Genomic DNA, 109,250 nt, shown 5'->3' with positions numbered 1-109,250 from the left:
ATATTAGTAGAACTATATGAGGAAAAAGATTAGCATTTACTTGTTTTTATTTACACCCAGAAGCATGAATATCAAAAAGATCACAAGATAAGCTCTGAGGGAGGGTGGAAAACCAAAAAGTACAAGTATTAGACATGAGTGGAACTAACAAAACTGAATATTTCCATTTTGTTTTTCTCACTCCACTTCATTTCTTTAGGAACCATTTTATGCAGTTTCACAGGGACACTAAAAGTTATATTTAGTGTCAATTATTTTGCAGATTGATAAATTCTTTGCAGGGGTGTAGCTCAAAATTCTGCACCCTTAAGCTGTAATACAATAATTTGACACCTGTAAGGAAAATGCTCAACTTCAGCAAACACTGAAATGAAGAGACTCAAAGAACCACAGAGAAAAGTTACAGCCAACGGGGTTACTTTAATCGCAGAACTCAGCATACAACAGTATACTAGTCTACACAGCAAAACAGTAAAACAGTGAAACAGCCCTGAACAAACACCTTTCTAATGCTTTTATAATGGGCGTCTTCTTGTACATGTACATGTATGTGTATGTGTGCGTGAACATGCTTGGGTCATATTCCCTGGGAATCTAAAGTTCTCCTGATTTCCTTTGTTTGTTCCTAAAGCTGGACTTACCTATTTCTTACCCAAAATGTTTTCAGTAACAAAGTTTAACTTTTTTACTATAATTTGAGATCACTTGTTACCAGCTGGCCGTCATATTATTTCCTGTGGAAAAACAGACAAGCTTGCATTACGTCACGGTCACCCACCAGTGGAAGCATTTATTGGTCTGGTGCAATGCAGTGCATTGCGGTAGATGTAGGTTTTCTAACTCTTGAGCAAATGCAAATGCCTCAGCCCTTTTTCTGTTTTTCAACTGGTCATATTGCACCAGCTTCAAAAGTACTTGCATCTCTCTCCTGCATAGACAGCTCAGATTTATGAAAAGACCTTCTTTCCAGCAGTGAGCACACACTTTTGTTTGGCCATTTTTTTTTCATGATTCTTATAGCCCTATCATCATCTTTTGATAATGAACATTTAAGATCTGTAGCGCTCTGTAACATGTTAGCTTGTTTTGTAGCCAACAGTTCATTAAATTCAGGAAACAGTTTTCATTGAACGGAAGGGAGGTGCGACATCAGTCAGATAGTAAAGACTGAAAAAAGAAATCCTTTACATTCAATGTGTTTATTCTGTAAACAAGTGGTGATACTTGGAATTAGTGGGAGGGGATGGGGGTCAGTTTTGACAGAGCGAGACTGCTGCTCTCCAGGTTTCTGCATCAGGTTGGATTTACTTGTTTTGGTGGAGCAGAGGCTCTGCTGTCTAGACTGGTGCTGGGTTCATACTCAGACCACCACAGACTCAGACACTTGATGTTATTAACAGTACAGTGTGAGCCTTAATCCTCTGGACAGTTTCTCATCACAAAGCTGTCAATCCAGAGCTTAAAAGACGTTTCCTCATACAAAATCCCACCTGTTCACGCTTGGTCATTTTTCAGCAGACATTAACTGGGTTTTTAAGGAAACTGGCATCCACCCAGTGCACATAAAATGTTTGTAAAATGCAGTGAGCATAGATGAATGCTTATTATTAATTACCTGAGTAAAAGCAACTTTTTATCAATGCTTGAGAACTTACATGGTGACAACATGTGTTTAGGCAACATCTGTAAACTTCTGGCTGACAAATTTTGTTACATTTGAAAAGAGCAAAACCAGGCTAGCTGTTTCCCCCTGTTTCCAGTCTTTGTGCTAAGCTAAGTGCTGCTGCTCCAGCGTTATATTGAACTGACAGATTTGAGAGCAGTATTGATCTTATTATCTACCTCTTCACAAGAAAGCGGACAAGCATATTTCCCAAAATGGTGAGCTATTAGTTTAATAGAAAGTTAGATTGAGAAAATATTCATGACGTGCAAAGCACAAATAAAACAAAAACATTTCAGAGCCCAAGGAAATTGATGTCTTTCTTTGTGGCATCAAATATTCAACTAATTGTCAACACTCAAAAATCGAACTGATCAGCTAACTGAGGATGGTTTCATAAGAGCTGATTGACAACTGGTGTTGGCAACATAAACATGCAACCCCATAACTGTCATTTAGTTTTGAGTCAAATGCTGCCAAACTGATTGGTTCATGGACCTATGTGACATCACTTTTTTTCCATTGAGCCCTGCCCACATCAAACCAGTGAGAAACGCAAAGTGAAAAAACTAAAATAAAAATGGAAATCTCTCAAGAGAAATAACCTTGCTCTGCCAATGTCTGACCAAACTGGTCAGACATTGGCAGAGCATCTTGTCGTCATATACCTATTTTATTGCTTATTATAAAAAACTGAGTGACCCCCCCCGACCAAGTCCTCTTTGCTGATTTTTTGGGGCCCTTTGTGCTCCAGATTCACAGGTAAGACGAACAGGCAGGCAGGGAGAGTAACACCCAAAGGTCCTTTTGATCTTTCAGACAAAGGTTTTGGGTGGATGATAAGTGAAGCTCTCCAACCACCCCCAACCCCCTTCACCTCTTCCCCTCCCCTCACTCTGCGCTGCAGTGTTATTGCAGCTAATGGATGGATTGTATGGAGAGATACTTTCTCTAACTGCCTCTTTTGTGATACATTTCCACGAGCTAATGCTGTTTGTCTTGGGAGTGATTAAAGGAAAGGGGAGCTGATCGTGTGTGTGTTTGTGTGTGTAAGTGTGTGTGTGTGTGTGTGTGTGTGTGTGTGTGTGTGTGTGTGTGTGTTATGGTCTGGCAACAGGTGGACAAATGCGACAATGAAAGTAGGGTTAGCGTTGACAGCCCGTGGAATGTGTCAGATCTCTGTTTACATGTGCATATGAACACACACACACACACACACACACACTACAGAGTGCATTTGTTGCTGCTTGGGTGGGATGGAACAGCAGGGAGATCTGAGGAGAGGCGAGCAGTTGTGTTTTGGTTCTGATGTCCCATTTGGGTGGGGCAGCTCACACTGATGACAACACTCAGAGCAGACACCTATGTTGGCTGCTGTAATGCATTTCACTCAGACTGGAGATGCAGAGTGATGGTGCTGCTAGTGAGATTCTATATTTTATATTATCAACAACTCAACTCTTGTCCAAAATACAACTTAAAACACATCAGTGAGCCACATTGTTGCACTGGATGACATATTCCTTCACTGCCATAAACCTGGGCACTGTGGTTTATTTAAAGTCAAACCAAAATACACTGTTCTGCTGCTGTAAATACTCACTGGAACACCAAATGTGCGTAGCTGAAAATAGTTCTCCACAAATGCACTATTTTTTCCGTTTGAGTAACATTTGATAAAACCTACAGTGCCCAGGTGTTTTAGGAAATAATTTAGCCCATTTTAAAAATAAAACTATGCATCTGAGACAAGTTATCACAGGTTTACATCTTCAGGAGCTGCTGGTTTTAGTCTTACTGCTGACAGTAACAGAATTACAGAGTATCACTAGTCTTGTCTTTTAGGAAAGGGATCATAATCTAATTTGGTCTTTAGATATGACAAAAAGTCCATCAAATAGAGACAGTAAAACAAACACATATCTTAAAAAAAAATCCAATGAGACTGTTGTTATTCTAGAAGAATTAAGTTGTGAATGTGCCTCATTTATGTCACGAAATTAGCTGCACAGTGTGTATATTGTGCAGTATTTTTGGAGTAGAGATGGCAGCTGTTGGGCATAACAACCAAAACTGGAACATTAATGTGTTTGTGGTCATGCTCCTCTCTCCTAATGAGGAAAAAAATAATCATTTTAAGGGACCAGTGGGTTAACATGGTTGAACTCCCTCTAAGAATATATTGGGAGCACTGTAAAGCCCACACACCCAAACATCCACACATGCAAACAGGTCACACGGGCCACACACGAACTCAGTCAACATTTATGTGCGTTCAGTGGTCTACGCAACTGTTGTTTTTGTGTCAGCAGTGTCCCCCCGTGCACCCCTGGTGCTTTGCTCAGCTGGTATTCTGGGTGAGTTATCCCAAAGTGGACTTGCTGGCTAACAGCATCAGACAAGCTGTCAGCCCAGCTCATCTCAATAACAACAAGTCTGGCCAGTCCGGCATGCATGATTGATTCCACCCTGAGTCCACTGTCTTATTGTCAAACTCATATGTTTAAAGATGAAGCAGATGATGGATGAATGCTTTTTTTGTAGTCCTTGTAATGATGCTGTAAAAGCCTGTTATGGGCTCTCCCATAAATCCTTCCAAATGACATCTAACTGAACTATATGAGGAATATCTGCGTGTTTAAGCAGTCCTGTTTCTGTCAGCGTGTTTTGAACACGCCGAGGCCCTCACATCCATCACAGAGACCATCTTGTGATCTGCTTCATGCTCCACTGCTGTCAAATCGGCTGCATTTTGCCAGGTTGGACAATAACTAACACATGATCTCTCACACACAAAGATGACATGAATCAGCTTCACGTTCTCGCCATTTCACGTGTTTTTACTTTAAAGTGTGACCCGAGACAAACTGGTATGGATTCTTCTCAGACTTTCTCACCTCATTCTCTATTTTTCCTTTTTCCTAAGTAAAATCCTTCACTCAGAGTGTTTGAGCATCTGCAGTCAGACGCCCTCCTCCCATCAACCCCCCCGCCAGCCCCGCCCCGCACCCCAACAACCGCTCTAACTGCAATCACTTGTCAGTGGGGACAAATATTGACTTGTTCGGTGGCCCGACTTCTGCCAGGATTAGAGCCCCACTTCCCCCCTCCGCCGCCATCTCTAAATGGTGATTATGTCCAACAGAGCTCATTACTGTCAAATCAAAGAATCCCTCAGAAGAGTCACTCATTGGTAATGACCCTATTATACAGTGAACATGTGGGCTTCAGTTGGCTTTACCTCCTGCTGATAGATAGTCTTATGTGACATTGTTTTACATGAATCAAAGGTACGTTAAAATTTACTTGCCTGTTGATTAAAAACACAGTACTCAAAATACTTCTTCTGCTGGTTTTAAATAAATACAGCCTTTCAGATTTAAAAACCTTTGATTGTAACCCACAGGACTGCGTCACCAAACAGTTGAAGTACCCCAGCTGATGGAAGTCACAACTGAGTATCGAATACACACTCAGGATGATGGCCACTTTGCATAATCCAGTTACAGTCTGGATACTGGCTGTGAATCAATAGAGATTAGAGATCTGTTAGTCTGAAGGTGTAAACCAAATTCAAAACATTCATAACAAAGCTTTAACCCTCTGGAGATACTTAGCACTGAAACAACAGGATGGTGGAATGAAACTGATGTAAAACTGTAGTTTAAGTTTCAAAAGACCCCCTTTAGTACAAATATTTACATTTTGTGTCAGCAAATTTTCCCTCTCCACCTTCAAAATGACATTTTTAAAGCTTTTAACACGCACACACATACATTCAATGAATCTAAGAGATCTGGTTCATAGAACAACATCTTTAATACAGTAGTTAGTTACAGTGATGTCGAAAAATAAAACATATACATCAAACTGGAACATTTATTTACAGAGTTCCTTTGTCCCCCTTTTAGTGCTGTGGCTACACTGTGAAACGTCTCCACCCCACACCACCCCACCCCGTTCCTGTTCCCCAACAACATTTGTCAACTGCCATCTGCCTGTCTGCCCCCCGTCTCCTCTCCACAAACTATATAATTAAGCCGCAACACCTTTTCTCCTCTTACGCCCCCCTCTCCCTCCTGTAGACTCCTACCTTCACAAACAACAAGCTCTTAAGAGGACATGCTGCTTTGTTTGATTTCCCTGCTCGCACACCTTTTCAACAAGTGCTTCTAAAACAAAACAGCAATAGATCTGAACGAGAGAAGAAAAAAATGCTATGGTATGAAAATACTGTACAGCTTTATGTTTCATCCAGTGTAAACAGATTTCTGTGTATATTGATTTACAATTCCCAACATCAGTGTGTGTTTCTAAAATCATAATTCTGCCCTCTTTCGCAATAGAAATGAAAACTTTTGCAGAGACAAAACAAAAAAATAGACTTTTTTTTCTCTGAGAATTTGAGGAACAAAGCAGCTATGGAGCTCAGCCAGCTGGCTCCAGCTTCAAGTCCACACAACGTACAGAGCATCCACATCCTTCACTGTAGAGTAGGAGGAACAAATTATGGATTTCATGACTGTGAGTGGTGAAAGTTCATCATCTCAGCTTACCAGCTTTGTACAAACGACACATTAAGTCTTTTTTTTACAAGTGTTCCAGTGGTTGGAGCTGGGACCAGCCCGCAGCCCCGCTCCACCTTTCCTGTTACCCATTACACCTTGGTGGCCAGAGACTGAATCTCTGACTTCTGAGTCTGGGCACTGAGCGTGGACGACATGGAGCTCATCTGGCCATGCATAGCCTTCTTCAGGTTGAGCAGGCACAGACACTGGGAACGAAAGCGCAGGTCAAAGAAGGCATACAAGAACGGGTTGAGGCAGCTGTTGACGTAGGCCAGGCAGGTAGCGTAAGGGTGAGCCAGCAGCAGGAAGCGCAGGAACCCACAGGAGCTTGGGGCCAGGTTCAGGTAGGAGAGGGCGTCCATGCTCTTTAGGACGTGGAAGGGTGTCCAGCAGATGGCAAACACCACCACCAGTGTGGTGATGATCTTCAGCAGCCTCTTCTTCTTCTGGTCCTCCTTGCGCAAGTTGTTGAAGTGGCGTGTGACGGTGCAGCCGATGAAGCAGTAGAAGATGGTCATGGCCAAGAAAGGTAGGAGAAAACCCAAAGCAGAGGAGGACAGGCTGAGCCCTGCGATCCAGAGGGACTCATGCCTCTGGTTCATGGTCACCAGGCTAAAGTCCATGGCGCATGTGGTCCGGTTGCTGTTCAGGTCATTCACTGTGGTGCGGAAGAGCAGTGTGGGCACAGCCAGCAGGCCAGAAAGGAGCCAAATAGCACCCAGGGATGCCAGCATGGTGCCCCGAGAGCGCAGCCTGCTGCTGGACAGAGAATGCACGATGGCCAGGTAGCGATCAAAGCTCAGGCAGGTGAGGCAGAACACGCTGGCGTACATGTTGACCAGAACAACATAGCTGCTGATCTTGCACAGAAGCACACCAAAGGGCCAGTGGTAGCCCAGCGCTGTGTAGACGGCCCAGAGAGGCAGGGTTATAACAAAGGTGAGGTCAGCGAGGGCCAGGTTTCCAATGTAGACATCTGCAGCCCGACGTTTAGATTTGGATCTCCAGACAGTGAAGATGACCACACCATTACCTGACAGGCCCAAGATGAAAATGAGCATGTAGAGGACCGGGATGAGGGAGTAAGAGGGCTCCCACTCTGAGAAGTCACAGGCAGTCTCATTGTCATCATAATAGTCATAGGTATCAGCATATTCCCCAGTGGTGGTCTCCATACTGCAGTGGAAACAATCCTTTGTCTTCAGAAATTAAAAGATCCTGAGTCCTGTACAGTTCCAACGCTTCGGATGAATCAAAGCAAAAATCAGAGAATCAGAGGAGCTGTAGGTTCTGCTGAGCTGACGGCTGGTGGGAGCTGGAGGAGAGGGCAGATTGTGTGTGAGAGTGAGTGACTGTTGGCGCTGTCTGCCTTTTTAAACTCGGCCCTCCACACCCATGGTTCCCTCCCAGGACGACCCCCTCCTCCTCCTCCTCCTACTTCTCCTTCTCCCCCAGTAAAACATCTCTCAGCCCTCCCCCCTCCTCTCTCTCACCTCTGCTGGTGGGGCCCGTCTCTCTGCCTGGAGGACGGGGGCTCCTCTTGCTGACAGTTCAAACCCTCATTACAGATGTTTTCTGTGCACAATTAATAATCACCATTAAGTATTTTCAGGAAAAGCCAAAATTAAATTACACACCTTCCAAATATTAAAGGGGAACTATGCCCATTTTCAAAATGCTTATCCTTGCAGTCTAAGACAGTCCAAAGATATAAGTAAACATGAAAAAACTTGAGAGCGAAACTTCGATTTGTGATGCCATAAAGTACTGTATAAACTCTGAGAGCAGCTCCACGTACCAAGTGGTAAGGATGTTTCAGATGACACTAAGAGCACTGAGGGGAATGTTCTGAGTATATGGGTACATTTTCTGTTTCATAACTGAGAACACTACAATAAAATAAAGCTTATTTGAGTATAAAAAAGAAAACAAACATTCTGTGGGTCCACAAAATCTCCTATTCATATGGACTTTATACCTATGACATCACAAGTTTGAGACTTACTTATGTAGTTTCTGACACTGAGAAAGAGTAGCTCATGTTCACAAATATTAACTGAACTTTCTTAGGCTATACATACTTGAATTCTTAAATTAGGTGGTGTTCCCCTTTAAAAACATCGGAACCACCATTAAGGCTGTTGCATTTGGTAAATAACACCAATCAATCAGTGCATTATTTTAAAATTTTATTTCTTGCAACTTACTGTTAATATTATTTTTGCAATGAAGACCAAAATCAATAAGAACATTTCATTTGGCCATCATGAGCACACATAACAATAATAGGTTTGCTGATTCAAAAGTTGATTTAATCAGTGTTTGTCCGTTACTGAAGGGAATAAATGTCATCATATAAACACAGCGGAACTGTTGGTCAGGTTTAACCACCCTGCCTCTTTACATTTATCTCTGGCATGACTTTACCAGCGATTTCCTCACAGGAGGTGAACCTTGCTGGTGTGCGGAACAGGTCCGGACATTTGAACGCACCTCGTTTTACACCACAATCACTATTAAACGGCTCCTAAAAATGCAGACTGCACACTTCGTCTCCAGTTGTTGCCCGTGGATATTAAAAGAAAGTGCACTGTAATATGTAAATGAGCTGTGTCCTTTCCACAGAGAAATATCAGCAGTTAGATGAGCTGCCTTGAGATGACAGTGTAATTAGATCGGCAGTGAATTGCAAACTGTTTGAAGATCAGATTAAACGTCAGCGGGCAGGCAGAGGGATGTGTCAATTCAATTCTCATGTCTAGGGATTTATTTCCATGATAAAGGGACACGCAAACGCACCGGTCTGAAACAAAAACAAAAGGACAACTCACACTGACACCATCATTGTGCTAACTATCTATTTCTGAATCCTTTCCGTCAATATTAATTCAACTGCTGATCGTGTCATGTAAGGAGTTAATGCAGAGCAAGAAATGAGACAATAATTTATATAGGCTACTGTATATTATTACAGTAACTGCCCCAAAAATAAAACACATAACTCCACATAACTCCTATTTGATCTTCTCTTCACTGGCTCCCAATACAACTAAGAACTGATTTTAAAATACTTATAATTGTTTGTAAATGTTGTAGTGGTTAAGCTCCTTTCTATGTTGCTGACATGTTGACACACCAGAGAGATCCCTTATCATCACATGAAGGTCTACTCATACCTAAAATCAAGCCTCAATCAGCTCATGGTGCTTTAAGTCATCATGTTTTTTTTTTTAAGAATAATGATAATAATAGTCTTATTTTGTTTTCTTTTATCATGTCCTGGTTGTTTTTTATATGTCATACTTTACTGCCTTATATGATATTTTATGTTTGTCATATATATGATGTATCTTAAACACATGAGTTTACGCTTGTCGTATGGAATGTGCTGTATAAATAAAATTGACTTGACTAAAACATACAAAAAGTTTAGAAATTTCTTTTTAAAGATTTATTGACACCCAACCTAAAGACTTGATTTTGCATTATGGAAATGTAGCTTTACTGAGCACAACAACATGCAAAACAACAGTTTGACAAACTATTCAGTCAGCTTACCAGATCTGTTATTTGCAGAACTACAACCAGCCAATTCAAATGAATTACCTTCAGTGAAACAAAGAGTGATGAACAAAGCGCTGAACATTATTTACAGCAGCTTTGTTTGGGTTATCTATCTAAAACAGGCCTCCTAGTGGCGATAACAGGCAGCTACTACATGTGGAGTATTACACTGTAAATGCACCGACTTTGAAAAATGTCTTTGGTGAAAGGAGGGACTCTGGGTCATAGCTTATCAGCCTGCAGCGAGCGACTACACAGAGTAGAGTTGAGGGTAGTCCAACAGAGACTTTATCTTTCTGTCCACAACGAGGAGACGCTGACGCCCAGTCTCTTCTCTGGGGAGACACAGCTGCCGCACTGCGTCTTTTTACACAATTCTGTATTTGAGTGCCAAAAAATTCAGACAGTGGTGATCCTCCTCAAATTAGTTATAATAAAAAAAAAATACACTGAGCTTACTCTGCTTGTACTTGATCCTTGAGCTCAGAAAACAACACACACACGCACTCACACACTGACACAAACACACACCAGGTGGGTCCCACCTCTACCTTATACCCCAGGGAGAGGATTGGCCGCCTGCTGCTTGCAGGCCCGCTATCCCTTAGACAAATAAATTTGCAAATTTAAAAAATAAAGGCGAGTAGATAAGAAACAGATGGTCAGATTAGACCATCGTCTTGGATATCTTCAGAGGACCTCCTCACTTGTTAATCGGAGCCTTTATAGGTGCCAAGATAAAGTCCTGCGGCTGATCCTGAGCACAATTTTGCAGGGGGTGGGAGGATGGTCTTCAAATGGGAGTGAGGATTTACTTTCCAAATAAAATACAAGTGAAATATAGTCAGTGTCAGTTTTGACCAGAAGTTGATTTTGGGTCACATTTTTTTTCCGTATCGCCAGAGCTACCTCGACACCTATAGCTGCATTGTGTCACAAGGTTTTCTCTCTTAGGCCTGGACCACACATGTGTCCCTGCCACAGCTGTGACTGCTTTTGATCTGCTGCTCCAACGACCCTGTTGCTGTGATATGACTGCTTCTGTCTCACTCTGACCATTACAGCTGAGGGATGTCTTGAATACTTAGCAGCCCCTCCAGTGAAAAGTTACTGCTATCATTTGATTTGTAGCAGCTGATATTTTTTAAAGAGAGGGAGGTGTGTGATATTCATCTTTACAGAGTTCACTGGAGTCAGTGATAGGCGACTTGAGGGACATCTGTAATGGGCGCATGTCAGCTCCAGTCTGGTCAGAGGTGGAGATAAGTCATTGAAGGTGTAATCTGTGACCCAGGGTTTGTTTGAAGTGTAAAAATTGATAGCAGCACACAGATTAACCCCCATTCCTTGATTTGTGGCCACTACAGCAGGCCCCACAAATCACGCGGAGGCACCAGAGGGACCAGGGCCACAGGAAGTCTAGGGTCACAGCGTGGTGTCATTTGAGAGAAGTTGGTCCCCAAGTGCACTTTATGTTGAATATAGATAACAATATTTCATACTGGACTCCTATTTGTGTTTCCATTAAGTCAGATCTTATAACCAACTGTGAGCCACCTTTCACGTCGGCCTGCTAAGTGCCGACTCTGCTGTGTCAGACGACGTCGCACTTCTGTGCCGTGGAGCCAGTGCCACTCCCTCAGATGTGCGAGGGCACTGCTCCTGCTGAGGGCTTTGCTAATTGGCAGAGCATCTTGTCAAACTGCAGGTTATCTGAGGATCACTGGCCGTGTCGTGTGTCTGCTACTCCTATGTGACAATTTGCTCGTGCGTGTCTGCATTTTCAGTGCAATAAGAAATCAGACATCACAAGAACACACGAGGATGAAATGCACTCTCATAGAGTGAAATGGAAAGTATTGTGAATAATTTCCAGAGGGCATTGTGCTGTGATGTATGTGATAATTAAACCCTTAAGCTCGAGGTCAGCCGTATCGCCAACGGCTATCTTTTCCCCACATCCGCCTATACTCTTGACTTCAACATTGAACTGACCAGAGACCTCCACCCAATCGTTAAAAATGTTTGTGCTGATAAGGCTGCTCTATTGTTTCATTTTTGTCGCTCTAAGCACTTTTCTCTTAATGAGCAATGCACCTGTACTCAGGGTGCTTTTTAAAATGTCATCACTTATCCTAAAATAGGTTACTACACATGCAAATTATACAGAAGGGGCTCTTCATCAGAGATTTGGGAGATTTTTTTGTACGTGTACTGTCTTCTTGTAATATTGTTGGATTTACTGTTTATGGACTGTTGAAATTTTATTGAAGTGATAGGCCTAACATAATGTTTCTCAAATAAGCACGTAGCACTGAAAATACATTTTGCTTAGACCTACTTCTTGAATGAGAGAGAAAATACTATAATTCTATGTCTATAATAGCTCAAAAATAATATAACAGAACAGATTTTCCCACCATTAATACATGTAAGAGGGTGTAACCCAGTAAAACCTTTATATGTTACAGGCACAGTAATTTTCACACTGCCACCAGCTGTTAAAATATGACAGGATTTTAGTCCTCTGCATATGGCCGTCAGGCACACAAACACCGGTTTTCATGTGACAATTCAAAAACACATTGCAATAAATCACACAAAAAATGAACATGAAGTAAAATATAATATCTACTATGAGAAAAAGTTAAAAGACCCTCTGTTGCTCAGACCAGCCCTTATGAAATATTGGCAGGGGGACAACGTTTTTCAAAGTGGGCCCCTGTTCCACACCCCCACCCGTATCACTTTGCAAAATGTTATACTTCCTGCAATTATAATCCAATCAATCATATTTCCACATGCATTTTGTATTTTTTTTTTCTGAAAAAAAAAAAGGCTCTCCAATGACTGATTAGAGAAAAGTAAAATCAAACACTGACATAGGAAATTATTACAAGGTATTAAATCATGGGATCAAATCATAACTGAAAAAATGCTACTTTAATCAAATATTAGTCAAATTGTTTGCAGAACTGAAATAACGTGCGTACTATATAGCTGTCAGCTCTCAGTTTTCCAGTCGTACCCAATTTATGGAAATGCAAAACTGTTTAGGGACCAGTATGCAGAAGTAATTTTGAAAAATGGCAGTGTTCCTTTTTCCCTTGCCAAAATTTAGATAGCACTGGAGGGTGGGTATCAGATGGCACACTGAAATGTATCTTAATTATAAAATTGCATTTTTATTTTTAATGTTAATACATATAAATTGTCAGTCAGTGTCCTGTCAGTTATTCCAGTCAGTAAGAAAAATGTTGTGCTTGATTCAATTTAAAGGTCAGCCATAGACCTTTTCATGGGCCCCCTTTGGCCTTGAGCGGGGGTTGTCTGTACCCTTTGACACCCTCTGACGGCGGGCCAGCTGTTGCTCCCCAAACAGTTTTTGACAACCCTCCCTTCAACAAATAATATATAACCCTCCCTGTCCTCTGACCCTTTTCCCCTTATCATTTTTGGACAGTCCCGTTACTATTTGGGAAAGAAACTTTCCACTTAAGGGGGAACTCCATTGATTTTACACATCAGAGTCTGTTTGCATGTGTTGAGGAGCACTACTGCCTATATGAGTCCTTTTGTGGCCTCGATTGATGTCACTTAAATTACCATCACAATGTTATTGTTACCTATGTTAAATTGCTTGCTAGCTAGTTTCATGCCAGGAATAAACCCACTCCTCCTCGATAAGAATTGTGCTCACTGTTGCTTTGCACATTTTTTTTTTAATCTGTATTGCCACAATACAAGGAGCAGGGTCAGGGAGGAGGCAGTGGACCAGAGGCCAGCAAGGATGACCATGCAGGGTCTTCACAGAAGAGATTATGACTGGCTGAGAGAAAATATCTAGAGCACAAAAGTGACTGTGTATTTATGAATTTTGCTTTGCACATTTATTATCTATATCACTGCAATAGATAGAAAAGGGACAGGGAGAAACCAGGCAGGTATCAGGACAGGGACCTGACAGCAGCACCAATTATCAGTCCAAGGCTTCACAGGTAAGGAGAGAATATAACTGGCTAAGGAAATGTCTATAGGATAAGAGTGACTCTGAGATTAATTTTCACAGCTATTTCAGAACTACTCTTATTTAAACTCTAAAATGTTTTTTGTCTGTACTGCAATAGCAATACTACTGCATTATTTGTGTTTTTTAAAGGCAGCAGATATAGGTCATGCCATTTTTCTTTATCTTGATTAATTTTGCACATCTGTGCTGTCACATTTGATTATGTGTGCACGCAAAAAAAATCAAAGCTACATTGCATCCCCCTTGTTAAAAATTAACAATTCGACCACTGTCTAAAGCCCACTCGTAATCTCTGCTTCAAGCCAGCAGCTTGCAGATTCATTAGTTGCACCAGGATAACACATCCAAACCTCTGAACGACAAACCTCTGAACGACTTGTCAGTGGTCAAGCTGCATTGTGGGTAACGTAGATGCCAGGCTTTGACAAAGCCAAAGAATCTGTGGAATTAAAAGATGTTATCTCGAGGTCTGCTGCAAAGACCTTGACACTTTTTTGTCCATTATGAGTTTGACAATATTATAGGCATGCAATGCTAAATCAGTGGAGATATTTAATGCGTTAAGAGCTTGTTGCTTCTGGCGAGAGTGAGAAGGAACTCAGTGTTGTCTTTGATTGATGAAAAAAGTTAGCAGACAGTGAGCAATGGACTTCAAATGGCCATATTCACAACTTGGATTATTTTTTCACCATACTGGTAAATCTGAATGAAATATACTTTGGTGATCAAAGGTCCTGTAAAAGACGTGAATGAGCTAACAATGTGCAGCATATTGACAAAAGTTAAAACATTTAGCTATATTTGTAGGGCATGATCTAAGCAGCTGACTAACATCAGACCGAGTAGGTAGCTGATGATTTGGTGGGCTTTAAGAGTTTTATACATCTAAAGAATTTCTGTAAAAATGAATAGCAACCAGACCTGGTGTCTCTTTGAGGACGGCATTATTTTATTAAAATGTGTAGCCATGCCCGGCTTGTCAAAGAGACTCTGCATTTAATTGCAGCTAATTGAACTTGTACAGAATTTCAACATTTATTCTGTGTCAGTAAATAGAGCATTTGCGTGCATTGCACTTTGAAGCAAAGTTTTCTTTGGATGGCGGAGGCTTTATCTGCAGCAGAAGTCATGCTGTCTGTGTCTAGGAGACAGTTGGCTTTGACATCCATATCAAAACCCAAACATGGCCCGGCCAGACCAAACTACAGCCGTGTTTTCAAGCTGATTACTGTTGTAGCCACGAGAAACACAGTCCTGACTGTTTATTTATTACTTATCTACCTTCCTTACTGCACGTCTGCCAAGAAAAAAAAACAAAACAGCACGTGCACAATGGGGACAGGATTATTGTGACATCCATTTTAGCATCTGCTTAGCTTAAATCTGCACTGTTTGATACTTTTTAACCTGATAAGAATTTTTTACCACTTCACAGGCAGGTAATCATGATGTTAAATGCAAGCCAACAAATACTGACTGACCCACATTGAGGCAGCTGTCCTCTCTGCTCGTCCATCCTTGTTGTCTCCTCCAGTAGCTTGGTCAGGAACAAGGGGGTCACAAGGTGTTTCCCCTCTCCCTTCTCAGGACCCTGGACCACCCCCGGACCCATCCTCTCCCACTATACTGTGCGTGTGTCAATGGCCAAAACAGCAAGCACCACAGGATGTGCTATAATAGGACAGTTTGTCCTCTCCAACCGAGATGCTTTGTCAGACTTTTGTTTTATAGCTGCATAAGGTAAGCTATTTATTTAAGATAAGGCGTGATGGAATCATAAGATAAATATTATTTTGATCTTGTTATTGTTTTTATTGAGTTGTAAAACTAGGTCAAATTGCTGTTTATATGAAAAGTAAAAGAAAAGTGACAAGATAATTCCTCATATCTTGTCAGTTTTCACTTCACAAATTAATTGTTTCTTTTTTTCTCACAAAGTGTGCAGGTGAAACACTTAAGATTTATGTTTCACCTGCGCTCACTGGGGAAGATCAGGAAGGAAATCCTGTAGAAACCGTAGGAAACAATAACACAGGAGAAAATAATGAAGCGGGAGATGAGTCTAATGAAAGAGAGGATGTGAGGGAAGAGAAATGAAGGGACAAAGGACAGGGCTGATGAGAGGGCAGTGGCTGGCAGGCCGGCCAGTTCTCTCTCTGTAGTGGAGTTAATGACAGGGATTAAGGAGCCGGGGGGACTGCTGGGATCTCCAGGCTCTGCTAGACTCCAGCCCGGCCCTCCCATCATCCCAGGAGATCTGTGGGAATCTGACTCCATTTGGCCCAAAATCTCCTGACAAAACAAAAACCCCATGGCTCAATTAGGAGGAAATTAGTCTCTCCCTTCACATTAACATTTCACTCACTCTGCTACAGTAGTTTCACTTCATCTTTACTGCATGTGAGTGTAAGTTTTAATATGATATTTGAAATTATCATATCTGGCCTGCTTTTAAGATTACCTGTTTATTTAGAGTCGGGTTCTTATTCTTAATTTTTCAGCCAGGAGATTTATTCTGAAGTGACAGGAAATGTCTGGCTCTCATAATCAATAAGCTCCACCATGCTTGTATGATTCTTGCCTGCTTTCCTTTAAACTAGACACACAGAAACCTAAATCCTGTCCCTGTTATGAGAAGTCAAAGTGAAAACCCAAACAGGAGCCCATGTGAAAACCAGGTGCGTCGCAGACTTTTCATCTAAAGTCTCACAACGTCTGAGCCAAACTATTGTCTGTCATCCGATCATTTCCTTCAGGGCAGGAATGAAAGAGCTGTCACAGACCGGACTGGCACTGAGAAAGACCAGGACGGAGTGCCTGACAAAAATGCGTGGCGAGCAAAACCATAAACTCAAATCTCAGAAAATCAGAGGCTCTAATTGTTAAGTTTTTAACCACAAATTACTCATTATATGATTTACAGGCCTAAGAAAGTGCTCCATGCAGCAGGACACAAAAACGCAAACAGGTTTATGGCAGTTAAGCTCAGAAAGTCCAAAACTGGAGCCTTTTATAAGAACTGCTAAAATAAGAAACAAGTTGTGTCCCACACTATGAGCATGTCAGGAATATCTAAGCTATTTATATCTCAGACGATTTACAGCCAAAATGACGTCTACTACTGCCATTTCATCAAGCACTGTGTTACATTTTTGTTCTTATTTCAGCACCAAGTATGACATTGTTTTTCCAAGAGTTTTAAAAAGCCCATTCAAAACCGAGCAGCTGTGTTTATATACCATGTAGGTATACTTTGGTTTCAGTCCTTTAACAGGACATTTAGCCAGTTCAATGGTCATCACAGGTACAAAACAATAAAGCCTATGCTCTACTGTTACACTTTTATGGTAGCCGTTAACCTTCCCATCAAACTTAAGGAGCGGTCCTCGGCATTCTTGCCACTGCTGAAACTGCAAAGCATCTAAGAGTGGCGACAGTGTGGCGGAGGCAGCGCTGTTTTCTCCATCTGTCAGCTGTTTGACAGACAGCAACAAACTGTAAATCAGTCACCTCTGAGACGAAGCCGGCCCTCTGCATGCTCAGAGCAAACAAACTATAGGGTGTGTGTGTGTGTGTGTGTGTGTGTGTGTGTGTGAGTGAAATTGCCTTGACAGTGCATCACCGCTTCCTTTATGTGTTTCATGTGGTGCTGACACAAATTTTGCTGTCAGGTGGGTCAGGTGGAGCCAAATTTTGCAAAAATGTTTAAATGATCTAAAGAACAAAATAATTTCAAATTAATAAGAAATAAAGGGCATAGATTTTTTTCAACATCTGGGGGGACATATAAAATGTTGGGTTTGGGAAAATTTTGAGCATCCAACACTTAATTTTCTGCATTCTGGTGAATTTATGCACCAATTTGTGCCTATTCTGCATACATTTATGGTGTCAATGTCAAAATAAAAGTCCTCTGCTACTTCCATGTTGCTGTTGGATGTGGACAAAAGCAAATGTTCTAAATACTGAGGGGGGCATGTCCCTTGTGTTCCCCCCAAAATCTGCGCCTATGCATCTTAAAGTTTGAAAGTTTGACTTTGCCTGGTATGATCAGTAGCTTATAGAGGCTAATGGAAGCATAGCCTCTGTGAAACTGACATTAATGAGTAAGTTTGGTGACTTCAAACAGACATTTTTTTTTTTTTGCTTTGGTGAGTTTTCATCCAAAAAAATTTGAGGAACTTTTTCTGATCCTTTATCTTAAGAGATGAGAGAAGAGAGAAGAGCGATTTAAGAGCAGATGTCAAGTTCATCAAATTAATATAGAACACCACCAACTGTTTATCTTGATGTGCTCAACTCCTGATATTATCATCGGGGATGGATACCCGCATCATTTTGCATTTTGCTTTGCAGATTTTCTGGAAATTCTGATAAAATTTGCATAACATGCTGCCTCTACTATATGCCATCTTTATTTCACCTATTTGTTATTAGAGCTATTATCAATTGCAATTGTATGTGTATTTTCAAGTATTTATCTGGTATAATTAATTACAGCTAAGCTACATGTTTATGTAATGATCCTCATACTCCACACTTTACTTCATTTTATTTACTTAGTTATCTTATCTTACTTTGTTTTCATTTCTACTTGTACTTATCTGTCAATTTATAGTTTTTTGTGACCATATTTAACATGGGGTGGTGACAGGGTGGATGGTTCTTTTTTTCTGTCACAGACACTTTGCCATGTTCTGTATTTAATGCACTGACTGGCAGAAAACTGCATTACATTTGGATGGAAATCCTTACTATAAAGAAACTTTGAAGCATCAAAACTAACATATTCCTGGCAAATGCTGGCAAGTTCAACGTGCCATTATCTTGTAAATACCCTTTGTTGCTGCTCAGCAAAAAGTGACAGCCTCAAACTGAAACTTGTTTTAGAGGAAGGACAACCGAACCCCTATACAACAGTTTTGCAGACCTGAAACTGTTGGTTTGTTTGTGCCTGAGTAGACTCCACCACTTGACATTGTGCCTTTGCAGGGACGGCTCTATTCTGAGGCTGTCTGGTCTCTCAGCTGCCAGAGGCTACAGCTCCTTTAAAAACAGACAACTGCTTTAAGGAGTCAAACAATAAAATCAACATTAACACTCTGTCGACAACTTTGATGTGCAATCACAAGGCGAGAGGAGGGGAGGGGGAGCAGAATGGGAGTAAAAACATCCTCCCACTTGCCCTAATTGTTTCAGCATCTGTTTTGCTGTTGTTATCACCCAGACAGGCCGAAAACACTACTGAAAACACACATTCAAAGTTTCCACTTAGTCCATTTCCTTTAATCAGGCTGCCCTCACGGTGACTGATTGCCACACCAGCCTTTGGCTTCGTCTTGTGTGTCTCTCAATTTCTGCTTACTGTACAACTCATGTTAAACTCTACAAGCCTTTCCCCTCATTGATATAATTCTTTTCCTGTCAGGGGACAGCTGATGATTACATTAACTCATTACAACTGATGATTATTATCATAGAATGTGACTGGAGGAAGAAGGCTAGGATTGAGCCAGCAGGGATAGGCTGCATTTGAATGAGAGTCCGCAGCCAGAGTGTGCTAATGAAACGAGACCAACTGGCTGTGGAACGTGGCCTTCCCATTATACACGTACTTCAGGTTTCTAAAAGAGGAAGTGGGACACTGTTAAAACACAAAAGGTCCAGATGTGAGGCCCCGTGAAACACATCTCAGTGTCTGCCTCGTGCTGAATGCTGACAAATTGGCCTTTAACGATCCCAAAACAGGCCTAAAGTCAATGTCAAAGCCATGTGTCACTCTTCTGAGCCCTGTGTGGGAAAGCTAAGTGCCTCCAAAAAGAAGCTGGGACTCTAAGAAAATATTTGGACAAAGCCCTGCACTATTTCAGCCTCCAAAATGGGCTGATCCACATGCCCGCAACTCAGCACATGTTGTTGCACTTCATCTTGCTCAAGGATTTAGGGCTTCAAAAAACAGCTGAGGGATTTAATAGGACCTTGCGCATTATGAATGAATAGAGAAGACATTTTTAATCTTGTAAGAACACCATTTTCAACTCAAAAACAGGTGACAGTGGCCATGGATGGATTACTCAATGGCTCTACCGGGCGCAGGCCCAAGGGCCCAAAGTTTCAGGGGGCCGCCGGACCTTAACCTGCATGTCACTCAAATTAACACATGCCGACCAGGAGGAGACTCAAAATAACCACAAAAAGACACAAAAAGACCAAGAAAGACGGAGGAGAACTGCCAAGAGACACAAATTGACAACAAAAATGATGTATAACAACCACAGACACGACATGACCAAAAAAGACACAAATGACTCCAGAGACCACACAAAAGGACCTCATAGAGACATAACGTGACTACAAAGAGACACAAAATCTCCCATAAAGACACATAATGTCCTCAAAGAGACAAAAAATGATTAGAAAGAGAAACAAAACTACCAAAAAAGACGCAAACCATCTCATAGAGACATAAAATGTCAACAAAAGGGGTAAAAAAACACAAAGAGACATAAAATTACCAAAAAAGACACAAAATGACTTCAAAGACCAAACAAAGTGACCTCATAGAGATATAATACAACTACAAAGAGACACAAATGACCCCAAAGAGATACAAAATGATTGAAAAGAGACACATAATTACTAAAAAGTCACAAAATCATCTCATAAAGAAGTCAAATCACATCAAAGAGACACAACATGACCTCAGAGAGACTAAAACGGATTATAGGAGACACAAAACAACCAAGGGGACAACTACAAATGATAAAGAGACATAAGACAACCTGCATATCTGTGCCCAGAAGCCCATTGTCCCATAATCTGCCCATGACAGTGGCAGAAAAAGATGCTAAGGCCTTATGATAAAGTTCATAATTAGAATCCTGACTCATAAAACAACATCTATGCTGCCTTTAATCCTTTGAGCTCCCAGGATGTTCTGCGACCTGGGCGTCAGGGTGGCCATGATGCCAGCATATGTGTTGGCTGGCAGCAGGATCTCTTAAGAAGCCAAATGTTTGCATCACACACTCCTCCAGCTATGATTTAGCAGAAACAAACAGCTGCAGACCACATCTCTGCCACCCCAACACCATCACTCCTTTAATCTACTGCTAAGCACCACAAAAAACACTCAGCATTTAGTTTAACATCAATCTAATGTGACAACCTTCCACATATATGGGACTAATTAATATATAGTATCTAAACATTATACTGCACATGGATCAGTAGTGGATAGTGCAGCATAAGGAATCGGTGCAATAGCTGTGGCTAATGCTGATCTGGATATGAAATATGATTTGATCTCATGCCTCCCCACAAATCTTTGCAGCTATGTCGTTATATGCATGGCTTCCATATGGCCTTAATACTGTTGAACAATCTGGAAGAACCATCTTGAAATATGATCTCTTCGGTCCAACTGTGACAGCCAGGCTATTCACAAAACAGTGGAGCAGTACTGTTGAGTGATCGCACTTACGCTGTGTTTCAGTGTGGTTAACACTTAAAAACGATGAGTCTACAACCACTCTAGTAACTCTGTGAGTCTGTACTTGTCCACTTCATGCAGCAACAGGCCAGGTGTGTGGAGGTGAGACAGCTAGTATCTGAACGTCTCTCTTAAAATCTCTTTTTCATTCTTCATACCACTGGTTCTGTCACTTTTCCTATGCACAATTCTATGAGTTTTTTTGGAAATTCTAAGCTAACATTAGCATGCTAACATGTTCATAATGACAATGTTAACATGTTGATGTAAGGCATCATTCAGGCAAGTCATGTTTACCATGCTCGACATCTTACTTCAGTGTGTTTGCATGCTAGTATTAATTAGCACTAAACACAAAGTAAAACTGAATGTGATTAATTTTACAAGTATTAGGTCATAAACAAAGTATTTAAAGTCAAATTTTTATGTCATGGTGATACCAGATGAAAAGTCAGGGGATCACTTAAGTATTTAAGATTCATCCTAATAGGAAGCTAAGCTCTAAACAGATATTTGTAAGTAAGGCAATGGCACAATATTATGGTATCAGGAGCATTCTGGTTAGGGTTAGCATTTGTGGTCTGTTTGTGGTCCAAATAGTTCTGACCAAACATGTTTGAGCGGTAAGTAAAGACTCAGTGAAGAGAGGCAGAATGCTCACTTTTAATGAACTTTTAAAAAAAAAGAAAAAATCATCTGCATTCATATGCATATATCTGTTATAGAAATTAGTTGAAATGACAGACACACGGAGGAGGAAGTCTTGGTCCGAATATCCGCTTGCTTTTCCGGATCTCACTGAAACATTGGCAGTTGTCCTCAGAGGCTCGGTCATTGTCAGACAAGAGCCGGTGGATTCCAAGACTGTCCTAATGGCAACATGGAAATCTGTATCAAATTTCAAAAATTACTACTACAGAAAAAAAAAAAAAAATTCTTCCAAAAAATAAATATGTCAGCCTCATGGTGTTGCTGGAAAAAAAAACGTTAGGGGATCACTAATGTCCTCAGGATTCATCCACTGAAGACCATGATTGCACAAAATTTCATAGCAATCCATTAGATAGCTGTTGGGATATTTTAGACTGAACCAAAGGGGTGAACAGACCAATGGACCAACGGACCAATGGACCAACGTCATCCGTATAGGGTCATGACAGACCAAGCCGATGATCAGCTGTTGGTCAATGTTGGGCTGGTGATGAGTGTCTGTCGCCCTAGTTTTTACGGATGGGTCCCGCACTATTGGCCCTTGACTGCTTCTTTTTTTTTGGCCGACTCAGCATGTTGACTTGGTGTTGGACCTGGCGAAGCCTGTCAGTGAATGAAATCACTGTGATTGGCAGTTCAGCTCATTGCATGTGAAGGGAGACGGAAATGAGGAAAGTAAAGAAATGACTCAAGTCAAGAGGGAGTGAGATCAAAACTAACCTGTTATGGAAAGTATCTGCCAGTTAGCAGAAACCCTTAGTGATGGTTTGTGTTAATGTTCACTAGCAAATGGTAAATATCCTTAGTTTGGTTTTTTTTGTGCGAACTGACTAGCATCATGAAGGTCTATGATGAATACAGACTGCTGCCGTCTGCTGGAATGAAGAGTTATTTCCTCATGCAGGCGAATAATGTATGTGATAGTTGGCTGTCGCCTATAGCCTTTACGATGTGTTCAAGTGCAACTTTTTGACAGGGACATGGAGGCGATGCAACAGTCGGCTTTCGTTGCCGCTTGTCCTTTAATGTCGGCTTGGTGTGTCTGGGTCTTTAGAGCTATGTAGCTAGCGTGGTTTAAAACCAGGACCCTCCCTCTTGTGTTTAACCAAAGTCTTCCGCTAATTGCAGCCAAGAAGAACAAAGTGAGTGACAATTGCCTCAGTCCAACAAAACTGCCTCCTAAAACTATGTATTCACACCTTTACACCTTTGATAGCTAAACATCCGCATCACAGCCATGATTTGAGAGTGTTTACATTTCAATGCAGACCCCAAGTGAGTGTATGATCGGTGAATCCCCTGAGAGGGAAGACTAAAACAGGAAAAACATTTGGCGTTGCCCATCATACTGCACTGACACTCTATGCATACGATTGATGCTATGGGTGTAGGGTTCAGCGACTCAGCCCTTCCTGCCTTTGTTGGTCTTTGTTTTGGGTGGTGCGCCTTCAACCAGCAGTGCCCCTGTATGTGACCCTTGCTCTACGGGTTAATCTCGAAAGATCACACTGTATTTTGCATTTCAGTTGAACTTCAAGGTATTTCATGTGTATATTGAGCAGGACCATTATGTACCTGTTTTTATGAGTATCATGGAAACTGAGTGTGTTTTAAAACAGATGGTTAAAGTGGGTACAACCCTGAGGGCCTTTAGGATGAAGGCTGAGAGGGCAAGTCTAAACCTGCTCTCTTACCTTCCCTTCCTGAGCTTGCAAAGACCACTGACTGAACAGCACATTTATGTAAAACTGTGTTGAAGAAAATACAGGTGATATCTGACTGAACAGAGCACCTAAATACAAAAGTTTGACATGATGGCTTCAAAAAAAGGAAAACTTGTTAATTGTGGTCCCACTGAAACCACTGATTAAACGGCTAGTCATCCTCCCCCTCACATCTGTGCAAGTGTGACTGCATGGGTCCATGCAGAGGGCAGGAGACTGCTTGACAGCAAGATCAAGGTCAGAGAGTTTGAGAAGAAGGATGAGAAAGGAGGACACCCAGGCTCTTTTCAGGGATAATCTCTGCTACCACAATACGGAGTGACAAGCTTTCACGGGCCCAAAAGGCAAACAGCTCTCAGCATTCCAACATGGCAGACTGATCGGTCTATTCATATGCAAAGGGAATGGCGACTCATCACCTCGCTCATCCTGACATGCAGAGAGGGGGGGGATTTGTCTCGCAGGAAAGATGCCTCACCTGTCAGAGGTAGAAAAGCCCTTTGGCCAGGATACAAAGCGCAAAACAAAATCCGACAGGTCAGGTGCTTCCTGTAGACACTCATGAAGAACAGGGGCTCAGCAGGAAAAATACACTTAAACCTAACTTAAAGTAACACATGCTACATTCAAACCTTGCACGTGTTATTATTTTGTGTCCCTAACAAGCAAACATGGTGTGCATCGAGGCAGGAAACCTCTACTTACATTCATGTACTACTACATGGATATCAGAGAAACTCCCTTTAACATGCCAAAGACTTTCAGTGATCCTTATCTTGGCTTTAACATCCTCCCTGCATCATGCACAAGAACTTGCTTAGCTTAAATTGACATAAGCCCTTTTTACTTAAAGATTCTGCAATAGCGCAACAATGAAGACACTTCATTACTCCAGCTTTGCTTTTTCATACAGAACCGAACAACAGCAGCATAATGCTGTCTGAGTGTGTGATTTTAGATAGTATGCTGCTGTTCTGAAAGCAAAAGAGGCGTGACATGTAACACAGCGTTGGCTTCTAGTGTGACATGTTCAACGATGGCTTAACATGGAGAGAATAAACATATATTATTGTATGGAGGCTGAGCTCGTCCTCTGCTTGGCAGGTAAGAAGCTCCCGAACCTCACTGTCCCAAGTTTGTGGACATTTTTGTTTGCCGCTCTTCTTTGAGTTAGCTGCTAACTACTTCTAGCTGCTTATTAGATTTACCAGCAGTGGGTCACACACAGGGCTGCCCCTGACCAAATTGGGGCCCTAAGCGAAATTTTATTTGGAGGCCCCCATCCCAAATGTATCATAGGTACAAAATGACCGTACAACAACTTGCTATTTAACTTGACAACCTTTATTGGCAATAACAAATGAACTGTAGATACAATAGTTTGGCTGTATGAGTCAAACAAAATAAAAAATTCAACCTGAAATAAATAAATAAATATTAAATAAAAATAACTTCAAACTGAAATAAATAAATAAACAAATCTGAGTCACAAATAGCCATCAATTACTCATCAAAAGAAAGTAACTTCCACCACCTCAATCCTCCACCCTTGATTAAACACTGAAAATAAAATAAAAGAGGGAGACAGGTTTTTCCTATTTAATCATTTTTTTCTATTTTCATCTTATTTAGCTATATTTCTCCCTCTCCCCTCTCTGGGAGTGTCCGACCTCCCGGCCCCGCACATACCCCCGAGGCTCGGGTCTCCCCCTCCATGGAGCCCGCCCGCCCTCCCGTCCCCGCGCATACTCCTGAGGCTCTTTTGGAAGACATGTTGACAACTCTTCACCTGCTGCAGCTCTGCAAGTGCCTGCCGACGCACACCTCTGATTGTTCAGATGTCGAGTTCTGTTAATCATTGCAGCAATGCATGGGCGGTCAGGTCTCTTCTCTCCTTCCTCGAGCTGATTCTACGCGCGCCTCACGGTAGCGCATGTGTGCATCCATTGCGCATATGCGCAAATGCGTCCCCCCGCAAAGTGTGGCCCCCCATGGAAGATGAGAACCTACGCACAGTGCGTGTTCTGCGTTTAGGGAGGGGCGGCCCTGGTCACACAGATAACACATGGTCAAAACATCACACTCGTCCCATCCTGAGGGCTACACAGACGTTGATTATGTGCTGTTACCTCTGCTGCTGGCTTAAAGCTGAAACAACTCTGTCATCCAATGTCCTGATCGTACCTTTATTTAGTATGGTGAGGTGGAGTACAATGCGAAGTTCCCACCTTGAACAGGCAATGTAATAGGGGATATAGGAAATGGCCTTTTGTTGGTTGTTATATTTGCACTACCTCTGTGAGATTTAAATGATTGGATAGACATTTTGGGAAATACGCACTTCTTCTTGCCAAGACTTGCAGGTTGTTTCCACTCTCATGTCAGCCCAGTAAATATGGAGCTACTGCCAGCAACCAGTTAGCTTAGCTTAGCATAAATACTGGAAACGGCTATCTTAGCTCTGTCCAACGGTAACAAAATCCACCTCGAAGTACCTCTAAAGCTCAGTAACTGACACGTTGTATCGCCAAGCTAGCTGTTTCCCCCTATCCAGTCTTTGTGCTAGGCTAAACTAAGCTGCTGGCTATAGCTTCATATTTACTGTAAAGTGACAGTGCTATCAATCTTCTCATCTCATTCTCCGCAAGAAGGCAAATAAGCATATTTGTTTTCTTTTTGAGAATGCAAGTTGTAGGGATTTTAAACAGATGGCAGTGGGAAATCAACAAGTCACATATTCCCAAAATACATTTTTGGCAATTGTTCCCAAGTTAATCAAGCTCTGTGTTGCTGTATTGTTTAAAGACGCCTTTTGGCAGCAGGCCTGTAAATCATATTCTGGTCATTGAACAGTGGACAGTCTGCTGATTTTCTCTGCAGAAAATGAGGGAGAATCCAATTGTTTTTCGCCTCCCTCCCCCTCTCCCTCTGCGGCTATCAGCGGGCCTCTGGAGAAGTGCTGGTTTCCGTAAACGTGATGGGGAGATGTTTCCTGTGGCAGGTCTGTCTGCCGCTGATTAGAGCCCATCAGTCAGCCGGACCTCCTTGGAGCAGAGAGGAGGGCACTGGTCAAATCTGTCTCCAACTCCAGACCAGCCCGTCATATGCCAGACATAAGGTTACAACAGGTCCACGCCCTGCCCTTCCACCCCAGACAACACAGCCTGATAAACACCTCAGTTGGCACTCACTGATTCAAATTTGGAATTGCGTACAATAAACAATGTGGGAACCTCAGCCAAAATCTCCAAGTGACTCTTATCTTAGCTTCTTTCATGGAGATCTTAATTTTCAACAAGTGGTCGGCTTGGATCAAATAATACTATTTCCACACACTGAAACTCACCCAAACAGAACATTCACATTACATTAATAGTCTTGCTGGGAATGTTTTACAGTGTAGAGCGGCTGCCTCCAGGCGCACAGAGGTCAGGGTGGCTTTTTTTCCTCCTTTGCAGACATGATCCTTCATCAGCTCTGGTCTGAAGGCGCTGATTGCTCTGTGCAGCAGTGCGCTCGGTTTCTTCCTCTGTGTACCTCTATACCACTCTTGGGTAAAGCACCCACAATAGCAGGATGACTCCAGTCTAAAAACAGGCTGCCGTGCGTGCCCCCTGCTGTATTGAGGCATTTTTTCTGCAGTCTCCATCACTTTCTTTGGCCTCCAGTGAGAAGTGTAAACAGGAGGTAGTGATGTATTCTCCCTGGCCAGTCAGAGGAAACCACAAAGGGTCTGGAGACTGAACTCTCCTGTGGTCAGCTGGTCATCTGGAAGGCAGGTCTGTGAACTCCGGGGTCTGAGAAACTGTGTCGGCGAGTCTATTGTGTTTGACCTTGTTTGTGGATAGATGTCAAAAATGGCATGACCTTGCATGAGAATGAAACTTTGCTCCTGTGTTGGCACTCTTGAAGTGCCATCAATAAAAAAGGGAGAAACCCCAATGGGGATCGGTTCAAGGCATCAAGACACAAACAGGAAAGATTAAATATAACAAGTAAGCACAAGAGCAGTAAACATCTCAGCTTGTTGGGCTATCATCAGTGCCGCTGTCTCAAGAATGAAGGAACTTCCCTCCCAAAATCCCAGAGGTGATAAATTGTGCTTGCATACATAAGAAAGACCAGTGCTTTCCTTTTATGCTTATTCTTTCAACACTATCTAAATCAGCAGGCATTACTGTTTATAATACAGACATACAGTAGGTTACTCAAAATAACGCTCTAACGTGACCGTGTCATCACACTTGTCGTAACACAAATTCCCCTGTTGTACAACAACGACATAATTGACCACGTCAGGCGAAGGAATTTAGTAAAATTTATGCCACACTTTGACTTTGGACTGTATAGCTTTTAAGGGCCCCTTCCAGGCATGCATTTGTGCGGATGTAACATTCCTCAGAGAGCAGTAAGTGACAGAGCACCACTGACCGTTCTCACCTTAACCTGTCAGGCTGTTGAACCTGAGGCTGATGTAGACAATGCCCAGGTCAACAGATCCACACTGCAATCAATACAGGCAATAGATTCCATTACTCAGGTTTGACCTCTGACCTTTGAGGGAGTGTCAGAATAACATAATTTAAAAAACAACTAAAGCTTTGTGAGGTTGTTGAGCTAAAGACTGATGTCAGCATGCTAACATGCTCACATTGACAATACCCACATGCTGATGTTAAGCAGGTATAATGTCCACCATGTTGGTTTAGCATGCTAGCGTGGTCATTTTTCTACTTGGCAATAAACACAAAAAACAGCTGAGGCTATTCCCTACAAAGATATCCTGCGATCACATGGTATCAGGAAGACTGCAGATGTCAAAGCAAATATCATTTTAGTGGACGAGAGCAGGGTGGTAAAATTAGGTGAGGCCAGCAGAGAATACCGGCAACAGGAATGGTCGATGCCATTGCATCTTGAAGGTAAAATATTTTAACATTTTTTGTGCTGTCCTCTGTGACAGAATTTACAACCAGATGTTTTGCAGCCACTTCTCACAAGGTAAAAACAGAGGCAATCTGGACAATTACTGGTCATGACTAGAAAAATTACTTCAAATGATAAACACAAAATAATTTTATTTAACATATTTTATCCCATTAATTGTAAACAATATGGCATCCCCAATCGAAACATATCGTCATGCATGTTTCATTTTACCATCCTGCCCTTCATCAGATTGTTTGTTTTTCCGCAGAAGTCCTGATCATGTTGTCCGTCCTCTGTCTGCTTGATTCCATATGAGCACAGCGTTATTCTTCATCTTGAGGGGGGAATGAATATCTGCACCACATTTGATGACAATCCAAGGAAAGTCAGAGTTTCGCCCAAGTTACAAGGCTTCGTCATTAAGGATTCATGTGAACAGTGAACGCCTGTCCCAAATTTTGTGTCAGTCCATTGAGCAGATATTAATTTCACATTTCACAGAAAAAGTGAAAACTGTGACCTTCTGGTAGCACTACAGCAAAAGTCAGGGGATTCCTAAAGTCATCAGAAGTCTTCCTCTGGGAACATGAATGTCTGTACAAAATTTCATCTTCAGTCAAAGATCCTGGCGGTAGAGTCGGCAGGATACATTTCATCAGGCTCCAGTCTTGTGTTAATTGCCATCTGCATGCATATCAACACTAAACCCCGCCAGACTTTCATCCCCTTCAGGCACTTGATTAGAGTTTACCTTCTGGCAGGAATACAGTGAGAATATGGGTCAAGAGTGTGACCCAGTCTGTTGGAGGAACTTGGCTTCTTGGACTCATTGAGCAGCAGAGGAGCGACAGAGGCCACCATGGGCATCAGAGAAAACATTTTTGCTGTTCTGGCAGAGGAAAAAGGGAAAGAGGAACTCGGGGTCTTCCCAGCTGCGCTTCTAAGGGGGGAAATGAGAGGCAGGCTTGGAAAGATTTATAGTCCTCATAATAAATTTCACAGGAAGGATTACAGCATTACATTGTAAGTGTGGATACAGTAGAGGAGAAGGAGGCAGCACTTGGCCCAGGCAGGGATGGTTCTGTTAATAGCCTGACCACTACTGCTGTTATTGTTCGGGAGATGCTACGCCAGGCGGACTCCTCTTTAGATCAGATACAGCAGGTCTCAAAGGCAGACGCTGAGATTTCCTTTCTGCCATCCAGCTGCTGTCTGTCATGACTGAAAGCCTCTGAAGTTACAGCCAGCTGCCCCTGCAGATCAACTCATTCTCACTACAGTCGTCTGTACAGCTGGATATGAGGCATTAAATTACAAATTTGTTTACAAAATTTTAATGCTCCACATGCTGTTTGGAGGGAGTGCATAAATTAGTCAGATATGTCCTCATCTTGCACATCAACTCCTCTTCTCCTCCATACATCTCTCTGTCCCATGCAACACTCTTAGTTACCACATATCTTTCATTCCACTTCAGCGTCTATCTGACCTGGATTGTTCGTGGACAGACCCACCAAATTCCACAGCTAACAAGCACCACAGGGCAGACAAGGAGGGAGGCCTGTTGACTTTTCACAGAGGAACATCTTATCAGACAAAATACCACCAGCATGCAATTATCTGCAGAGCTAGGCCATTTAAACACAAAATGCTGTTGGTACAAAGTAAATTTTCTGTGATAAAACTACTCATGCACATTCCATGCTCTATGGAAATGTTCTGCAACTTTGCCACAACTCCCAGTTGCTAAATGTAATTTGTAATATTTGCAGTTTTAGATATCTTAGAATACAAAAAAAATCTAGAGATAAAAAAACGTCCCAGATTCTTATGACACGGCCAGACTGATTCGGTCCAACAGCCCTGTAAATACAGAGAACGCCCTCAGCCTCAGCCTTCCTCTTTTCTTTTGTTGCTCAGGCTTGGGTTGTCAGTTCGCATGTATGCTGGCTGTCGTACATTGTGTTTGAGGAGGGCATGCTCAGTAAAAGCTGCAGAAGCCAGCAGTGTGACCCGACGCTGGCCTCTGTCCTGCATCCAATGAGAGTGAGGCTCAGCTGCATGACGCCATGACCCGACATGACAGCTCCTGCTGAGAGGGGAACTGGCAAGGCACAGCTCACCTCTAATCCCCACCAGATCGGGCTTCACCAGGCTGGTACCCTGCCTGCAATGCTGCACTCACATTTCTGCACATCCCAACAGTGCAGTAGCCCCCGCTCAACCAGAGAAAGAGCACCTGTCGAGCCACATACAGAGAATTTAACTATAGTGTGCTAAATGATGTCCAGCAAGTGAAAAATGTTCATGTGAGCATGCAGATATTTGCTGACACTTTGCATATGAGTTGGTAATATGGTCATGTGTGCAAGGCCCACATGCAGCGGCATGTTTCAGGTAGCATATCGCACACACACACACACACACACACACAAGGCTTCAGACGTAGCCTTTGGGGCACAATGCCCAAAGCAAACACTGCAGATCTCTGAAGAGCTGGAGAAACAAGGGTAAGGCATTCAAGGGCTCCCTGAAAGCAATTATCCTGGCATGCATACACACACACACACACACACACACACACACACACACACACACACGTATACAAAGACTACGGTCAGTCAGTGGTGAACGGCTTGATTCCTCAGACTCTGGTTCTCCAAACACACCCTCTTCCTGTTTTCATAAGGAGAAAATGGGAGTTGCAATGGAGAGGAAGAGAAGAGAGACACAGCGGGGTGAAGGAGAGACTATGGTATCATTACTCAACAGCCAGGACAGAAACCTGTGCAGTGCATTATGTGTGTTTTAGTTAGAGCTGACAGGATTATTAGAGTGACAGAAAATTAATCTGCACTTATTTTAATAATCGACTAATTGTTTCAGTTATTTTTTCAAAAATGCTAAAAAAATCTCTGGTTTCAGCTTCTCTAATCAGAAGATTACTTCCCTTTCTTTGTCATATATGACAGCTAACTGACATCCAGTACAACTCATCCTGTGGCAACTCTTCTTTAAGTTATGAATTGAGTTATACATTCTTATCACTTTGCCATCATTTGCCAGTAATCTGTGAAATGTCTAACATGACTATAAATACAAAGTGTCAACAAAGATCAAAAAGATCTGGGTGGTGATGACTTTTTATATGACCCAAAAATACCTCAAGGATAAGAGGAAGCAGGGGAGGGATGATTAAACCACTAGTATGTGAGTGTGCATTGATATGGTGATACCATTCATGAGCAAAACACATAACATAATGCATGAGTAATGGTCCCAATACGCTCCAGCCAGAGGTCGCATGATCTAAGCACATGGTTTTCCCACATAAAAGCAGAAAAGGAGAAACCACTGGCTTTTATCCACAGGCACGAGGCACGCAGACAGCGAGCATCAACCAAAACAACAAGTATTTTACCAAGCAGGGGAATTACCGAGGGATAATTGTGTCAGCATGGGAAGCTCTGCAAGTCAAAGCACATGTATGAGAGGGGATACAGTGCATGGTATCCCACAGTGTGGGGAGGTGAAGGCAGAGACACTTCAAAAGGCTTTCACGCGAGACGCTGTGTCTCTGTGTTGCCAGTCGCTCAGGAAAAAAACTCTCCCTCTTTGCCACAGATTGTTAGCTCCTCTCCTGACAAACACCGGATTAGTCATGGTGTAAATCAGAAGAGCTATAAAGTCTCTTCCTGGACCTTGAGAAGAGTCACTACTGTTTTCACTACTGTAAACTAAAGGCCCCAAACAGAGGAGTAATTAGCAGAGTACAGTGTGAGTGTCCGGGCAGGCTGCTCCTGTCGTCACACGGAGTGGATTCCCAGTCCCTATGACTTCCTGAGGGGCCTTGGGTCTGTAGAGCAGGGCTGTATGCCATACAACCACATAGCACACCCACCAGCCACACAGTATCTCATATGATGCAGTTCATGTGGAGACATAATTTACACACGGCTCTCTCAAGACATCCTGAGGGAATGTAAATGATTCAGGGGGTGTAGGAACAACACATATTACAGTTTAATAACCTGAATCCTCTTTGTTTCATGACTGTTGAATAAATGAATTTGGAAGCAGGAAGGGGGGCTGAAAGAAAGAGCTTTGGCGCATATTTCCTTTTCTTCCCACTCAACCATCTGCAACCTGTGACATTTTCACCTCCCCTCAGAGGTAAGGAGGGCCTCCATGTCTGACCATCGCAGCCTCACCCATCACATCAGAATGATATCTGACACAGACAGGTCAGGAGAAGAGAGATCTGGACCCAGCTGGACCACTTCCACATCACCTGGGCCTTGTTACATGGCAGTCACACACGTGTGCTGCAGCCGCCGCCACTGCGTCCATCCAACCAACACTGGATTATTCATACTTGAATGAGCTACTGTATTTTAGACATTCTGGCCTGTGTGTGACTGTGGAACAACCAGTAACTGATGAGATTTAACTAGACAGGTTGGAGTTCATGTTGATATAGCTCCAAGTGGGATTTATAATAGTTAAAGGTCAATTTAGTAAATCCATCCAAGTATCAGATAACACACAGCTAAAGGTAACTGCTTTTTTCTCTTTGCAGTTAATCTTTTGCAAAAAGGGAACTCAGGTTATTACTTGTGTCCACAGTTTATATGTCTCTGAAAACTGATCAGTCTACTGACTGCTCACTAAACCCCTCCCCAAAACAGCATTGTAGCTTAGCAACAATTAAGTAGGCAAGGTTATATCTCTCCACACGCAAATGTGATAGTGTTTGAGGCTGTAGTAAGATACATAAAGAGTTTGGAGAGTGGTGTCTTATTTGAGCCTCTTCAAAACAGATGGATTAAACAGTATGTTTGTCTGCTCCAATGTAAGCTGCAAATGTTATCATGTCCACCTAACTAGCTTACTACCAGAGGTGTGAGCTCAGGTCACATAGTGCCCAGAGTATGGTCTACTGCTCCCAGATTGTGGTGTTCTGAATAACAGAATGGTACATTACAACAGCACTCTGAATTTACAGATGGTCCAGTTTGTGCCAGAGAGCACTCCAACACTCAGAGTGGATATTTCTGAATGCGTCTTTGGACTTGAGTCAGACTCATGTCACGAATTTGAGTCAGACTCATGTCATTTGTGACTTGACTCAGACTCAAATCACAAATTTGTCACAGACTTGGAGTGCGTTTGTCAATTCAATCTGAGGCTCCACACTAAAATAAGAACCCTGCTGTTCAAAGAAACAGAGCATTCTATTTCTGCATTAATTAACAAGTGTGAAGTTATATACAGGGCCGCACAGTGGTGTAGTGGTTAGCACTTTCGCCTCACAGCAAGAGGTTTCCTGATTGAACCCAAGGTTGAGGAGACCCTTCTGTGCGGAGTTTGCATATTCTTCCTCCCTTAGTCCAAAGACGTGCAGTTTAATTGGTGACTCTAAAAATTGCCTGTAGGTGTGAATGTGAGTGTGAATGGTTGCCTGTCTCTATATGTCAGCCCTGTAATAGTCTGCCAACCTGTCCAGGGTGTACCCCACCTCTTGCCCAATGTCAGCTGGGATAGGCTCCAGCCCCCCTGCGACCCTCAAGAGGATAAGTGGTTATGGAAAGTTATATACACATTCATGCTGCGTTCATGTGCTCTGCTGCTCTGCTGCTCTGCTGCTCCATCTCCCCGGACAGAGTGCCCAGAGTACAGTCTGCGTCTCCAACAGTGTGGTGCTCTGAATAACAGAATGGTACATTCCAACGAGGCTCTGAATTTACGAATGGTCCAGTTTGTGCCAGAATGCTCCTTTGCACTTGAGTCATGGCACAAATGTGATGACAAAATGAAAAAAGACTTGCAACTGGTCTTGGACATTAAAACCTCATGGCCCATGAATTCACTTTGGCTTGAGCCTTTTGACTTGAAAATATTTGATACCTTTGAGATGAGTTAAATCGAAGACAGGACAGAAAGATAAAAGATTCATTTTGTTGTGGTGCTGGTTGTTAGTACTATATAAAAGCACTACATTTTTATGTATTCAGTAATAAATACATGGGATACTTTACTGATCCCAGAAGGGTAAAAAGGGAATGCAGACACTGCAGGAACAATGTGGATTGATAGTCTTGTCATCCTCACTCTCTACCTCTCCCGTCTTCTTCACTGTATTGTTCATAGAAGTTAACGTCATGCATTGCATACTGCGGTCCTTGCTGTTGGCTTCTTGAAAGTATCTTGCTTGACTCTGAGAAACTATCTAATAAACGCTGTGGCACCCGGCTAAGTGGAACCGGCAATGCCATGTTTCTTTTTGTCAAACAAAGGGGGGCGGGACTTGGGCCTGGTCAATTCTGTTTATATCTTCCTCATGGAACATTATCTGGTGAGAATGTTAATTTTTCACCTTGGAAATGCAGCTTTAGCCTTAGCCTTTTCTTCTTTTGTATCATGTACGTAGCCATCAACTTTATATTCAAGACTGCTCTTACAGTATTCTAGTTTTAAAACAAGTGAGCTTGAGACATTATAAAGTCCACAGGAGACAACATTGTAAACTAACTCATGTAGGTAGCGCTAATTAGCCAGCTAGCTATAGCTAATTAAATCTGCTACTGTCATTTCATGTCATTTTGCTGTTCATAATAAAAACACCTGCATTTGTGGGAAATCAATGACCCATATTGTTTAAAAAATATTGAGAATTTGTTTGTAACTCTGCAACTTTTCCACTGTAGAATGAATTAAATGCCATGCAAATAGAAAGCCTGTCAGGCCTAGAAACAGTAGGCTAATGAATGGGGACAGGGGTTAGCAAATTTTCAACTCAGGGTATACTATCCAGTATTAACAGCCTACTTTTTGTACTGGCTCTGTGTCAGTTTCATTACATCTTATCATGTAATCTTCATCTAATTTCAAAGGCCCTTTGTTATTAGACTTCTTTGTTCAGGTATAGCTTTCCCTGGGTGGCAAATTCCCTCTAAGATATAATTATTCACAGCAGGCCAGAGTAGATATGACCCTGTAAGATGTCACCTGTTGTTCACACAGTCAGTTCTATACCAGGCCTGTTGCTCCCCCCACTCTTCCTGTGCCTGTGTCTTTGATCAATAATTCTGTGGCCACCCATCAGCCACCAATATGTGCACCAGAGGGGGGCTGATTGTCATCTAATTACAGGCCTGCTACTCTGTGACTGAGCCAGTGCCTGGGTGAGTGTGATTAAAAGTCAGCCGGGGCATGCTTTGGTTCCTAGTGGCTCTTTCAACTGGAACCAACAGCTTGGAAACATGGCATCGCCAAACAAAGCTTCCCTCAGTGCACTCAAGGTTTAAAGACTATTGGTGGTGACGCTTCCCTGTGATGGGGGTTCACAGAAGTTAGAAACAACGTGATTGAGCATCTAATTTGTGTTGAAATTGAGAGCACCTGTGACATCTGGAGAGGCCAAAGCTGAATCACACACGGGTTCATCTTCAGAGCGAGACGGGCGGAACACCCGGACAATAGCTAATAGCATCAGGAGAGGGACAACAACCATCTGAGTCAGTGAGGCTGTCGGTTAGGAGCCAAGACCATTGTTTGTCTTGACTAGGGTGAAGGATTGCACACACAATGGGATCTTCAGAGCTTAGATGTGTGTGTGTGTGTGTGTGTGTGTGTGTGTGTGTGTGTGTGTGTGTGTGCATGTATATATGCATGCATGTCCATCTGTATTTACAGTATGTACTTTAAATGGACTGCAATCCCCTCCCTTCCTGTGATACCAAAGATCAGTAAAGTTTTATTTGATTTGCAAGCCTACGGCAAATCGGTTCAAGATGGCGTCCGAGGATTTAGGCTGCATCTAGTCCACAATAAACCCATGGTAGTGAATGGAGGAGGACTTTTCCTGAGGGAGCACTCGCAGGAAACACCCTCTCCTTTATTATCTTTCCTGCTGTTATCGCTGGCAGCGCCTGCTTGCTCTCTCCTCTCCATTCTAATCTCCATGGCGGACATGGCCTGCACGCCATCCCAGCATAACTCCTCTTTCTCAGGGCCCCACTCCCTCATGCATCCGTCTTCCAGGGCCAAACTCCTTATATAACTTTCGTTCAAAAGCACAGATCAAATAGCAGAAATGAAGGACTTGGTATGTTGAAAAAGTGCAATCACATTTGACCCTGCTCAGCTGCTAGTTAATAAAAGCAATGCACCATATCTACTTGTTCGGGCTCCTTATAATTGTGGTTAAATGCAAAGGGCAAACTCAATAAAACATTTCTGACTCACTCATCTGTTCATGTGTTTCTCAGTGATTAGGAATTAGTGCTTTCCTCTCATCTGCAGCAATCATGTTCTTACATCTATCATGATCTGAGGCCTGGAGTATGTGTAAATCTGGGGTTTAGTTTAGGTGATAACAGCACACATATGCAATCATGGCTGCAGCAAGATTTATGATATGGCATAATGAGTTCATATTAATGCACGAACAAAACCTGAGCTGAAGCCCAAACTCCAGATGTGCTTCTTATGTGGCTTCATTGACTCCGGTTACATCTAAGATAAGAGGCTGTTTATTTTCATTACAGTAAAGTTCAAAAGTCAACGATGTGGCACATTAAAATTAAGTTAAAACATGGGTGAAGTATGACTTCCAGTCAGGAATATCAAGGTTGATCAAATATTGTAGTTTCACTAGTTAGATAATTAGTCGACATTAGCCTGTCAGTAGGCTATCAATTATTTGTTCCGTTCTTCCTTTGAAAGTATATGTTAATGTATCTTAGTGTGATGTAACCTATTCTGTGTAGTGACCAGAGGTGTGGACTTGAGTCACATGACTTGGACTCAAGTCAGACTCAAGTCGCAAATTTGGACTCACCACCAATCACTCATGTCCTCACTTGGACTTGAGTCTTTTGACTTAAAAATACTTGATACCTTTCCCCACACCTAAAGATTTAAAAGTATGTTATTTAAAAAGTGTACCATGAATCACTTCATTTCATGAATCAACTAACATTAATTCATTAATATGCAAGTGGACACTTAATTCCCCATATCCTTGTGAATGAGTCCAGTCAGTTCTCTGTCAGTTCAGCTGAATTGCTTAATTTAGGCTCTCATGTCTTTTTTGCAAGTCTTGGTGGTGCTTCTTGTGGTTGGCTTTGGAGGGTGGTGGCGTGTGGCTTTGAGTCACTCATCGGGATGAGGAAATCAACTCACCAGCCTGTAAACTCTTCTTCTGCCAACTTTTAGCTAGCTAGCTGCCAGCTAGCCAGGTTAATGTTTTCAAATCTAAACAGAGTTTACAGTAAACATAGAGGAAAGATGGAGAAGAATGACCAGCAGCTGAACAAGCATCCTGTTAGCCATTGTACAGGCGCTGGAAAATAAACTGGACGACCTCCTTGCTGGATCAGTTTCCAACGGGATATCAGGAACTGTAATATCCTTTGATTCTCGGAGGCTTGGCTAAATCCTGGAAAGAGCCATTCGACCAAGAGGCTGTTTTTCTATATCCTGAACTGACAGAGCAGGCAAGAGAAGGATATGTATGTGCTTTACGGTAAATGGGGACTGGTGTGACGATTTCTCCTGTTAATCACTGCTCCCTGTTGTCAGGATGAGTGGCCATGTGGCCTTCTTGTTGAGGTCAGGATGTGTTGACAGTTAAATTGTTCAACAACCAGAAACCATGCATTACCAGGAGCATTCGCAAACATGGACAATGATTAAGCAGCGGCCAATGATGTCAGAAGACACAAAAAGGGACTAAATAACAGTGGATAAATCAAAGGGGCTGATGGGGTCAAATAAATTATTGATTGATTATTTGATTGATTCAGCCAATCTAGCAGCATCCAATCAAGTTGGAGTGGACCATGAAGAACTAATGTTAGATCACTGAGCGTCAGTTGGAAAAAATGATACCAAATGTGATTTTGTGTGTGTACAAAAACTACATGGTAGTCAACAAAAAACCGAAACACAGTATGCAAAATGTGCAGCTCAAAAAATAAACATGGAAATGCAACAATTTCTTTGTTCATCATTTAAAGTTGCACAAAGAGCAGTAAGTCAAGGCTAATATGAACATAGTTAGCGAGCTAATGCTTAGCTAACATTAGCTTCACAGCTAAGTAATTTTTTAACAAATGAATACAGATTTTGCAAAGCATTCATGATTTTTGTAAATTCAGTATTGGCATTACATTATGACTTGTTTGAGACTCAAAACTCAAAGTTTGGGACTTGGGATTGTCAGTCTTGACTTGGGACCAGGCCCCTAGGAAAGCTGTTCACTCCTGCAGAATTTTTTTTCCCAGTGACCACTTGCGGTATTGCAACGAAAAAATCCCCTGCAGCCCACAAAGCATTCTCCTCATAGGCCACCATTGTGAAAGAGATATCACAAAAAAAACAGGTCAATTATAACTGATGTTCTGTTCTGTATTTTTGAGCAATGGTGGTTTTATATATGTAAAACTTTTCTCAAGCTGAGAAAAGGGGTTTAAAAAATCTATCATCAGAACATAACCTCTATGAGCTGAGCACGAACTCGCGGCTGGGGCCAGCGGGTGGAACACTACTGTGCATTTTCAGTGGGCCACATACTCTGAAAGTAAACCTGGAATTAGAAAACTTTTTTGGTATATGCACCAAGTGGGCAATTAAATTGATGCCATCTTGGCGCCCAGTATCTAATTATTATTAAAATCTATGTTTGGGACTTGAAACAATGACTTGGTCCCACCTCTGGTAGTGATTGCTTAATATGATGTGCTATGAATTTACAATACAGATTTATGTCAACATAAAAGACACAAAAACTGCTAAGTAAAGGAACTGAGGGTTAAATAAATATAGGGGCATTATTTTTGTTAAATCCCTGTAATTTCAGCTTTTCAGCCTCATCCTTCACTGATCCACCAACTCAACTGATGCTTTTTGTGCTACATAAAGAAACCTGTGTCACCTATAGCGTGCACCTGTAAGACTTGTACATATATTTAAGATTAAGAGTTTAAGGAGTTTGGAATTGTCCTGCAGCTGAACCCTTTGCTAATGCCTACACGAGCTGGCATAACAGAATTAATCAACAATCAATCCTTGTGCGTTATAATCCAGTGTAAATCAACAATATTTGGCAACCAGATCCAGCCCGCTGGCTAAAACGGAAACCTGTGGCCAGCGGTCCATAACATTAGTGTTAACAAGTCCCACCGCTATGCCCTGATCCTTCTCAATCATATCCCAGCCTGGAGATGAAGGGGCTTTGTCCATGCAGCTCTGAAGACACAACACCCTCTGTGCTGATACACGAGCTGCTGTTTCATCACCACAGCTCATTGTAAATAACAGAAAAGCTAAACTCGAGCTCTTTCCATGGGAAACAAACCTGCTTTGTGTTCCTTAGTGTGTATATCTACCCTGCTCATGTGCTGTACGCCTGTCTTCCTCACAGCGCTAGACTCCAGGGCCAGTTTTTTTTTTCAGAGAGGCCCCATCTACATAGCTGAACATCAAAATTATTGGTTAGTTTTATGGTTCCTGCTCAGTGACGCTCAGGTTTCTGCTCATCTGGTCTGTATAACACAAGCTGTGAGGAGGTATCCTCCACTCTGACTTGGGAATCTGTTCTGTCTGATTTAGGACAAACCAGAGAATGGCTCCACAACTATTGCAACACGTCTCTACAAAATAGCAGCAGTCCCTGATGATCACTGATTCTTCTCAATCAATAAATCCACCAGGAGCATTCAGAGTGACAGTGTGACTCGCTACCATCATCACCATCATATCCAGAAATTTGTGTCATCATGTTGGTCATTAGTCAGAGATTCCCACCCAGGGGTCCCCAACATCTGCAGCTGCTGTGTGGATATGTCTAAAGCTTGTTGATAGTATCAGTGTCAAAGAGGGAAATTAAAACCCAAATAGGCTAGTCTGTAGGAAATAACCAGCAAGATACAAACTAGGACTAAGTTTACAGTTAATGCAAAGTACATACCTCACACCAGCTGAGTCACTTAACATTTAAACACCATGAGGGTGTATAAAAACTAGTTTGCAAATTAGAAGAGATGTTGAAACAGCAAGCTAAAAGTACACCTGATGGATAATGGTTGAAATATTCAGCTAAAAGTGAAACTTAAACCTAATCTGTGGCCAAGTAAGACACAAAGGGCAGAGGGGTTGCATAATAGTCCCCTAATTATTCATAGGTGTGTCTTGGATGTGACATGAATTCAACCAATCAGAGTGTCATCTTCCATTCCCTTTGAAATCCAGGTGTGCTTGCACCTGGTGTAGTGTTATTAACATAGCAGATTTGGCAAATTTGAGAAATGAAGATTTCTGCTGAGAGTAATGCAGTAATAGCAGTAATGTCACTGCTGCAAATATCACGAGACATTTAAGCAGCAAACCTCAAAACTGTAGTTATAAACCTGACAGAGGAAACAGAATCAAACTTTTAACTTCTGAAATAATAATTAATGAAGTTATACTCGTGCGTAAAAGCATGCGCATCTCTGTTAATAAGGGGTATGGTGCAGAGCGGCAGCTGGACAGCAATAGGCCAACAATACACCAGACCACAACTCATTTATGAACTACATGCCCATGGGTGCACAAATGGGTGCAAGCACACTTAGACATCGTAGGCGCTGGCCATAAAAATGTCAACTGCATTGGTCTGAAAGTAGCAATGACAGTGCTGTGCTTTGCACCTCTTTGCCCTGGATGTAAAATAGGGCCTGAGGGCACATCAGAGTATAAAATCTGGAAGCCAGTGATGCGTCAGCAAGGAGTTTTAAATATGCTGCTGCTACAGAAGATTACGTAGGCTACACAACACGCATCCTAAAAGGGGACCATCAGCCAAATTAAGAATTCCAATGTGTAGTTCAGTCAATATTTGTGAACATGAGCTCCTCTCCCTCAAAGCCAGAAACCAGATAAGTAAGGCTCAAAACTGTGATGTCATCAAGTATAAAGTCTGGAGCTGCTCCATAGATAATGGATGGGAGGCTGAATTTGTGGTCTTACAGAATGCTTGTTCTCTTTTTTATAGCCACATGAGCTTATTTCTGTTGTAGTGTTTTCAGTGCTGAAACAGAAAATGTACCCGTATGGGCTACTGAGAACATTCCCCTGGGTGCTCTCACTGTCATCTGTAACACCTATCACAATTCCTTGTCTATGGAGCACCTCCAGACTTTATACCCTATGATGTCACAAATTTGAGTTTTAGCACTCTAGTTTTTGGATTTGGAACAGTTGATCATGTTTACTAATATTTTTGGGCTCTTGTAGACCATAGGAATAACATGCATGAATTTTGAAAATGGGCGCAGTTCCCCTTTAAGCTATATTTCCCTGCAGCAGGCTTGTCAGCAGCGCTGCAGTGTCCTGGCACAGTGAAATAGATCATCTGGCTGACAGCATCACTGTCGGGAGCAGTTTTTTAGCAGCCAGCCAAGAAAATATTTCTCAGCCAGAAGGTTGATAAATTATGTGAAAGGTTTGTTTAACTGTTGTTTTATTTGGCTTTTGATGGGAAGGCAGGGGTACTATGCCGGTCAATAGATCTGCACAAATAAAACATGTCCAGGTTTTGTGTTTGATTTCCCACTGGGGCCTTCGGTCCTAAAATATATGTATTTGTGGTACAGTTAGGTGCTTTGGGGGAGATCATTTAAACCATCAAACAATGGGGTGTCTGCGTAAATCCTTGTGTCGAGAGAGACCCATCAGTCCAGCCGAGTGATGACAGTTGAAGTCATCAAAGAGACCTTACTGCCATTGCATCTCACAAAAACCCAAACAATGGCAGGAAGGGGCTGTGAGTCTTCAGGAGATGAGCCACACACAAACATCTTCAAGCAGGATTCATTAGACTGGCGCTGAGGTTAGGGGGGGGTCCATCCATTTCCTGTTTTTGCCTCCCAGCTAAGCGGTGACGAGGGTCTGCATGTGCCAACACCACTAATGACTCAAAACTTGTGAGGCGCTACTAATACAATCATTCAATGCTCTATTATGCCCAGAATGGAAGTGGTGCAGACCATGCATCCTTGGGTCTATACGTGTGTTGGCAACAACATCGTCTCATCATTAGTGGTGACTAGAAATGATGCCAGTGACTGTGTCTCCAACCACGAACACAATGGTTTGTTAAGAGCCTCCAAATACAGAGGACATCCTCCCCATATGGCTGAGGGAGTCTGGCTCCAATACTAATCTACTCCCACTATTTATAAAATAAACAGGCCCCCGAACACTAACCTACAGGCTGCCTAGTTTCCCCCCTCCTGAGCCCTCTCCATCGCATCTGGCTGACCTCTGACTTGGACTGTTTGAACTGTGCTTCCTGTCCAGTGTACCATACATGTGGCATCATGGCAAAATCTGCACTGTAGGCATTTTTCATGCAGCGGAGGAGGGGATTACCAACACATCCCCACAGAGGTGGCACATGTGGCAGCCGCCGTCCCACACATGAGCCCATAAAGGGTTAAAGCCCAGACCTTTGACTATAAATCATTAAAAGGTTTAGTAGTTAATGAAAAAAAGAAGGTTCAATACCTAGATGCTATGCTATAAAAGTGCAAATGAGTATGCATTTAGATAAGGCTCCATTAAGCGGTGTAAAGTTACTTCTAATTACAAAATCTGTGCCACTTAAAGGCAACAGCATTACCTTTTCAAAACAAGGCTGTTTTCACACAGACATCCCCACCAGACACCCCACCATACACACCCCGCCCCTTCTCTCTGGGAGCCCCGAGCCTGCTAGTCCCACTGACGGTGGAATGAGACGAGATAAGCCCATGGTCGGCCTCCATCAACACATGAGGCTTGCCAAAGCGAGTAGAGTTACAGACAGGCACTCCTCTGGGGCTCAGTGGGAGTGGGAGCGGGCTGGGACGGGGCTGCTCAGACATGGGAGGCTGCTAATCTGCCCCCAGCCAGCCTGCTGATGCCCACCATCTGTGTCTGTAACTCATCACCCACTGGCCAGGAGCCTCCGCAGGCATACACACAAGTAAACAAACACCCAGAGAGAGAGCCATTTAACAGCTAATTCTCTACCTGGCTCCGTTAATTACTGATTATCAGAGCCACCCAAAAAGCAGAGGACAGGAGCCAGTGGCGAGGTATGAGGGGATAATGAGGATCCAGCTGTGAATGGGGGCCCAGTAACTTCAAGTTGTGTCATTGTCTTCATTATGGAGTGAATCTGTGGGAAAAAAAGCCCACCAGAACACAAGGTTATCAAAAAAATGATTGTGACATGTTTAATAACCACCAGCAGGGAGTGAAGACTTTGTCAAGTCAACAGACTCCACGAGTGTCAGGAAAAATGGAGCTGCTGCTTACGCTTCATTTACTTGACAAGACTTCACAGCCGTAATTGTGCATGCCTCTGGCACTGCTGAGCCAGGGGATGTAGGGGGTTAAGAGGTCAGAGGGATGGGTGGGTTGGGGGGACAACTGATGGAGATTAAATGAGATGCCTAAAACTCCTCAAGGTGTATGACAGCCACGCAGGTGTGCGGCGCTTACCCCCACATAACCCCCACACACCCATCGTTCGGAGCTAAAATATCCTGTAGGCGTAGCAGCAGGCAGGTAATTAGCAGACACAATTACTATGCCTCACTTACCTTTTTACCACTCACCTGCATGTTTGGATCTCAGTTGACAGAGTCGGCCTTGTTGCTTCATGTGATTTGAACCCCCTAAAACCATTTAATGGCTGAAATTTTTAACTTCTGCTAAGGGACTGTATGAAAATGGTTAGGGAGGGATGGTGGATGGATAAGAAAAGGGGAAGGTTTTTTTTTTTTTCCTTTGCTTAAGGAAGGATGGCATTGATTTTTTTTTCCCCATGTCTTTTTCTTGTGAGATATACTACAACAAAAAAAAAAATAATAATAATAGTCACATAAATTTTGTCATAATGCAGACATGCCTTTTGTGTGCACCATGTGTTGTGGCATATGCAGAGGACAACGTTCATGTCTGTATGAGGGCTTTATGTTATAGTTGCTAATCGGACCAATATGTCAGGTTTGGAACAATGGATGTGGATCTTTATAGTAAGTAGGGACTGAACATTGTTTTTGCAGCAGGAAGCTGAGGCTTCTGTCTTCTGCGGCATCACATCATTACCTTGTGTTACTATATTTTATAACTTTGTATTTTGCCCTAATTCTGCTGGAATTTCCTGCAATGGCCTAAGAAGATTGCTGTTTGCATAATCCGGTATATATCGATCTAACATAAAAACCACAACAGCTAGAACAGTCATTCTTTTCACAGCAGAAAGCTAAGGCATCTGTCTGTGTGTCATTATGTTGTACGCTTGCAATAGTGTCATTTTGCCACGTTACATGTGGTGCAAACCTCGCAACAAGGCTTGGATGATATATCTATCACAACACCTTTGCACTCTGCACTCTGCTCATAAAAAACTAGATTACATGCATTAAGAAATATTTTGTTTATGTTTCAACATTTAAAAATCCTTTGGATCAATATGTTTTTTGTGTTTTTTCCCCCCGGAAAAATCTGGTTAGAAAAACATCTGATTTTTGCTTTAGTTTTTTTAATGACACAATTTCAATACTTTAATCAATTATTATGGCTCATTGACTTACATAATATTTTAGTTTAGGTTGTGTAGATTTCAGGGATATGAAGCATTTGAAAAAACTTTAAGCAATGACGTCACAATAAGCCAAAATGTAATGTAGGCAATGGCAGATCAGTTATATTGCAGCGTTCAAAGGGTTATATATTGTCCTGTTATATATGCCTTAACATTTGTGCTACTATTGCATGAGGCAAAAGTTCAACATTGTTGAAGCCCCTCAGCCTTTGCCCTGTTTGTACATACATTGGAGAGGGTCCAGTTAAACCATAATAATATTTTCATCTAATCTAATATGTAGTTGAAATATTCCCACAATGCAATGTCAGAACACTGGTAAAGAAATAAACATTTACAGAGCATTACAGCTGAATATTGATCCTAAATAACAACTGCTTATTGTGTTTCATTTTATGTGGGAAACGATGAAAGAAACAGTGACATCTGCGGGGTCAGAGGTCAAAGGTCAAAGGTCAAAAGTACAAGATAACAGTGACCAGTATATATGTGTGTGTTTGTGTGGATGCGTGTAATATATTCAGTGAGGGTGGTAATAACTTTTCATGTTGTAGCTCTATGTTCAAAAAAAGAGAGAAGCAACCAGAACATGTTTGTACTTTTTTTCCCCCATCATTTTGGTGATCACTAATTTTACACCTGAAGGCAATTTGGGCTCTGTGAAAATTATTATTCCATAATAAAATTTAAAATCAGGGTTCAGTTGAAAATTAGGGGGTGGGATGTTGCTTTTTTCCTATTTTAGGGAAGGGCACACGCCAAATAATAATAACCCTGAGGAGGGTCAAAGTCAAACATAAAGTTAAGCACTGAATAATTTTCATACGGTCCCTAATATGGGGTGTGTGTCCACTGGGAATAGCTGGAATGAGAACTGTGATGACATTTAAAGTACTTTGCTAAATGCACCCAGGAGGATTTTGGGTCGTTATTCCATGTTAAATTTACCAGGTAAGTATTAGGCGTTTATATAAGTAGACCATAAATGGAGGCAAAATTATACAGTGGAAACAGCATAGGTGCCAAAATTACATTTCCAAGGTACACAGAGCCTTGTATATCACATGATGGAATATCTGAGCCTGAAGGCACCACTCCAGACTTAAATAATGTTATAAATGCCTTCTAATGTTTTAACAGTCTTCTTTGTTAAGGGTGGTCAGACATAGCTGACAGGAGCCAGAGGATGGAGTATATTTACAAAGCTATGTCTGGAAAGAGGGCTGTCATGGCAGGGCCAGAGACTGGAGACAAGTAGTATTCATGACGTACAGTGCTGTAGAAATAAAGGGCAGTAGTAATGTGGAAAAGAACAAAGTCATCCATAAAGCTAAGAGAGGTAAATAAAAGTGAGGGCTTTTCCTTTTGGCAGATGAACACAAGAGGTCCACACTGAAAGAACAACACAGGGATGATTCAATTATCCACCCTGGCTCTCGCACAGGGATCCCCTCCCTCCCTTATAATGCCACAAAGACTAATGTTTTCCCCCGCTGCAATAAATAACTTTTTATTCCCACTGCCACGGAAAGTTCACCTGCACAGATGATCACAATGTCTGCCCTCATATTTGTTACTGCGGCCTTTTAATTTGACCTGAGCCAACCTGTCATGCTCCATCAAACGTGGGAATCGGATACCTCAGGAACACAGGCGCCTTTGCTTTGCGTTATGCCATCCACCCCCTCTGTGCCTTAACACACTGAGCCTGGGAGCAGAGAAAAAGTCACCCGCATCACATGAATCAAGCACTGTGACAGGGGTCCGTTGGGTCTGGGATCACACGGAGGGCCACAAGTCTCTCTTTTTACTGCTCCCTCTCCCATCTCGGTGAGCTGGGGATGAGAGAGGCGGGATGGCCCTCTAAAGGCATATATTTCCGTTGATGAAGAGATAAATCAGATCATTTCTGGAGTAAGGAAGGGAGCACAGAGAGAGCCTTCTTGGTCGTCCCCCTTTGAGATGTAAATGGCACGGTGGCACTGAAAGAGGACCAGGTGTCCGATGCAAAGAGGGAAAGCGTGACGGTGCATGCATTCCTTTGGGACCTAGACCATTAACCATTGCTGTGCCTCATGTGGGCAAACGTCAACAGATCCCATAATGGTCCATAATGGCCTGAGTGGAATGACACAGTGGGCAAGTATGATTAATAGCTATTGACAGGTATTCTCTTTCAAGTGAGATATTAATTATATTGACACACCAAGCCAACCAGCAGTTAGACTGATCATATAAAACAAACAGTACGTGTAAATACGATGGCAATCCCCAACAACATCACACAACCTGCTGCCTTCTCTTGAAATCACTCCTCTGAGCCCCTGATGACCAGAGGTCAACAGCTGCAGCTTGCTGGACGATTAGAAACGAGTTAGCACGCCTTGTGAGGTCATCAAGGTAGCAATTTGCAATCAACTCTTTCAAGCCTCGGGCAAAACCTGCAAATATCCCACACCTCGAGGTGGCAGAAGAGGCATTTGGCAGTTCAAACAGAGAATTAAGAAAAGAACAGCAACCTGTTATTAGCCTAAACGAGGAGAGAGACCAGGAATGACCTCTTTAGGAGCGAAGCTGTTGTAGCTGAAGAAGAAGCCTTCAAGGAAAAAGGTCACATATTTGTGTCATGAATGGATACACTCCCACTGTGGCGTCACTATCTTTTTTTCATTAGCAGAGTGCCCAAACAGATGTACACCAGACCATGGACTCCCATTTGATAAGACTTTGTACCATGTAGTCCTTTCGTCATGCTCATGTACATTTGACAGTGCAGAATTACACAGTGGAGGACATAAAAATGAATCACTGCAGAGTCATTATACTAACAGTGATAATGAAACTGATTTAATCATCATTATTTAGGAAGTTAAAAAAACCAAGTTCCTATTTTAGTACCTTGCGGTACCACACCTTCAGTGGTTTCCAAATGTTTTAAAGGAAAAGTTCCACATCTTTGCGAAATATTATTCGCTTTTTTTTTTGTCAAGAGTTATGGGGAAAAAATAGATGTCACTAAAAATAGCTGTATGCTAAATGTGTAGCTGCACGGAGCTAACAGCTGGTTAGCTTTGCTAAACATAAAGACTGGAAACAGTGGAAATAGCTAGCCTGACTCTGCCCAAAGGTAACAAAATCCACATGCCAGCACCTCAAAACCTCAGTAATGAAGATCAAGAACAGTCTACCATATAACAGGTTTTTAATACATTAAACAGCTGAGATATAACCTGTTAACTTGTTACAGCTTGTATAACTTGTTGATAACTAGACTGGTGTTTCCTGTCTTTGTGCGCCCATGCAAGAAATCTGCCTGCAGCAGTAATCTATTCATTTGAACCTAAATCATGATTTTTATTCTTCCTAACCTTCACCAAAAATTCCTTTTCTGGCAGAAAGCCTGAGAGACAAACTTCTCCCAACAGCTCTTTGTACTAAGCTAAGCTAACCAGCTCCTGGATGCAGCTTATATTCACTGTATAAACATAACAGTGGTGAACAGTCAATATCTCTCATCTGACTCTCCGCAAGACAAATAAGCGCATGTCCCAAAATTTCAAACTTTTTATTTGAACTATGGCATCCCCCATGCCCACACTCACAATACGCATGTGTGTAACACTGTGTGTTGTTATAAGAATTATCTGAAAGGTAGGCTATACTATGCAGGATTGTTAGTTACTGTTTGTAACTACTCGTGGCAGCAAAAATAAAATTCAACCCCAGATTCACTCCCATTTGAAGTTTTGTGAAAATCAGTTGGACAGTTTCGCGTAACCCTCATCCAAAAAATGAATGGAAGGGAATGGGCGGCCACGTGTGGGCGGCCCATGGACATGCCCCCTGAGTTGGATCAACACCAAAATTTAATGTATTCTAAGTTGGCATGTGTTACATCCCTCCACCGAATTTTGTGAAAATTGGTCAGGCAGTTTTTGTATAATTCTGCTAGCAAACTAATAAAATGGGTGGCATAGCTAAAAAATTGTTCAGTTTTGCGATAAAAGTGTCAAATGTGGTACATTTATAGCTTAATATACTGGAATAGAACACTTTGGGCACCCCCCCAAACTGCTGTTACCATGTTTTCAGCACCACAAGTATAATTAAGAGACCAGTTAAACGGAAAAATATGTTTCATTCTAATGTAGGACAATAGTAAATTAAAGACATCCAACACAATGGTGAGATTTATAGTTATTTATAAGGCCATTTAACAATGTTCAGTGAACATACTTAACAATTACACAGTAACAGTTTGAACATATGATATTTAACTAGTGCAGCCATCTGCAACAATGTGGAACCTTAATAATAGAGCTGTTTTTACAACAAGGCCTTGACTATTATGAGAAAAGAAGAAAAAAAGGGGGAAAAACATTCATAGATTACAGTGTCACTGTCACTATAATCAGGAGGCCATGAAATTGGTAGTGGGTTATTTAATACTCCTTTTCTTTCAATCTTCACACTGAATGCATATTATCCTCTGGAGATTTTAAACTTTTTCTCATGTGCATTTTGAAAATAGATTTAGTTCAATTAATTCAGGATATCTGAACACTAGAGAGCACAGAGCAGTGTAAGTGAAGAAACTGCACAGATGTATCAATGCTGGGTATTTGTAGAAAAATAATCCACTAAAATTAACCACCATTGGCTCCACCAATTAACAGGATGGGCCCAAGGGCAGATAGGATTCAATTGCCTGTTCTGGCCACCAGGGGGCGAGTTTCTGATGCCGCAATGTCCAGATTTGTTCTAAATATGTCAACACATCTGCCAAATTTGGTGCTTTTATCACAAAATTTAAGGATTCTAGAAAAATATTGAGCTATGCCGCCCCACTAATATAAAAGTTATAAAACATAAGAAATTAAGAAACCGACTGTTTTTAAGTTATGTTGCTGCGCAGGCAAATAGAACTTGAACAACAAAAATATTATTCAAAGTTCTGTCACCAATCTTAACCTACTGCATCTCAAACAGTGCTGTTCAAATGTAAGATTGCCTATGTCCTCTATTTTGATGTGTCTGACATAGTAATGCAAAAATGCCATGCACGTATCTTTTTAATTTTTCATGTGGTGAAACATGAAAAACCTACAGTAAAAAATATAAATGAACACATCTTGGGGAACTTTTGGCCCCACCCCAGGGTGCCACAACACCATGCCAGTAAACCACTGCTTCATTTCAGAGCAATGACTCTGGAGCTCCACCTGGTGGTGAAAACGTGACATTTACCTGCCTTATGGTAGTCAATAAAACATGACACAGGAGGTTTTAAATTGGCTTTACACAAAAATTTATTTGTAAAATTTAAACTCATGATGATGCATACTGCCCCATGGTTGTCAAACATCTCTTTTATTATCCTAATGTGATGGTAAAATAATACCAATCTGTCTTCAGAGTATGACAAACATTTTCACTTGCAAAAGTTACTCCCAAATTTCAGATTTTTCTAGTGTTACAAATGTTGATCTAAAATAAATTGTCCTACACTTTAGTTGATTTAAAGATGTCCCCTCTGCAGTTTCTGACTGCTCAATAAAATATAGCATTATACACTGAAAAATAGATTTCATTACAAAACAAATTGTTATTTTACATGTCGTATCTACACAATGAGCATTAAATTAAAATATCTGCAAAAAGTGAGGTGTGTATAATAAGCAACTAAAAAACTATTGCATACAGGCACGTGACTGCTTGAAATCGTGTTATCCTTTTAAACCCTGTTGCTTTTTATATCTGACCCAACATGCATTTTTAGCAGACTTTTTTTTTATATAATTATATACACAAACACATCTTACATGTGTGCTTCTGCTTGTCAAAACTCCCTTTACCTTTTATCATTGTTATGAAAGTTAGAAAACAGACTTGGACTGTCACAAAAAAAAGATTGTCCAATATGTTCTGAAAGAAAAGAAGGCCACATAACCCCTGCATGTTTCCATATTTCCCAAAGAAATAAACCAGGGAGAAATGCTACGAATAACCCTCTGAAAAAACCTTGAAATCACTTGATTCCTTGACTGTACTAAGAGAATAAGCCTCGTCACCGGTAGCAGTCGTAGGTCATCTCAAAACAACACAGTCTTGATCTGCTTTGGAAATTCTAGCAAAATATTAAAAACAAAACTGAACCACAAGATCTCCTTGGCACCAACTGGATATTTAAGTAACACCAAAAGGAAGGTCAGCACCATTAGGTGATTTGCAAGCACTCACTGTCCAAGATGTCACAGGAAACACATGCACAAACACATTCCTTATACAGATTTGCATTTGGCAAGAGACATCTCTCAGACTGATTAGCTTTTAACAAGGCAGGAATGTGTCATACAGTGAGGAATGTCCAGCGTTCTCCTCTCTGCTGCCAAAGTAACGTGAATTACTGCTGCTTTAAAGTGGCTGGAGGTGCCTAGCACAGTGATTATCGGAGTATAAACCACATCAATTCAACAGGCTCTGCAAAAAAGTGACCATTTGTGTACAAGCAGGGCATGCACAAACAACAAATTTCATGTTTCAACTGTTCTTTCAATAAATAGCGCTTGTAGGAAAAGACTGGAATGAACACAGTGTGGTGTGACTCACTTGTGGATTCAGGAAGATGATTTGCAATTCAAAGAATGAAAATATAACACATGAAATGCACAAGTTTCCTAACTGGAAAAACAAAACAAAACAAAACAGAAGCTCAATCTCAGAATAATACCTCCCAAAGTTAGTGAATCCCATCCCTGCTGTGATCAGCTGTACTAACAGGGAATGTAACAGCTGAAACCTCTGCCATGCTGCCCTCTTGTGGACAAAAACCCTAATGAAATATAATGGCTTAAGACCTCTGAAAGCGTGGATGTTGTATCAGGAGTTTATATCCACTGCAGCACAGTATTACTAATGAACTCACTGTATAGAAAAACTGCATAAGCTGTGGCACCTCATTGTTCCTTAAGTCCCATTTAAACCTTGAAACCACACTGCACTGAGGAAATGACTTTGCTCCCAATAACAGTAACATGTCTCCCTTGAAAACGGAATACTAATGCCTAATACATACTTCTGTGGAAAAGCCTGCACAGAGCTCCCACAGAGACCGTCTCTCTCTTGCGGGGCTCGCAGGGAGCTGCAGAGAAACCTCCTGAAAAACCCATCACAGACATTACAGAGGGACATCAGTGCAAGGAGGTGGGGTTTCCACGCACTTCTGGTCCCAACACTCCTGTGTGAAACTGCAAGCAATCTGCTGCGATACTATGTGTGCCTGGGGGTGCACATAGGGTGCCAGCACCAGCTTGCATAGGCACAGACGTAAAAGGATAAATGAAGCGTAAGACTTGAAGGTGGAGTCAGCAATTCTGGAGGATATTCGAGCTATGGAGTTCAGCATATTAGCATGTATCTCCTTTCACATCCATGGCCTTTCTCCTGTCCTGTACACAAGCACAAACGCACCTATCGCAGATTGACTAAAGTAGTGTTGTGGCTCGCTTTGTTTACCACTTAGAGTCAGGGCTGCGTATGCACACTACATTTGTTCCCCCAGTGCAAACACAGAACAGACAGCTAGCAGACCATGAGGAGGTATTTGCTGGATTTGACATAAAGTGTACTGGATTAGACTGACTGCACCTTTAAGGTCTGAATGAGAGCGTCAAGCATCAACAGGCGGTAACATCAGCTTCAAATGGAAAAATGGCGTAGGCATCAACGTAGTTTTACACGTAACAAAGATGCTTTAGTGTGTATCAATAATATCATAGGCAAAATGGTGTCTACAATGAATAAATGAATACAAAAACAGTCCAACATTAGAATAATAGACCTTGGCAAGGCTGGCTGGTGGTTTGTTGAAGGGTGCTGGTGCTTCGTCCACACACACACACACACGCTCACACATACTGACTGCTGTAGAGCTACAGGTATGTATCCTGCTCTGCGCTGCTAAGGCTTTGTGTGGATCGCTGAAGAGGAGATTCTTTGGCAGGGGGAAGGTCTGTAGGAGGTGCTTGCTGCCGGTGAAGTGGGTCTGTTTCAGTTTGTGGCACGGTTTGTGGCACAGTTTGTGGCACGGTTTGTGGCGTCTCGCTGATGACTGGAGGTGGAGCTGGTGGCTCTGAAGGTGGCGGTGGAACGTCAGTGGGAAGAGAGTAAGGATTAGGGATCTCCACAACCTGCTGGGATTTCTTCATGCTCTTCTTCTTCTTGCTTTTCTTTTCCTCCTTGCCCTTCTTCAGCTGCGGCGTGGGCTGAGGCACCTCGAGTACAATGGTGGGGTTCTGCTGCAGGTCCTGGCGCCTTGGCGGCTCGGCCAACATGATGATCCGAGCGCCGTGCATCCTTGGCGGGGATTTGAAGTTCAGCTCTCCGCGGTTCTTCTTCCAGCGCTTCAGCTGGGTGTGATGCTCCCTTTCCACATCTCGTGCCGTCACTGGCACCTCTAGAATCTGCAACAGGAAGAGACATGTCACCAGGTCAAAGGCATATTCAGATTCAAAGGAAATGTGTAGAAAAAGACAAGCCCTTGCTGAAACATACAACAAGTTCCTTCCATGTTTGGCCATTGTGTTAAAAATGTGAACTTTGTCAGTAAATGCCAAAGGGCCTCAGGGCTGCTGTGGATGCATGGTCACCCACAGTCGAGACAACGCTTCATATAAGAGGCGGTATTGTTAGCCTGGACAGAGACTCATACAAAGCTTGGCACAGGAACCAGACACTGACCAACCAGCACTCTGGTCAATTTGTCTCTATCACTTCAATTCACGCTCACAGAGTCTCTGCCGTTTCCTTGGCTGCATTTCTAAACACCCACTGTTCACGGGTGACACAACACTCTACTACATCGCTTAAGGATTATCCCAGTGTAAAAGGACTTCTTGTCAGTAACAAAGACTGTTCACGTCCTACACAAACCTCAGTATGTGCTTTGTTACATCTCAACCTGCCATATGAAATGCTATTATGGAGAAACATTCTATGATATAAAAATAAGAGATGCCTTTGCTTTTTCTAAATGTACTTTTTCTAACTACTGCATTCCATTCAAATATATCTCACACACGTCATTGTCTCTGGCTAGTTGTAGTTGGACAGATTGTGCTGGAGGACGTAAACAAAGACGGACCTTTGTAAGGCATCTTCCAAAACCAAAAACATCTGGTATTATTTTGTGTTCTGCCACATTTTCTAACTTATCCAAAACAACACGAACTGTAAGACCCATAGTGTCTTCTTAAGGTAGATTTAGGTTGTTTATACAAGTAAACAGCTACCCAACAGCTGAAAAAAACCAACCATACTGAAATTACAATACACTATAATGTGTGTTGACACAAAACCTGGCATTCCAGAGTAGATAAGCAAAAGGAAAAATATAATGAGGATGAAACAGGAAAATATTTAAAGTATTATGTGTGTTCTTCTATATGGCTCAGCCCTTGATGGATATATTCAACTAACTCCTTCTGCAGCTGGCAAATACATGGACAATTAAGCAAGGTGAACACCTGCCAACAAGTGACTTGGAACATGCATTCTGGTTCCCGTGTCGCTACACCATTTTGCTACTCCTCTGCTGTTACCTCTCGGACGAGGAAGCCCTCCTGCATGTATCGAGTCTCGATGGCCCTGAGAAGCTCCATGGTTTCATACTGTCCCTGGCAAGCCTTCAGCTTCTCCCGGGTCCCCAGCATACACTTCAGCAGCACCAAACCCACACGAAAGATTATTTTCACTCCTGGGAAGAAGAGAAGAGCCACATGATTGAGCACCAGTGTGAAGAAGTTCTACAACATCTGGCACTACTGCAAATACAGTGCTATAAAGCCATTGTTACCGTCACAGAGGAACATGTCCCAGACACGCAGCACAGAGGCCCAGGGCAGTGTCCTGGAGAAGGCACACATAAACCATTCAGTCATGTAGAGGATGGGGTCAATCTTGTGTTTCTCCAGATGGCGGAAGGCTAGTGGAGAGACACGTCGCAGCAGAGCGAACAGGATCTCTCCGTCTAACTGTATAGCTTCCTGAAGGAGACACAGGTAGGGAAGCGTTAACGGAGAAAACAAAAGCCATTGTACTCTGTATTGTTGGGGCTGAAACCTGATGCACACGTGGATGTTCATCCATTAAAAATAAACCTGGCCAAATGCATCGTGCTGTTGTTTGTTTTTCTAAGGAAACATTTCATTAGTGAGTCTTGTCTCTATTTAAAGTCAGTCACAGAATAACAAAACAATGTTGAACAGTAATCATCAGGCAAAATGTGTAAGCAAGTAAGTAATCCAATGATAAATTATGGTCTGACAAGACTGACAACGCCCCATTGATTTCATCACTAAGTTATAACATGCACACTGCACACTCTGCAACAACAAAAATGCATTCAGTTTTACTGTAATCACAGCCACAGCCCAGGTAGTTCACCTGGATTATAGTTGTTGTAACAGTTAAGTCAGATGAAGTAATATTCCTTCCTCCGTCCAACACCTGAAATGAATAGAGTGAAATGTGATGTCATCACGCATGCTTGTATGTGTGTCAGTCTCACCAAGCCAGGACTGTAGTAGCCAGGAAGGTACTTTTCACAGATTTGGACCAGCCCCCAGAAGGCATCCTGTGGAAACACATACAGATGATGTCAGGAAACTAAGTGGAACCGTTCATTTCCTCGTGTTCACATGAGAGGCAGGTAATACTGGAAATTTTGACTTTGATAATAAAAGCTAAAATCTAGCCACTTGTTTTATTCTGCTGTAAAAAAAACTCTGGGTGTGTTGCATAACATACAGGTGTAAGAGAAAATAATGTTCACACCTCAGAGACAAGAACTGTAAAATTAATATGAGAAACTAAATCATTACATTATGTATATTATTAGGATGCAAGCACGTCAGCAGCATCAGAATCCTCTACATTTTTTTAATGTTCATCATGTTGATTGGTTAATTGAAGGGCACTGTTTGCTGAGTTTCAACCAGGTGTGTGTCACTTTGGTGTGGGCAGTGTGTGCAGATGAATAGTGTGAAGGAACCCCCTGTGCTACCAGTTCCCGAAGCTCCCTGCCCTGCTGCCAAATAACATTAAACATATCAGGGATGACACAAAATGCGTCATTCTGTGTCATCCAGTAGACTCTTGCTCACAGCACAAGCAGGGAGTTTCTGCAGCTGCTGGGACTGGGGTCAAATACAGTTCATATGCACACACTGCCCACATTGCACTGACACAGACCTGGTTGTAAATTGGCAAAGTATCTCTTTAAGGAGCTGTATGCAACATTTAGATTAGATTATTTAGATTAATGTATCAGCAAACAACAATTTGCTGTGTAGAGATATAGTGGGATAATAGTCTCCTGAACAAAGAATGAAGTTAGCGCTCTCTGTGCGTTGTAGCCCATGCTTGTTAGCATGTTAGTGCATGTGTATCCCATGGCCTAGCTAATTGCCGCCACTCTGCATTGCCCTAATACGGCTGTTAACACTGATTTCAGGTTTCATGGAAGCGTAGCAGCCACCTTCTGATTGTTTCGAAAACGTGTTATGGGTACAACCCACCACCAGGAGATTTAAAAAGCAGCTAGCAGCAGTAAGCAACAAACTCGATGAAAAAGAAAAGCAGGTGAAAATACCAGCAAACTGGGAAAACAATGAGATCCAGGAGCTCCTTACCCTCTGAGCAGAGGGCGAAATCAGCCACCATATAACAGGGACAGTAAATTGTTGTTACTGCCATGTTATGTCACCACTGTTGTGTACAAAGCGATGGTGATGTTTATGTTATATGCCACACTAGAGGCTGCGCTGTTGTGTTACATGTCACGCCCATCACGTCTCTTTTCCCTCCAGGATGAGGGCATGCTGTCTGAAATCACACACTGGGGCGGCATGATGCTGCTGTTGTTTGGTTCTATGTAAAAATGTGAAGGTGGCATAAAGAAGAGACTAGTAGCGGCCCTATAGCGCAACCTCTGTGTAAAAAAGGTTACAGACATGCTCTGAATGATGCATACAGCTCCTTTAACTAGTTACAACTTGTATTCTTTAATCATGGAATGTGTATAATTAACAATGTTTCAGAGGACTTTCCTCTTGACATATCAAAACATTTTTTTGTGATCAATAAACTTGCCTCTCTAGGCAACAAAGTGGCAGAGACCAGTAGACAGCATTTACAAAGCTTAACAACTAAGCTACAAATACTAAACAGAAATGAGCAGGGTTTGTAGAATTTTGTTAGAGACTTTTGTACGAATTTTGCAGCTCTGCTAGAAAATCTACATCTCCACCCCAAAAGAGTCACCATGACTGAAGTCGTAATGCTCTAAGAGTTAAAATATTATTCGGTCTCTGGAGCAGCTCCGGGACTTATCTCCAGATGACATCATCTGTACAGTCTGTCTCTGTGCTGTTGAGCTTAAAAATAGACTTGTTCAAGGTCAGAAATTAAAAGAGAGCTGTAAAATGTGATAGAAAAGGCATGTGCGATTCCTATTTACGGGTGGATTTCACTTTTACAGGCTAAAACATTAACAAGCCTTCAGAACTGTATCTTTCAGCACCGGCCCAGACAACCAATAATTCCACAGCCAACACACTATTTCAAAACCTACCAACATATGGTGATGGTACACTCGCCAAGCACGGCAGTTTTATGGTGTTTGTGGTGGAGAGACGTACCTCAGCAGGCATGTGCATAAGCAACACAGCAGCAATGGGAGCCTGAGCCTGGCAGTATCCCTCCTCTGGTCTGTACAGAGTGTAAGCCTTAAGAACACGGAACAGGTCCTGCTGCCTGCAGAGCATCACAACACCAACACACAAATCAGTTAAACAATCAAATAGACTGTCAAACAGGAGGACCATGACATTAATTCCAGTGTGTAATGTGACATCATGTCGGACAGCGTACCCGTGTCCTCCCCGTGACACAAACATCTCATGGAATGGAAACTGTCGATGGAGGTCTTTCTCAATCACATCAACCCATTTGGGGTCCCCAGGCTGGCTATCCAGCTCCTGACAAAGCACACAGAGGAGATTGTCAGATCTCTTTATGACACTAACAGCACTAAGGGCAGTGTGCTTTCACATTTAGACTTTTACATTTTGAACTTACTGGCTGCAGCCCTGTGTAGAGCACATCAGGGTGCTCAACAAACGAAAAACACTGGTGGCATGGCCAGAGTTTCAGTAACAATTTCTAATGACATTTATAAATGTTGTGAGCCTAAAATACGGCATAAAAGAACCCCTAAAGAGGAAGTAAAACTGAAAGCTCTCTGACCTGAAACTTCCCTTGGTTCTGCTCTTTCTTCACCTTCCCCCCTGACAGGTAGAGCCATGCACGACCTCGGAGAGCAGGAGGGATTCCTTTCTGGCACCGCAGCCTTACCTGAGCCACAGTGGAACAAGGGATCACCAAAGACAGCAGGAAACAAAAGGGGCTAGTGTGATAATGGCTTGCCAAAGGCAAGAAAGCCTGGAACAGTATGTACAGTTTGTGGTAAAAGCACTGAATCCTTCAGCTGGTATTGGTTCCTCTTCTTGAGCATGTGTGCAATGCAGTTATCTGTTCAAACCCCAGAGCAACAGCTCACTATCAGCTGTGAAAAACACCTATTGAAAATGATTACCCAGGTTAACTTAAATGTATTTGACATGTATTTGTCTGATATTCATAAGTTTTCCAGTGCAATGCTACACACCACAAGTTGCTTGGCTTTGAATCTGAATGAAGAATGAATAAAGTGGCTTTAATGTACCCAAACTGTATTTAGTTACAGTGTGCAGTGGTGCACAACTGTACATCCTCTTCATAACACCGACAGGGTGTCTAAGTAGTGGTGTTGCTATAATCTTTCATAAGGAGGCACAAGCCATTTATGACACAATAGATCGATTGAACTACCACTGAAACTACCATTTCTGGATTCTGTTGTTTGTTTGTTTTATATGACACTGGCACACTTCCCCAAGGACAGTCAGCTGTAACATTATTGTGAACCAAAGAAGCAAAATAAGGGATCAGAAACCCTGACCTTCTCAGGTATTTAACAGACTTGCAGCTCAAATAGACTGCTTCTCCGTCTCATAAGGTGCTCTCCACACTGAAAAGCTGTCTTGCATTTAAATACAGCTATACTTTATTCTCACAGCACCTTTATTACATGGTTGTCTCACAGGAAGTCACGACAGCCCCACCCTGAATCTGAGACTGTCAATTTGTCACATGGTGCACGAGATGATAAAGGGATGGGTTGTGTCCTGCCCTGCTGCTGACTCATGGAAATGAGTTGAAGTAGCAACTCTGTGCTGAATTGCTGACAGCGTTTCACACGGAACCAGCTCGACAAGTGAAGCTGCAAACAATGTCTCTGCAAACGTGTTGTCTTTGTGCAATCAAATACTTGAGCAATGTCATTTGCCTTGTCTGATCATGTATACAAACCACTCAGGTCTGAAAAAATGCTGCCTGGAGACAGTGAGTGGTAAAGCTAAGATAGTGGCTTTTCTTTAAATAATTAGCAAATTCAGATCTGGCCTATCCACATGGCCTGCACTGTACAAAACATACAAGCAAGCAGGTTGACATTTTGTGGAAGTGAATTTGGTGCTGACCTTATTGAATCTCTTGATCATCCACTTGTCCCAGTGGCTGAGCATGTCCAACCACTTCACCTCCCTTTGCCTGAGCACCTGGGGAGGCAAATCCTGAGCTCTGGAGACACAACGGAGGAAAAATGATAAGTAAATTTCCAATTTTTTCACATTCAATCGACACTTAACCAAATGAGAATGTATGGTATCTGAAAAAGGTGTGCATATTTTCCAATTAGGTAAGTCTGTAATAAAACTCTTAATTGGATAAACTTAAAAAAGGCAGATGTTAGCAGCAGTATGTTGGGAAAACATCCTCAGACAGGCTGTTCTTCTTCTTCTGCTCGTACCATCAGATCTGCGTGGGTGGCCATCGCTCATATGCAGTCAGTAAACTGTGCACTGAGTCAAAAATAACAACTACCAACCTTGTTTTGAGGGGACTATAAAAGACACAAACACAGATCTAGCTGATATAATGGCAAGGCCTGTTTAAGCTCAAAGATCTGCAGTGGGGATTTGACTGTCTCATGATGTAATTCAACTTCAAAACATTTACAGGCAAGAAAAATTAGGGACTGCACATAATATTCTCCAGCCGAAAAAGAAAACGTAGGCGAGTCTAACCTACATTATGAATGAGGTCTGATGCTTTACGAAGGTATGTAATTATCTCATCGGCACAAGCCTGTAATTGTAGGGTTAAAACGTCTTCAAAGACTGCTTTTTTTAAACTTGGCACTGCCCTTTTTCAGTTTTAAAAAAAAGTTGTAGGCTATATGTTGGGGATCGACAATATGTTACACTCCAGCTAAGCAATGGTGAGTTACTTTCAATCACTGCCAAACAGTGTAAGTTAAACCCAGGGTTTGTGACCACCTATAAAGCTGTGAGCCAAAAGAGGCCCTCTAGTAACGGGGCACCAGAGCTGTGGCTCCAAGTCTGCCAAAACTCCAGAAAACAGGAAGCTCCCAGCCAGCCAGTGCTTGGCACAACTTTCACTCACTCCTTCCACTATTTCAGTGCTATAATGTAGGCTTAGGGCCCCCAGTCAAAAAAAAAAAAAAAAAAAACGGGAAGAAAGAAAGGCCTTAGAAAAAAACACTGCAAAATGCCTTGAAGGCTCTGAATAAATTGATTCAAATGAAAACAACAACACAGTGTGAAATGCTTTTACAGCTTTTCCTACAAAAGAACAGGCCAGTATATCTCTATGAGAAAATGGTTTATATGGCTGAAAGAAGAAGAATCATGCAACATGAAGTCCATCAATCATAATCTGCTTGCCTCTGGCTTTTATATTTGGCATATTGTGTGAGGCAAACACTGGGTTTAAAAACACACTGTGCCACGCAGCTGGTTGGGAGCTGTGTTGTACAGAGGCACCAAGACAACACTAACACAGCATGTGGTATGTAATCATAACTAGATTAACTGCTACAATCTAACCCTGTTCTCAATTCTGACGCAAGCAGATTAAAAAATATACTGCCCATATTTTTGGTAGCTGCGAGCACACAGACAAGGCAACACACATGAAGTCAATGGCAATAAATCAGTGCAGAGTTGAGACAAACTTACGACTCCTCCGTATGCTGCTGTGCCCCACCAATGAATCCATATTTATCGGTTTGTCTGTCGCTGGTGAATCCATTGATCTCCGAGTCTGATCCCAAAGAGCTTTCATCGTCAATGTGACTGCTGCTAATAGTCCTGATACTTCTTGTGTCCACCGATTGACGGCCGTTCTCTATTTTGGCCATGGTAGCGAGAGAGCTAGCTGGCTAGCCAGGGCAGCTAACGTCAGCGAGCTTGTTGACAGCCCAAAGTCAAAACTGCTCCTCTGCATATGTTGTCAGCATCGACGCCATGATTTCTCGACGCGAGTTAAACTTTCCAACTACTGCTCTCTCTGTAATTATTATCTAACGTTACGCTATGACTGTCAAAGCCACATTAACTAGGTTACGCGTTAGCTAGCTAGGTCAACTTGAATCCAGACTTAACATTAGCCAGCTAATGGTGGGCTGCTAACGTAAAGTTAGCCTTAACTGCTAGTGCAAACACAGCCCAAAACTATTTCTACAATGACCCTATCTTCGACAAACCAACGCTATATAACGTCAGCTTGTATTTCATATTTAGCCATTAACTATGTAAGCTGGTAAACTGTCTACTTTGTCATGTTCTCGGTAAACGTTGTCTTGGCTCGCTGTCCTGTCATCCCGAGTGTGCTGGACAGATTTTACCTCGACCCTGTCTGCCGTCCTGGGCTGGATTTACAGTCTTCATGTCACGGTTACCCCTAGTGGCTGCCTCAGGAAGTGCATCTCCTGTCAGGAAAAATGCAGTACGTCTCTCCTGTGCTGTGTCATCCAAAGGTCTACTGTAGACTTATTTAGTCACTGTGGTATTTAGTCTACACCACTAATCCTGTGCTTTTAGTGCACATGGTTGTGCATCAGAGCATGTGACCTGCATTGTTACTAACAAATCAGCTGCTAACCTTACACATCATCATGAAGCAACAAACAGCAGATTGATTTTTTTAATTTATTTTATTTCGCATAATGCGGCTCTATTTGTCGTTACAAGTCACCAAATACTGTATATCAATCATGAACAAATCAAGAGTTGAACCAACAGTGTAAGGACATGCCTTCCAGTCAGGGTGAAGTATAATTCATTTAGCATTCTATGTCAACATTTAAGAAACATACTCTTTTCATACTGTACGAAAAGCGCTTTATAACTCTGAAAGTATCATTCAACTAAAATAACATGACAGGAGTAGGAAACATGTGTGACAAAACATGCACAAGTAAAATATTCTCCTCCTTGCTGCATGGCTCACTTCTTTCTTCCACCTCTCTCCTTCAGTGCCAAGTGAATGATTGAGCCGTTGCTCATGTTGTAATAAGCCAGGGAGTTGGAATCCTTGATGAAAATGCCCTAAAAAGGGAAAAAAAAAAAAATCGCATTATTGAATCAGTCCGGTTAAAAGGTTAAAAGGAAGTTTAAAAAGAGATCAAAGGAAAAGTTTACCTCATACTGTAACTTCTGTTTCCCTGCTGGCATGCCTGTAGCTTCATGAATTTTGACTTTAATAACAGACACCTGTGGGGATATTGCATTTGCAGATCTATGAGAATGTAGTAGGTTTACACTCAATAAAAAGAGGGAGACAATAAGGCAACATCTGCATACCTGATCTGTGAGTGGGACAGTGAAATTCAGCACTTGGCCATTCAGCTTCCATTCGGTCTTGTCCTGCATGTTGGGGACTTGTACTTTGACTGCCACAGGACCCTGGAGAGGAAAAAAAATTAGGCTCAAGATAAGACAGCGAGAGAGTAGGATGAACTTAGGTGTTGCAAGCTCAATCAGTAGTTTGACCATATTTATTACAACTAAACCTACTTTGTTTATTGAAGAGGTTGGCTTATCAGTGAAATCTAAGGATATAGTGTCTCAACCAACGCACTCAAATACATAACTTTGATCTGGTTGTTAGTCTGTACACTGTATATTTGAAGACCTGTCAAAAAAGTTTGAATGCTGCGTTTTGGATGTTGTCTTCATTCCGACCGCCGATTGCATCAACTATTGAAATTAAACCAGTCACATTTCACTGCTCTAACAAACCTTATTCCTACGAAGGAACTCCTCCTCTGGAATAAGGTTGTCCTCTGTCTTCATCTTCTTGCTGACTGGCTCATCTTCATGAGGTGGGGGTGGGTGGGCTGGTGGTGCAGGAGCAGAGCTCGGGGGTTGAGGTACTGGAGGAGCAGGAACGAATGCTGGTAGAAAAAGCAGTTATTTTAATTTAAAATGAGCTTTCTGTGAGGAAGTTTCAGTTTACTTCCAAAACAATGCTTAGTTATTCTGAATGTCAGTGAAATGTGTGACGACCCTCCTCTCGTACTCTCAGTACTCTCTATGGCTAGCTGAGCCACACCTAGGTATAAATACCTCTCTCTCAGTCATCAGTCTTACTCTCTCAGCCTGAGGACAGCTCTGGATTCTTCTTCTTTATCATCCACACACACTGCTACGCACCCACACATGCACTACATTACTGATCACTGACGATACATGCTGTACTGTTTGATTTAACTTATGTTTTGTTAATAAGTTATCATTATTGTCAGCAAGCTCATTTGTCTCCTGGGCTGTGACAAATGAGCCTCCTCTTAGCTCCTACAACACAACAAACGAGAACCAGCAAGAGAACCATCTAGAGTATGGGAGGAGGGTCGTCACAAATGTCAGGTGTTTGGAGACCTTCATCTTACCAGCTGGAACAACCATGGGAGGTGGTCTGGGGGCCATGATGTGAGGTGCTGATGGCGGCATGGGGACTACATTGATGCGGGGAGCAGGAATCATGGGAGGCATTGATGCTATGACTTGTCCTGGTGCAAGGCGCACAACAGGAGCCACAGGTGGTCTTGGAATTACAGGTACAGCGGACAGGAGAGTGGTGCGTACTGGTGCAACCTGTTGACAAAGAATACTTAAGTTGGCTGTTTCATTATTTAATTTAATTCATTTACCAATGACAAGTTTTTAAAAGTAACTCACAGAGGGGGGTGGGCGAGGCACCGTCATTGGGGGACTTGGTTTAGGCAAAGTGATTGGAGTGGGCATGGGAGGCTGATGATGAATTTCACTGGGCTTGCTTGGGCCAATTTTCTCCTTAGTGTCATCCTCTCCCACCAGTCCTTTGGCCTTGTGAATGGCTTCGATCTGCTCTTGCAGGGTGATGTTGGCCTGTGCTGCCTGCTGGGTACGAGCCATACTTCCTGAGTGGCCATCCCAAGTAACCTGTTAACATGAAAAGATCAAAAATGAACCAACACAACTTCATTAAACTCAGGATTTCTTTTAACACCACACAGTGTAATATAAACCCATATCTGTACTCACCTTCTCCTCTGGCTTCTGGATTTCTTCTTCACCAATCTTCTTACCGATGGCTGTCTCTTCCACACCAAAGATATCAGTACGCCTCTCAGCCAGTTGTTTCAAGCTGCTCTCAATATCCAGACCAGGAGCATAGACCTCATCCTCAGTCTGCCTCTCTCTGATGCTGCGGTCCCTTTGCTCCAGCCAGCGTGGATCCAGCAGACCAATGCGCATGTGCTCTTGCATCTTACTAGCTTGGATCTTCTCACCAGTGATTGGTGAGATGAGGTACTCATCTGGAGCAGCAACTGACGGCTGAGGCTTGGAAGCTGAAAGGAAAAAAAAAGTATGAGATTAACACACATTGCACAGATTAATAGCTTGTTACACACTTGGCATTCCCTCATCTAAGGAAGCGAGTGTTACCTTTGGGATCGTAGTCTTTGCGAATAATAACCTGGTCTGGAGTTGGAGGCAGCGGGGGTGGCATAGGGTTGTCTGGTGGCAGTGGAGCCTTCATGCCCTCTTCGTCATCATCAGATCCCTGAAGAAAACAGAAGGGGTGGCAAATAATGATATCGTGTTACCAGCACTTATTGTCTTTTATTTCTTTTCAAGCAGACATTAGCAAACACAGATTGTCAATTTACTTGTACGGAAAAGGAAAATAAGACATAAAAAAGAAGGCAACCAGCGATATCGCTGTGAATTCAATAAAACAATAAAAGGGCCTGCATTTGGTCAAGGATGGACAGTTTACAAGTCGCAGTTGATGAATTACTTCATCTGTTCTTACCTCATCCATGTCCTGCACTTGCGTGTCTTGATCTGGCTGTGAGGGCTGGCCTTCACCCCTAACCTCCCGTTCATCATCTTCATCCTCACTCTCAACTTCCATCTCCACCTCCTCACTCTCTCCATACTTCTCATAGCGCTCTTGGATTAAGATGCGAGCGCCAAGCTCCTCTGGTGTCGTAGGTGGGGGGAAGTGGCCTGGGGAAATAGAGACGCAAAAATAGATGCATTATTTAAGGTTTTGCACATTTAAAGATGATAATATCTGTGGCAATATTACCTTGTTCGTTGGGCTGGAAATCCACTGTCTCAACCACTACAAAGTCATGCCAGTCAATTTGGGCATATGCCACCCGTTCTTTCTCTCTTTCCTCCTCCTCCTTCTTTCTCTCACGCTCCTGGAACTTTGCCCACTCAACACGGTACCTCACCTGATAGTTGTGCAGACAGACAGCTGATTAACACGGGCAACACACTATTAAATGCTTACTCTGAGAAACAGTCACAGTTTAAGGGGATTACCTGGTCCATAACCTCTCTTGGATTCTCTGCCTCTCTCTTCAGTTTGGTCAGAAGACCTTTGGGAGGGATCAGAATCTATATGTTGTGAGACAAGATCAAGGTACAGTTAAGCATCGCCACCCAGGCAGAATAATTATAATATCAGAGAGGCACAATCTGTCAGCTCACCTTAGTGTACTGCTCAACCAGTTTGGTGAAGTAGTTGAAAAGGCTGTGCTGTGGCCGCAGAAAGTCAAACTGGTAGTTCCTCTGTTCTTTCTGCATGAGCTGTGTAAGAAACTGGCGACCATTGCGAGCAACAAATTGCGCAGTGAGCTTCACAACATCCAGATCAAATGCTGAGATTGATGGAGGATCCGCAATGAACTCGTACTCAGGAGGTGGTTCTTTGGGGATGACGGTCTCTTGGATCACCTGTGACTGCACCTATTGACAAACAGAAAATATTAGTTGTCATAAAAAAGAATACTAACAGTTATAAGAAATGAAAATAAAAGACAGCAGACTGAAATGCCATATCTTACTTTTTGAGGAAGCTGTTGCGACTGCTGCATGGCCTGCTGCATAACCTTAGGCACGGCTGCAGATGGTTCCTGCGCTTTGCCCTCCTTAAATTCATTGACCTTGTGACGGTAGTAGGCATGGTAGGGGTCATTAGGGTTGAGGAAATTAAACTTTGGATTGTTGATCTCATTCTGACGGATTCTTGCTTCGAACTCGGGTCCATTCCTGTGAAATGACAAGAAATTAGTTTAATCATAGGCATGAAATCCAGTTAAGATTGCAGCTTTATAAAACATGGTAAGACTGATACATATGGATTAACCAACCTGGCAACAAAGCTGGCGGTCTTGTCAACTATGTTTCGGACCTCAGGAGGTGGATATATGATACCAACGATGGGTTTAGTGGCCGGGGTTTCTTCTGATGGTGCATCATTCTGTTGGCAAACATTACATTTGTTAGGCTGAATATGCATAAGTAAAAAAATATCAAATCATGCATTACTCCTAGCTCACTACAAACATGTAAACTTGAAACTACTCAAACTTACATTTCATCCAATTTGCAAAAATAATCCCTCTGCTTTATCGCTTGCAATATCATGCCATGCATATGGATTTAATTTCATATGAAGGGTTTTAAATCTTGGTAATGCTCTTCCTATCATCCCAGTTCGATAGAGGAAATGTAAGTTGACTTGTGGCATTCAAAGCACCATAAACATTTGAAATAAACCTAACACCCAACAGAATACCCCTTTCTATAAAGTAATATCCGGGTTGTGGACAACCCACAGAGGATTATTGTCGATTTGTGGTAGAAAAGTTATGATAACCGCTTAATGTTTCAGCTCCACCTGTGAATTATCTTGTGTAACTATAACGTTGTTTCTGCAAAGAAACGTCACTGTTGAGTTTTTCCAAATGTGGATTTTCAATACATTTAACCTTAGCCAACAAACCAAGTTGCTCTGCTCCTCCGTTGAGTTATAATGATGGCAAAAGTCTCAGTAGCTATCTCAAAACATGTAACTGCGTTTTTCGTTACTTCGGGGAACGCTAACAAGCTAACAAGACTTGCACTTTGTGGTGATTATCTAAAACAGACGCCACCTACGTAAGTTACACTAAATACGTCGAGAAATTTCACAGTAATGTAAAGTATAAGTTAACTGTTCGTTAGCTTCCCCCCACAGAAACAGTATGTTAGCTACATTGCTAACATTAGCAGCGGTATCGTCACCTTGTTGTTGGGCTCCGGCTGAACAATTTGAACAGGCCCAGGCGGCATGGCTGTGTCTTCTTTGTCAAACTGGAGGTAACCTGCGAACACCCAACCAACAAGAAGAGTTTGTGTATTTTAAAAAAACACCACTTATATCACATACAACGCACTGAATACTGTGTAGTACAACTTAAAGTCTAAATTTACTGTAGTTGAACACTTACTGCGTCGCGCTGTCGTTGACCCAATGGAGACGTACTACTTCCGGATACAAGCCGCAAAGCATTATGGAACTTGAAGTGCTTTTCGCAGGTTGCCAAGGTGATGTGATGCCAACAAGCTACACCCACTCCCCTTTATTGCTTTGCCACACAGAAAAATTAGCCTAAGCTAACTTGTCAGACATGAGTCAGTTGTTGGGTCGTCAGGACTGTATCGATAGTCTCCGGAAAGACCTCGTCGACCTTCAAGGTGCGATTCTGGACGTGTTTTCAAGAACCGGACCAGTCCCCTTTTCCTCCTGGAAGTTCCCTGATAAGTTGTCATGTAATCTGGACATGGTAGCTTTACTGGAGCAATATGACTTTGTGGATGGGGAGGATGCATTCAATCAGCACTCCCACATTGTGCTGTTGGAGTTGGTGATTGACAGGTAATACATGACCTAATGTTATATCAGATTAACAAATACCATGTTTCTCAAAGACTAAAACAGGACCTGTCTTTTCTCTCTCCTCTCATTGCACAAGACTGCTGCTTCTTCTACAAAGCTTCAATGCTTATGTTGAGCAAAGTAGGTGCAGCCACAGGAGAGAACAAACCCCGCAGAAAAGATGCCTGTCAGTTGGTCTTGTAGTCAGAAACTACTGGAGTAATTTAGTTCAGTTTGCCAACCTCAAGGTAGGCACATTACTTAATTAAAAAATGTAAAAGGAATGACAACACATTAACAAAGAACTGATAAATCTGATTACATTTTATGCTTTCTGTCTTCTGTTAGGAGACCTACAAAGACATCAAGAAACAGACAAAAGCAAAGACATTTGACTGTGATGAAACAGAGACAGAGTCATCATTGTCCTCCCAGAATAGCACAAGCACACCTTGCTTATCTGCTCAGTCTTCAACAAGCTCCTTTAAGTTTTTGCCACACAATCATGCACCCTCCAGTGCTACCCACAACGCCCTGTGCAATCCTAAAATTGACAGCCACAACGTTGGCTGCCAGACTTTTGAATCATCCCTTGTTCCCTGTGATGCATGTCACCAAGCACAGTCCACTGTGAGAAAAACAGGACATGCTTTGGTGGAACTGCTCCAGAGTGAGAGCCTGCCTTCATCTCTGCAGCCACTCTTAGTAGCTGTGGAGGAGACCCTGGAGCTGGGACACATGACAGCAGGCGACGTGACCCAGTGGGCCAATGAGCAGGTCAGAGACATGCGCCGGCTGGCAAAACATCTTCAGGATGTGCGGGGTACCGTGCAGCCTCTGAAAGACAGACTAGAGGCAGCAGAGGCAGAACGGGCCAGATTCAAGTCTCAGCTGGAAAGAACACAGAAAGAGTTCAAGCAAGAAATGGAAAAACAGCAAGCGAACACAGTCCAGCTGGAGTTCTCACTGCAGAAAGCACAGAGATCTGTGAAAGAAACAGAGCAAAGGCTACAAGAGGAGCAACAACAACTCAAGAGAGGTGCAGAAAATTAACAAATAAATATGACGGGAAATCACTGAAATTACATTTACTACTATATTTTTTATTATCGTTATAACAGAGATGTTGTGCTTGGAGGAGAGTAATTCCAGACTGAAAGAGAAAGTAGCAGCACAGCAAGATGCATTACAGGCACTTGGTAAGGATATTCATATTTGCATCAAAATAAACTCTTATAAGATATCCTGATACACTGTATGATGGATTTTGCTACTGTATGGTAGACTGTGAAAAGAATGTGCTACAGGAGAAAGTGAGGACCTTGCACATAGAACAAGAGACCTGTTGTAAACTACAGCAAAGGATCCAGCAGTTGGAGATTCAGATCTCTGAAACTCAACTCCATCTCCACAAAGAGAGTGCCAAGTACCACAGCGCCTGTCGTCAGCAAGAGGTCAGTGTGAGGACAAACACTGCTAAACCCATGAATTAGTCACATTAAAGTATTCAAATAGATTTTTACATTTTTTTTGTGCACGCAGTCAATGCAGGCAAAGCAAAAATCTTTGTTAGAGAGAGTTGACACTCTGGATGAAGAGTGTGAAGAGCTGCAGAGGCAGTTGGGAGAGAGGGAGGAGAGACAGATCGACCTTCACAGTCAGCTGCAGCAGATATCAGAGGAGAAGGAACAAATGCAGGTGCAGCTCACTCAACAGCAGGTAGCCTATACTGGAGTTCTTTAGTGCCAAATACCCAGCATTTCATAATACAGACTGTGAAACCCAGGGACACATGCTGTGATGCTTCTCTCCAACAGGACCTGTGTTTGGAGCTCCAAAAGGAGAAGCAGACACTAGAGATGCACGTAGGCGAGCTGAAGAACAGCGTGGCTGAGCTGAAGGAACACGTGCGAGCTTTAGAGGAGAGGGAGAGGCTGTTGGTGGCTTTCCCAGAGCTCAGCCCTCTTGCTCATACACAACCACAGAGTAAGCTATTATTTATATTTGTCTATTTAATAGTATGGTGTTGCACAAGTCATCTACATTACCTAATTACCTAAATGTACATAGCAGTGTTAACACTCCTCTGGAGCACCAGCTCTCTCTGTGGAATACACACATACAGACCTACATGCAGTACTTGAAAAAGTAATTTTGTATACAGCCATTTCCCAGCTACTTCCTTTTTTAGTGCTGTAGTCATGTTCTAAGCTTTTACATGTTGTTCATTTCATATTTCCAAGGTACAGGAAATGTGCTTTTGGATATGGAGCAACAGCTGCAGGCAAATATCATTCGTATAAAAATTCTGGAGCAGGAAAACACTACCCTGCACACCAGCCTTGTGAAACTGAGGGAGAGAGCACAAAATAATGCCACTGGGGTAAGACGGGTGAAAATATGTAAATTAATGTGTATTACACATGAATATACCTGAAAGAGGAGGTACATTCAGCTGCTTTTGTGGATGTTGAAAATTATATTAATACTGTGTCTTTTTCCTAAACAGGAAGCCTCACCTCAGCAGGCTTGGAGCCTCTCTCCGCCCAGCACACCAGTAGAAATGCAGACAAGTCAGTTGTAAGTTAGATTTGTTACAAATTGCACTTTTAAACACATTAAAGGAATAGCGTGTAAGATTTAGGGGGGATATTAGTGGCATCTGGCAGTGAGGGTTGCAGATTGTAGCCAGCTGAAACTTCTCCTGGTCAGAACTCCTTCAGGGTTCATTGTTCAAGGAGGTTTTTACCGGGAGCTGAATTATCCACAGCGGTGTAATCCTCTCCAACACAGGTGGATTAGGTGATCAAAACTGGTAAAAACACTCAATAAAGCAGTTTCACATTTTAAAAAATTAGCACCCAATCAACAGCCCACTCAACTGATGGAGCAGCTGACTGATGGAAGGGAGTCAGCTGATAGATCACATGATTGCTTTCTATGCAACCAGTTGGCAAATCTCATTCAGAGCGCCCTATTTAAACTGCTTTGGCCTGCCTACTGTTGCTGCTTCCTCTGCAAGCCGCTTTGCAACCCGACTCCACCCCAGCTCCTCCTTTTCATGCTGTATCTGACTTATCAATGTCATTCTGTTTTTCACTGATGCTGCTCTGTTCTGTTTCCGGGGGGTCTTTGCTGCTGGTCTCCCTGCCTTAGGCTTTCTATGTAGGCGTATGGAAAGGCAGATAGGTTTGCTGTCTCTGCCTCAGGCTTTCCTCTTATGCACATGGAAGGGCAGAGAGGTGTGCTCTCTCAGCCTTAAGGCTTTTCATGTAGGTACACAGAAGGGTAGAGAGGTGTGCTCCCGCCGCCTTAGGCTTTCTACATAGGTGCAAGGAAGAGGCCTTCTGCATAGGAATATGCAAATTGGAATAAAGCTTTCTTTGACTAAGGTCTTCCTGACTGAAATAGCTGTTTTTCCAATGCTTTTGTCGTAGAGGGGCTATAAACTATGGTGGCCAACGCGAAAATGCAAATGGCCCTATCTAGAGCCAGGTGTTTGGTTTGTCCATTTTGGGCTACTGTAGAAACATAGTGGTGCAACATGTCATTCTGGCTCGCTACCTATGTAGATATGAATGGCTCATTCTAAGGTGACAAAAAAAGGATTCGTATTTTCAGGTGATTATACACTAAAGAAAACCTACTTATTATAATATACAACTTCTGCAAAGATATCCCCCTGAATCCTACACACTGGAACTTTAAGTATACATGTTTACACCATTTCTCTAGCATCACCTTTTATCTCCTTTGTCCCACAGGCAGAGCTGCAGTGCAACAGGGCTGGGCTACAGTCACAGAGGAAGGGGAGGAAAACGAGGGGAAAGTGGTCTGAAGTCAGCTGGGTCAGGGGATCATGTGTCCACTGCTGTTGCCTCCCCCCTGTCCCTGCAATATCACCTTCAAACCCTCCACCTAAACACAGGCTCCAATGCTGCTAAAACCTATACAAAAACACGCAGTGGTTCTCTCCTCTCTCACTCCAGAAGCTTAAATCAGAGGAAAAAATTAAACTGAATGCATAAATGCAAGATGCTTTTGCAGTTGGAGAGAGAAAGAACACAGCATTGTAGAAGGATATCTGGCAACATTATGACGTCTTATTGTAAATTATACCATACCCACTTTTTGTAGTTTTACACTGTCACTGTTTACACTTATTACAGTGGAATACCACCGTTACCACTACATTCTCATTGATTTCAATATAATAAACTGACTGTGGATAAACATGAGGAGGACTGTTCTTTTACTGCTGCTTAAATAGGGCATTGGTAGCTGTTGCACATTATGTTTCTGGATATATGATGCTTCTCAAACAAACCTGGATGTATCTGAATGGACAGCCTTCACAGCAGTTGAGTCACATGGCTCTGGGTAAATATGTGGTCATGTCATGTACAACCTTAAGTGTCACACAGACAATGACACGGAGACAAATATATCGAAAGCTTTATATGCCATCTTGCAAGGGTGGGGAGTCGGATGTTTCCATGGAGACGCAAGTACTCTCACGATTCACAGGATTCATACGCTGCTGAATCACCACAGACCTTTACTTCAGTCCATCCAAGATAATCAGTCATAGGTCTCATTAGTGCTCTGAGCTTTAGACCACACATACTGTAGATCGATGTGTATTAACACCACTTGCTTGTCATCTTTGCTTCTGCAGCACACTTAATGAGGCTTGCTTTGCAGCGGTAATTTGAGATGCAACAAACTCGGCTGTGTAATCTGAGTCTAATATGGCGCCCAAGAGACTTAGGTTGTGTCAGAGTAAACAGTCAAGCAGATCTTTTATTTGTTCTTGTGTCTGTGTTTTCATAATGATGTAAGATAGTGACCAAGTATGAGGGAGTGACTGCAAATAATATTACTAATTGCACAAACACTGATCTCTGCCCAGTACTACTTGAATGAACACCTGATGTGTCATTTCATTTACCTCACTTTAGTTAGTTTTATATGGGGTTTATTCTGTGTCATTTTGAAATTCTGTGCATAACTTTCATTACCTTTAGGCCCAGGTTCCAAGTTGAATTATTTGTCTTTTGTTTTAGTTTCCTTCTTCTTTATATGAATACATACATGTGTTATATGTGAGGTTGAGACTTTCTGAAACACCTTAGAAGCAACTTTCAAAACTTCAAAACTTGCTGCAATCAGATTATTCCACAATTTAGATTTTTGTAAATGCTGCTTCAAAACATTTATTTTTTAAATTCATAACACAGTCTTTTGCATTTTATACAGACATACACTATAACAGAAAGATTCAAGAACTTAATGTGCAAGTACAGAGTACAATACTATTCAGAAGTAAGAAAAGAACTGGATCATTTATAACTGTGCTTCCTGGCACAAAAAAGACAGAGAAAGTGTTGAGAGAACGTTCAGCCTAAAAAAGCACCACGGTATCGACATCTGTCACTGGCCCCGACATCCAAAGCGTAACTGTGAAACAAAAAGAAATCACCAGACAATAGTTTTCAGTGTGCAAAGTTGTACAAAATTCTCTGAAATTCTGCCAGAATGCCTCCTACTCTACATTCTCTTCCACGATTGTGTTTTGGTTTAACAACTAGAAAGCATGACGTCCTGTGTAAGAGTTTTATCTCACAGAGAAATAAATGAACAACAAATTTAATAAAACTGATAACTTTAACTTTGGGAATCAGTCTGTATCGATTATCACGTTTAAGGCCATTGGTTCCTTATGTAACATGCAAACACAAACTGAAATAAATAAAAACAGAATTCATTGGGATCTTTTTACATACGTTACGTAATAGAAAACAAAGCCTCACGTTCACTTACTGACACTGTTGTTTACAAGTGCAGGCTGTGGGAATGTTATCTGTATGATATGAGTGTTCTCACATTTGTGCCTTTCTCTAATCTAGGTCAAACTGCAGACTGGCAACATGGACTAATACAAATCTGCTGGGATTACAGAGGCCTCAGAGAGAGATGGAGCACATCCCGGGTTTAACATAACAACCAATGTCTGCCTGAATGCCAGTTTTCTACCCTGTGTGTGAAGATTTCCATTCAGTAGGATTGTGCTTGGTTTATATATCCACTAATCTAATTATCTCTCAGGTCATCTCTGGAAATCACAATAAAATAAAAGCTCGATATTATATGTGCTTTGATTTCTAATCTCGTACCAACAGGGAGAAAGGGGTAAAGGACTGCCGTCTGAGTGTGCGTGAGAAAAAGACCGCACAAGAGCAAGATCAGTGACACAAAAAAGAACAGGGTCATGGGATCAGATTTAGGAGATTAAGTGAAGCTCTGAAGAGTTAGCAGCCACTTAAAAGGTGAACACATATTAATGATGAAGACTAACAGAGGTACATGCAAAAAATGTATAACAGACACTATAACACAGAGAAAAGGCAGAAACAGGAAAAAGATCTGTATAATAGTATAATAACAATGGAAATACTAGAAAAATAAATATATATCTTAGAATATGGGATTAAATAATATGTCAGAAACCACTATACTTAGGGCAGTCTATGAGTACCAGAAGGAGGAGATGGATCCAAACTATTAGTTGTTTCTCCTGAGGCTTTGGGAGAATGTGAGAAAAAGGCAAAAATATAAACTCACAAAAATCTGTGCATTCCTCCGCTTAGCTAAAAAAATCAAACAAACAAAAAGCAAAAAAGAAAACCACATGCAACATATGATGCTGATATGCTCAAAATGATATCTTCCAAAAAACAAAAAAGACAATTTTGGTGAATGTTGATTTTCCAGCTCCAGATCCGTGTTAACGTATAAAAAACATCCGCTGAGTATACTTAATTAAACATTTGTCACAAAGAAAGCACCATATATAACCTATAACCACGTGGATTCGGACAGACTGGCAAGGTTGCAAGAGAAGAGCTGGTCTTTTAAAGGATATAACTTTGATGCTAGGAGTTCACAGGACAGTATTAAGCTCTCTACTGTACATTCGAGTATTACAAGATATACAAATATGCTTCACAACGAGACAAGAGAGCGTGCATCCCATCCTGTGGTGTGCTTAGCAGAGCAACGAGTACAAACTGTGGCAGGCCAGTCACACGCTAAAGGGAGTGAGACACAGAGAGGACACTAGTAATAATAAAGCGTATGAGTTGGAGACAACAGACAATACCAGGCAGTAGTAATGACTATGTTTGGTCACACATCATCTCTTTCCTGCGCTCTCTTCGGCTGTTGAGGCAGTGGAGGGGGAGATGTGGTGTGCCGAGGTGTCCACCTGTCCATCAGGCTGGACAGACTGCACTGTCTCTACCAGGCTGCCGCTGGGTAACACCACATACCGGGCGGCCATGTCTTTGGGCTGCAACTCCCGCTTGCCCTCCTTGCTGTGCCAGATTCCATAGCCAAAATACACAAGCAGACCTGGGAAAGGGACAGCACGAAACACTTGTAACCATAATGACTCAACATTAAAGGCAGGGCACTGAACAGAAGTGAGCAATGAGTAAAGAGTATCCACATATAATACAAAGGTTTGGTTTGTGAAATGTTAATGGCTTACATATTTTATTCTCTATTGGTACAATCAATATACTATATGTGCTATAAAACCCATAAAAAGACTGATATAAGCTTCGATCACACAAATGTTTGGTTACTTAATCTTTTTGTTATAGCTGGAAAGGACAGTTCACCCCAAAATCAAGAATACATATATTTCCTCTTACCTGTAGTGCTATTTATCAGTCTACATTGTTTTGGGATGAGCTGCCAAGTGTTGGAGATATAAGCTGTAGAGATGTCTGTCTTCTCTTCAGTATAACAAAACTAGATGGCACTCTGCTTGTGGTGCTCAAAGCACCAAAAAATGCATTTGAAAAACTCAACAGCAATGTCTCTTTACAGAAATCATGACCATGTTACTCAAGATAATACACAGACCTTGTTCTGAGCAGTTTCATGTAAGGACTATTTTCTTTCTACAAGACTACACTTGCCAACGGTATCACAGCACAGAAGGATGCACGTGCTGAGCGTGCTGAGCGGGCTAACATTACAGCTCAGCCGAGGTGGATGCCATTTATGTTTACATCTCACACTGTCACAAGCCTCTTGTCCATGAGTTGATGCATGCTTCCTTCTGCGTAGTGATACAGTTGGTCAATGTAGTTTAGTAGAAAATAGTTCCTGCATGAAACTGTTCACAACAAGGTCTGTGGATTGTCTTGATGAACCAGGTCATGATTTCTGGAAAGGGACATTGCTGTTGAGTTTTTCAAATGGATTTTTGGCACTTTGAGCACCACAAGCTGAGTGTCATCTAACTCTGTTATACTGAGAGAAGGCAGACATCAGTAACACTGTTTGGATAGTTCACCTGTATATATTTCACAGCGTATTTGTAAAACTTCAACACCTCATTAGTTGAGATTTAACAGTTCAGCTGTTTCGCTTTATTCTGTTTCAGATTATCTATAGAGTATATGTGACAAGTCATGAATATACCTGCATATTCTCAGAATTTTTTTTTTAGAACTTGAACTATTTACTGAAAGTCAGCAGCATAGGTTAAGTAAATAGTTAGAATTTAACTGAATAATTCTAAGAATATCTAGTGAATTATCACATACACATGGATAAACATCTAGAGACAAAGAAAAACCGTTAAATTGTCACATCTCAGCTAATAAGCTGTTGAAATGTAACCAGTACTCTATAAACTACATGTAGGTGAACTTTCCAAATAAAGTGTTGCCAACATCTCTACAGCCAATATCTCCAACACTAGGCAACTAGAGTAAATAAACATGCTAACATTGGCTGATGGGAATATAAATTTTAATCTGATGATGGTGCTGGATAAAAAGTAAGACCATCATCAATGTTAATACAGTTCATCCTGAGGAAGGCATGAATGTGTGTAAATGTCACAGCAATCCATCAAATTATTGTTGTATATATTTTAACTTGCCCTTAATATGTCACAAGCTTTACATTGACTAAAGCAGATGAAACCTGTAATTTTATCAATGTATATATACTTTTTGATGTACTATTGATTTCTTGGCTTTAACTCCACCTAAGCTCTGATTTGAATGACGAAATCCCGTCTTTTTTTCCTTCGCTGGCTGTTGTGGAAGGTAAGTGGTTGTTACTTTCTCTGGGGAAACATGCTCTGTGAGAAAGAGGGCGAGAGCCAAGCCTAACACCCTGTCGTGTGTAATATTCCATGCGAGTGCATCTTGTTAACTTGGTGCACTCTGACAGCACCCTTTAAACGGTTTACCGCTCCAGAGAAGCCTTAACCTAATGGAGCTAATCATGTTTCCACAGTGATACCCTGGTACTGACAGGGTATTAACGCTGTTTGACCACCATCTCAATCCTCAGAGATTTGCTGACAGAAAGGGAAAACTTTCTCTATTCCCTCGAAGTGCAGAAAATATTCACTTAATCTGATGATGCAACATTTATACATTAAGTCCACTAGCAGCAGAAGGCAGGGGTTTTATGACAGTGCATTCTACTACTTACTGAGATAACACTCACTTTAGGTCATGTGTGAGCTTTGGAAACATGACCTTAACAACATGCAAGGCAGTGTTTGTATAGGGAGGAGGTTGTATACCCAGTGCCACCATGCAGTGCAGGAAAGGGTTTTCTTCAGCTACAATGTTTTCTGCCTGAGTTCTGGTGCCTTCTTACCTACAGCGATCCATACGGTGAATCGAATCCAGGTTAGAGGGCTGAGCTTCATCATGAGGAAAACATTAATGAGGATACTGGCAGCTGGAGTCAGTGGAACCAAAGGTACCTGTACAACAACACATCACGATCCAAAACCCAATCATAATCAATGTAGTTTTAATGGCAGTAACATGTGACTTCACATAAATGTATCAATTTACTTGTGATGAACTGCTGAACATAATTTAGATGTATGTTATGGGGTGCCGTTTGTAAAGTGGCTCACGCTGAAAATAACAACATTTTGCCACATTTAGCTTCAAACAATGTTTAAAAAAGTGTTGTGAATTTTTTAATGTCACCTTTTACCACATTTACAGCAATATTTGTTAACTTAGAAATATATTAAATAGTTAAATCTAAATATTGAATGTGGCACCTAAATGTTAAATGTTAAATCTAAATATTAAATCTAAAGGCTAAATATAAATCTAAATGTTAAATCTAAACGCTAAATATAAATCTAAATCTAAATGCTAAATCTAAATCTAAATGTTAAATGTTAAGTCTAAATGTTCTGGGTGAAACTAAATATTTAGCTAATATGCAAATTCACACTGCCGGTCACCGGAAGTACCAAAATAGAAGCTCGAGATGGTCAGACTGTGTTTATAAAATCAAATAACGAATTAAAACCAACTTATCGGGGGAAATGGACACTTGAACATACATTAGCGTGATAATAACTACCTAAAATAACAAGAAACGTGTTTGGAGAAATTTTATTTGATGTGTACTTTGAGTTGTTAGTGTCCCTTCGGAGGGAATCACCTTGTTGTTTACAAATACTTCCGGGAAGATGTTAAAGCTAACTGGAAGTATTTGTAAACAATTTGATTAAGCTAACTGGAGTAGTTTCATGTCATATCCAACAACAGGAGGCTTTTAACAGATGACGTCCTGATGTTAGCTTTGCTGCTGCTGCAGCCACTGATGCTTTCTAGACATCGTGATTTCCCAAAACTGAATAAATACCACACATCGCAACACAAAACTGCTTTGCTAGCTCAATCATGTTGTAACTAAGACATCCGCTGGAAAAAATATTTTTTTCACGGACCGTTTAAGAGTTAATGAGTCATTACAGACACTGCTAACGGGGCTAAGAGCTAACGGTTGTTAGCTTAGCTTAGGTTGTTAGTCCCTCCGAAGGGACACTAACAACTCAAAGTACACGTCAAATAAAATTTCTCCAAACATGTTTCTTGTTATTTTAGGTAGTTATTATCACGCTAATGTGTGTTCAAGTGTTCATTTTCCCCCCATAAGTTGGTTTTAATTCGTTATAAACACAGTCTGACCATCTCGAGCTTTTATTTTGGTACTTCCGGTGACCGGCAGTGTGAATTTGCATATTAGCTAAATATTTAGTTTCACCCAGAACATTTCGATTTAACATTTAACATTTAGATTTAGATTTAGCATTTAGATTTAACATTTAGATTTAGATTTAGATTTAATATTTAGATTTAGATTTAGATTTAACATTTATATTTATATTTAGCATTAATATTTAACATTTAGATTTAGATTTAATATTTAGATTTAACATTTATATTTATATTTAATATTTAGTTTTAACATTTAGATTTAGCATTTAGATTTAGAATTAATATTTAGATTTAACATTTAGATTTAGATTTAGCATTTAGATTTAGATTTAATATTTAGATTTAACATTTAACATTTAGGTGCCACATTTAATATTTAGATTTAACTATTTAATATATTTCTAAGTTAACAAATATTGCTGTAAATGTGGTAAAAGGTGACGTTAAAAAATTCATAACACTTTTTTTAAACATTGTTTGAAGCTACAGGGACAGTGAAATAGACCAGTATTCAATCACCACCTTACACATGGAGTTGTGTTATAGCTGTGAAGAAACATAAAGGAGCTCACCTGGAATGTTTTGCTGTTGGTCTGTGGCTCGTGAATCCATATGAGCGCCAAACTGAGAACATACGCCAAGCTGAAAATCACCAGCAGCATTGTGAAGCTCCAGAGTGGCAGCTGCAGCTGCTTAGTTCCAAATTCTAGCACGGCACAGAATGAGACCGAGCTCACAATCAGAGTCAGCACGCAGAAGGCCACCACCTCACCTGGCTCACAGTCCCCCAGCAGCCTGCCCAGGTATGGTTCCCAGTAGGCCTTCAGCTGCCCCACCCCGCGCCGCTCTCTCGTTGCCTGCCTCTCCACCAACTGGAGTTTGTCAGAGAAGGATTCATACTGCTTCAGCTCCTCAGTGTCCTCAGTTATGGTCTGAGACTCTGAGGGGGCAGGGGAAGGCTCGGAAATAGGGTTGGGGGTTGTGGACGCAGTTCCCTTGGAGCTGGATTTGTCAGGCTGAAAGCGCAGCACAATAATACTCGCAGCCACAAAGGAGTACGCCAGGAGGGTGCCGATGGACAAGAACTGAACCAAGGCCTCCAGGTCAAAGATGAGGGCCATGGTGGCCATGAGGATCCCAAACACCAATATAGCATTGACAGGGACTTTGGTGACGGGGTTGACCCGTGCGAAAATGGAGAAGAACAACCCATCATCTGCCATGGCGTACACAATGCGAGGGAGGGAGAAGAGATTACAGAGCAGCACAGTGTTCATGGCTAGAAATGGGAACAGAGTCATTATCAGAACATTAGTCAGAATACAGCACTGTGCAACAGATTCATTGTTTTGCAAGTCACACATTAGTCTTAAGTCTTTGCACTTAACTCCCAGGTCAAAACAAGCAAGGTCTGACTCAAGACCCGAGTTTCGAATCCCTAAGGAAGTCATAAGGGCGCTCTTCACCAAATGCAAAGCCCTTTTAACAACAGAGCAACGTTAGCTAAGCGTTAGCTTGCTTTGTTAGCATTGTCTTCTACTTAATGTTCTTTGTATGACTTCAAATGTTAAATGAAGTTAGATGTTGTTGGGTCTTGGTCTGTAATTTCTGACCCCCATGTTTTGTTCACTGCAAGTCATTTACTGTTGACCATCACATAGTTTTTGGACACAGACGAAATTATCTTTGGTTTAAATTTTTCCAATTGGCACTCAGTAACATAGTTTAACATTCGTTTTTTCATAGTTCTCTCCTGCAACTTGATGGGACACTGTCAGATTGGTTCAAACAAAGTGGATCTGGAAACTTAAATGCCAACTTGCTGTGAATGAATAGCATTAACGTAAGGCTGATTCAGGAAAAAATGGAAATGAACTGATTTGTGGCACACTTTTTAAGTAACATACTTTTTATTCTTTGGGTTTTGAGGAAAGTATCAAGTATTTTCAAGTCAGACAGCTCAAGTCTAAGTGAAGTTATGATGTGATTGGTGTTAGTTAATTTGCAAATCTTTTTTGATTTTGTCTAAAGTCATCAAATTTGTGACTTGGACCTGACTCGAGTCCACACTTCCGCTGTGTAATCAATACTACTGCTAACAGACATGCCTACCACATCTATGTTATTATACTTTCTAACAGCCATTTAAATTGTGCTCCTCAATTAAAGATTGACACTCACCACAGATGGATCCTACTGCCACAACAATTCCAGCCCAGCTGTAACCGCGGCGGAAGAAAGCATCTGCTAGAGCTGAGTTGGGGTCCAATGTATGCCAGGGTACCATCAACGTGAGCACTGTGGAGACCAGGATGTAAGCTGTTGCTGCAAGTCCGAGGGCGATTGCAGTAGCAATGGGAACAGCTTTCTGTGGGTTCTTTGCCTCCTCACTTGAGGACGCAATCACATCAAAGCCCACAAATGCGTAGAAGCATGTGGCTGAGCCCGCCAGTATTCCAGAAAGCCCGAAAGGTGCAAAACCTCCTTCTTTCTGGCTCCAGTTGGCTGGTTCAGCCAGAACAAAGCCAAATACCAGGATGAAAATGATGACACCCATGCTAATAGTGGAGAAGATATGGTTGAGGTAAGAGGACACTTGGACTCCAAAGGAAATGAAGAACGAGGCAACAACTAGAATCCCTGCTGCAAGGAGGTCAGGGTAGTGGGCAAGGAAGGGCACGTTCCACTGCATAATGTGTGTCTCTGTGAAGTTCTGGATGGCGTGATTAAAAATAGAGTCCAGATAGCCACTCCAGGCACGTGCCACAGCAGCACCACCAATCATGTTCTCCAGAATCACATTCCAACCAATGAGAAAGGCCCAGACCTCTCCCACGGAGACATAGGTAAACATGTAAGCAGATCCTGTTTTGGGAATGCGTGCTCCAAACTCTGCATAACAAAAGGCAGCCAGTAGAGAAGCAAAACCTGCAAAAAGGAAGGATATGATGACAGCGGGCCCAACCATGTCTTTAGCCACCGTTCCCGTCAACACATAAAGCCCGGAGCCCACCATGCCACCAACCCCCAACAGAGTCAGGTCCAGGGTGGAGAGACAGCGTTTCAGCGATGTGGCCATCATGTCATCATCCAGTGTCTTGAGTCGGTTCAGTTTCTGACAAAGGTGCACCGCTGGGGTGCAGCCTCTTGGACAAGTTGCCATAGCTACGGAGTTAGACAGGCCAGCTGGGCAGGATGGTGATGAAAATAGTCACACTGGAGCCATTACCTGTCTATGAAGATGACCTGCGGGACAGAGCATAAATGCAATATTGACCAAGAATGCATCAAAAACAGGAAAAAATACTGCATGTATGCTGTGTATTTCACATTCAGGTCAGATCAAGAAAAACAGCATAATATTTGGACTTAATGCACTTTATGTTGATATTTTAGCTGGACACAATGTTCACAATTCCTATAGCATGAAAAAGTAAACATCTTGTAAAGCTTGGTTATAGACATTAAATTGGATCTCATAAACTCTTTCATGCAGTAGACCCCAATGTTACATTTCTAAATGTTAATAGCAGTATGGTAATAGTATTTTGCTTTGTGAGTAGTTATAAAAACAGCATGTTTACTTGCATTATATTATATTTAAGAAATGAAAACAATCCCAAATTAATCCTGCACGACTCAGTAGGCCTTTTTTTTTTTTAAATGTAGTCGATCTGGCCGTTTAGCACTTTAATTTAATCTAGTATTTTATCTAGATTTGGCTACGAGGCCTACATATGTGGCACACTCATCACTAAGTGCGCGGCCAGCCAGTCCACGTCATCTAAAAGGCAGCGGGTGCGCTGATGTGTAAAACAAAAGCTTCAGATACTGGACACACAGAGGATATATGTTTGATTTGTCCGACTGCCATCAACGTGTTTAAGCTTTTCATCAGTGGGACCCAGTGTCCATCCTCCCGGTCCAGGCGGTGCAACATCCGACTCCTGCCCTCGATAGGCATATGGCGACAACAGGACGCCTCCGTTATAATTACGTAACGTTTTATTCCCCTCTAGAAATATAACCCCCGCAATAAACTAAACGATTCGCTCACGCTACACAGTCATTTTCATAGTCAAATCACCATAACCACACACCGTACCGTGGAGAGAACAGACGCTGTTTCAAAGCCAAATTAATAATTTAAAACAAAATGGAAACAGATGCAAACACAGGATTGTCATCAGACTTCCTCTCTCCTGGATGAACTGGATATGCTGAGCGACATCGCACTCTCAATTCGTGCGTGAGCAGGTGTAATTATTTAACAGGATTCCCTTTGTAAGTGCAAAAAGAGAAAGCTCAGTAAAAACACAAGCTATAGGCTACAATAGACGCTTTACCGTTGTTGTTCAGGGTCTCTCATTTGTACTGCGGCAGGTCCGGTGCTGGGAGAAGTTGCCGGGCTGCATCGTCTGGTGATGGAACAGAAGGTGCGCCGAGGAATAAAAGCAACATGCCCTGCCTGGGCTGCTTCTTAAAGGCACAGTCACCTTTATGCTCCAAGGGCTTCCCCGCTGCGCCCCACCCATAATAATACAGCAGAACAGGACATTAACAGGAGCAGGGGGTCCCAGAGGGTCCCCGGACCCTCACTATATGCGGTCATTCATTATAAATTTAGACATCTTTGAAAATCATGGGTAGATAATTAGATTAAGAAAGTACCTGCATATACTTCAAGTGACAAATGAATGTCATAAAAACAAAATTACAGTCAAATTCTGCAAATACAATACACAACATAAAAATACAGTGCCAGCCTGGATAGATGTGACCTCAGTGTCCATGAGAGTAGTTAACATGGGCCCAAATGGACACTAGTTATGAGTTATGAAGCAGATTTTGTGCCTGAACTAGCTTTTGTTCAGAGACTTGACATTAGATAATCAGCATACATATTAGCCAGCAATCACTATTTTCTATCTGTATATGACAAAAATACCAAAGAAAATTAGACATTATTCATTTAATTGAATAGTTTTTATAGTTCATATGCAACAGATTGCTACTGACTATTTTACCAAACAAAATGAACCCCATGAGAGTTGGGTTTGGCTTTTTGAGGGAGCAGCAAATTGCATCAAATTAGTTTAACATGACTCCTCCTTAAAACGAGGATGTAAGTTCTGAGGTGGCAATATGATTCACTTGCAAGGGTCTGCTCTCTGTTCTGGACCCCAGTGCAGGCTATATTTATGCCCCTGAAGGCAAGCACGTTTTTGTTTATATTCCAGTAGGCAGCTTTCAAGGGCCTGCAGAGGAACAAAGAGGCCACCCAGAAATATGGGGCACAGTAACTTTACAGTACAGTCAAGTGCCTGACTATGGAGACTTTATATGTGGTCATAAAAATCTTAAATTTGGTCAGTAGCTAGTAGGAAGAAGATGGATGCAATATGAGATCTGTTGTTGGGACCTGGCCAAAGACTTGGCAGCAGCATTCTGGATGCCCTATAGTTCACCTGATGTAAAGATGTCAACAAAAAGAAATTATAGTCCAGGTGGGATGTGGGATTAAACAAACAAATATATGATCATATCCATATCGGTTTAACACAGAACAGGCCTGGGTGTACCAGTGTTACTCAATGAATGAACAGGTGCATGTTTTAACCAGCTCTACATGGGGTGATGAGCAGTGGCAGCCTTCCAGTAAACTCATTTCTAATACAGTGCTACAGAAAATACTAAACTGGGAGAGATTTACAGCAATGTTAACAGAGCTCAGTTTTGTTTAACCATTTACAAAAGACAAAGACATTTTGACACTTTCAAAGCATTTGTTTTACAAAAAAAAGTGATGTAATTGAAAAATCAACCCATACAAAGATTTAATGCTTCTGTCCATACTGGTTTTGATCCTGTCAGTAATTCAATGGTTCAGTGTTGCTGATTTGTTTATTTATGTGGAACTGTAAACATCAACCAACACTGGCATTTTAAAAATATCAATGTAATTGTGAAGGGGTTAGCTCAAGATCTAACGTGCACCCCTGATACACATGTACAACAAACTGAACAGAAAAATACACGATTCACAACAAAGTAGCAAAAATATGAAAAGAAAAAGTGGGAAATGTATTACATTACTGTTGAAATAAATTAACAATAAAGTGTTAAAAACAGAGCCTGAACACTGGAACTGACACTTCAGGCAAAGGCATCACGGAGAGACCATCTCACTGCAGGAAGACCACGACAGTAATCCCACTTACAGCCATCTCCGTGTCCTGAAGCAACATCTTCACCCTTTACTATTTAATTTCTTGCAGAGTCTGCGCTCTCAGTACTAAAAGATCCACAACACATCAACTTTCTAATTTCACAATGAGTGACAGTTAAGTGCTTTATAACTTTGTAGTCACGATCTGTCGAGGCTCTCTTCCAGGACTGGAAACATCTTACTTATGAACTCGAGAACCGGCCTTCTCCTGCATGTTTTAATGGTGAATATTACACCAATAACAACAGATGTCAAGTGCCACACTTTGACTGTTAATGATGCATCTCACAATTACTGGACTGTGAGCATACACAGTCTGTGGGCACTGAGTGGTTGTTTTCCCCTCTTCTGGCACTACGAGGCCTCATTCTCAAAGGACTCCAGATTGTGACTCCTTCTGTTGAAGCTTGAGGATCAATTCAAGTAGGTTCATCTGCATCGTCAGCTCCTGAAGTGACACATAAGAGGTTTAGAGCAATTAGTTAGGACATATGTTGCCACCTGCTGGACATTTGTCTGCATCGCAAATTGCATTTGTTTTCTATGCTACCCAGTGAGAAGACAGGTGCATATGTTAACCTGAGGATTAGTGGTGATATAAAATCCAGGGACTCCCGCTTTCTCCAAGGTGTTCTGCTGGTCTATCACTTTTTGATCCATTTCTGCTACAATCTTCTTATCCATCATTCTTTGCTCCTCCCGCACACGAATTTCCAGAGCCTGATGAAACAGCACACAAGTATCAGCAAACCAAAAAGCATTTGCAACAACAGAGATTGGAGAGACTGGAATTTCAGCACCTTACCTCTAGTTCTGCTTGCTGGTTGGATTTGAGAAGCGCAAGGTTGTGAGACTTGCATGACTGCAGGGCATCTTTGTGTTTTCGTACAAGATCTTGTTTGAGTGCTACACACAAAAGGAATGACTGGTCAAACAGGACAGCAACATTTGCATTACAATTTTACACTTAGGGCCTGTTCCAAAGAGCAGGGTTGGTATTTGAGGGAGTTCTTGATTTGAGTGGCTTCCTGTTTTTAGTCAGCAAGTATCTAAGTTACATGGGCTTGCTTTTTGGAATGGGCCCCATTAGTCACTGCATCTTTTTCCAAAAGAGAGCCGAGCACCAACCTTGGTGTTCACAGTGCAGCTTTTGTCTCTGGTTGTACAGATTCTTCTCTGTCAGGTGCTGAATATCCAGCAGCCCCTGCACAATCTCATAGACAGTCCCATCTATGAGTGCTAGAGCCAGGTCACCCAGCGTGCTGTAGGACAGGCGCTGCTGGAAGGAGCTAACCATGGAGGAAAACAAACAAACAATAATCGTCAATATGTACTTTTGAACGACCCTGACGTTGTAGCTCAATCTGATAAGTGGTCATCTGAATTCTGTGAGGTAAGTCTTCCCTAAAGGCAATGTAACATTACCTTGGTAGATCTTTGACTAAGGTTTGCAGCTCAGATAACAGGTAGTAATGTCTCTCTTGATGTTTTGTAGAATCGCCGACGATGACTCCGGGATAACCATCCATCTCCTTAACAGGAAACACAGCAACGGGGCTCTGGGCAACACTAAGCTAACGTTAGCTCAAAGTACTAAATTGGGCTAATTTAATTATTTCAGAGCTAAAAGTTCACAGAAACCAGATGTGTTGGTCGTCTATCGGAGAGTTGACTGCGTCTGAATGTGTTCGTAACTGAAAAAAAAACACGGTTAAAATAAACAAAAACCTACTTAACTGGAAGACAGTGATTGTTTTGTAGCTGTTAGCTTACATCCACTCCGAAGAGGACCCCTAGTAGCTGTCTGTCAAGATGCCTGTCTGAAATAGCGCGTGCAGTAGCTCAATATAATCACCAGGTGGCGCCTTGTATCACAGTCAGGACGCTCCTGGGGACCTGACACTCAGGTATGACCATACATTTACCGGTATTATAAATTAGCACGACCGCGTATCTAAAAAGGCATAAACGTTAATTATTAACAGATTATGAACGATGTCAGATGTGAAATCAACATGCAGTGCTGTTGTTGTGACTGCAGTTTGTTCGATTGTTTATTTCAGGATGGATATTTCTGACGGCTCGTCCCTTTGTCTCGTTTAAAAGACGAGCTGGCACAAGACTGACAACGCCAGGACACAGTCCAGCTGCCCACACTGTGGCCCCACTGTGTGCAAGCTGCTGGACTGACTGGGCTGCATGCGCGCCTGTGTCGCGCGCTACTGGTGGGCTGTGCGCTGTCACGCGCCGAAGGTGCCATGAAATGAAGAAAACTCACTTGCGGAGGGGAAGAGCATTATTTATAAGAGCGCGTATGGGAACATAGGATAAATTGGATTATTAGCTCACTCGACTCAACAATGGCCAAAAACACATCTCTTTATTTCAGAATTGTCGAGGGCAGGAACCTCCCGGCCAAAGACGTGTGAGTAATTTCTGAATGGCATGTGCTTCAGGTTGTATCTCTTGGAATAGCCTCAGCATTGTTTAATTGCTACTTGTCAGGTTAATTAGATACGAGAAAAGTTACGGCTACATTTGAAACGCTAATTTCTGGTGCACTGTCTCCTGTAAATTAATTGAGGGAATTAGAGGTGAGATAGTCTGTGTACTCGGATTGACCGCACTATAAGTGAAGACAACGGGAAATTAAAATAAAGGCTAACACCAGGCAAATTGACTATGCTCTTATATCTCATGCTGTCTGTTTCTCTTGTCTTGTTAAGCTCCGGAACCAGTGATCCATACTGCATTGTAAAAGTTGACAATGAAGTTGTGGCCAGGTGAGTTCTCTCTCATTAGGCTATAAATGAAGATCTGTATATTATATGCATTAAAATACATGTTTCATACAGAGCTGCAGCTGGAAAACATCCACTGCTCATATTTGAATATCTGTCATCTGCACAGTGGGGATATTTGCAATAGGTTAGTTTTCTGTCTGAGCTCCCGCTACCTTGCGCATGTAAACCCGGGTGGAGCGTGTATGATCAGGGTGGTGGTGGTGTCCACAGCGTGGCTCCTCCAACACAGTGAACCTGATACTGGTCTGGCCTTTAAAACACCCGCAGGTAACCATGGAGAGGGTGCATCAATTATTGCAGGGAGCTCCTGGTGTAAGGAGAATGCTGGGAGCTGGTTCAGAGGTGTTCTCAGTTTGAATACAAAAGTACAGATGATTTCATTCTCCAGAATATTCAGTTTTTATGAAGCCTTTTTTACACATCAGCTAGGATATAGTACAGTATGTTATTTCCAAGTGGTGCTATTTGATAGTACCAGATTTCTTTGGAAAAAAAATGTTTGTTGTGTGCAAGGGCATAGGGTGAATTTAGAGGATATTGTTCCATCTGGCACTTTAGGGGAAACGGCACAATGATTCACTGCAGACACACACACTCACACTCACACTCACACACACACACACACACACTAATTATCTGGTACTTGTAGTGTTACTGGCCAACTGACTCCTCGAGTGTGATGTTCATGGATGATGTGGCTGGTAGATTGTGGTGGGGAATAATGGGTACAGTACATTTCAGAAACAGAAGGGCTGTAACAATACACGATAGGTTAAATCTTTTAATCCTAATGATATATGATTAGTACTGATACTAAAACATGACTTTTTCAATATATTTCTCTAAGGAATAGGATATAATATGTTTTTTTCATAAAATGTTTTTATTCAGATGATCTAAAATTGGCAAAATAATAAAATAAATAAATCAGGAACTGATTGCCAAAGTAATATGAATCTGATCAGGCATGTAGTGCCACCTTTCAGGAATTGACATTTTTGATATGGTCACATTTCAAATGATATATTAAAAGCATGTAGGTTTGATACACAGCCCTGCTTCTCTTCATAGGAGAACCCTTTTTGGCTTTAAATTTTTATTTTATTTTTTTAAATAAAATAAAAAGGACCACTTAAGCTGCAAACACAACCATTTCTAAATTACATAATTAACCACATGTTACCTTGAATTGGTGAAGACATCACTGTTTTTCTCATGTCTCCTCAGTGAATGGAGAATCCAAAAAAAGGCAAACATTCTTCATGAAGTAATGTAATTAGGGTCTGCATTTAACAGCAGCAAAACTAGCAGCAATCTCTCACACAACTTGTGCAGTATAATCCAAGTTTCATTTTTACAGTCACATTCTTTCAAGATACACTTCCGTTTTCACAGGAATTTTAATGTTTACATACAGTCTCTTTCAAAATAAATGCACTACATCAGAACAACACCGCAAACTGACTTTTTTTCCCTTCAACAAAAACACACACATGGTTGGGTTTAGGCAAAAAAACATGTGGTTTAGGTAAAGGAAAATAACAGTGTTTGACTCTAGAATCTTACGGGACACAAACACCACTCTCTCGGGTAAAAGTCTGTTTGTTGGGCCCATCCACCACACCTGCTGCCCACCACATTTGGCCTTTCGCTGCCTTAACTTTCATCTTTGTCTCACTGCGTTTCCCCCGGACGCCGCCGGGCACCATCAAATTATAACGGCAACTAGCCGTGTATCATGCCGATGTTTAAGGACACCTTTTTTTCGTTGATTTTTGATGCCAAAAGTCACTGCCCAAGCACCGGATTTTGACAATTTCGTAGTGAGATCGGGCTCTAAATGCAGACCATGAATACTTCAATTCATGAAGAATATTTACCCTTTTTGGATCCTTTGTTCACTGTGGGAGCACATGAGGAAAACAATGTTTTCTTCAATAATTCATGGTAACGTGACAAGTAAGTGATAGACAAATAATACTTTGTGGGTGAAGCATTCCTTCAAGACTCCTCATGAAATGACATATACAGAAAGCTTACTGAATCCCACTTGCAGCCTTCTGTAGTTTTTAAGCAGGACATTTTACCTTGGTGCACAGCACTGATTCCTCGCTGGCTATTTTAGCATAATGATCCCTTAAAATAATGCAAGTTGTGAACAGATCCAAAAAAGTAGGATTTCCCAGATTGTTTCATTTGAATAATTTAAAGACCCAAACAAGTTAAACTATCCAGTATATCACAAAACTGCATAATTGAGATAAAAGTTGGTAAAGCAAACCAGTGGCTTTTTCGTCTTTCCTCTGCTGCGAATCATCTTGTGATCTCTTGGACAGATTCCAAACCAGAGTCATATTTGCATATTACTCAAAAAAGCATTTATAATCCGTCTACCCTCAGTTACACTTACAAAGTGAGGGTTTATACAGCTGCCACATTTACAACAGTTTCTGTCTCCTGCCATCACTATTGTTGCATACATGCATGTGAGTATGGTTATTAAGCATGTAAAACCTCTCTTTTCAGGACTGCCACAGTGTGGAAGAACCTCAGTCCTTTCTGGGGTGAAGAATACACGTTGCACCTCCCAATGGGGTTCCATTCACTCTCCTTTCTTGTCATGGACGAGGACACGATTGGGTAATGCTGCCATCCAAAGCTGTATTAAAATTATTACAGAGTTTGCCAGTTGATTTATCGTCCTCCGAGTCATGACTGCTTACCTTGGCTTCTGAATGAGCCAACATGAACATCATGTACAGTTTAAATGCTTTGGGAAAAACAAAACTCCAAGCTTTGAATAAACAAACATCACCAGGCAGATGGTCGTCCAGATTGAGTGATTAAAGGTCGTTTTTTTTTCTCTTCTTTTCGTGACCAGCAGTACTATAATCAGTCTGTCTTCAAATTTACCCTGTTTAACCCTAGCAAGATCAAACAACTTTGATAGTATTTTAAATAGTTCTTATCTTAGCTCTCCTTTTATCTTTTTTTTCTACAGCCATGATGATGTTATTGGAAAGATAACTCTGACCAAAGAAGCCATTGGATCCCAATCTAAAGGTATGACTGAACAAATCTGTAACAGGATGGGTGCATGACCACAGCTCAGAGGTTAAACGCACACGGCTTCCCATGACTGAGTCAAAGGTCTGAGTGATTGACGAGACGGAGGCTCTGGGAATGTTTCTCAGTGCTCTCTCATATGTTCAGTTTGACGTGTTTACATGCATTCGAGGGTCGGGTTGAGTTGTGTAAACTCACAGGGCAATGAAATCAGCAATCTCACTGATACATGTCTTAGTATGGTGGCTTTCCTGGTGCTTGTCTACATAAACTCTTGTTTTCTCTCTCATTGTGCATTACAAACCATCCCTTTGTGCAGCAGCCTGCAGCGCTGTGAAATAACAACCAAAGCATTTCAAATGGCTCCAACCCATTTAATGTCTGGCTCTCTTACAGAGGCTTTCACATTCAAGAAATTAGTCACACTGTTTACCTCAGCATGAACCCTCGCACTTTCTGCACTGTCTTGGCCAGACATACGGCATTTAAAATATGGTATGTCCTGATGATGTTGTAGTTTTATTAAATTGCCTAAAGTGTTTACTGTGGTATGTTTGCTGCATACTGATGTGTCTCTCTTGAGAGCCACCTGGTGTGGCCTTCACTTGTGTGATTCATTGCTACATGGTGGTACAATGAGTCAGTTACTCCCTCACAGGAATATTCTCACAGCCTGGCCTTGACATTGTACCCTCTCTTATGTGTGATATTTCTGAAATGATAAAACAGAACACATTGAATGTGACTGACAAAACAATAGCACATCAGTTACGTGTTGTTCAGACTGTCAAGGACTATACTGGAGTTTTTCTTTGACTGTGCTTACCTTCACCCTGTCTTGTTTTCGCAAGCCTTACAGACATTTTTGCCCAACATTTGCTATATTATTATAGCCTATATACTTACTCAAATACATAATGTTTAGCAATTAGTCATTAGTTAATTAGACCATCAAATACAAATGTATTAGCTTGTTTTCCCCCATACACAGTGGCCCCTCCAAGAGGGGGCCACAGCCTCCTGATACAATTGCCATTCATCCGTACCAATCAGCATATTGGCTAAATAATGCTCCAAAGTTAGGCTAAATTTTTGCAAGGTAAAAACTGGCATGGCCATTTTCAAAGGGGTCTTTTGAACTCTCACCTCAAGATACGTGAGTGAAAATAGGTCCTTTGAGTCTCCCCTAAATTTAAGAGGGCTTTTTCCAAGTAAATTCCATGTTCCAAATCAGTGTACTCCTTCAAATTAAAGCTGTATATTTGTCTTTATAAGGAAAAGGACAACCAGTCTATTTGAAGAAATTATTCACCTAACACGTAGTGGTATACCACATTAAAACAGGTTTATTTTGAACTTAAAATATTAACTGTAGTGGTACTGATATGATGTCCAACTAGCCTGTATACTTATACTATATACCAGAAAAATTTCCGGGGGTGTCACAACCCATCAGCACTCTAAATACTAAAAATACTCAATTTGCTCTTGAAAAAGAGCAAATTGAAAATTAATCAATTATCACAGTACTTGCAGATTATTTTTTCTGTCTATCAGCTAATCTATTTATCTGCTAAAAGTGTCAGTTCTAAATTAATTTCCGCTCTAGGATATCTCAAAATTCCCCTAGTTTCAGTGTTCATTATCCTCTCTTAATGTGTGATGCCATAAAGCTGACAGGAGTGTTGTTTTAATGAATAATGTCTCTCTGTGTGATATGGTCAGGAATAGATTGTTGGCTGAATCTGACGAGGGTTGACCCTGATGACGAAGTCCAGGGAGAGATCCATCTGAGTCTGGAGCTACTGAAAGATACAGAGAAGCTCAGCCTGCGATGTCAAGTCATTGAAGCCAGGTAATATAAATCCTGCCACTGTGAAAGTGTGAGGAAAATGAGGTAATTTAGAGATACAGTAGTGGACAACAACGATAGCCTAAACATTAGAGTAGCAGGCTTGTTACCAGAAGGGTAGGTAGACTTTAAGGGCATGTGTATTTGAGTTTAAAGATGATTAAACTGGTCATCAGTCAGAAGTTAAAATATTGTAGCTGAGGCCTGGCAGTGTCATCGCTGCGTCTGTGCTGAAATTTTATCACCATCACCCCGCAGGCCTCCACACTCCCCTCCTGAGTCATACTGCCACTATCACACCACTTACTGCCCCATCTGTGTGTCCCAGGCTACAATCTCTTCCTCTCAGGCAGGGCACTAATGAGCATGTCAATCAGAGCCTGACACTGTGTTATTCAAACATGCGCGAATGAATGTGAATCAAGTTTGAAGGGATAAGGTCAAGTGGAAAGCAGTGATTTTTTGCTGTTGTTCCTGGCTAATTTGATTTGCAGAACAGGTAATAGGAGTTTGTTGAGCATTTCAAGTGCATTGATCAGTTCTGTTGTCTTTTGGTCTGGTGATATACCTACAGGGACTTGGCTCCAAGAGACATTTCTGGAACCTCTGATCCTTTTACAAGAGTTATTTTCAACAATCACAGTGCAGAGACCTCGGTGAGCTCTATGTGCGTGGGTGTACACTGTGCATTGGTTTCAGTGGAGCTAGAACTACATGTTCTACTTGATGGTGGTTTGATTGTCTGTCATTTTATTTCACATTACTGTCCACCTGTAAGGTTTTATGATTTCCTAACACTCCACCCTGCTGGGTTTTAGATTATCAAGAAGACCCGTTTCCCTCACTGGGGAGAAACCCTGGAGCTGGAGTTGGATCCAGAGGAGCTGAGTGAGGAGGGGTCTGTCACTGTGGAGGTCTGGGACTGGGACATGGTGGGCAAGAATGATTTTCTGGGAAAGGTGAGGATGCCATCATTATAATAACCGATTCAGATTTGATTTCATGCTGGTGTTATGATCACTACAAATTATGCTTCGCCTGGAAGTTCTGCATTTCTCACCATATCAGTCCGTAATGTGTTATTACTCCTGTCTGATACCGTATCCTTGTTTGTTCTTTCTTTCCACAGGTGGAAATCCCTTTTGCTTGTTTGCACAAGACACCTCCGTTAGAGGGCTGGTTTCGTTTGCTTCCCTTGGGAAACAATGAGGTTGATGCCGGGTGAGTATTATGGGTGTGCTTGTTTGTCCAATGTGGTAACTTTGTGTGTTTGTGTAACAAAGACAAGCATTGTGCTCTTGGAAACTTTTAAGACTCAAATCCATTAGTGTTTTAAAATGCTCTCAAGGAAAGTGTTTGTTCCCCGTCGTGCTTTCTGTAATGCATTTAAATGAACTTTTACAGGTCTCTGATAGCATCTGTTCTTAGAGATAATTTTAGAACAGAGAAAGCTGTGTGAACCGCCAAAGCATATAGTGTCAAAGAGGTTCATTAGGAAATGACGCACAGGTAGTTTTTTTTTTTTTTTTTTTTGAAGGGGGCAGCACCTTGCTGAGTAGAAGCTGGTTTGAGATCTGTTTTTGCCACTGTAAAAAAAATATCTAATGGCAAGATACTCCTCTGGGACTGTCTGTTAAAACTATCCCTCTGACAGTTTTCCTGACCATAATGACTCCCAATTATTGTTCCACAATGGTGTAGTGCCAGCCAGATGTTTAGAAATGTTGGTGTGCCTATACAAAATCTTATATATCGATATATGTGCAGGCTCTCTGTATCAGAAAATGGTATTATCCAGACCTTGGCCAACCCTGAGCTGAGCCCAGCCAGGTTTTCATCGAGACTGTGGGGCCACTGGCTCCCCAGCTTGTTTGTGGGTGCAGTTTTTTGAATTATGTCTTTTTATGTGAACTTGCTTAATGTAGTGTTGGGAATGTCTTATCTTTTTTATATATAAATTGTATATAGTTGTGTTTTTAAACACACTCTCCAGCAAAAGTGAAAGTAAAAGCCAAACCCAACCCTAGATTCACTCTTGTGGGTGTTTCTCTTCAGTTCTGTACTGTGCCTCTTGGATACCTGCTGCTTACGGTATGTGACAGCTGGTTGCTACCTTGTTATAAAGCCCTGTGCTCACCTGCGTGCTGTGGTGTTACACACCCCTAAGTGTTTTAAGTACAGAATTAGGAAGGAAATAAGAAGATACAGGCAGAGGGCACCCACGTCACACACTTCTGCTGGGCCATAAGTAATGACTTAGAGGGATTACTTCTGTATGAGTCTATACAGTTTTTTAAGCAAAATAGCATAGTATATCTTTTTTAAAAAAACATGCAATTATATTAAACAGTCTAACCATTTTCTACTCTTCCTACATACAAAGTTCAGTACAAAAAAGAAGAAACAAGAAACAAAGCCACAGAAAATCAGATGTCCTTGCTTGTCCTCACTAACTGAAAAACAAAGTAATCCAGGAGCTCATGTTTGTTTGAAATATTCATCTTTTCCACATAAATATTCTGGGTACTGTCATAGACCGTTTTTTGTTCTTTTCCAGGATATGTTTTAAAGAAGGGAGCTTACCTCACGATAAGATTAAGGTGTGCAGAAAATCCCCTCTTTTTTTTTTTTTTTTTAACTCTGTGGTATTTTCCTCTGTTGCCAGAGGCAAGCTGGGAGCGCTGCGTCTGAAGGTGCGTCTGGTGGAGGATCGGATCTTGCCATCTGTGTACTATCAGCCCCTCATTCACCTTCTGGTGGAGTCAGTCATCTCCCCTACAGAGGTCAGCATCACCAGTTTTCTTACGACGATAGACGATAGAAAAACTATTTGCCCGTGTCAGCAGCGTGTCATGACCATAGTCTGTATAAAAGAATCGACGTAGCTATCATGATGTCCCTAATTTGTTTGTGACCTGCTGGTTTGAAGCCTCAAGTTCAGCATTTTGGCCACTGCCATCTTGTTTTGTTTGGAGTCAGGAGTGATATTTGGATATTTGGACGAGAAGGTGGAGTTGTAGATGAGTAGGAGGTGGATTGACTCATAAACTGTAGCTACGCTTTGCAGACAGCCTGTCACTCAAAGCGTCTGTCCCTTAATTATGCGTGGCTTTAAGCCTTAATAAAATGTGAGGTGAGTAAACAGGTGAGTTATAAAAAACATTCACCCCCTTTACAGTTGTCATGAATGTTGAAATTAACTAAAGAGAATAAAACTGTTTTTTTGTACCAGGCTGTAAACATGTTCATATCTGTTGTATGTTGGGTTCTATGGGGATTGACTCACTTTTGGAGCCTGCTTCAAGTGGCTGTTTGTGGAACTGCAGTTTGTAGGTTGCCACCTGGTCATGACTGACTCTGAGTCGTCTTTTCACCAGGTGGAGGAGAGCACTGCACTCACCATGCTGGAGGAGGTGAACACGGTCGAGAGCCGGCAGGATGTGGCAATGACTCTGGTGAAGATCTACCTGGGCCAGGGCCTGGTGGTGCCTTTCCTGGACTATCTCAACACCCGTGAGGTCAACAACACCAGTAAGATTAAAGGAATAACATTGGCACCGTTTAAAATGTTGTTGTAGCTCAAAACATTCCACATGTAAAAACTGTGATTACATAACACAGTGTGCGTAAGACCTAAATTTATCCCTATTAGTCAGTATTTATATTAGTCAGAGTTTGGACCTGTCCATTTGTCTCCAGAGACCTTCTGAGAGCTGCTTCTATTTAAACTCTGAACTGACATCAAGGTCTCTGAACATTCATGTTCTGTGTGTGGGCAGTTCAAGTCTACCAGCACTATATTTACTTCCCTGATGCCAATTATTTACTCACCCAACGGTCTTTTCATGGCTTCTCTGTGGTCTGTATTAGTCATGTTTTTGCCTCCGCACCACATCCCCATTGCTAATTCACACAGAGTTGTGCTCTGGTCTGTGGGTTCTGTTGGTGTAGTTTGAGATAATAAGCATAGTGCCTATGTTTCCATAGCAACTCCACATGATCCAAACGGTAACTGCTTGATCAGGAATAGATGCCGCAAGCAGCCAGACATTAAAGTTGGGCACAGGGGTAAAGACAAGGGGGGAAAAATACTGTACCCCCACTGGGCTGCAATCATAACTCTGCATCTCTTCACACGCCCCGATTTTTAAAACCAAAATATTTTACCTGGCAACCCAGTCCTGTCGCTGTGGATATTTCAGCATTGCCACCTTGAAGGATTTAAGTGATATTACAGCAAGGACAGTCCGCCTTTATTTGCAACAGAGCACTGTGTTTCTATAGCAGATCAATTCTTGGCATTCAAACACAGATCAAACAGAATTGAAAGCCTCAGCACACCAGACCAAATGCCTGAACTGAAGGCAAAAAATAGACAAAGGATCCACGCACTGTATTAATAGCTCTCAGTGAATTTAATGAAGCAATGCCAGAGATTTTTATCAAGCATGATTATGTGCCTGATGAGGGTTTTTGTGAGAGCTTAAATGTTGCTTCATTACATTCACTGGGAGCTATTTCTGCCCTCAGATATACATCAAACTTAGTGTCTTTTTTTGGGGCATTGTGGGGGCCTTTATTAGACAGAGAGTAGAGACATGATAGGAAATGAGATGTGAGAATGACATGCTGCAAACCGGGGACATTGTGGTTCATAGTCAGCACCAGTGTATATTTTTACTTTAATTTAATTTAATTTAAAACTATATGGGGATGCTGTGATAAACTATGTTATTATTTAGTACAAACCCAATTAATCTTTTTTTTCTTTGCTCTCATAGCTGATCCAAACACATTATTTCGGTCCAACTCACTTTCCTCCAAGGCCATGGAACAGTTCATGAAGGTGCGTTGAAGCATCTGTTGTTTCGTTTTGTAAGAAATTGTGGGTGGTGAGTGAAACTTTCTCTGCTCTTTTGTCTTTACATGTTTTGACTGATAATTATTTATAATCTTTTGGCCATCTTTGCCATTTTCTTCCTGAACATTCCCTTTCTTTATTAAATGCACACTGAGTTAGTTACACGTCTCATGCTCCCCTTGCTGCATCATGCCGTGCCTTGTTTACACATTTATAAAAGAATCCATGTCGCATAGATGCAAATGAGATGTCTTCAGCATATGGTATTGTTTTGCTGTCAGGCTGTTGGCATGCTGTATTTGCACGAGGTGCTGAAGCCCATCATCAACCGCATCTTTGATGAGAAGAAGTACATCGAGCTGGACCCGTGTAAGATCGACCTGAATCGCACAAGGTAAAACAGACCTAAAACAATTCCTGATGAATCTTAATGTAACCTAAAAATAGTCCAGATCTGCCTCACAGGCGCTCGTCTTAAGCCACAGATGACGAGTGGGGGTTGTAGGTCCCTGTGTGTAGTTCACAAACTTTGTATTAAAATGGTCAAATGGAAAAGCTGTCACATGAGACTGCCCACTTTCTTTACACTTCACCCCTGAGAGGAAGACATCAATGTGAGAAAATGGGAAAAAAGGAATGTAAAAAGGGGGAAGGCTGTTGCTTGGCAACTGCTATGAGCCCCCTGAGATGTCTATCTCTGACATGGAGGGAGATTGAGGATCTAATGTGCTCTGAGTCTGCAGTAGATTTGCCTGCCATCACCTTGTTTGTTGTCACCATTTCTTGTCTTCATCTCTCTGGACATCTTCAATTCCACACTCAATCTCATAACACACTCTCACATGTAATGACATATCCACAAACAGAGAGGTTATCAGTTATACTTTAAGAGGCACTCTAACCTTTCTGACAGAGGGAGATTCAGTCATTTACGATATCTGTCCTTCTCTCCGAAGACGGATTTCATTTAAGGGTGCCGTGTCAGAGGCAGAGGTGCGGGACAGCAGCGTGGAGATGCTGCAGAGCTACTTAACCAGCATCATTGAATCAATCGTGGGCTCAGTCGACCAGTGTCCTCCTGTCATGAGAGTGGCCTTCAAACAGCTACATAAGAGAGTGGAGGAGCAATTTGCTGAACCTGAGAATGAGGTCAGTCTGGAGCAAAACACACAAAAGAAAAGCAGCTGTCAACACCTTTTCGAGGCATTTTAAATTATCAGCAGGGCTTGTGTATTTGAGATTCGAGCATTTTTACATTGCCATTTCATATTATATAATCAGCCACATCTGTTGACTTCATTTTTACAGGATGTGAAGTATTTGGCCATCAGTGGATTCTTTTTCCTGCGTTTCTTTGCTCCTGCCATCCTTACACCTAAACTGTTCCAGCTGAGAGATCAGCACGCCGATACGCGTACAAGCAGGACGCTGCTACTGCTGGCCAAGGTACATTTCGCAACACGGACAGACACACAGACACTTCCAAAAATAACTTTTCCAGATTCCTGACATCACACTCAAGCTCAGATAAAACAGCAAAGAGGTAAATGCACAGGATGGGAGACCACATGCTGTGTACCAAGAGTGAGAAAATTTAATTAGCAAGTGTAACAAATAAATATGAAGCAGGAACGTAACATACAGTGTTTACGCTATATGTGCAGGCAATGATGCTCCATAATAACACAGCACTGAGCTGTTTCTCTTTTGTCACCTAGCGAAGTTATTACATAATGCCATTAATTCAGCAATATCTGTGCAAAGTAGCTTTTAGTTTTATGTCAATATAAAAACTGTACTGCTGGGAGATTTAATAGGTAAAATATAAATATATGTATAATCAATAATACCCTCAAATGTTATTCTACAAATATCTTGTTTCCTTTTAACACTGCTGTGGCATTCCAGAGGTTAGGAGTCATTTTTTGTCAATGAAAAATTTAAGTAAACTCAAGACACAGCATGTCTCACTGTGGATTACTTTACCGACAACACCAAGTGTGGATTTGTTGTCAGTGCCATTGTGTGCCATAAACTTTAATCAATACCCTCTCACATTATGTCCCGCTCAGTCATCCAGTTCAATGTGGAAATAGATCAAATCTAAAAAGAATGATGTCACCACAAAAACAAACAAACAAAAAAAATGTTGTGACTGGCAAGAAAGGCGTTGAGAAGATTATAACTCACTCTGCTTTTGAATGACCCCTGACTGTTGCCAACATAAACACCCTCGATATCATTAAACTAGAGTGTCATAGTCACATATTGGAAGAAGAAGACGAAGAAGTGAAACCTCGTTGTTCTTCGACGTGTGGGTTCTGTAGTTGCTGTCCATGGTGCTGAAGTGCTGTTGCCATGGGTCCTCTACAGAGAAAGGGAACAGGCTATTTTTACCTCTGTGTGTGCTGCAACCAGACTGCGGTTCAAAGCCGAGCATCAGAGAGGGGTCTAGAGAGGGACTTCCTCCTCGCCCTAAGCCAGGTGTGGGCTGGACAAAGGGCCTCACAGCATGCTTGGCCTCAGGGACCCTTTTGATCTCAGACTTTGAGATATGCAGTCACTCACTGAGTTCTGTCAGTTACTGGGGGATTTGATGTGCTGAAGATGTGAGTGTTGACTGAACATTGTGTCTTTGTGGTCGGCAGGCACTGCAAAGTGTCGGGAACTTGGGCCTTCAGCTGGGTCACGGAAAGGAGCAGTGGATGGAGCCTCTTCATCCCATCATCCTGCGCAGTGTGGCCTCCGTCAAAGACTTCCTGGACAAGTTGATTGACATAGATCACGACATCGGTAAGGCTGGCAATAGTAAACACACCACTAATCCTAAAAGGGAAGCATGTCATACTGTTTAGCTAATCAGCCACAGGCCAGCTGCTAGCGTAAAAGCTCCCAGCTGACATTACAACTAAGCAAAACGATATGGTAGCGGTGAAATATTCATCACTAGGTGCAAGCTTAGAAAAGAGATGACATGGTTAACGAGCTGGCGGGGAGCTGGAGTGAGAAGCCGCAGGCGTTTGTACATGCCACACTGGTTACCCAACATGCTGGGCTGCTTTCTTACCGTCATGTGTCAGTGAGGCTGTTGTTGTGAAACTTCTTCCCCCTCTGATATATCGTGTTTCAGCCGCCTCCTGCACGTCACACCCACTCCTTTCTCTTAAAGGCCAGTTTGACATTTAATGCTCTTCAGGTGGATTTGTTGGACAGAAGTGGACGCTTGTTATGCCTCTTTGAAGCTGTCCTTCACGTGGCAATGAAGGAGGCTGAGTTGCCATCAATAACAAAGTGCTGAAAATGAAGACTTGTAGTGCAGTTTAACAATGAAACAGTGTTTACTGTCACAGCACCACCTTGTGTCTACATGCGTAAACATGCCATAACATAGAGAGGACAATATGGAGAAAATCAAATATAGCAGTATTGGTTTTTTTTTTTTTTTTTTTACCAAATACCTCGATAGCGATATTCCAGTGATATTGAAGGGTTGGCTATTGCTTTCCCAAGATATATACACAATGAGATTTTTAATGAATACCACTAATGTGGATATAATGACTTAGTGGGTAAAGGCAAACAACAGAATGACAAGAACAGTCTGGAAAGTTCAGAAAATTTCATCACTTTACTGTAATGCAGCCTTTAAAGGAGCAGTAAGTAGGATTTAGTGGCATCTATCGGTGAGGGTTGCTTATGGCAAACAACTAAAACTTAACCATAGACCTTATATAAAGATGGACAATGCATCTCCACCTTCTCTCACTGTACTAACATGACGCCAAAACATCCCAGATACAGCCACTGCCATCTTGGCCTGGAGACATCATTTGGAGGCAGAGTCTGCTCAGTAGCCATCTCCATGGTCTTGAGTACCTGCCCATACACCTGTCCAACCAATCACAAGCAGCACATTGGCACACATAGCTGTGAAGCATGATGTCAAACTGCCTTTTTACAGCATTAAATACCTAGAAAAATGCTTTGATTATTTAGTTTGCTTCATGTCCCTTCAGCTAAGAGGGAGGGGGCGGGGTTTATGACCTATACTGCAGCCAGCCACCAGGGGGCCGCTAGCCTAGCTCTTTCTAATGTGTCTTCACCAAATTATCCACAAAGGTCTCTTTCACTCCACAACAAATGGACACTGTGATTTAAACCAATAAAAACACTAAACGAAACAGTTTCACGTTAAAAATCTGCTGCTTGGATCTTTGTGGAGGGGCTGCTAACTACAGTGGCTGACGCAAAAACGTGAATGGCCCTATCTAGAGCCAATGTTTGGTTTGTCAGTTCTGGGTTAGTGTAAGAATATGGTGGTGCAACATGGCAGACTCCTTGTACAAGGACCCCCTCCCCATGTAGACATAAACTAGTTTAATTAAAGAAAACATAGTTATTATATTATATTCCATTTCAGCCAATATATTCCCCTTAATCTCACACACTCAACCTTTAAAAACAGGAAAAAAACAACAGTTACAGTATTAGGATATCAGAAATCTAAGATGCTATCTATTCTAATATCACATTATCGATATAATATTGCTATATTGCCCAGCTTTACCATCACGTGTTGTTTAAAAAACTCTTTCATCTTCATCCTGCAGTGTCCGAGGTGCCACAGAGGGCTATATTCATGCCCTCAGTCACAGTGAAAGAGGGATACCTCCAAAAACACAAGGCAGAAGGACCCCAACTGCTATCCCGCTTTGCCTTTAAAAAACGCTACTTCTGGTTGACGAGTGAGACGCTGTCCTACGCCAAGACGCCTGATTGGCAGGTTGGTACTGAACCAGTGGCTTATAGCTTTATATTGTTTATATTTCCTTATGTTTATCTACTTTACTTTTGGCAACCAGCCTCTGTTTCAAGTTTTTATCATTTGGCTTGGTAGCTAAGTGGTGCTCTTAAATCTGTCTTTTACTGTGACATCTGGATCAAAACACAATGTCTGCCAGATAAATGCCAATTTATTCTCCTTGTCCTATAAACGAGCCAAAAATAGTTGAGTAAACTTTGAATCAAAGTCATGTGAAAGTGACTCATCCATTATTAGGAGCTGATATGCTCTCTGACGATGTATTACTCACCGTGTCTGCTCTTTGAAGGACGTTTATCGACTTGGCTCATGAAAAGAGGAAGCATTTCAGTCATCCCCTGCTCAATGCATTGTATTTGTGTTGATCTCCTTGTGACAACATCATTAGTGTTATTACCATGTGGTGCCTAACCTTGTGATAATGATCTCCTCTCATTCACCAGCCAGAGACCGAGAGAGAGAGAGAGAGAGAGAGAGAGAGAGAGAAGGAGACGGAGAGGGGAGCAGGCTCTCTCCAGCCCAGTAAAAAGCTCTCTCTTTGAGCCAGTCCCGGCTTTGTGTGACTGGAATAAAGGCGAGGGGTAATTGAAGGCTGTGGATATTCATGCTAACATTGCAAATCAGATTGCAGACAATGTCCTGGCCCCTTTCCTCAATGTTGGAGCACTCCAGTCTCAGAGAAGCGAGCTCCCATTGGAAGTGGCTGATTTACACTTTAAAGTGGCCTTTCCTGCGATGCTGATCTCATCTTCACTTCCTCCTTGTCTCACACAGTTCCTCTTAGGGTAATGTGTGCAAAATATCTCAGTATTAGACACCACTCCATTAATTAGCTCTGTGATCAAATATCACTTTTATTTCATTTACGCCTTACAGTAGTCCACACCACCTGAGGCAAAAGCAGGATCCATCTTTACTAGCCTGCATACTTGTGTTAATTGATGCGGTGGTTTGTGGCTGGATTGTTGCAGGTGCGCTCCTCGATCCCTATTCAGTGCGTGTGTGCCGTGGAGAGGGTGGACGAAAATGCCTTTCAGCAGCAGAATGTAATGCAGGTCATCACCCAGGACAACGACGGACAGCTGCACACCATGTACATCCAGTGCAAGGTGCATTGGTACTGACACCTGGCAGTCACCAACAAAGTTCTTTACCTTTTTCAGTTTGCAGCGTACAATTATCTTATTTTTCCAGTTGATATTTGGCTGTTTCATGATGAAGAGTTGAGATCAAATACAACAAGATCACATTTTTAATTTAATTGATAGTTTCAGAAGATTGAGGCTGACATATTGTAAAACACAAAACATATAATTTAATTAAAATGTACTTTAATTATTGAGGGATTTTTAGTTAAATAATTTTGAATAGCAAGATTTTTCCTGCTTTGATTTCAGTATGGCTTTAATAGACCACCAAGTTAATGGTTCTTTGTGTCTATCTAGAATGTGAATGAGCTGAACCAGTGGCTGTCAGCGATCAGGAAAGTCAGCATCTACAATGAGCGCATGCTGCCCTCTTTCCACCCAGGGGCTCATCGCAGTGGCAAATGGACCTGCTGCCTGCAGGCCGAACGGGCTGGTAATCCATGCTTTTATTATTATCATCATTATCATTATTATTATATGATAGCTGAGCAGACTTTAAAATCTTTCTATAAGGGCTCAGGATGTAGTTTAACCATCCTACAACCTAACCTATTTTTATTGCACTGCTCATATAAGAAATGCAGCCCAGATTTACAGTTACAAATGGGTTGAATTACACCCAAGACGCCCCCAGCAGGATCATCAGCATCTCAGCGCATAAGCAGTGTTGTCCATCAACATGCATTACTTCACTCCTTGTCGACTAACTTGTAGCTGGCTTCAAAGAGCGACTGAGCTCCTGGCGATCCATATTTAATGACTAAACCCTCAATTTGTAGCTGCCATGTTTTTGTTGCGTCAGTGGAGACCGAGCTCTGAGAATCATAATGTGATTTTCTCTGACCAATTACATTTAGTCACTGTCTGAGGGCTACATCTGATTAGATTTCTTGTGTGGTTTTTAACGGTCCTGAACAACAGAATTGTTTCATCAGCTATCGTTCATGCAATGTGTGTTCCCTGGGTGATAATTGCCACCACACTGCTATTTGTACAAAAACTATACTATGAAACCTTCATCAAATTGTCAAGTTGACAGATATGTCAAGTTTACCTGTGTGAGGTTCACATGTAGAGCAGCACTGCTCAATAAGAGACTGGTTCTCAGTTACAGGCTGCAGTAGAACCCACTCAGCTGTGACTCTGGGTGACTGGAGTGACCCGTTGGATCCTGACGTAGAGTCGCAGACCATATTCAAGCAGCTGCTCCAGGGCAAAGAAAAACTCAGGTTGGTGGAGAAAACACTGTAAACGTCCTCAGCTTGGATGCAGTTAATTTACTGTACACTAGAGGTCAATGTTGCAACACAGGAAGTCACTGCTCTGCTGCTTCTTGACAGTACAGAACAATGAGTTTAACTGTGAAAATACAAAGCAGCTTCTACAGAATAATCTGTGATCATATGATTTATAGATGTAGATTTTTTGAGAGGGAAGCTGGCAGGGAGCATATCCCCTCAGTAACATGTGATTTAGTACAGCAAAGGCAAAGGACTTTTACTTTGAAAAGAAATAAGATAAAAAAGATATTTCCATCATAAATCGGTGCATGAAAATTCACCAGGATGCAAGAAATAAGGTGTCAGAATGTATGCGAATATCCTGGAGAAGGACCTCCAAACCCCCTGCTTAATATGTGCCCTCCCCAATGTTGAAATGAAACTAACGCCCTTTATATGATTAATGTTTCTGACTGATACTGCAGGAAAAAATATTTGGAGACGCCAGACGCTGATCAGACATCCAGCAATCAGGCAAAGATCAACTCTCACCCTGGTGAGGCTGCAGCTGCATCTAAACTACATTTTCTGTCACGGTGGAAGGATTTTTATTTATGTGTTTGGCCTTATGTTATCACCTTGGTTATCTATTTTGGTTTGAAAGCACTGTACCTTTTCTGCCTCGTAGATGGAGCAGAATGCAACGTTCAGCAGATGAAGCCAGGTCAGAACATCGCTGCTCGACTGCTGGCGGTGATAGACGATCTGGAGCAAGCTCACGCCACCTTCCAGCGTAGAGAAAAAGAGGACGGCACCAGTGTCATTCTGAATCCCTAGACTCCACACAGACTGGGATCCACTACTAATGCCTGAAGGTGGGGGGTGGGGGGGCAACATCCTGTACCAACACGTGAGCATCACATATTCACTCTCTTGATTGTCAGAGAGAAAAGTGGCCACAGGGTGCAGCCTCTTTCAGCTTTTTAGTACATTTCCCGCTGTAAAGAGCAGAGGGAATTCTGCCACTTTGAATCTTTTTGTATTCTCTGAGTGCCACCAACTTCAACAGCGCCGGGGAGAGATTATAATATTAACGATAAAGGGAGGGCGAGGGACTTTGAAGCATGATCTGACTTGATTTTTTTTTTTTATGTAGATAACAAGCAATCTCTTGCATGACCTGCATCCTCTTGTGAAATGTGAAAAGAAGCTTTTATATTTTGAGATACTGTACAGGACCTCAGTCAGGGTCACACATTTTTATGCAAAAAGCTTGTTGTAGTGTAATCTACAGTACCTGAATGTAAGGTGTTTTGATATTGCTTTTATCAACGTTTTGTATTTTATTGAGATAATTCAATAATATCACCATGGTCGCAATGTAGCAGTGACATTAACGTTATAGGTCATACCGACACGAGTTTATTACACGCTGGTGCACATGCCACAGTAAAACGCAGCCTGTACAGAGCAAAAATGAATATTAATTTAAATGTTGCTTGGTCCCTTTATACAAAACAATGTGCTTTTGTTTGGTGCTATGGCCAGTCAATTTAATTGTTTGGTTCTGATGTAATTTGCATATTTAAAATGACCTTACACTTGATGTACTGTAGCCATACCTAAAGTCCTAAGAGTAATATTTACCTGTTCACAATAAGGGGTGAGAACCAGAGAGGCGTAAGTGACATTTTGGGCAGAAATTAGTTATACATACATACACACATACATATATTAAATGAAAGCTCTTGATGAACTCTTTCTACTGCCAAAAGGAACTGTTAATAAAAAACCAAAAGGCTTAACACTGAACACACTGAAATTTGTGGGGCCAAAAAGGACATAAATGCACTTACTCACTTTTTTTTTTTTTAAATAAATGACAAAATAGGAAGAAATAATGAACTTCAGGCACTCAGAAAAACAGGCATTTTTTTCAAAATAAAAGCCCGTATTCAGGGAATATGTCAAAAATTATTTAAAAAATGAGGGAATATATAATTTTCTTTTTTAATTTCTGCACCCTGACGAAGACCATAGAGTCAAAACCAATTGGTGTTTTAATGTAAGCAGCCATGTTTTGATATAAAGGCTTTTTAACTTAATTCAAATGCATCTGTTGCATCATGCTCCACACGAGCGCCTGAAGTTCATTTTTGTCTTCCAATGTGCTGACCCTTTTCTTCGAGAGCACCTGCATTTTTTCTTGAGTATCATATGATAAAGAAGGTCCTCAAGCACATTACTGTCCCTCAAAATGTCAAAATATTGTTCATGAAGTATATTGTCATCCACATTATTAAGTTTTGATATTAAAGATTAAATTAGATAAATGTATTCAGGACAAAGTATGGTCATTTTTAGTTTTGGCTGTCTTGTAAAGCTTGTAAAATGTCAACCTATGTCCCTCTGGTTCTCACCTCTCAGTGTCCATGACTGAGACAATAGAAGTAACAATTATGTGAGATGGTCCCTTTTGATAAAGTTTACATTTTCTTGAGATTTTGGTGCCACTATATTCGGCTCACAGGTGTCAGGATATGTTTTAGATGCCAAATTTGTTTTTAAAAAGGTAAAAAAAAGGATTGAATTTCAAAGCACTCAAATCACACAATTTTCTTTGCATATCTGTTTGACACACAAACTGTACACAGACATGTTGTAAAGCCATTTCCTGTAGAGCGAGTAGTGTTCGGTGTCTTTCCCTTAAACAGAGAAGGTCAGTGAGTGTAATGGAGATCAGATCTGGGATTTCTCAGATAGCCTCAGCAGGCCACCCTGCCTCTGGAGCTGTTTACATTATATTCCGGTCCAGCTACTGTAGTGGCTGTCTTTCTTTTAGAGGAAGAGCCGTGGCATATTTATGTGTGCAGTAAAGATTCTTCCTGCCTTTAGATGTAACACTATAGTACACAACCGATATTCATACACCAACAAAACTAGAGTAAACATCAGATGTTGCTTGTGAACTCGATATATTCCCTGAATAAGGGCTTTTATTTTGAAAAAAAACCTGCCTGTATTTTATTTTGCAAATACACCATGATGGTTTGTTCCAAGTGGATTGTTACTGTGAACTAAACACAACTGTATTATTCAGTAAACTACTATTTCAGCTAATGAGTCTGGTGTCAAATTTATACCCAGGAAAACAAAAATGACACCTCATTATAAATACATTAAGGACAGAAATTATTAATACTAAGTATCTCATTTTCTGTCTTACGTCCAGGTCTGACTCAGCGCAGGCAATGACGTTCATTCATTCATGGTATTACAGGAAATGTCATTATGTGTCTGACAGATCCCAGAGCAGCCTCACAGTATCATGGTTACCACACTGTCCCTCTGTTCAAATGAATAATTTAATCAAACCACCATAACCACTGACTTTACAATCCAACAGAGTCAGAATCTAATGTTAAATTATGCCACACAAACAATGTTTGCAGCCCTTCCTCCTCCCGGCATTATTTAAATGCTAATGAGAGCGGACCTACCTGCAGTGATGCAGCAGAGTCTCCATTCCAGCTCTCTCATTAGGCATGAGAGGTGAGCGCTGGGAGGAGGGGGGTTAGGTACCAGAGCTAACAGGAAACTGACCCCAAAGCTGCTGGGTCAACGCTGAAGGAA

General features: G+C 41.8%; 7 protein-coding genes across 8 annotated transcripts; 2 read left to right on the top strand and 5 right to left on the bottom strand.

Moving 5' to 3' along the window:
* Positions 1–5,463: 5,463 nt before the first annotated feature.
* On the bottom strand, positions 5,464–7,563 carry aplnra (apelin receptor a). Its single transcript, XM_049579796.1, has one exon. The coding sequence runs from the start codon at positions 7,404–7,406 to the stop codon at positions 6,321–6,323; it is 1,086 nt and encodes a 361-aa protein (XP_049435753.1). The 5' UTR covers positions 7,407–7,563; the 3' UTR covers positions 5,464–6,320.
* Positions 7,564–50,607: 43,044 nt separating this feature from the next.
* Positions 50,608–62,228, bottom strand: LOC125889738 (TBC1 domain family member 10A-like). Its single transcript, XM_049577824.1, has 9 exons — positions 61,523–62,228; positions 59,963–60,062; positions 58,629–58,736; positions 58,254–58,360; positions 58,022–58,136; positions 55,891–55,956; positions 55,177–55,366; positions 54,923–55,077; positions 50,608–53,785 (listed from the first exon to the last, which is right to left on the bottom strand). Exons 1-9 carry the CDS (start codon positions 61,702–61,704, stop codon positions 53,255–53,257), a joined length of 1,554 nt encoding a protein of 517 aa, XP_049433781.1. The 5' UTR covers positions 61,705–62,228; the 3' UTR covers positions 50,608–53,254.
* A 252-nt stretch (positions 62,229–62,480) lies between these two features.
* Positions 62,481–68,231, bottom strand: sf3a1 (splicing factor 3a, subunit 1). Its single transcript, XM_049577821.1, has 16 exons — positions 68,119–68,231; positions 67,913–67,992; positions 66,997–67,106; positions 66,691–66,895; positions 66,335–66,592; positions 66,167–66,241; positions 65,925–66,075; positions 65,646–65,842; positions 65,276–65,393; positions 64,871–65,178; positions 64,526–64,768; positions 64,237–64,441; positions 63,587–63,741; positions 63,149–63,250; positions 62,987–63,058; positions 62,481–62,893 (listed from the first exon to the last, which is right to left on the bottom strand). The coding sequence occupies exons 2-16, from the start codon at positions 67,958–67,960 to the stop codon at positions 62,792–62,794; spliced, it is 2,349 nt and encodes a 782-aa protein (XP_049433778.1). The 5' UTR covers positions 67,961–67,992; positions 68,119–68,231; the 3' UTR covers positions 62,481–62,791.
* ccdc157 (coiled-coil domain containing 157) lies at positions 68,148–72,775 on the top strand. Its single transcript, XM_049577822.1, has 10 exons — positions 68,148–68,546; positions 68,644–68,794; positions 68,895–69,585; positions 69,668–69,745; positions 69,831–70,000; positions 70,089–70,265; positions 70,364–70,532; positions 70,790–70,929; positions 71,056–71,126; positions 72,311–72,775. The coding sequence occupies exons 1-10, from the start codon at positions 68,299–68,301 to the stop codon at positions 72,564–72,566; spliced, it is 2,151 nt and encodes a 716-aa protein (XP_049433779.1). The 5' UTR covers positions 68,148–68,298; the 3' UTR covers positions 72,567–72,775.
* A 977-nt stretch (positions 72,776–73,752) lies between these two features.
* On the bottom strand, positions 73,753–84,053 carry slc7a4 (solute carrier family 7 member 4). Its single transcript, XM_049577823.1, has 5 exons — positions 83,962–84,053; positions 81,797–82,861; positions 80,188–80,894; positions 78,243–78,351; positions 73,753–75,959 (listed from the first exon to the last, which is right to left on the bottom strand). The coding sequence occupies exons 2-5, from the start codon at positions 82,776–82,778 to the stop codon at positions 75,742–75,744; spliced, it is 2,016 nt and encodes a 671-aa protein (XP_049433780.1). The 5' UTR covers positions 82,779–82,861; positions 83,962–84,053; the 3' UTR covers positions 73,753–75,741.
* Positions 84,054–84,684: 631 nt separating this feature from the next.
* Positions 84,685–87,630, bottom strand: dgcr6 (DiGeorge syndrome critical region gene 6). The gene is made up of 5 exons (XM_049579359.1): positions 87,270–87,630; positions 86,973–87,133; positions 86,650–86,750; positions 86,424–86,564; positions 84,685–86,292 (listed from the first exon to the last, which is right to left on the bottom strand). Exons 1-5 carry the CDS (start codon positions 87,371–87,373, stop codon positions 86,215–86,217), a joined length of 585 nt encoding a protein of 194 aa, XP_049435316.1. The 5' UTR covers positions 87,374–87,630; the 3' UTR covers positions 84,685–86,214.
* Positions 87,631–87,634: 4 nt separating this feature from the next.
* On the top strand, positions 87,635–108,737 carry LOC125890632 (rasGAP-activating-like protein 1). 2 transcript variants are annotated; one of them, XM_049579358.1, is made up of 22 exons: positions 87,635–87,751; positions 87,908–88,269; positions 88,571–88,627; positions 91,175–91,288; positions 91,650–91,711; positions 93,440–93,569; positions 94,141–94,222; positions 94,385–94,525; positions 94,696–94,787; positions 96,232–96,349; positions 96,944–97,097; positions 98,348–98,412; positions 98,709–98,821; positions 99,384–99,576; positions 99,736–99,873; positions 101,076–101,220; positions 103,038–103,210; positions 104,221–104,358; positions 104,695–104,830; positions 105,506–105,626; positions 106,103–106,173; positions 106,306–108,737. In XM_049579358.1, the coding sequence occupies exons 2-22, from the start codon at positions 88,205–88,207 to the stop codon at positions 106,452–106,454; spliced, it is 2,457 nt and encodes an 818-aa protein (XP_049435315.1). In that variant the 5' UTR covers positions 87,635–87,751; positions 87,908–88,204; the 3' UTR covers positions 106,455–108,737. The 2 variants fall into 2 exon arrangements, with proteins under 2 accessions (XP_049435315.1, XP_049435314.1); XM_049579357.1 differs by lacking the exon at positions 87,635–87,751 and having other exon boundaries at positions 87,891–88,269.
* Positions 108,738–109,250: the final 513 nt, after the last annotated feature.

This window comes from Epinephelus fuscoguttatus, linkage group LG6, assembly GCF_011397635.1.
Source record: "Epinephelus fuscoguttatus linkage group LG6, E.fuscoguttatus.final_Chr_v1".
In the NCBI taxonomy this organism is placed as follows: Eukaryota; Metazoa; Chordata; class Actinopteri; order Perciformes; family Serranidae; genus Epinephelus; species Epinephelus fuscoguttatus.
The sequence above is the reverse complement of the archived record's forward strand: the minus strand, read 5'-3'. Positions and strand labels throughout refer to the sequence as shown.

Bases quoted from the DNA above. Each gene is read 5' to 3' on its own strand.
- aplnra (XM_049579796.1), bottom strand. From the start codon at position 7,406: ATGGAGACCACCACTGGGGAATATGCTGATACCTATGACTATTATGAT.
- LOC125889738 (XM_049577824.1), bottom strand. From the start codon at position 61,704: ATGGCCAAAATAGAGAACGGCCGTCAATCGGTGGACACAAGAAGTATC. The intron at 58,137-58,253 runs GTACGCTGTCCG...GATGCTCTGCAG, and splicing joins GTGTCACGGGGAGGACACGG to GCAGCAGGACCTGTTCCGTG. The intron at 55,957-58,021 runs GTACGTCTCTCC...GTGTTTCCACAG, and splicing joins TTATGCACATGCCTGCTGAG to GATGCCTTCTGGGGGCTGGT.
- sf3a1 (XM_049577821.1), bottom strand. From the start codon at position 67,960: ATGCCGCCTGGGCCTGTTCAAATTGTTCAGCCGGAGCCCAACAACAAG. The intron at 66,593-66,690 runs GTAAGATATGGC...GTTTGTCAATAG, and splicing joins CGCAACAGCTTCCTCAAAAA to GTGCAGTCACAGGTGATCCA. The intron at 65,179-65,275 runs GTAACACTCGCT...TTTTCCTTTCAG, and splicing joins CAAAGACTACGATCCCAAAG to CTTCCAAGCCTCAGCCGTCA.
- ccdc157 (XM_049577822.1), top strand. From the start codon at position 68,299: ATGAGTCAGTTGTTGGGTCGTCAGGACTGTATCGATAGTCTCCGGAAA. The intron at 70,266-70,363 runs GTAGCCTATACT...TCTCTCCAACAG, and splicing joins TGCAGCTCACTCAACAGCAG to GACCTGTGTTTGGAGCTCCA. The intron at 70,930-71,055 runs GTAAGACGGGTG...TTTCCTAAACAG, and splicing joins CACAAAATAATGCCACTGGG to GAAGCCTCACCTCAGCAGGC.
- slc7a4 (XM_049577823.1), bottom strand. From the start codon at position 82,778: ATGGCAACTTGTCCAAGAGGCTGCACCCCAGCGGTGCACCTTTGTCAG. The intron at 80,895-81,796 runs GTGAGTGTCAAT...TCCCATTTCTAG, and splicing joins GGCAGTAGGATCCATCTGTG to CCATGAACACTGTGCTGCTC. The intron at 75,960-78,242 runs GTAAGAAGGCAC...TCCCTTTCCCAG, and splicing joins CACCGTATGGATCGCTGTAG to GTCTGCTTGTGTATTTTGGC.
- dgcr6 (XM_049579359.1), bottom strand. From the start codon at position 87,373: ATGGATGGTTATCCCGGAGTCATCGTCGGCGATTCTACAAAACATCAA. The intron at 86,751-86,972 runs GTTGGTGCTCGG...TTTTGTGTGTAG, and splicing joins GCTGCACTGTGAACACCAAG to CACTCAAACAAGATCTTGTA. The intron at 86,293-86,423 runs GTTAACATATGC...GTGTCACTTCAG, and splicing joins ATATCACCACTAATCCTCAG to GAGCTGACGATGCAGATGAA.
- LOC125890632 (XM_049579358.1), top strand. From the start codon at position 88,205: ATGGCCAAAAACACATCTCTTTATTTCAGAATTGTCGAGGGCAGGAAC. The intron at 88,628-91,174 runs GTGAGTTCTCTC...CTCTCTTTTCAG, and splicing joins GACAATGAAGTTGTGGCCAG to GACTGCCACAGTGTGGAAGA. The intron at 99,874-101,075 runs GTACATTTCGCA...TGTGGTCGGCAG, and splicing joins CGCTGCTACTGCTGGCCAAG to GCACTGCAAAGTGTCGGGAA.